General features: G+C 32.5%; 10 protein-coding genes across 22 annotated transcripts; 3 read left to right on the top strand and 7 right to left on the bottom strand.

Annotated features, from left to right (window-relative positions):
* Positions 1–27,093: 27,093 nt before the first annotated feature.
* Positions 27,094–27,768, top strand: LOC109796412 (uncharacterized). Its single transcript, XM_020356086.1, has one exon. It carries the CDS (start codon positions 27,094–27,096, stop codon positions 27,766–27,768), a length of 675 nt encoding a protein of 224 aa, XP_020211675.1.
* A 5,887-nt stretch (positions 27,769–33,655) lies between these two features.
* LOC109796410 (ethylene-responsive transcription factor ERF024) lies at positions 33,656–34,772 on the bottom strand. The gene has a single exon (XM_029271226.2). The coding sequence runs from the start codon at positions 34,543–34,545 to the stop codon at positions 33,976–33,978; it is 570 nt and encodes a 189-aa protein (XP_029127059.1). The 5' UTR covers positions 34,546–34,772; the 3' UTR covers positions 33,656–33,975.
* An 8,209-nt stretch (positions 34,773–42,981) lies between these two features.
* On the bottom strand, positions 42,982–45,039 carry LOC145958767 (uncharacterized). Its single transcript, XM_083076307.1, has one exon. The coding sequence runs from the start codon at positions 45,037–45,039 to the stop codon at positions 42,982–42,984; it is 2,058 nt and encodes a 685-aa protein (XP_082932433.1).
* Positions 45,040–59,591: 14,552 nt separating this feature from the next.
* On the top strand, positions 59,592–63,977 carry PTL (Duplicated homeodomain-like superfamily protein). 2 transcript variants are annotated; one of them, XR_014434889.1, is made up of 3 exons: positions 59,592–60,461; positions 61,278–62,802; positions 63,456–63,977. XR_014434889.1 is itself a non-coding variant. In XM_020357944.3 (2 exons), the coding sequence occupies exons 1-2, from the start codon at positions 59,992–59,994 to the stop codon at positions 62,533–62,535; spliced, it is 1,728 nt and encodes a 575-aa protein (XP_020213533.2). In that variant the 5' UTR covers positions 59,592–59,991; the 3' UTR covers positions 62,536–63,136. The 2 variants fall into 2 exon arrangements, 1 of the variants encoding a protein (XP_020213533.2); XM_020357944.3 differs by lacking the exon at positions 63,456–63,977 and having other exon boundaries at positions 61,278–63,136.
* A 3,180-nt stretch (positions 63,978–67,157) lies between these two features.
* LOC109796970 (fructose-bisphosphate aldolase 6, cytosolic) lies at positions 67,158–69,971 on the bottom strand. Its single transcript, XM_020356847.3, has 3 exons — positions 69,813–69,971; positions 68,562–68,789; positions 67,158–68,274 (listed from the first exon to the last, which is right to left on the bottom strand). Exons 1-3 carry the CDS (start codon positions 69,838–69,840, stop codon positions 67,454–67,456), a joined length of 1,077 nt encoding a protein of 358 aa, XP_020212436.1. The 5' UTR covers positions 69,841–69,971; the 3' UTR covers positions 67,158–67,453.
* A 5,976-nt stretch (positions 69,972–75,947) lies between these two features.
* On the bottom strand, positions 75,948–82,434 carry LOC109795912 (ankyrin repeat-containing protein At5g02620). Of its 6 annotated transcripts, none has more exons than XM_020355478.3 (6): positions 82,280–82,415; positions 82,142–82,187; positions 80,704–80,816; positions 79,953–80,427; positions 78,909–79,318; positions 75,948–77,156 (listed from the first exon to the last, which is right to left on the bottom strand). In XM_020355478.3, the coding sequence occupies exons 4-6, from the start codon at positions 80,374–80,376 to the stop codon at positions 76,314–76,316; spliced, it is 1,677 nt and encodes a 558-aa protein (XP_020211067.1). In that variant the 5' UTR covers positions 80,377–80,427; positions 80,704–80,816; positions 82,142–82,187; positions 82,280–82,415; the 3' UTR covers positions 75,948–76,313. The 6 variants fall into 6 exon arrangements, with proteins under 6 accessions (XP_020211067.1, XP_020211068.1, XP_020211063.1 ...); XM_020355479.3 differs by having other exon boundaries at positions 80,704–80,766; XM_020355474.3 differs by lacking the exon at positions 82,142–82,187 and having other exon boundaries at positions 82,280–82,434.
* A 10,091-nt stretch (positions 82,435–92,525) lies between these two features.
* Positions 92,526–108,091, bottom strand: LOC109795697 (uncharacterized). 5 transcript variants are annotated; one of them, XM_020355196.3, is made up of 3 exons: positions 107,901–108,091; positions 106,665–107,731; positions 105,775–105,911 (listed from the first exon to the last, which is right to left on the bottom strand). In XM_020355196.3, the coding sequence occupies exons 2-3, from the start codon at positions 107,524–107,526 to the stop codon at positions 105,817–105,819; spliced, it is 957 nt and encodes a 318-aa protein (XP_020210785.1). In that variant the 5' UTR covers positions 107,527–107,731; positions 107,901–108,091; the 3' UTR covers positions 105,775–105,816. The 5 variants fall into 5 exon arrangements, with proteins under 5 accessions (XP_082933771.1, XP_020210784.1, XP_020210783.1 ...); XM_083077645.1 differs by lacking the exon at positions 105,775–105,911 and adding an exon at positions 92,526–92,543 and having other exon boundaries at positions 106,665–108,089; XM_020355195.3 differs by lacking the exon at positions 105,775–105,911 and adding an exon at positions 103,313–103,458 and having other exon boundaries at positions 106,665–108,088.
* A 14,778-nt stretch (positions 108,092–122,869) lies between these two features.
* Positions 122,870–125,114, bottom strand: LOC109797598 (D-mannose binding lectin protein with Apple-like carbohydrate-binding domain-containing protein). The gene has a single exon (XM_020357692.3). The coding sequence runs from the start codon at positions 124,911–124,913 to the stop codon at positions 123,486–123,488; it is 1,428 nt and encodes a 475-aa protein (XP_020213281.1). The 5' UTR covers positions 124,914–125,114; the 3' UTR covers positions 122,870–123,485.
* Positions 125,115–132,982: 7,868 nt separating this feature from the next.
* Positions 132,983–133,498, top strand: LOC145958766 (uncharacterized). The gene has a single exon (XM_083076305.1). It carries the CDS (start codon positions 132,983–132,985, stop codon positions 133,496–133,498), a length of 516 nt encoding a protein of 171 aa, XP_082932431.1.
* A 2,062-nt stretch (positions 133,499–135,560) lies between these two features.
* Positions 135,561–141,937, bottom strand: LOC109796603 (polyadenylation and cleavage factor homolog 4). 3 transcript variants are annotated; one of them, XM_020356299.3, is made up of 7 exons: positions 141,164–141,936; positions 140,362–140,463; positions 139,808–140,065; positions 139,101–139,220; positions 138,580–139,017; positions 136,009–137,751; positions 135,561–135,874 (listed from the first exon to the last, which is right to left on the bottom strand). In XM_020356299.3, exons 1-7 carry the CDS (start codon positions 141,527–141,529, stop codon positions 135,863–135,865), a joined length of 3,039 nt encoding a protein of 1,012 aa, XP_020211888.1. In that variant the 5' UTR covers positions 141,530–141,936; the 3' UTR covers positions 135,561–135,862. The 3 variants fall into 3 exon arrangements, with proteins under 3 accessions (XP_020211888.1, XP_020211887.1, XP_020211889.1); XM_020356298.3 differs by lacking the exon at positions 135,561–135,874 and having other exon boundaries at positions 135,876–137,751; positions 141,164–141,937; XM_020356300.3 differs by lacking the exons at positions 135,561–135,874; positions 141,164–141,936 and having other exon boundaries at positions 135,876–137,751; positions 139,808–140,087.
* Positions 141,938–144,179: the final 2,242 nt, after the last annotated feature.

Here is a 144,179-nt window from a genome sequence, read left to right as displayed (position 1 = left end):
TATATTTAAAATGTTTATATTTATTTCTTTAAAAGTATTATTAAATTAAAAATATTAAATGAAATTGACTTGATTCAATTTTACTTATATTTTGGTATAAAAAAATTAAGTATTTTTTATATATAGATTCATATGAAATATCATGTTTTATAAGCTAATATTAGTTTATATATAAATTAAAAAATATACTTTATAAAATTGAATATAAAAAACTTTTATTAACTACTTTATATAAGTTAATTTTAATTTTTAGAAGAAAAAAACTATTTTATTTTTCTTTCTTATTTTAGAAATGTTTGAGGAGAATTCAGCTGTATACAATTTTCTCCCCCAATTGCTTAGTACCGCATTGAAAGAGTCCTGGGAGATTGGATTAGGATGCTGGGCCCTTTCTTAACTAACGTGTCTAGAACATTCTCATTACACTTCAAATGGACCAGCGTTACAAAGGCTTCACTAATTTGCGTTTTCGGATATTTGATCAAATACAAAAAGTTTATTAATTTCAGAACTAAAGGTTTCACTATATGTTCAAAACTAAAATTCTATTTAATTTCAGAAAATAATTATATTAATTAATGATGTGTTTGGATGATAAATGTTAAAAATTTAAGAAATTTCAAACTCTTGATATTTAAATTACTTTTATTTCAATTTTTATATTTTTTAAATATTTTATTTAAATAAATCAATTTTAAATTTTAAATTTTAACATGATAATTTAATTTTCACTATAAATAAAATTAATTATATATATACTCCGGAGGAAAACATAAAATGCCCATTAAGAACCACTTGGGGGCTGGGGGAAGGAATTGGAGACCTATTATTGGGCAGGTCGGAAAGAAAATGGAACAGTTTATACACTTCAGGCCCACTTGGCTAATCTAGTGAACACGGATGTTTTAAAACATGCTGCTATATAAACACTTTCAAGAGAAGTAAAATCAAACTTGGGGCCTTCACCTTTTAAAATACTTCAAAATACACGAATTTTTACATATTTCAAAATGTTAAAATTCTTCTTCTTTTTTTTTTTTTTTTAACAGACAAGAAAAAATGTCATACATGATTTTAACCTTTAAAAAAGGAAACGTTACAATTTTTATTTATTTATTTTTACATTCTCATGTTTGATGTAAGTCATGTTGAAGGTCATCTAATGAATGAGTTTTTCTAGTGTTGAAAATATTGTTGGAAAAAAAGCACATGAACTTGGTGGAAGTTTTGGAGAAAGTCGCTGGTAGTTTACGTTTGTGTTGGTCATGAATGATGCCATGTCATTGGTCCACATCGCAAGGAATGAAAATGATGGATCGAGTCTGCATGCATGACAACGTCTTCCTTTGACCCTATCAATTTTAAAAGTATTTGAATTGTAAACTCGTTGGTGGCATTTCCACGTAAGTCCCATAATTCAGAACGCAGTCTCCAATTCCTATATATACATTACATGCAAGTCTTGCTATACCAAACTTGCATCATCGTTTATCTTTTGTCACTCTCTCACAACCCAACCAGCCAATTTAACAAGATCGTTTCTGAGACCTCGCATTAAAACTATTAATGCCCTTGACTGCTGCAGGTGAAAATTAAAGATGGTCCTAAATGAATTTCCTAGACCAGAAAGACCCACGAATAGTTATGACACGAGCTTCAACATGGCTAAAGAAGAGGAAGGAGAAAAGAAAGTAGCCCTTGTTGATAAGCTAGTGGATCGCGTTTTGGAACAAGTGTTGGCGAAAGATAGGAAGAGATATGTTGAAGAAACCCAAGGCACCACTTCTCGTGGCCTTCAGCAGCCTCTTGAAGACAAGCACGAACGATTCAGGGTTCGAACTGTGTTTGCGGAAGAGGTGGCTCAAGAAGAGGACAACAAGAAATGAAACTTTCTTCCACTCGTTTAGTTAATTCTTCCTCATGTAATTCTTTTTCTGTTAAGTTCACCAATTACCATGCGTGTAAGAAAATACAAACAATTCTTTAATTCTTTTCACATTCATCAATTACATAGATTTATGTCAATTATTGAATGAAATTTAGGGCACGGAATTTAATTTGAACAACTACAAAACTATGGGAATTAAATGTCAGCGACTAAAATTATCACAATACACAAAACTATAACTAAGTCAAACTTTAACAAATATCAGATATTTTTTTCCTAAAAAATTATATTTTTCAAACACGAATGGACATTCTAGTACAGCAAGGATTTGTCATGCAGTTTGTTCTCGATGAACTTAATCAAATTTTATATATTAAATACATATTTTTATTTTTATGAGAGTATTTTTGGAAACTTTTTTTAAAAAGTGTTTCTAAGAATTTTTTTAACTTGTTATATAATTTAATTTTTATTTATCATATTTATCTTTAAATTAAATTTTAATTTTTTAAAATAAATTTGACAAAAAAATTTTTAAAAAATTTCTTAATTTCTTATCTAATTCAATTTTTATATATCATATTTATTTATAAATTAAATTTTAATAATTGTAAAGTAAATTATCAATAATTAATATATTTAAATATAATATTTTTTTATATATAATTTATTATCATAAACATTTAGGCTGGACATTACTATCAAATACTGGTATCAAATTGATTTTTGGTGTGAGTCTAACTATCTTAGTTCGCAACCGTGGGTTACAAATCACAACATGACGAGAAAATTAAAAAAAAAAACAAAAAAACAGGGACTTAAGATTTATTTTTAGAGAAAATATTATAATTTTTAAAAAAATTAATAATACTTAAAAATAATTTGGAATTTGAGAACCATCTCATGTAAAGATTATGTCAATACTTTACGACATCTGTCGTAAAGATATTACCTTTAATTAAATATACAAACTTTAGGTAACTTAAAAATACTTATTTTACACTCAAAAGAAAATAATAATTTTGTATGTATATTTTTATTAGTATTTTTTAGTATATAAATTTGTATTATTAAAACAATTTTTTTTTAAATGAGGATCTTTTAAAAAAATTGTGGCGTGAGCGTATAAAGGATATAAAAATAACAGGCTTCTTTAAAAGGTACCTAAACCTTATATGGGCCAGTAAGCCCTAGACGTTATATGGTCTCCAGTAACGTGACCTCTAATATGACCACAAAATCATGACAAAAAAAAAAAAACGAGAGAGAGAGAGAGAAAAAAAAAATGGAGAGAGGATTTTTACTCCGGTATACCACCCACTTAGTGATTGAATTACAATCTGGAGCTAAAAAAAGTAAAGACATATTAATTTTTTAAAAAAATTAAGGATAAATTGATAATTATAAAAAAAAAAATGCTAATTTTATTTTTTATCTTTTACTTATTTATTAAATCACCTTCACACGATACAAGGGAAAAACAGATAATTTCTCGTATTTACTTATATATTTATTTAGTTTAAGTGGAAAGAACTTAATTAGTTTTCTATAAAATTTTGAGTTAATATTTTAATTAAAAAATAGATTGATGTTTAGTATATATTGTTAAATTTATAACATCTGAGTTACTAGCTAAGATTAATTTAGTAGTCAATAATTAGAATAATATGGATGAGATTTTTAAGTTCATGGAGTGTAAGTATACTAAAAAAAATGCTAAAAGTTTGACTTCAACTTTTGTTGATTATTTTTATTAGTAATTCATTTTGAATATTATAAATTTTTCTTTTAGAGTTACTGTGAGTATCAAAGAATAGAGAGAGAAAGAGATTTATGAATGTCAATGATTATATTGATTTAGTGTATAAGATACAAGGCTAAGAGTCTTATATATAACTCAAGAAACTGATTATATTAAGAACAGAATAACAAATTATTCTAATTGCTGAAAGTAACTGAATCTTAGCTAATTAATTAAAATTATCCTAACTGAATAAGAAAACAGAATGAAACAGAATGAAGAAATCATTCTATCTCTAATACCCCCTCTCAAGGTGGGCATGTATATTATGCAGACCCAACTTGGAAACAGCAAGCTTGAAGGAATTAGGATAAAGAGATTTTGTGAACACATCAGCCAATTGATTTGCAGAAGGAACATGAAGCAATGTAACAAGGCCTTCTTGAATTTGTTGTCTAATGAGGTGACAATCAACCTTTATATGCTTGGTTCTTTCATGAAATGTTGGGTTTTTGGCAATTTATATTGCTGATTGACTATCACAGAATGTAGAATAAGGAACTGGAACAGAAATCTGCAGATCATTAAACAAGTATTGGAGCCATTGTAGTTCACAAGTCAGTGAAGCCAGGGCCCTATATTCAGCTTCAGAAGAGGACCTAGAAACGGTAGACTGTTTCTTTGACTTCCAAGTAACTAATGATTTTCCCAAAAAGACACAATAACCAGTAACCGATCTTCTGGTTGTGGCACAAGTTGCCCAATCAGAATCTGAGAAAGCCTGTATCTTAAGAGGAGTATTGGATGGATAAAAGAGACCAGAACCAGGTGCATTCTTCAAGTACTTAAGAATTCTCATAGCTTGCTGCATATGTGGTTCTCTTGGACAGGAAACAAATTGACTGAGCTGTTGAACAGCAAAGCCAATGTCAGGCCTAGTATTGGTCAAATATAGTAATCTGCCAATAAGTCTTCTGAATGGAGAAGGGTCTGAAATTAAAGTACCTTGATTAGCATGAAGCTTGACACAAGGATCTGCAGGTGTAGAAGAAGGCTTGCAGTCAAGCATTCCTGATTCAGAAAGTAATTCCAAGCAATATTTTCTTTGATTTAAAATTAGACCTGTCTTGGATCGAGCAACTTCAAGACCTAAGAAATATTTGAGAGGACCAAGATCTTTTATATGAAATTTGGCATGAAGATGGTTTTTCACGGATTGGATTTCAAAAAGACTATTGCCACTAAGGACAATATCATCAACATAAACCAATAAAACTGTGATCATTGAACCTTGAGTCTTGACAAAAAGAGAATTGTCTGCAAAGCTTTGCTTGTAACCCAAGAAGAGAAGTTCGGAAGTTAATTTCTGGTTCCAATTACGGCTTGCCTGCTTCAAGCCATATAGAGACTTTTGAAGTTTACAAACAAGCTTTGGATGAGGAAGAGAAAGACCAGGAGGTGGTTTCATGTAGACTTCTTCATGCAAGTTGTTGAGATTTCCGTTGAAGTACTTTTGTTATAATTGAAATTTAGTTTAATTTTATCAACGGTCTCAAACACGGCAAGTATACCGGCCGTTCAAGTAGTAAAAATATCGTATCCACAGGGATTAGAAGGTAAAATAAGCATTTATTGACTATTCGTGACTAAAGAATAATTCCAATTTATAGTTTGTCATGTAAATGTGAGATGAAGAGCATGACTATTGGAATGTTAAAACTATAAAGAGATTAGTTTTAGAATGGGAAAGAGTAGAAATGGGATAATGGTATTGTGAGGCTGTGGGGGTCAGATTTCACCGAACGTAACACTAATGTATCCTTAATCTCTTGTTAAATTCATTGCTTAGTCAACCCAATAGTTTACTCAAACCTAATCCCTTAGAGCAAGAGCCTAGGTGCGGATATTGAATATCAATCCCTTGAGTACCCAATACCTACACCCGCATTACGGGCTAGGGTTTAAGACTACTAATGGGTCAAGCTCTATCCCTAGATACAATCTCCACTAGGCATATGTTCCAGAACTAATTTCAAAGGTATTTCCCAATACTCAATGGAACCTTAAATCATGCAAAGGGTGATCAATCCAAAGCAAGTATTAAGCAAAGAAACAAACACAACAATGAATGAAACAACAAATATATATATCATTGAAAACGTAAGGATTACAATAGAGTATGTTGGCTACATCTAACCCCACAAAAAATGGGTGAAACCACTCAACAAAGAGGGTAAATACAAAATAGAGATGAAGGGAGAAATGAAGAACCGAAGGAAAGACCCACACACGAACGGCTTCAAGCTCCGAGAATCCCTTCCACAGCTCCCAAAACGCGCCCAATGTGTGAATGGAGAGAAAGATCCCCGAAAATGGCTTCAAATACGAGCCTGGGAGATCAGATTAGGGTTCCGCGCCCGGCGCACAATTCTTCGCGCCCGGCGCAAGTTCTTCCAGAGAAGTCAAGCACTCTCTGTCTCAACACAAGCCCGGCGCAATTCCTTTTGCGCCCGGCTTAATTCCTTTTGCGCCCGGCTTAATTCCTTTTGCGCCCGGCGCAATATAACTGGCAGAGATGAAATACTCTATTTTTGTCACGCCCAGCGCAGGTTATATTGAGCCCGGCGCAGAGCCTCTTCTCTGCTCCTTAGCTTCTTAGGTTTCCAATCCTAAGAGTCTTCAACTTTCCACTCTTCCTCAATACCTGCACAAAAAATGAGGTGGATTAAGGTATTGTTAGATGAATTTGGGTTAGTTATATCTGCACACAAAATGAACCAAAAAGAGAACAATTATATTGCAATGGTTCAAAGGATGAGTGGAATTTGTTCAATAAGTCTCATCCAAAAAGAGGTAAAATTGAGACTTAACAACTCCCCCAAACTTAGAACCTTGCTTGTCCTCAAGCAAAAGGTAATTAATCTAGCAGATAACAAGCAATGCAAGTGAGTCAATTTCTACATCCTAGTTTACTTGTATCTTCTTTTCGCAAGCATGAACCTCAGATGAATTTCCAATCACAATTATTGCAATAGAACATGACAAGGTGCAAACAAAGGTTTCAAAAGAGATCAAAGAGCTGAGAAGAGTAATGACTATCTGTGTATGCATCCTCACTAGGAAAATGTTTCTCTCTATGCACACTAGTGTATCAGGGTGAGTGTTTCTCTCTAGTCTACTACTCACGCCACATAATTCAACTTTGCTCTTCGTTTCCAAATGAAACCAGTGGTAAAACAAATGCAGACACTTATCACAAGGTCTTTATTAGGGCAATCTGGGTCAAGCAGGGTCAAGCGGTAGCAGTTTTATGGTTTTTCAAGGATTAAAGGTGCTATAGCTTAAGAGAGCAAATAAGATTTTACAATGATGTCCCTCTCCATACCCCATTACAACAATTTGGCACATGCCCTTTACCTGATCCAAGCCATTAGCCTTTATGAGATGCATATTTACATTTTTGCATCTTAATATTTTTGTTTTTGTTTTGCTTTGTTTTTTTTTTTTTTTTTTTTTTTTTTGTAATGGCTGACCACATACTTTCTTCTTCCCAAAATTCCCCATTCTTCAACTCCCCCAAACTTATTTGATGTCATCAGTTTGCTCTCTTAACCAAAGCAAGGGTTATGGTTAATTTTTCATGGTTTGGGACAAGTGGAAGGTGTGGTGTTTAGGCTTAGAAAGGTATGGGTCAAGTGAAGAGTGGAGATGGCTTTTTGGCTTAGATGGTTACAAAATAGAGGAGTATGAATGCCTTGATCATATAAGTGCACAACATAAGCAAACCACCAGGGAAACTCAAGCAAAGTCTATCATGCAACTTAAGCGTAGTTCACTCATAAGTGTTTTAGGCTCAAACCTCACCCGGCTATGCATCCATAAATTATCGAACTCAGCTCAGTTCTATGATCAACATTGAAACCCGTATGCAACTAGTCATGAACTAAAGATCTAATGTGACTTGAAAATGTCTAAGGTACACACACCATAAACATCAAGCAAACTATAATCCAGAATCGATCACAAGCAGAACAAGTATCAACAAGATTAAAAACCATGCTAAGGCAGACTATTCACAAAAGAACCAACAAAGTAATCATCAAAAAGACTATATATAAAAATAGTTAAATACTGAAAATAAAAGACAGAAGAATAAATTGCAATAGACAAAGGTAAACTAAGGTAGGCTTCATCTGCTTCCATCTATGGGGTCTGGTCATCATCATCTCCAAGAGCTGCTCCACCATCATCAACTCCATCAACCTCAGCAGCTCCACTCCCCCAAACTTAGGAGCCTGGTCCCCAGGCCAACCAGTATACGCCTGAAAGTCCTGGTAACCAGAAGTGATTGCAGAGTGTACTCATGAAAGAACATGGTGAACACAAAAATTATACACAGTGATGACCAAGCAAATATAGCAAAAATGGAGAATATCCTTAGACCAAAATTAAGCACAACATGCATGCACACGGAAATGAACTATAACAATGCAACATAAAGCACACAAACATACAACATACAACAGAACATAAAGAAACATGATTGAAAACAGATAAATATAGGCTGTCAGGAATGTGCTGCGCCGGGCTTAACACAGATGCGCCGGGCTTAATATCAGTAAAAATCAACGAGGTTTCAAAATCTGATATCGCGCCGGGCGTGCGTTAAACGCGCCCGGCGTGGTGGTTCCAGAGACCAAAAATTGAGTATTAGGCCGGGCGCAAAAGAGTCACTTTAAAAGGTCAATTTGCCCAGGTTTTAAATTAGGATCAGGCCTTATTTCCACCTAGACACAGAATTGCCTCATTCCTCACATTCCAAACAAAATGTACCCTATATTTACCCATTCAAACATGATTCTAACAACTAACACATAACACAAACAACATATACCACAAAACATATAACACAAAACACAACACATAATACAAAACAACACTTATAACACAGAACAACATGCAACAAAAATCTAAAACACAGTTCAGATCTCTGGGTTGCCTCCCAGGAAGCGCTTGTTTACTGTCCCAAGCCTGACAGTGACCAACTTGAAGTGCTCTACTCTCCTTCTCCTCCTGTTGCTCTTGTTCCTCCTTGCTTTGTGCTCAATCTGAGGATTGCTCAGCAACTGCTCAGAGGAATTGGTCAATCTACTTCACAGTTCCTTGCATACAAGAGAAAGCAGAGGACTAGAGCGCACAGGTTAGCTTCAACAATTCATTACCAACACACAAATAAAAATAACAATAACAACAAAGAATAAGTCACAAATAGCTACAAATACTAAATCGCCATTCTAATCCCCGGCAACGGCGCCAAAAACTTGTTGAGATTTCCGTTGAAGTACTTTTGTTATAATTGAAATTTAGTTTAATTCTATCAACGGTCTCAAACACGGCAAGTATACCGGCCGTTCAAGTAGTAAAAATATCGTATCCACAGGGATTAGAAGGTAAAATAAGCATTTATTGACTATTCGTGACTAAAGAATAATTCCAATTTATAGTTTGTCATGTAAATGTGAGATGAAGAGCATGACTATTGGAATGTTAAAACTATAAAGAGATTAGTTTTAGAATGGGAAAGAGTAGAAATGGGATAATGGTATTGTGAGGCTGTGGGGGTCAGATTTCACCGAACGTAACACTAATGTATCCTTAATCTCTTGTTAAATTCATTGCTTAGTCAACCCAATAGTTTACTCAAACCTAATCCCTTAGAGCAAGAGCCTAGGTGCGGATATTGAATATCAATCCCTTGAGTACCCAATACCTACACCCGCATTACGGGCTAGGGTTTAAGACTACTAATGGGTCAAGCTCTATCCCTAGATACAATCTCCACTAGGCATATGTTCCAGAACTAATTTCAAAGGTATTTCCCAATACTCAATGGAACCTTAAATCATGCAAAGGGTGATCAATCCAAAGCAAGCATTAAGCAAAGAAACAAACACAACAATGAATGAAACAACAAATATATATATCATTGAAAACGTAAGGATTACAATAGAGTATGTTGGCTACATCTAACCCCACAAAAAATGGGTGAAACCACTCAACAAAGAGGGTAAATACAAAATAGAGATGAAGGGAGAAATGAAGAACCGAAGGAAAGACCCACACACGAACGGCTTCAAGCTCCGAGAATCCCTTCCACAGCTCCCAAAACGCGCCCAATGTGTGAATGGAGAGAAAGATCCCCGAAAATGGCTTCAAATACGAGCCTGGGAGATCAGATTAGGGTTCCGCGCCCGGCGCACAATTCTTCGCGCCCGGCGCAAGTTCTTCCAGAGAAGTCAAGCACTCTCTGTCTCAACACAAGCCCGGCGCAATTCCTTTTGCGCCCGGCTTAATTCCTTTTGCGCCCGGCTTAATTCCTTTTGCGCCCGGCTTAATTCCTTTTGCGCCCGGCGCAATATAACTGGCAGAGATGAAATACTCTATTTTTGTCACGCCCAGCGCAGGTTATATTGAGCCCGGCGCAGAGCCTCTTCTCTGCTCCTTAGCTTCTTAGGTTTCCAATCCTAAGAGTCTTCAACTTTCCACTCTTCCTCAATACCTGCACAAAAAATGAGGTGGATTAAGGTATTGTTAGATGAATTTGGGTTAGTTATATCTGCACACAAAATGAACCAAAAAGAGAACAATTATATTGCAATGGTTCAAAGGATGAGTGGAATTTGTTCAATAAGTCTCATCCAAAAAGAGGTAAAATTGAGACTTAACACAAGTCTCCATGAAGAAATGCATTGTCAACATCCAATTGATGTAAGAACCAATTGTTAGCACTAGCAACAGCCAAAAGAACTCTAACTGTAGTGAGTTTCACAACTGGTGAGAAAGTTTCAAAGTAATCAACCCCCTCTGTTTGAGTGAAGCCCTTGGCCACTAGTCTGGCTTTAAATCTTTTAATTGAACCATCTGCTTTGTGTTTGATTCTGTAAACCCATTTGCAGCCAACTAATTTCTTGTCAGGAGGAAGATGAGTCAGGGTCCAAGTATGGTTTTTGTCCAAAGCGATAAGTTCAGATGCCATAGCCTGCTGCCAACAGTCACTTTGACTTGCTTCTTTGAATGACCTAGGTTCAACTTGTGCAGAAATGTTGTGACAAAAAGAAACATGATCAAGTGAGCATTTATCAAAAGAAAGGAATAAATGCATAGGATAAGGAGTAGAATGAGATTGGGATGCAAAGGCTGCACCACAATAGTATTGATGCAAGTATCGAGGCCTATTTTTAACTCTGAGAGATACTCTGTTAGGAGGAATAACAATTTGAGTATTTTGATTATCATTAGAAACAATAGAATCATTAACAGCATTAGAACCATTATCGTTAATTGCAACAGTTGTGGCAGGTGAAATTGGCAAATTAGGTGGGAAATCAAAAGGAATGATGTCAGTTGTAGAATGTGTATGATCAATAGGAAGTTGAGAAGTATCTGATTGTGAAGTATGATAAGGAAATATGTTCTCATGAAATACAACATTTCTGGAAGTAAAAATGGACTTAGAATGTAAGTCATACAAAACATAACCTTTAGTTCCAGGTTTATAACCAAGAAAAATACATTTTAGACTTTTAGGAGCAAGTTTGGTTCTGCCTGAAGTTAGTGAACTAGCATATGATAGACAACCAAACACTTTAAGGTTGGATAAATAAGGTTTAATTAAGTGAACTAGTTCATAAGGAGATTTATGATTGAGAAAAGGGGTAGGCAATCTGTTAATAATATAAACAGCAAGTTTGAGAGCATGAGACTAAAAATTATTAGGAACTTTAGCTTGAAACAACAAGGTTCTACAAACATTGAGAAGGTGTTGATGTTTCCTTTCAACAATGCCATTTTGTTGGGGGGTCTCAACACAAGAAGTTTCGTGAAAAATGCCTTTTGCATTAAAGAAATCATTTATGAAGAACTCTTTTCCATTATCAGAACGTAATCTTTTTAGTTTGCAAGAAAACTGGTTTTCAGTTAGTATAATGAAGTTTGGAAGAATGGTTTTGACATCACTTTTGTTTTTAAGAAGAAGTATCCAAGTGAATCTGCTATAATCATCAACTATTGTTAAAAAATATTTGTAACCTTCAATAGAAGTGATGGCAATGGGACCCCAAATATCAACATGAATTAATTCAAAAAAGGACGTGGTTCTGGTAGTACTAGTCGAGTAGGGTAATTTCTTTTGTTTAGCAAAAGAGCAGGCATCACAAGCATGCACAGGGTTAAAAGAAATAGCAGAATATTGAGAAGCTAAAACTTGTAGAATTTTATTGGAGGGATGACCCAATTTCATGTGCCACAAAGTACAAATATTTGTATTATTAACAAGAGCAGTATGTTGTAATGAAGATTGATAAGAAAGAGTACTGGAATCAGATACATTCAAGTTGTTATTTCCTAAGAGATGAAACAGGCCTTGATACTTTTTAGCTACTCCAATCATCTGGAAGGTAGTTATCTGCACAATAACACAATGGTTTTTTACAGAAAATGACAAGACAATCATTGGAATTAATTAATTTTGGAATAGAAATTAATTGAACAGAAAAGTCAGGAACAAAGAGAGTGTTGTGAAGGATAATATTTCCCAAAACAACTGTGCCAGAAAATTTAGCAGTAACAAATTGTTGATTAGGCAATCGAATTGAGATAGGAGAAATCGGTGTAAGAGTGGTAAAGTTAGATTTAAAGGGGAAAATGTGGTCAGTAGCACCACTATCCAATATCCAAGTAGAAGAGGAAGGTACAGAACCTGATGGATTGATAGTGCATTGATGAACACTTGGCTCTGGAAGGGAGGGTTTCTGTGACTGTTGTAGCAAAGCAAGTATGGCTTGATATTGTTCCTTGGAAAAACCAAAAGGAGCACCTGACTGATTTACCTCTAGAGCAGAAGAATCAGAGACGGCAGAAGGTTCAGCAGTAGCAGTGCTGGCAGAAGGTTTAGAAGGACCAGCATAATTTTTGTTGTTTTTATAACCTGATGGAAGTCCATGTTTAAGCCAACAATTTTCAGATGTATGATTGGTCCTTTGACAATGATCACAATACTTGTTATTTCGTCCAGAAGATTTATTGAAACGACCTCTTCCTCGAGAATTAGAAAAACCACCACGATTTGGGAAAGAGCTATTTTGAGAATTATCTTGAAAATTCACATTGGCAACAGATTCTTGTGAAATATTGGAGAAAGAACCACTGAATTCACGTTCTTGTTGAAGAACTAAGGAGAAGGTTTTCACAAGATTAGGCATGGGTTCCATGAGCATGATTTGGGAACGAACCTGAGAAAAACCATCGTTGAGGCCGCGAAGAAACTTGATAACACAATCATCATCACGTTCTTTTTGAATTTTTGAGATTAAACCACAATTACATGGAGTAGAACACGTACAAACCAGAATAGTACGATAGATTGAAAGCTCTTTCCACAAAACCTTAAGACAAGTATAGTATTGTGACACTGTAGAATCACATTGCTTGCAATTTTGAAGTTCCTCTTGCAAATCAGCAATTCAGAACTTGTCACCATGCGAGAAACGTTCAAGAAGATCGGTCCATATGTCAAAAGCGGTATCCATCCACATAACTGATTGTTTAATCGAAGGCGTCATGGAGCGTGTGAGCCAAGACATCACCATTTTGTTACATCTTCTCCAAGTTTCATGAAGAGGATCGGTTGGAGTTGGACAAGGCAGGGTAACTAGTGTTAAGTCTCAATTTTACCTCTTTTTGGATGAGACTTATTGAACAAATTCCACTCATCCTCTGAATCATTGCAATATAATTGTTCTCTTTTTGGTTTATTTTGTATACATATATAACTAACCCAAATTTAGCTAACAATACCTTAATACACCTCATTTTTTGTGCAGGTATTGAGCTAGAGAATTGAGGATTGAAGACTCTTAGGATTGGAAACCTAAGAAGCTAAGGAGCAGAGAAGAGGTTCTGCGCCGGGTTCAATATAACCCGCGTTGGGCGTGACAAAAACAGAGTATTTCATCTCTGCAGTTATATTGAGCCGGGCGCAAAAGGAATTGAGCCGGGCGCAAAAGGAATTGAGCCGGGCCCAAAAAGAATCGCGCCGGGCTTGTGTTGAGACAAAGAGTGCTTGACTTCTCTGGAAGGACCTGCGCCGGGCGCGAAGACTTATGCGTCGGGCGCGAAACCCTAATCTGACTCCCCAAGCTCGTATTTGAAGCCATTTTCGGGGACTCTTCTCCCCATTCTCACATTGGGCGCCTCCAGGAGCTGCGGAAGGGATTCCCAGGGCTTGGGATCGTCCGTGTGCGGATCTTTCCTTCGGTTCTTCATCCTCCTTTCATCTCTATTTTGTATTTGCCCTCTTTGTTGAGTGGTTTCACCCATTTTGTGGGGTTAGATGTAGCCAACATACTCTATTGTAATCCTTACATTTTCAATGATATATATATTTGTTGTTTCATTCATTGTTGTGTTTGTTTCTTTGCTTAATGCTTGCTTTGGATTGATCACCCTTTGCATGATTTAAGGTTCCATTGAGTATTGAGAAATACCTTTGAAATTAGTTCTGGAACATATGCCTAGTGGAGATTGTATCTAGGGATAGAGCTTGACCCATTAGTAGTCTTAAACCCTAGCCCGTAATGCGGGTGTAGGTATTGGGTACTCAAGGGATTGATATTCAATATCTGCACCTAGGCTCTTTCTCTAAGGGATTAGGTTTGAGTAAACTTATGGGTTGACTAAGCAATGAATTTAACAAGAGATTAAGGATACATTAGTGTTACGTTCGGTGAAATCTGACCCCCACAGCCTCACAATACCATTATCCCATTTCTACTCTTTCCCATTCTAAAACTAATCTTTTTATAGTTTTAACATTCCAATAGTCATGCTCTTCATCTCACATTTACATGACAAACTATAAATTGGAATTATTCTTTAGTCACGAATAGTCAATAAATGCTTATTTTACCTTCTAATCCCTGTGGATACGATATTTTTACTACTTGAACGGCCGGTATACTTGTCGTGTTTGAGACCGTTGATGGAATTAAACTGATTTTGCAATTATAACAAAAGTACTTCAACGGAAATCTCAACAAGTTTTTGACGCCGTTGCCGGGGATTAGAATGGCGATTTAGTATTTATAGCTATTTGTGACTTGTTTTGTTTATATGTATATATGTTTTGTGTTATATGTTGTTTGTGTTATGTGTTGTTTGTGTTAATCGTTAAGTGTTTGAATCATGTTTGAATGAGTAAATATAGGGTATATTTTGTTTGGAGTGTGAGAAATGAGGTAACTCTGTTTCTGGGTGGTTATAAGGCCTCCTTTCAAAGAAAATTTAGGCAAAACTGAAAATATCAGGGTTACGCGCCGGGCGCGCTTTACCTCGCGCCCAGCGCAAGACTCAAATTTTGGTTTCTGGAACCACCACGCCGGGCGCGCTTAACTCACGCCCGGCGCGATATCAGATTTTGAAACCTCATTGATTTTTACTGATATGAAGCCCGGCGCACCTGTGCTGCGCCCGGCGCGCACTCTCTTGATACCCCATTTTTATCTGTTTTCAATCATGCTTCTTTGTGTTTGTTTGTTGAGTTTAATTTTGGTCTAAGGATGTTCTTCATCTTGATTATAATTGCATGGTCATCACTGTGTTTAATTGTTATGCTCACCATGTTCTTTCATGATTGTACTCTTTCATCACTTTTGGTTACTAGGATTTTCAGGCATATACTGATTGGCCTGGGGACCAGGCTTCTAAGTTTGGGGGAGTGGAGCTGCTAATGCAGATGCGGTGTAACACCTACTGAGGATGATGACCAGATGGGATGGAAACAAATGGAGTTCACCTTAGTTTACCTCTGTTTGCAATTTATTTTTTCTGTTTGTTATTTTTAGTATTTTAAATTGTTTTTGGATTACTCTGGTTGGTTCTTTTTGTGAATATTATGCTTAGCACGGTTTTTAATCTTGTTGATACTTGCGTTGCTTGTGGTCAATTCTGGATTGTAGATTGCTTGATGTTTATGGTGCATGTACCCTAGACATTTTCAAGTCACATTAGATTTTTAGTTCATGACTAGTTGCATACGGGTTTCAATGTTGATCATAGAACTGAGCTGAGTGTGATAATTTGTGGATGCATAGCCGGGTGAGGTTTGAGCCTAAATACCTATGAGTGAACTACGCTTAAGTTACATGATAGACTTTGCTTGAGTTTCCCTGGTGGTTTGCTTATGTTGTGCATTTATATGATCAAGGCATTCATATTCCTTTATTTTGTTAACCTTCTAAGCCAAAAGCCATCTCCACTTTTCACTTGACTCATACCTTCCTAAGCCTAAACACCACACCTTCCACTTGTCCCAAACCACGAAAAAAATTAACCATAACCTTTACTTTGGTTAAGAGAGCAAACTGATGACATCAAACAAGTTTGGGGGAGTTGAAGAATGAGGAATTTGGGAAGAAGAAAGTATGTGGTCAGCCATTACAAAATATAAAAAAAAAAAAGCAAAACAAAAGCAAAAATATTAGGATGCAAAAGTGTAAATATGCATCTCATAAAGGCTAATGGCTTGGATCCGGTTAGGGGCATGCGCCAAAATGTTGTATTGGGGTATGGAGAAGGATATCATTGTAAAATCTCAATTACTCTCTTAAGCTATAGCACCTTCAATCCTTGAAAAACCATGAAATTGCTACTGCTTAACCCAGATTTGCCCTAATAAAGACCTTGTGATAAGTGCCTGCATTTGTCTTACCATTAGTTTCATTTGGAAACGAAGAACAAAGTTGAATCATGTGGCATGAGTAGTAGATATGAGAGAAACACTCACCCTTATACACTAGTGTTCATTGAGAGAAACACTTTCCTAGTGAGAATGCATATACAGATAGTCATTACTCTTCTCAGCTCTTTGATCTTTTTTGAAACCTTTGTTTGCACCTTGTCATGTTCCATTGCAATAATTGTGACTGAAAACCCATCTTAGGTTCATGCTTGCGAAAAGAAAATACAAGTGAACTAGGATGTAAAACTTGACACACATGCATTGCTTGTTATTTGCTAGATTAATTACCTTTTGCTTGAGGACAAGCAAGGTTCTAAGTTTGGGGGAGTTGTTAAGTCTCAATTTTACCTCTTTTTGGATGAGACTTATTGAACAAATTTCACTCATCCTCTGAACCATTGCAATATAATTGTTCTCTTTTTGGTTTATTTTGTATACATATATAACTAACCCAAATTTAGCTAACAATACCTTAATACACCTCATTTTTTGTGCAGGTATTGAGCTAGAGAATTGAGGATTGAAGACTCTTAGGATTGGAAACCTAAGAAGCTAAGGAGTAGAGAAGAGGTTCTGCGCCGGGCTCAATATAACCCGCGTTGGGCGTGACAAAAACAGAGTATTTCATCTCTGCCAGTTATTATTGAGCCGGCGCAAAAGGAATTGAGCCGGGCGCAAAAGGAATTGAGCCGGGCCCAAAAAGAATTGCGTCGGGCTTGTGTTGAGACAGAGAGTGCTTGACTTCTCTGGAAGGACCTGCGCCGGGCGCGAATACTTATGCGCCGGGCGCGAAACCCTAATCTGACTCCCCAAGCTCGTATTTGAAGCCATTTTCGGGGACTCTTCTCCCCATTCTCACATTGGGCGCCTCCAGGAGCTGCGGAAGGGATTCCCAGGGCTTGGGATCGTCCGTGTGCGGATCTTTCCTTCGGTTCTTCATCCTCCTTTCATCTCTATTTTGTATTTGCCCTCTTTGTTGAGTGGTTTCACCCATTTTGTGGGGTTAGATGTAGCCAACATACTCTATTATAATCCTTACGTTTTCAATGATATATATATTTGCTATTTCATTTAAGTCTCAATTTTACCTCTTTTTAGATGAGACTTATTGAACAAATTCCACTCATCCTCTGAACCATTGCAATATAATTGTTCTCTTTTTGGTTTATTTTGTATACATATATAACTAACCCAAATTTAGCTAACAATACCTTAATACACCTCATTTTTTGTGCAGGTATTGAGTTAGAGAATTGAGGATTGAAGACTCTTAGGATTGGAAACCTAAGAAGCTAAGGAGCAGAGAAGAGGTTCTGCGCTGGGCTCAATATAACCCGCGTTGGGCGTGACAAAAACAGAGTATTTCATCTCTGCCAGTTATTATTGAGCCGGCGCAAAAGGAATTGAGCCGGGCGCAAAAGGAATTGAGCCGAGCCCAAAAAGAATTGCGCCGGGCTTGTGTTGAGACAGAGAGTGCTTGACTTCTCTGGAAGGACCTATGTCGGGCGCGAAACCCTAATCTGACTCCCCAAGCTCGTATTTGAAGCCATTTTCGGGGACTTTTCTCCCCATTCTCACATTGGGCGCCTCCAGGAGCTGCGGAAGGGATTCCCAGGGCTTGGGATCGTCCGTGTGCGGATCTTTCTTTCGGTTCTTCATCCTCCTTTCATCTCTATTTTGTATTTGCCCTCTTTGTTGAGTGGTTTCACCCATTTTGTGGGGTTAGATGTAGCCAACATACTCTATTGTAATCCTTACGTTTTCAATGATATATATATTTGCTGTTTCATTCATTGTTGTGTTTGTTTCTTTGCTTAATGCTTGCTTTGGATTGATCACCCTTTGCATGATTTAAGGTTCCATTGAGTATTGAGAAATACCTTTGAAATTAGTTCTGGAACATATGCCTAGTGGAGATTGTATCTAGGGATAGAGTTTGACCCATTAGTAGTCTTAAACCCTAGCCCGTAATGCGGGTGTAGGTATTGGGTACTCAAGGGATTGATATTCAATATCCGCACCTAGGCTCTTTCTCTAAGGGATTAGGTTTGAGTAAACTTATGGGTTGACTAAGCAATGAATTTAACAAGAGATTAAGGATACATTAGTGTTACGTTCGGTGAAATCTGACCCCCACAGCCTCACAATACTATTATCCCATTTCTACTCTTTCCCATTCTAAAACTAATCTTTTTATAGTTTTAACATTCCAATAGTCATGCTCTTCATCTCACATTTACATGACAAACTATAAATTGGAATTATTCTTTAGTCACGAATAGTCAATAAATGCTTATTTTACCTTCTAATCCCTGTGGATACGATATTTTTACTACTTGAACGGCCGGTATACTTGCCGTGTTTGAGACCGTTGATGGAATTAAACTGATTTACAATTATAACAAAAGTACTTCAACGGAAATCTCAACACCTAGCACAAATTGTTCTTTGTTCTTTGTCTCGAGAGCGACGAACATGTCGTGTTTCCATTGATGAAAGTTGTTATCTTCGAGTAGAGGAGTGCGAGAACAAGAGAAGGATTTTCTGCTGGATGAAGAAACAAAGGATTTGCTGGATTTACAAGGTGATCTGACAGAATGTTAGGGTTTGCATTGGCTGGGTTTGTATTTGTGGGGTTGGTATTTTTACTATTTGCCATGAGAAATCAGAGAAAGATTGTAAAGTGCAATTAAGGAGAAACAAGAACAATGGAGAGAATTTCAAGTTTGCAGAAAGGAAGCAAGGTTTGAGAGAACGCAACAGCGGAAGATTAGCTCTGATACCATGTGAGTATCAAAGAACAGAGAGAGAAAGAGATTTATGAATGTCAATGATTATATTGATTGAGTGTATAAGATACAAGGCTAAGAGTCTTATATATAACTCAAGAAACTGATTATATTAAGAACAGAATAACAAACTATTTTAATTGCTGAAAGTAACTGAATCTTAGCTAATTAATTAAAATTATCCTAACTGAATAAGAAAACAAAATGAAACAGAATGAAGAAATCATTCTATCTCTTATAGTTACATTATATCTTAAAATTACTAACTTTCATTTTATTTTGTGTTCAAAAAACTAACACGCACTATAGTATTATTGATTAAATATTTATTCTATTACAATGTTGATATATATATATTGAGAGAGGAGAAGATTCATTTATTCTAAAAGTAAGTAAGTCTATTTAGATTTATTTTACTTGATAATTTTTGTTCTATATTAAATTTTAATGATTTAACTATTAAATTAAAAGTTTTAATATAAAATAAAGTTTACAAAAAAAATTTAAATTTTTTTAACTATTTAATATTTCATTATATAAATTTAAATTAATGTATAAAATATTTTTATGATAATCTATCAATTTTAATTAATAAAATGAAGGATCAAATTTTTAAAAAATTCAAACTTAACTTATATATTAAAAAATTTAATTTAATAGTAATAATTTAATATAGAACATAAATTATTAAGTAAAGTAAATATAAGTAAATTTATTCTTAATATATATATGGAAACTAGAGCACCTTGGTCATGAAATGGACAGTGAAGACTAGGCAAGTGGGATCCGTAATCAAAGTTATATATGGAAAGCAATTGTTTAACATGACAACACTAATTTGATTGATTTATTGTGGAGTTTGATCATGATCTATGTAGAGGTGCCAGAGTGGAGAAAGATCCATATGATGCTTATTCTACGTAGATTATTGCTTTGGCACTCCGCACTAGATAAATAGTTGAAAATGATTTAGGTGAAATTAGTGCACCTAGATTATTCCGTTGCCACTCTGCACTAGATCTTGTGGTTGGTACCCAGCAAATCTTTGTTGAGAAATGTCTCAGATTTTACTATCAGCGACAGTGACAATCATAATGATATGAATTTTGAAAACATCATCCATTGGGTGGTGGCATTAACAATACATCTAGGGTAATTATTTTTAAGCAATAAAATTTTGAAAGAAGAGTCACACCAATTTCTTTTATGGCCAATTATAAAATGTTACTTCTTAAGTTTGCGGCCCATAGTCAAGTGGGCAACGATATTATTTTTTAAAAAATAGTAATCTGTAATGATATTTGTTTAAGTTTCACCGTTATACTCAATAAGAACAACTCAAAATGCATATAATATATTAAGGATAATATAATGCATGACGAGTGACGACTCATATATAGAAGCAGTAAAAGACTTATGTTGACCAAATAAATGGCAGCATATCCTATATAATATATATGTGTATCCTGGAGACAGCTAGAATTATTGAACCAGTCCCTGCGTCACCATGAATTGTTGGAGATCATTGACATGTGCACGCATTTGTGACCTGAATTGAGACCAAGTCCAACGTCTAGGGTCTTCAATTTGAGGGGTCAAATTTATGAACCAAATGTTTGATTAATTCGCTCTTATTTGCTTGGTCAATGGTTCAATCTTAACCGTACACGTAACAGCCCCAAGGTTATGAAATTGGGACACTCGTGTGTGTATATATATCTCCGCAACCCACAAGCCAAACGAATCATACTCTCCATTCTCCAACACAATATTCCATTAAGCATAAGCGAGGCATCGATTGTTATTTATTAGTCACTACCAAGTTTTGGTGCAACACAAGACAAGACAAGACTCAAATTTTTCGATCTGAGAACATGCAAACATTGCAAAGCGATAGCAGAGCCTCTGAATCACACGTGGCAAGCCCTGGTGAACCCGTAGCATCAACTTCAACTAATTGGAACAATTTTAACAACTCTAGTATTCCCTACTTGGCTGAACAGAGCAACGGAAACAATTATAATTGTTCTTATACAACCAAAAAGAAACGTGTGATTGTTGTGAAAAGGGTTTATTCAACCAGCACTCGTGGTCGTTGTGGTACCCTACAGTCGCTGGCTCGGAAACTTGGTCGATTCAAGGTCCGAACCGTAATTGTACAAGAGATTGCAACCGAGGAAAGCACTCAAAAGAGTCAAAACAGATGATTTTTTTTTTCCGTCCATGAATAAGTAACATGATGCAGAATTTCTTTGATATCTAATGCGTGTATAATTAACCAGAAATGATAATACACTGAAGATCTGATAAACCCATATCCTATTAATATTCTCAAATGAATGATGTGATTGTATATACTAATCTTTAGGATAAATTATATACATGATCAAACAATTCTTATATTACAAAATTGACTTTTCGTTTTCCAGAGTGGGATCAATGTATAATTTATACTTATATTCACTCAGTCATGTGTGTCTTTGTTTCCTTATACTGGTGCTGAGAGTTTGGCAAAGAAAAGAAAAGATTTAACATATTACTTTCAATGATTCTGTTAATTCACAGAAGGTGTATCTATATCGTAATAAATAAAAACTCTTATACTGTTTGAAATGAAAACAATTGACATAAATCAGAGTTTAATTTATGTACATGATCGATGTAAAGAATATTACACAGTTAACTAATAAAAAAATATAATTCTTAATAGGAGTAGACAGAAATCGAATCGAATTGAAATTGCTAAAGTATATTTTTATTCGATATAATTAATTTTAATTAGTTGAATTCGTTTAATTTTCTCATTTTTTTAGTTTTCAATTTAATCCAATTATATTTGATTTGGTTTGGAAAGAAGTTATATTAAAAAAGAAAACTTGTAAAACATATGTTACTTAGTGCTCACAAATCCAATAACCCTAGTCAGCATTCACAAATGAGAGTGTAGCGAGAAAAAAAAAATGGATTTTATTTGATATTAGTGACATGTGAATAATAAACTCTCATATATGGAATGAGTTTATCTTTCATTGAAACCCAAACAGTGCATGCAAAACTAATCCTAATAATAATATAAAAAAATAGTAATTTATTTAACTGGATATATCGATTAGTTTGGTTAAATTCAAGCGATTAGATTTTCAATTTTCAAACCTAAATCAATCAACATTTTTCTTTTGATTTGGTTTGTATTCATTAGATCATCAAATTGATTTAAACATGTATCTACCTCTAGTTGTTATGACTCGTAAGGTGACTATTATAAAAACCAACAAATATATGTATATAATAATTTGTAATTAAATGATAGTGTAACAATTATTTACTCTATTAATACATATATTATACTATTTATAAATTATATTTTAAAAGCATAATTTTATGCTCTTACAATGTAAAATAATTAATTTTATATAAACAAGTAATTATTATTTCAATAACCATGTCCATGTTAATGGTACAAAATATTTATTGAATTTCTTTGTCAAGAAACTTAGTTTGTTATCTTCAATAGAATATTACCTCTCAACCACTTTTTTTTTTAATTCACAAAATTATGATCTAAGACTTTAATTAAAATAACTGAGTCTAATTTAAAGATAAATAATGATAAGTATGAGTTTTAAAATAATAACCGTAAAACTCAATAAACTTATTATATATACGTAATAATTTGTGATCAGATGACATTATAATATCTTTTTACGTTATGAATGCATAAATTATTTTTTATATTTAAATAATGTAAATAAATAAATGCACGTGAATTATTTAAATGGTCACATGACCACATCGGGAAAAAAAAAATGAATTGTGAACTTAAGAGATTATCATACTTATTGTCAAAGTGAAAGAATAACTTTTCAAGATAATGTGAAGGGAAATAAGTAACATTTGTTGAGAGGAAAGACCGATACGGTAGAACATAAATTTGTTTGTATTAAGCACGGAGGTATCAAACTATTTCCATAGTTATTACTTGATGATCAAGTTTTTAAGAAGTTATGTCACCCATGTAGATTACACATGCATATTGGTGTAGCAACTTGAATACAAGGCGATCAAACACTAGTTTTTGTGTATTCTAAGTATTCTTGGACGATTCCTTAATTGCATGGGGTCGAAGGAACAATTGCAATGTCTTTCGTTGATGTTGAATATCAAAAAATAACAACTTACAACTGATTTATATTTAAAATAATTAATAGGGAACTCTGAAGTTTCTCCCAACTCAATTTTGGTCTTTCTAATCTCAAATCATCCCAATGACTATTGACTTGCAATCCCATCTCACACGAACATTGGAAGTGCATTGAATTAATTGACTCTTGATTCATGAGCATGTCTTCTTTCTTCTTCTTTTTTTTCTTCTTTTTATTTTTAAATTTATAAACCTTGCTCACATGTCATCAAAATAATAACTAGCAAACTCCTTATGAAAGTTGTGCCAAAGGTCTTATTTATAGTATTCAATATTTAGGCCTTGATAACAAATTTCATCAAAAATTAAAAGGGGAGTAATAAAAGTGCTTGAAGTAATTAAGATGAGTTATTCTATAATATTCAATTATGAGTGCTCGTGGGATGCGTTAAGATGGTTTATAGCTCCTGCATTGTTCAAAATTTTGATAAAGACAATTTTTATATATTAATCTAAGTCTAACCAAATTAAGATCCCAAACATATGGGATAAGATAGAGTCAATCCAACTTAAAATATATTTTATAATATATTTGTTAAAATAAATAATGTATTAATATAAATATAATATATGCTAGACAATACATTATTTATTAAATCAAGAAAATGTAACATTATTGCATAATTAATTGTTTAGAGAATTATAAGTTCTAAATAGAAAATATGACATTTGACTGAGTTGGAATTTGAGACAAAGAAAAAATAACCTTAACTTGTAACCAAATCATATCATGTCTAATTTCTTAAATTTAATCATGTAAAAAGATCCTTTAAACGAGAGTGAGTTAGTGTGATAGTGTCATGAACACCTATGAAAGATTGGAAATATAAATAGTTGCATATTTCATTTTGAGATCCTTCTTTATCCATTTTTTAGTTATCAATTAGAATTTGATTTTATTCATAATCTCGATATGTACGAAAGAAATCGAGCCTTCATGTACGGAAGGGAGCTTTTTAATTTTAAAAAAATCTTTAACAAGAAAGATGTATGACTCCTTCTTTAATTTCATATTATAGTTCTTATAGAGATAAAAAAATATATTCGAGATTTTATGTTTAAGGTAATAATTAAAATTTATTATTAACTAAAGAATATAAATGTCAAATCACTTAAAATAATAATTTTAAATAGAATATTATGTTTTCAAATCTCAATATATTTTCAAAATTAATTTTTTTTAGAATATAATTACTTTCCAGACATTATATAACACTTAAGTATAACAATTTAAAATAGAATGTTATGCTTTCAAATCTCAATATATTCTCAAAATTATTTTTTTTTTAAAATATAATCAGTTTCCGGCCATTATATATAACACTTAAGTATGGGTCATGGTTCATTAACATTATAATTATATATATATATATATATATATATATAAGTCTAAAAATTTACGATAAAATTATATTAATTAATCTAATCATTAAATTATGCGATATTATATTCAAGATTATTTATATTAAATTTTATATGATATTTAATTTATTTAATTAATAATTTATTATTTTATTTTATTTTAATATATAATATAATATTCAAAATATATGTAAATATATATTATTAGATATTATATCTACAAATATCTAAATCATATATAATTTGATATACATAATCTAATATCTTATATCATATAATTTAATAGTTAAATTAGTTAAACTTTTATTATATAAAAAAAATTATTAAAAATGTTAAATTTAGTGTTAATTTATAAACTTATACCTAGTATATACGGATTTAACTCCTATAAGTATAACTTCTTATAAAAGAAATAGAAATATATTTTATATTTCTTTTGACAAATTAACAGAAAAAAAAAGGCAAAAAAAAATGATATTGGAGTTAGTAACACCGTTGCATTTATTTTTATAAAAATAAAAATAAAAAAATAAGACTTTGAATTTATATTTGTGATTAAGATATAATCACTAATATATAAACGTTGACTTGATTTAATTGATATTTTATTTAAACAGTAGGATATCTTGGGGGAAAAAAAAAGAGAAATTAACTGATTCAAGTGTCATTTCTCTTGTCAAATGTGATAAAGTTTTATTTGATAAATTTTTTTTTTTTTTAAAAGTCAAAGGGTTTGTAATTTTCTGATATAAGGGTTAAGGATTTATTTCATTATCAAGAATGGTCTAATTTTTTCTTTGTTTCTCTTTAAAGGGAAGATTAACTAAACATTAGTTGTATGTCTGGGAAGGGTGAAATAGAAGAGAAGAGGAAGAAAGTATGAAGATTAACTTCCTCAACTTGTTTTCTTTTTGTTTCATTTATTTTGTATTTATGAAAAAGTAGGTAAAATGAAACATTTACGAGGGTCCTTATAATGCTATTTGTAATCGTAGATTAGATTTGGACAAAATTCTTTCTACCAAATAGTTTACCACTAATTCAGTGCTTTCCGATAAGACAGTTGTAAAATGGCTGTACAAAACATGAATTCAGAAACTCGTAAATTTTTAAGTAAAAAAAAATGTTATTTTTTTTTTTAATAAAGATATATAACTTTTATTTTATATTCAATTGAGTATCTATAATTATGTGTAATATATATATATACACACGGGTGGATTAATATTTTTTATGGTCAATATTTATTATATTATTTTATTCTTTAATTATTCTCTAAATTACAAGTTACTTTGGGATGTTATTAGTTAATTTATTGTATCTATTTAAACGAATTAAACTTAAAAGTTAAGTTAATTTATTTTATTTTAAAATATAAATTTTGAGCTTGATTCATTTAATTATTTTATAAATTTGATTATTTATATATATATTAGTTCTTCAAATTAAATTTTAATTATATTAATTTAATACTTAATGCATATAATTTAAATATGTTAAAGATAAAATAAAGTCTTTGATAATCAGAATAGTATATCTTTAAAAATGATTTTTTTAATCTAAAATATAACTCTTAAAAATTGAAATTTGAAAATTAGATAAATGAGAAACATAAAAAAGTAAAAAAGTAAAACTACATTTTAAATAAATAGAAAACATGGTAATATTTTAAAAAAATATTACATAGTAATATTAAGTTTATGAATTTTAAAATTATTTTACTTATATATCTAAATTTTATTTTAAGCTTAAATTTATTTATCCACATAAATAAAATAAATAAATAAATTTGTAATCAAACACTAAGTTAAGTACATATTAATTAGTCAAAGTTAAATAATTAAAAAATAATTTAACTTCTTTTATAGCTGGCAATGTTGTGTATCTGCAGAAATTTAAGCTCGAGGGAACACTAAAAAAAGGGGTCATGCTATGTATATGTTGGTTTGTTAACTCAATCACCATAACAAATCTTATCTATCATAACAACCTTATCATGATCTCCTAGAATTGTGCAATCTCTCTCTTAGTTATATCAAAATTATCTACTCACTTGTATAAATATATATCTCCTATACATTGGAAATCAAGTTTGAAATCACATTCACAAAACGTATTCTGTTTCTATATATTTCTACATGGTATCACAGAGCCACTAGCTTCACAGTGCCTATCATATTATTTTTTTTCAAATGGCTACCACACCAGCTTCCACGAAACCCCTTATTGAACTCACTACAACAACCAGTCTTCCGATCAAACTTAACTCCACAAACCATCATACTTGGTATAATCAAACGCATCTTCTTAAGGCCAATGATCTCTTTGGCTACGTTACTGGTGAAACCGCTTGTCCCCCTCCCAAAACTGGTTCAGAGGGAAATGTTACAACCAATCCAGAATATACTCATTGGCAACGACAAGACCACTTTATTTTCCTTGCCCTTCTTGGTTCCTGCATGGGACCGACTCAACAAGCAATATGCTAATCGATCTCGCACTCGTATAATGTCCTTGAAGGAACGACTTGCCTCAATATCTAAAGGCACCTCTGGTGTTGCTGACTACCTCCGCTCTATAAGGGTCATTGCCGATGAGCTTGCTCTCATTGGTCATCCCATTGATGACCTTGATTTGGTGATCACCGCTCTCAATGGTCTTGGCCCTACCTTTCGCGAGTTTACTGCCTCAATTCGTGCACGTGACTCTCCATTACTATTTGATGAACTATTTGATAAACTCATTAATTTTGAGATCTTCCTCCAACGTGAGGAACGCCACCAGCAATCTCTTCCAGCCACTGCCCATTACACTCATTGCTATAATGCTTCCTCCTTTCGTGGAAAAAGGTCCCAAAACTATCGCAACTCATCATCAGTTCGTAACTCCACTACTTTGCCTTCTGCTGCCTCCTCTAATTTTTCTAGTAACTCATCTCAGAGAGGATCATCATCCTCTCGTTCGGTTCCCAAATGCCAATATTGTGATTGAAGAGGCCATACTGCCAAAACTTGCTACCAGCTGATTACTTGACTCGGGTGCTTCACATCATGTCACCAAGGACATTGCAAATCTGTCCCTGGCCGACACGTATCAAGGCCATGATCAACTCTTTGTTGCCAATGGTAAAGGTCTTTCCATTAAGAACTCTGGTTCCACCATTATTCCCACCTCATCTACCCCTCTCCATTTATCAAATGTTTTACATGTCCCCTCAACTACTCAAAATTTGATTTCTATTTCTCAATTGTGCAAAACTAATCTTGTTTCTATTGAATTTTTTCCCTATCATTTCGAGGTCAAGAGCCTGAGCACAGGGGCGATTCTTCTACGAGGCAAAAACGATGATCACGTGTACAAGTTGCCTTCCAACTCACCCCCCCAACTTCATCATGTTCACTATCATTCCTCCCTTTTGTGGCACCACCGGTTAGGCCATCCAGCCAGTCTTGTCCTTAACCATGCATTACGAAGTAGTCAAATCCCTGTACAAGCTTCTGCCACTCGTTGCCTGGATTGTCCTGCCAACAAAAGTCATAAGATACCATTTAATAAATCAACTTTGTCAAGTAGTTGTCCTCTTCAAGTTGTCTTTTCTGATGTATGGGGTCCAACCTCTGTCACTTCAATAAATGGTCATTCCTATTATGTCATCTTTATTGACTTATTCTCCAAATATGTATGGTTATATCCAATTAAATTTAAATCAGATGTCTCCACTATTTTTCCTATTTTTAAGTCTCTTGTTGAAAATCAACTAAACACCAAAATCAAAACACTTTATACTGATAATGGTGGAGAATATATTAAGTTGCACTCCTTCCTTCAAAATCATGGCATCACTCACCTAACCACTCCTCCCCATAACCTTGAGCATAATGGCCTATCTGAACGCAAACACTGTCACCTCCTCGAAACAGCTCAATGTTTGTTGCACCATGCCTCTCTTCCCCTTCACTTATGGTCATATGCACTTCAAACAGCCGCTTACCTAATCAATCGCATGCCCACTCGTCGTTTACATATGAAATCACCTCTCCAAGTTCTATTTGGTTGTGTTCCTAATTATATTAAGCTACAAATTTTTGGCTGCCTATGTTTCCCGTGGCTTACTCCATACACACCTAACAAACTTGTTCCCAAATCAAAACCATGTGTGTTCTTAGGTTACATTCCAACTCAAAGTGCATACTACTGTCTTGATCCTCAATCCTCCAAAATCTTCACCTCTCGTCATGTTCAATTTGTTGAGGATATCTTTCCTTATTCCTCTCCACTAACTTCAAGTGCACCCCCCGACTCAACTTCAAATTTAAATCTCCTACAAACTCCCCAACAACCAGCACCTCTTATTCCTTCTCAACCGTTAGCCATAACACATCCAATCCAACAACCCCCATCATCTCCTAATATATTATCCTCTTCATTCAACCAAGCACCTGTCCTTGACCCCTCTCCATCCTCCAACCTTGCCCCATCATCCTCACCCATCTCACCATATGTTCCATCTCCACACCCATCTTCAACCCCTGCCACCTCTATCAATGAATACACGTTATCATCTCCTCTTGCAAGTGTAGATCCTCCTCCCCCGTGCTCATTGGCTCCAAAGTCAACTCACCCTATGACTACTCGATCTAAAAATGGCATCTTTAAGCCAAAACAAGTTCATGTAGTCACCAAATTTCCACTGCCTAGTCCTGTTGAACCCACATGCTTCTCTCAGGCTATAAAGCACCCCGAATGGAAAGCTGCCATGTCAGAAGAGTTTAATGCTCTTATTGCCAATTGTACTTGGACCCTTGTTCCTCATCAGTCACACCATATCATTGGCAACAAATGGGTGTATCGACTCAAACGTAATATCGATGGTTCAATTGCTCGGTACAAAGCTCGCCTTGTAGCTAAAAGGTATCATCAACGCCCAGGTGTCGACTACAATGATACCTTTAGCCCAGTTATTAAGCCACAAACAATTAAGGTGGTCTTATGTCTTGCAATTTCTAAAGGGTGGTCCCTAAGTCATATGGACATCAATAATGCATTCCTCCATGGCACTATCGCTGAAGATATATACATGTCTCAACCATCAGAATTTGTGCACCCTCAATACCCAAATCATGTCTGTAAGCTGCAGAAGGCATTGTATGGGCTCAAATAGGCCCCTAGGGCTTGGTATCATGCTCTCAAGGACTTTCTCTTGGATTATGGCTTTACAAACTCAAAATCTGATACCTCTCTGTTCGTATACAGCCAAGCAAGTACCATTATTTATTTCCTAGTTTATGTTGATGATCTTTTACTTACAGGCAATGACACAATGTTATTAACAAAGTTTCAGAAAGCTCTAGCAGCAAAGTTCTCTTTAAAAAACCTTGGTGCACCCACTCATTTCTTAGGCATTGAGATTGTACCGACACAGTCCGGCTTGTTTCTAACACAACATCATTATATACGTGATCTCCTTCATAGTATCAACATGCATGAGGCAAAACCAGTAACCACTTCGCAAGCTACTACCTGTGACCTTGCTACCACGGGTGATGCATCCACATGTGATATCACTATCTATCGCAAATTAGTTGGATCTTTGCAATATCTTTCCTTAACGATACCCGACATTGCCTTCTCCGTCAATAAGCTCTCCCAATATATGCAAGCACCAACTGGCTTACATATGCAAGTTGCAAAGCGCATCTTACGCTACCTCAAAGGAACAATAGACTTTGGTCTTCATCTCCGCAAATCAAATTCTCTTCAGCTGCATGCATTTTGTGACTTAGATTGGGCAGGTGATTCTAGAGACATGAAATCCACTGGTGCCTACATTGTTTATCTCGGTTCAAATCCCATTTCGTGGTCTTGCAAGAAGCAAACTACGGTTCCAAAATCTTCAACAAAAGCATAATATCGCACCATTGCTTCCACTGTCACCGAAGTTCTTTGGCTTCAAGAGTTGTTTAAAGAACTTCATGTACAACTTCTATGTCCTCCTATAGTGTACTCAAACAACATCGGTGCAACCTATCTATGTGCAAATCCAGTTTTTCATTCTCGGATGAAACATCTTGCAATAGACTACCATTTTGTTCGAGATCTAATGGCTAACAAATAGCGCTTCAAGTGTCTCATGTGCCCTCAAGCCACCAGTTAGCAGACTTACTTACCAAACCATTGGCTTCTAAACGCCATCACTTTCTGTTGGACAAGATTGGTGTTGTCTCCTCTACCACCATCTTGCGGGGGCGTGTTGGCCTGTTAACTCAATCACCATAACAAATCTTATCTATCATAACAACCTTATCATGATCTCCTAGAATTGTGCAATCTCTCTCTTAATTGTTATACCAAAATTATCTACTCACTTGTATAAATATATATCTCCAGTACATTGAAAATCAAGTTTGAAATAACATTCACAAAACGCATTCTGTTTCTATATATTTCTACGGTATAGACATGAACAAGAAAAGTGCACATGCACTGATGCACATAATCTAATCTAACAGCAATCAATAATGGTGATAATTAACCTTTAACCATTGCTTATTAACTAATGATCACACTTCTTGACTTTCACCATTAACGTACATTTTCTTTTCCACGTGCACCATATTTTTTTCTCTCATAACATCATCAATCCCATTATTACTTGATTTCAAGTAAAAGATTTATCGCTTAAAAAAAATAGTATAATAATTTTTTTTTATAAAACATTTTTTTACATTTGAACCACCCGTATCAACTTAATGATGAGAGTTTGAGTAGTATACGAAATATTTTCATTGTCAATAGTGAATATTTTATTTTATTATACAAAAATCAATTAGAGAACCTTTTCAAATTGAAGAGTAAATTTAAAAATAATTTATTTTATAAAATTATATTTTAAAAAAATAACCTTTGAGATTAATTTTTGGTTCGTTAAATTGATTATATAGGGAAGGTGTTAATATTGTTCTTCCTAAGACAATCACTTAATTAAATATGTAAAATTTAGATATTTGAAAAATATTTATTTATTAAATGAAAGTATATATATAATTATCTTGATTGAAAGTATTTTTGGAGTTATTTTTTTAATGAAAACATTTTTAATAATTTTTCTTCCACTAAAGCATTTTTAGAATTTTTTCTTAACAATCTTTAGTTACATAAAATAAATACAATATTATTATACAAACTAAAAAATAATTAAAAAATATAATTCATAATCATATAAATGGAATTTTGTCGACAAAATATAAATAGAAATTATACCTGCGAAAATAGATCCAATTACATTGTGCTTTTTCAAATAACTAAATTCGGAGCAAATAATAAATATATCACTTCAAAGTAGGGGAAATGTAAGGGGAAAATAAATAAATAAATAAATAAATAAACGTAAATTTAAATATAACAGTACTGACGTGAACCATTCAAAATCAATTCTAATAGTGCTTTTGCTGTATTTTCACCGGCCTGTGTTTTAAATTTTAATCATTGCATTAAATAGTTAATATACTCTCGCTCATTCTCTCTCTCTCTTTTAACTTCTATTTTATTTTTCTATTTGTTTTTATATATTACATTTACATTTACTTTTTATTTATCACTATTTTATTTTCACCCATTTATTACACGATATGTTTATTACTATTACTTTGCAAGAATTGCTGCGTGTTTCTTTTGAAACTAGTTGAAATTTGAAAACATGCACTAGCATATAGTCAAACATTTTAATATATACGTATGGCATTACACGCATGCATGACTACCAATAGCCATCAAGGGAAGGTAAAGTGTCGACGTCACTAAATATGCTCATTCATTATTTATTTTTTTCTTTTACATTGAATACAACGGTGGAAAGAATTATATTATTTTTTATACCCAATTCTTATATTATTTATTTTCTACTTTTGTTATTTACATCAATCATTTTATATATATAATCATACAGTTCCTTTCTTTTTCTCACTTTTTATCCCATTTTCTCTCTATCTCTTCATTTTTTATGACATCATTTATCATATTGTTTGATGTTCATTTTCTTTTTTTTCTTAATTAATTATCTTTTATTTCTATCCATCTCAATTTATGTATAAAAAAATGGGATGAGGGTTAATTACTACCCTTCATTTTTGACACCTTTCTATCTTTTTTCGATACATTTCTTTCTACTTTTTATATCATACTATTACTTATTACGACTATAAAAATAAATTGTCTCTGTTTAAAACTCCAATTTCTTGAGAATGACACATCAACAAAGGGTAATTAAGATGGACCACATGCTTGAGTTCGAAAGAGCCTCCAAGAAGCTAACTTCACGCTACAATAGAATAGTAGGTTGAAACATGATTAGGATACCACAGCACCCATTAATTCTATAAAGTAATAATCAATTCTGACTGATTAAGCCTTCCCACCACTTTGCTCCCTTTTCTTTACCAAACTAGTAGGATATATGATTTTCTCATCTGTTCATTCTTATTCTAATCAAAGCCCTAAAGAGAACGAAGGTATCGAAACATTAAGCCACTCTATGAATTAATACTCGAAATTCTTTTCTTTTCAACCTGCAGAGTGATTCTAAATTGCTCCACAGACTGAATCTAAACTAGATTCTTACAGACTGGATATTGGACATCTTTAGCTATATATAAAAATTATATTAATCACAGAAACCTAGACTAGGCTTCAAGGATTGTTACGATTTGTATTTCAATTAAGTGAGGAGACATTCTATTATATATGGTTTGCGATGCGAAAAAAACCTAAATAAAATTGCCGTTGTTATATTAGTGCCTTCTGTTTAATTTAATTGCAAGATTCTGGAATTTAAAGGATTAATTTGACGTACTTTAGAAGGAGCACCTGCAAAACTACCAGCTGACAATTAAGATGACATATTAATAACCAAAAAGATTATTTAATAATTAACACATTATAAACCTTACATGCACATTTGAGGTGCAACACCAGCAAACCTCACTATAGCTAGAAGGTAGTAGTACTGTACATAAGGTAAAAAAACAAAATGAAGATACACTTTCCAGTTTCCACACAAACTATATCTTTCCTCGATCGTGTCTAAGCAAAGTCTAGATGTAAGAGTTCTCCCATAATTTATTATTACATATTTCGTACCTTTTTCCTTATTAGGATTTTGGCACTAGTAATATAAGAAGTTTTTTATTATCTTATATGTAATTAATAAGGGAACCCCCAGAGGTTGGGATCTTCATCCATGTATTCATAGTCGGTAGTAGCAATGTCAAAACGAGGAGGGCTGAGTAGCATTCCCTCAGCCATATTGACCAAAATATTCGGCATATCAAAGATCAAATCCTCATCCACAAAGTGGTTTAAATTTCCCCCAGAAAAGTCCTGTGCAAATGAAGCCGAAGCGTCCCCTCCCCAGCTTCCTTCCAGTAGTGCATCATTCGCTGCTCCAACAGCGGCTGCAGCACTAGCCGCAGCCATCTGAATGTCACGAGGAGCGGATGATGCAGGAACAGGAAGAGAAGAGGCCGAGTTAGGGAAGTTGAGTTCGGCATCCTTACCCTTAAGGGCAAGGGCTGCGACATCATAGGCAATAGCGGCCATTTCAGGGGTGGCAAACGTCCCTAACCAAATTCTGTTGGGTTTTTTGGGCTCGCGGATTTCTGAAACCCATTTGCCACTACTCCTACGCCTCACTCCACGGTACACAGGGTGGCGCCCTGTGTTACCGTTGGAGGATCTGCTGGAGGAAGCGGCGCAAGTGTTGCTGGAACGCATGTTGGTTGTATGAGGAAATTTTGGAAGGTGAAGGTGCTTGGTGATGGCAGTTGACAGTTGAGGGAAGCCATTTATTGGGTTCAGAATTGGGATGGCTGGAGAAGGAGTTGTGAGATGGAAGTGCAAACCAGTTGTTGCTGAACTACGGTGTGTGAAGGATTGGGGTGTAAGACAGCTTTGGATAACTGGGTTGGAGTTGGAGAGCGTTTTCTGTATAATAACAAAATAAATAAAAAGGGAATTAATTAGCTGCTTTCTGCTCCCCTTAAAACGACGTCAAAATTATCAACAGTGATATTGCACTTTGTCTATCAATCGATATATATGCACATCACTAACCACCATGCTTGGTTTCTTTTTTCAACAGGGATTTTGATATATCTTAGAGAACATGATTTTTCATCTTATTATCAATGTTATAAGACTGCTGACGTGGAAATTTTCCAGTGGCTAAATTTTATCGGACGAGGATTTTTGTTTCCTTTGTTCATTTTGTCCCACCATTTAGGTAGGGTTTGTGCTGTTGCTGCTACATTGCTATGAGAATTATTTCAGAAGGCCGTACGTAGTTTTTCCTCGTCAGCACCTGTTTGCAAACAAATTTTACCTTCTTACTGTGCTATATATACGTGCTGCAATCCGTTTGTTGTCTTGTAAAGGCATATCAATATACGCATGATATGATCTCTAAATTCTAAAATTAGAATGAAAGAAGTGCTTCAGAATTTTAACAATTTCCAATAGCCAAAGGGACTGTGGCTAAATTAGACAGGGTTGTCTAGCTAGTTACCCCCAAGTGAAAAGGTATAAGTAACCCCGTCGTTGATGTGGTAAAGGGATGTGTAGGGATAGGTTTGAATTTAGTGTTCGAAGAAATTTGAATAAATTATATGGAAACCTACTAAGGTTTCGTAAAATTTTATTTACACTTTATGTTATTTAAACTTTTACAGTGAACTCTCTTACAGAGAGTCACATTTTAATGTTTTTAAAATAATTAAAGTAATTGATGTAATTTTTTAAACAATTAAAATAAGTTATTGTAAGGATAAAAATTAAAAGTGTAAGTTTTTTTTTTTGTTGCAATCTCACAATATCTCAACGAATATTTATGTAAGTACTTAATGATTTATATAGTATCAATTTAGATGCATATAATAAAAGTTTTAATATATTAAAAGTGGCAAAATAAGTTGAGATTAATAATCTATCTGTTCAACTTTTTTGGTTTTTACAAAGCATCCATTCACATTTTTTTTCCGAATAGATTCAAACCTGTCTTAACTCATCCTGTTATAATCCGTCAAAAATAAATTAAAGATAGATTAGAGTGAGTTAAACTATCAACTCATATTTTATTATTTTTTTTTTATATTGTTACTTTTTTTTATAGTAAGATATGAATTTATCATAATATTTAAATGAAAAGGTAGTATTAATTTTGATTCATTTAAATTGCTCTCCATTATATTAATCCACGATGTTAGAAATTCAACAAGGGTTTTATCAGTAATTAGATTTTGTTTTAGAACACGGGTTGAAGACCGTAAATAAGATAATAATAAGTTTATAGATTTTTATAATTATCTTAAAAATATATTTAAAATATTTTATAATTAGTTGATATCGTAAAAAAATTACAATCATAACAAATTTATGTCTATTAAATCCTTAGTTTCATAAATAAATATTCTTTAAACTTTTGCTTAACATAACTTGTTCAATTAATTTTAAAAACTGTGTTTCAATGACTATAATTAAGCTCTTGTCAATTTTTCTTATTTAATATCAGTGATAGTACTCACTTTTGACAACTTTGATTACTCTTTCATTCTATTCTTTGGACGCTGAAATTTGAAGTTTCAAACAGGTCTTGAGACGTAGTAACTACCAATGAACTGATTGAGAAGAGACATATCCTGATGTTGGAGAAATGAAAGTTGAAGTTTCGCTATTAAGAACAACTCAAACTACTATAATGAATCATCAACAGTTACAGGACATAAAAAGGGACAATTTTATATGTCTAGAATCACTCCATTCATCTTTAAATATAATAAAGTGGTCTTCGGTCAAACCCTAACCCCTCTTCATTTGTGTTTCCAATTTTCGGTTATGGAGTTATAAGCAATTTAAATTACAGTTCTGTGCTTGCTTTATTTTATATATAACTATATGATATCAAAAGTAAATAAAACCACTTGTTTTTTGCGTGGAAAAAAAAAGGTATGTTCTATTTTGCTGTTCATAAACACATAAGAAAATTCAGCACCAGGAAAAAAAAACACACAAAAGAAAACTAATGGTGGCATTAATTCTTGGATAAAACCATTTGGATGGTATTTCTTGAGCATTTAATGGTGAAAAAAACACACACGCACACATAGTTATTCAGCTATTGTAAATGCGATTTACGCTCTATCCCTCTCCTCTCTTTAAGTTTCAGCGTATTAATTTGTGTCAATGTCATGTTCATCCATTTTTACTTGTTGAAATCTTATATACGGATTAGTTACTCAACTATTCCTCAGTAGAATCAATTTCAATTCACTCCTCTTCTTTAATTTACAAAAATGAAACACCAAAGTGAAACTCACCCGTATTTGTCCCTTTATTAAAAAGCACGAAAAAGAGCTCTAACAGTCTTTTAAAATGTTTAAAAATTAAATTTAACATATAGTAATAAATAGAAATTACTATATACTTGAACATAAAATATAATAATGAGCATCACAAATTTCTGTTAGCGTAATAACTATTTTACGTTATGTTTATAACTATTCCCACATATTCTTAAAAATGGGAATCACTACCCTCTACCTTAATTCTGTCTTGGAGGGCAAGGTGAGAGTCACTTTCTGTACTCCACAATGGAGCATGTCGATGAGGTCCAAGTACATGCACTTTAAAAAAGATAAAAAGAAAAATTGAATCGGTATTATGACTTCCTTGACCAATCATACAGGTGGTTGCAAACGTACCAACTTGTAAGCAATTACTAAACAATAGTATATTCAATTCAATAGGTTTTGCACAAATAGAAAGTAACATAAATTCCTTTTCGCTTTCTATTATTATTTTATAAGGACTCGTTAGGTCATCATACTTTACAACTTAGTTACTTATAGTGGAAATTTATAAAAATAACTATTTAGATTTAACATACAAACATTTTTTTAGATATACAAGTAATAATATATGTATAGGAATAAGAATCAACTGAAATCATAAAATTTTTCTCAATAGAACTACATCATATCTTACACACACACATATCAACACTAATCCAAAAATTGAGATGTAAACCTAGGTTGTAGTCAAGCAAACACTACAAGACTAAATTAGCTACACTAGAGCAACTCAAAAGATCAACATGACTCCCAACTCAAACTCTTCCTCCAATCTATCTTTATCCTAATTCATATTAAATATAATCATTGCAATTCAATTACACGGAAACATGTTAAGGTAAGCTAGTATTTCAAAAATAATCAACAAGTATAGAGGAGTTATCTAACTATACTATCAGCCCAATAACACCTCCACTTTAGCACATGAATACTACTATTTATCAACACAACATCTAATCAATTTAGTAGTATACAACCACCACTTCACAACATTACAACATATTAAACTTTCAACACAACTAGGAAATCTATCAACATATCAACATTTTTTCAACTTGAACAACTCAACAATTGCAACTTATCCAAACAACAATATAACATATGCATAACACCCTTCATCAACTCAACAATATACGTAACACACAACAACTAAATGAGTCATCACATATTACAACTAAGAGATTTCTTATAATACAAGTGAACAATTTTTTAAGTTGTTTGACCCTACCAAACCAACTAACAACATGATCTTTTTACACCAACTAGATCAACAACTAATTTGAATAAAAATCCACATAATTTCTCAGATTTTGTCACTTAAACTAGGAAAGTCTAGTATTTTTGTTAAGGTATAATAACTTGGATGTGAATCTATCACGACCTTAGCATGCATAACTCAACCTCATATGGGATTAACCCATCAACTATCCTCCAAATATTATGTTCTTTTTAGTACTTAGTTAAGGATTATGATCTTCAACCTTATACCTTACTCGATTTTGGTTACTTTGTACAAATATGACTTGACTTGACTCCCATATAGATAAACATTTGGTCACTTTATAATCAGTATAACTCGACTTAACCCTTATATTATGATCACTTATAAATAATATGGCTCGACTTTGCCCTTATATTGTATCAACTAATTAAAGTTCTATAGAAGAGACTCAACAATTCACTTCAAGAATCAACTTCTTAAGAAGGATTTTCAACAACTAGGCCCATAGAGCACCACATCACAATATCCTCACAATGAGATATTTAACTTTTAAAATAACATCTCCTCTAATATGAAGTCAATCAACACAACTCAACATATTGTCTTAAGCATTTTCAACACAATTATCTCAGCATACAACTCAACTCACAACTCTCGCCAATTCAATCATCAATTTACATCATATTATATCTATATATAAAGAACTAACAACATACAGCAACATACAACATGATAAAGGTTCAACAAAATACACATGTTCAACACTTGGTCAATAATTCAACACATATTAATTAGGCAACCTACATTTAGTGTCATTCTCTTCACGTCCGACATCATTAAGGTAGAGAGTTTTTGCCTTACCCATGCCTGACGCTAATGAACTCGCACTTGATGTGATAGAGGCAGAAAGCCTCTATGGCAATGGTGTGGCCAAAACCCACATCTGACCTTATTTAGGTAGAAAGCTTCTATCTTGATCACACTTGTTGTCACTCAACTAGGACTCGACGTCACCAAGTCAAAAAACTAATATCATCCACTCTTGGCATGACCAAAGTTAGATAGTCCCCCTCTATCTAACTCATGTGTGACGCTATTAATCTTACGCTTGATACTAGTAAGGAAAAAACCATCTATACATCCTACATCTCGCTCAACGCTTTGAAGTTGTGTTCAACACGATGATGAATTCTATACTTAGCATATTCACGAATTTAACTCTCCTCCATATTTGCAACACAGGAATTTCCAACATGCAACACAACAAAATACAACTAGGCATCATACTCAACCCAAATACATCACAAATTTCAACATGCAATCCACAAATGGATCAAATCATCAAATTTCACCTCAACATGTTTCATGAGAAACAAAACCCTAATCTCAACCTTCAGATATAAAAGAATCAACCAAATAGCCACAATTTTAGTGAAATTAAACCACACACAACTTCACAATTCATCAATGAACCAAAATTTTAGCTTCCCTTACCTCTAAGAATCAATCAAAAAAGGAAGGAAAAAGAAGAAGAACCTCCGGGAACTCTGCACCACAATGCCATTGACTCGGATTCTCAACTTCACAAGCCTTCAATCACCGCTCCGCTACTCCGCCGCAATCCTCTACACTTTAAGGAAGGCTTGGAAAGAAGGAAGAAATTTTAGGGATCAAAATTCCTCTCTTTAACTTTCTTCTAAATTTATGAAAAATATACTTATGAAATTCACTTTTAAAGATAGACTTTTTATACCTTCTCCTAATATGTTAAACTTGACCTCTACTCAAAATAACTTTTAAATAATTAAAACTCATTAGAAATTTCTCAATTTCTAGAATTTCTCAACAATAAAACAACAACCACAATAAATCACCACTACCAATAATTTTAATAAAATCAAGAATAATTAAAATGTATAATATTACATGATCTGAAAAAAAGTGTAAATGGGATTTTGATGCTTTTTTTCACCGAAACTTTAAATTATTTTTTATCTTGTTAGTTCACTTCTATTTATTTTATTAATCGTTGAAAAGTAATATATTAATTAATATATTTGAATAAATAATAAAATTGTTTTTTCACAATGTGTATATTGTTATAAAATGACATTAACAATTTCAACAGTGTTGCCTTGCTTCAGTATACATTTTTTTTAAATTAAAATTAAAAAAAATAAACTTTCTTAAAAATGATAATGTCTTGGACATAATTAAATATAATGTCTTTAGTATAAAATGTAAAATAAATATTTTGTGAAATTAAACTTTATAATTTAATAAGGAATCTTGCATCTTAAAAAAAACCTAAAAGATAAAGTTCAAATAAAATAGTAATAGTTTAAATAATTATTTTAACTAGTTTAAGAAAACCCTATCATCACTTTATTAGACCTATATATCCGTTGAGTGATCTCTGAACATAGGGTAGGAATTTTTTGCTAGTTGGTTTTGTTGGATACTCACTTTTATTCTTTATGTTGAATTATGACTTTGGGTGCCTATTGATAATCATGTAAGGCGTCCAAGTTCCATTAAACTCTTAGAACATGGGCTGAAGATTGCTTATACTCTGTTTTATAAATTTATTTTGCTAATCATAAAAAAATAAAAAAAAATTAGCGAGAACAATTTCCTAAAGTAGGGGCGCTTAATAAAGCTGTCAAAAAAATTGTTTGGCTGTTGAAGTTGGGTTGGGCTAAAAATAAAATTTTTCCGTTAATTTAATTCAATTTTTTTCTTTGTAAAATTTAAATATATATAAAATGTGCTAATCATTAGTTCAAAAATACTATTGTATACAAACTAATATAGTAAGTGATGTCGGCGAGGAGATTAGTCACTGCTGTCGACGGTGGATACTCCAGGGACGAATAAAAAAAAAATATAGTAAGTGATGTGTAATTTAGCAATTATCTTACATCAGTTTTAAAATAATTAATGTAAAAAACCAAATTTATATCGGTTCAAGTTAAAATTGATGCAAAAAGTTTTTACACTGATTCAAATTAGAACTAATGTAATATTTAAATCTTAAAATCGTATAGCGAAACATTTGAAACTTAATTTTTATTAATATAACTATTTGATGTTTTGTTTGTGTGGGCTGGTAATTGTTACTGCTGTATCTGTAGAGTTTGACTGGTTGATAATGGGCTAACTTTGGAAGTTATTTGAGAAGGTTTCGCGTTGAGCTTCGTTTCCATAGGTCCGCAGTTTGCATTCCATCGGGCCTGAGCTTCATACCTTTGGGCTTTCGTTTCTTAATCGAGTTTGAGTTTTAATCAGAGTAAGTAACAATTCAAGCCCAAAGTTATATGAGTCAATCGAATTTGTTGTTGACTGGATACTAGCAGGTTTTTCTATATTATTGCACAGATTTTGAATGTTTCAGTAATTTAAAAATATGATTTAAAATATTGAAAATTTTGAATACTTAAAACTATATAAAAAAAAACTATATTCGTGTAAAATCTTTTTTTTACTGAATATTCGGGTAAAATCTTATAAAAACATATATTAATAAAAGATCAAAAACTAAAAAATACGTATAATTGATTATAATTTTTAAATTCAAAATAAAAATAAAATCACATGTGTCTTATTTAAAAAATTAATGTATAAGGAGAGTAAGTTATTTTCGAAAAATACGTACTAATTTCAAGTTCATACGAAAAGAAAGATCTAAAGGAATTAATCTAAGAATGATAAAAATAACTTTTAAAAATATTAACAATTAAGATTTAGAAGAAAATAAGTAGCTTTTGACATGAAAAAATTGGAGATATTTAAGAGTTTTCAAAATTATAACAAAATGTGAATCTCAACTATAAAGTGTACATTTAATAAAATTGTAATCAAGTGATTAGTGTGACTAAAACTAGACTGAATTTCCTTTAAAAAAAAGTCTCTTATTAGAATCTTATGAATAAAAAAAATATAATTGAAAAGAAAGACTTATTAGAAGTGGTCAATTATATCAACATAAATTAATCATTGTAAATACTCTGCATCAATAATATAATTATCTAAAAAAAATTAATAAAGTTGTATCAACTAGCATAAACTCTAAACCCTTATTTGTTTTAATAGAAATAGAAAATTATAATATAAATTGAATAAATAATAAATTATTTTATGTTAAAAATATATTAAAATTGCATTTTTAATTATTATAAATATAGTTTTATACAATTATATATTTATTTTCTCTTTTTTCATTCAATCAAATAATCCATCCAAAACATTATAACTTTTTAATTTTATTTCTCCTTTATTTGTATTATTCATATTTTATTCCTTTCTAAATTTTTTTTCCTTTCTATTTAACTAAAAAAAGACAAAAGTATTACTGTACATTACATCCATACTTTCGTATTCAGGGACGGAGCCAGGATTTCAATACTGGGGGGCCGAGAATAAATAATATATAATTTATAATAAATGAAAATTAAAGTATCAAAAGCATATTATCTGACAAAACTAGATAATAATTAACATAATTTAATAAAAATTATTTCTCATATTTACATTTGATAAATATATCGAACATATTGCAAGATCAAGTTATTCAAGTATGTACCTTTATTTCTTAAGTTGTGCCCGTCGTTGTTTCATGAAGTAAAAATCATCAATTATCATATCAGTTGTAAATCTTCGTGCAATCTCCTTCTCAATATAAACAATCATGTAGTCAGTAAGAAAATCATCTTCCATCTTGTTGCGCAAACTTGTTTTTATAATCTTCATAGCTGAAAAAGCACGTTCTGTAGTTGCTGTTGACACGGGCAGAGTAAGAACAAGTCGTATCAATCGATCAATTAAAGGATAAACATTTGATTTGCCAACCTCTACTAGTTTTTGACATAATTCACCAAGAGTTGACAAATTATGAAATTTGGGATCCTTTGGCACATCAAACTCATAATGTTGCAATTCATATTCCATATGAATCATTTCTTGGTCAGAAAAATCTGAAGAGTAAAATTTCTTAGCTAGACTACAAATATCACAAGCATTAAATGATTTGAATGCATCTTTAGGATCCAAAGCTACACTCAACATAAGAAGTTCAGTTGATTGCTCGCTGAATCTACTATTCAATTCTTTCAATTGATAATCTATCGCTGCAGTAAATATATCTACACGATAATGATGCTCAACTGTCACATAATCCTTTTTAAGCCGAGTTCGAATTATGTCAGAGTAAGTAGCACTCATATCAGGAATTGGTACACCTCGGCTATTGCAAAAAGAGTTAACATTTTCTAAAAGAGAATCCCAACCAAAATCCCTTAACTTTTGAATTAGTGACTTTGTGCTAGAAACCAAACACACAACATTAACAATCCTACTCAAGTTTTGAAAAAAAGCATGAACATCACTTGAATCTTTAGATGCAGCAACAAGAGCTAATTGTAACTGATGAGCCAAACAATGTACATAATATGCATAAGGACATTCTTGAAGAATAAGAGCTTGCAAACCATTCCACTCTCCACGCATATTACTAGCTCCATCATATCCTTGGCCTCTAATATTTTCAATGTTGAGATTATGATTAGACAATACTAAACAGATTTCTTGCTTAAGAGTGGATGATGTAGTATCTTTCACATGTACTAAATCCAAGAAGCGCTCTTTAACAAATCCATTCTTATCAACAAATCTAATAACAATAGCCATTTGTTCTCTCTTAGATTCATCTCGAGCTTCATCAATAATCAAACAAAATTTTGCATCACAAATCTCTTCTCGAATTTCATTTTGCACCCTTCTAGCAAAAACATTTAAAATTTCTTTTTGAATAGTAGGTGAAGTGTATTTTGCATTTTGAGGAGCATTCTCCAAGACAACTTGATCTACTTCGTTATTATAAGAAGCTAAGAGTTTAATCATTTCAAGAAAGTTACCTCGATTTGTTGACCACAAACTCTCATCACGTCCTCTAAAAGCACAAGCTTGAAATGTCAACCATTTAACCACATCGATGGATACTTTAAGACGCAACCGATTGCTTAGAATTTGCTGTGAAGTTTGCTTGTTCAACACTTTATCAATGTGGCATGATTGATTCTTGAAATCTTCTAAACATCTAAGAGCAGCATTGTGAACAGAATTAATATTTTTCCCCATGTGAGATAAAAATGCACAATCTTTTCCATTATTCACTTTCTTCCAATTTCTAAATCCTGCCGAAGTGAATGGACTTGGTTTTTTAGAAAATAAAAAACATGGAAAACAATAGGCAGCATCTTTTTCCGGTGAATATTCTAACCAAGAAAACATTCTAAACCAATGAGCTTGAAATCGGCGAGGATGATCTTCAAGACCTGAAAGTGGATACAAATCCATTAAAAATTGATATGGTCCAAACTTCACATACGCCCTACGAATATCATCTTGTTGATTAATAGGATAGTTCCAAATTTGTAAACGTTTTCCAGGATCGCGAATCAAGGTACCACTCTCAATTGTTTCTTGTTCAGTCCTCAAAGCTTTGGGAGGAGGTGGCTGTTGCTCATCAACTTCAGCAACATCATCAACATTTGTATCTAAATTTGAAATTGGTGTATTAGACAGTGTTTCTTCATCATCTCTCTCTTTTCTTTTGAAAAATGATTCAATAGTTGTCTTCCTCATCTTCATTGAACCTAAAAGAATTTAAAACTATAAAAATCATACGAAATAGGCAACAACACTAACACAGTAACACTCTTAACAAATTCTAATTAAATTGAGGGGAAAAGGGTTTTCAGCATAATAGCAAAGGGGAAAATATTAAAACAATTAAAAGAAAACATTCATTAAAATATTAGTAACAAAAAAGAAGTGTTAATTTACCTTTTGAAAAACTAAAATAAAAAGAGAGATTGAAGACGCAAGGAGCCAAGGAGAGATTGAAGAACCAATGATGCGGTGCAGGTGTTGTTATGAAATAAGAATCAATGACGAATTGATGATTATTGATTGACGTGGTGCAAGCTGTGAATTGTGATGCTAACTAGTCAATAGTCACTACCCAATCCTATTCCTATTGCCAGTGTTACTTGAGAATTGAGAAGGCAAGAATTGGAATGATCAAATGAGGCGCTACATTTTTTTAAAAAAAAAAAATTCCAAAGTGATACCACATAGCAGGCCGTACCAGAAGTCCAAAAGTTGAATAAAAAAATAAATTTGGGTTATTCATTTAATTATACATATGAGTTTATATTAAAAATAGGAGGTGCCATATAGTAATATATATGCATATAAAAAAAAATTAAAATTGTTGGGGGGGCCGTGGCACCCGTAGGTCCCCCCTTGGCTCCGTCCTTGTGAATCGCATTGACTTTTATCTCTTAAATGAGTCACAAACATATAACTGTATGTTCCCCATCTTTCACCACTTTCTATCAAATCTAGGTAAAAGATCATTAAAATGTAGTAAAATGGATTATGAGATATTTGCAAGGAACTTATAATTTGAAACTTAGCTTTGGTGAAAAAGAACCTACATTGGTTGGATATACATATGTTGACATGACAGGAAAGATTAACTTTTTTTCAGGCTTATTGCTTAAATTTTTAAGGGGAGTTGTGGCACCACAAACAAGATTATGTCTATAGAGGTAGAGTTTATTATAGAAGCTTGCAATAGGGTGAAAATAAATTTGACAGTTTGTCGAAAACCCGCGGTTCAGTTTGTTGAAGTTTAGTTTTGACATGTTTATTAAAAGGGTTAAAGTTAAATTTTTTTAGAAAGTCTTTTTTATTTAAATGTCAAATTTTAGGCTCTTGAAAAGTCTATTTAAAAATACAAATAATATTATATGTTATATTTTAACTTTATATATATATATATATATATATAAAGAAAAATTCGTTTATTCCAGGAGTAAGTTTACCTAAACTTATTCAGTTTAATAACTGATATTTTACATCAAATTTCAACGAATCAACCGTTGAAATTAAAGTTTGTAATGCATATATCAAGTCCACAAATTTTTAAAAAATTTAAAAATTATTTGATACTTCATTTCATTAATTCAAATTGACGTATAATTATAAAATTATTTTATACATTGATTTGAATTAATGAAATGAAGTATCAAATAATTTTCAATTTTTTAAAAAATTTACAAATATGATTTATACATTAAAAACTTTAAATTCAACGATTGGATAGTTGAAATTTGATTTAGAACATGAGTTACTGAACAAAGTAAATCTAGGTAAACTTACTCCTGAAATAAACGGATCCCTCCTATATATCTAGATAATAATTAGTAAAAATTATACTAGTATTATTTAAACTTCTCTTTTATATATATATATAATACTTAGGTCTATCGATTTATTTAGGTTTGTTGACCTAACATTTTTATAAACCTTATATAAAATAGGTTATATAAATAGGCTTAAAAAAAGTTACACTTTTAAATAAATTAGACCACACTTTAAAAAAAAGTTGAATAAAAAATTCAAATTCAATTATTTTATTGTAAGTCAAGTTCGAATTCGTCAAAATTTGGCCTAACACAACCTGGTTCTACCCTATGTGCAAGGAATTATGATGAATGAGGAATTTTGTTTATTTATTGACTTGGATTCTAGACACTATGTTGTATTGTAGAATTTGAGTAATTTAGTTCAATATTTTTCCTTTATAAAGTCAGGATTCAAATTCAAAAAAGCAATTGATTAAGACACAAGTCTCTACCAATTATGTCATACATGTAATAATTTATGATGGGAGAGAGTTGTTTGGATTTATTTATTGTATAAACCATTAAACTTGTATGTTCCTTAACAAGAAAATAAGAAATCATTCAGTTTACTCAATATTTAAACTATAACTATAGCAGTTGTATTTATAGTAATCCAACGGCTGAACTCAAGTTTGAAACATTGGCTGCACCTTTTGTGTACTATAGATAGAAGATTGACCCGGCGGCTATATGTGCATGAAACACCTTTGGACATTTGGCTAGGAATGATACAATGATTCAACCAAAGATACTTTTGCTGCTGCAAAAGCTAATCCCTTTAATTACCACTGCTTAAATCAATAACCTCTAACTTTCTCATTTCTCATCATTAAGCTTTTTTTAGCCTTTGACAACTCACACAACCCTATACTATCAGTATCACACAATTTTTAAATTTAATCAACGCTTCAAATGCGCACCACAAATCATCTATACTAATCAAAACCCCTCTATCATATATTCTTTCTCTTGTAATTCTTACGCTTGCACGCATTTTTCCGTTTCAAAATAGCCACCATTAAAGAGAAAGCTTTGTTTAATTTAGTGTCACATCACATATATCATATACATGTGTGAGTGAGGAGATGGGGAAGGAGTTGAATCAACGATTCTTTCGTGCTCAATATATATTGAAGCTAACCCGAGAGAGAGAGAGTACTAAGAGGGTTTGTTTTGAAGGAAATGGGCCCGGAAGCCATGATGGGACAAAGGCCCACATTTAATATCGATGAATCACTATCTCTTATAGTGACAACCATCCGTGAGCAGAAATTTTGAATTTTAGGGCTACCCTTTATTGGACATTCAAAGCTTTTTCGTTGATATTGTATCTCAAGGTGACCCCATGTAATGATCGGATCGAATCAAAGGATAGCACACTCCATTGCAAATGTCAATCGTACGAGTACGCTGTGTAACTTCACAATATATTCATGAGCCTAACTTGAAAAATGTCGCTATCAATTAAGGGCCAATCCATGTATAAAAAATTACTCGTAAAGTGATGATCATCAATGATGATAATATGTAAAATCTTAACATAATAAGAGACTTGACATGCATATATAATAATTTTTATACCATACAGTGTAGACAACAATCGTAATGATTATTTAATCGTATAAATGATAATAACACTCTCTTTGACGAATGTATATATTAAAATACAAAGGAAATTTTAACTTCAACCAAACTTTACAAAACTGATATTGTAAGTTGAAAATTAGTTTCATTTTTATATTCTACTTTATTTATATCATTAATTTACATTTTCTTCACATTAAAAGTTGAACATTTCAAAAACTAAATTTACAAGATTAAATATATGTGAGTGATCAAATAATATCCTATAAAAGATAGTTCAATAACAATTCAATAATCGGTAACTTAATAAATTTAATAACAATTGCTAATATGAATTAAAATATAAATTTTGAAGTCCAATTTCACCTTATGAAATCAATTTATAAAGTAGGGATTCTCTTTACTTATGTAATTTAGTTTAGCTATATTTGATATGAAACATTACCTAAATAAAGCATTGAAAAATTCGATTTGGTGTTTTTATTTTAGTAGTTTATACTTTATGGTGCTTTATTTATACGAAAATTCTAAAGGGGGGGTGTTTTTGTATGTGTTGGGGGTGACGTTGGGAGGGAATTGAGTATGGTGCGATGAAATTTGCTTTTGAGATCACGCTTTACAAATTGTGTGATCCGATGCTTCAGTGAAGGAATCGATAAAAGTGGTTTGCATAAATAAATGAAATTGTTTGAAAGAGTGAAATGTCAACTTGAGTCCCATCGTATCCGTGGATGAGAGAATTATGCGTGATGGCCAGCTAGCTAGAAGGGAAGGACCCACCTTCCCATTTTCTGTCCCGACACCAGCCTCGGGCCACGCCCTCACGAAACCAGACCTTCCATCATCAAGAGTCACCAACCTGCACACTCTTTATCTTCTGCATCTTACATTCCTTACGTTTCATACATGCTTGCTACTTGCTACTTTCTACTTGCTTCTTGCTATTACTACTTACTACCATCTTAGTATTTTTTTCATACAATTTTTAAAAAATATTCAAGTGTAAACCAGTTATATATTCTCGTTCAATTATAAAATACCAGATAAATTATTAATTGTTATACTTAAATAATTAAATAAATATATTAATAATAAGGTTTAAATATATTTTTAGTTTCTCAAATTTAAGATAAATTTATTTTTCGTCTCTCAAACTTAAAACTGTTATTTTTAGTTCCTGTAATTTTCAAAAATATTATTTGTTTTTATAGTTTAAAATAATTTGTTTAATTTTTATATTTATCTTTTTCAACCTATTTTAATTTATAATTTAAGATAGATCTTTTTAATTCATGTATTTGTTATTTTTTAATTCTTTTAAACTTCATTGTTAATTTTTTGAAATATTTTTTATTTTATGTTGATATGATAAAAATTTTCAATTATATGATGGTAGACTTCACTATAAACATTGTAGATAAGAATACAAATCATATATAAAACGTGTCAAGACCTAATTTAGAGTAATTACATTAAAAATAAATTTGACATTAGATACAAAAAATTAAATTAATATCTGTTCACATCAATACAAAATAAATAACAATAAAAAAATAATATTAATGACTAAAATAATTAAAATTGTAATTATATAAACTAAAAAAATCTATTTTAAATTATAAAAATTAAAAAGAATAAAAGTGATAAATATATAATTAAAAATATTTATTTAAATTATAAAATAAAAAGATAAAGTAACTAAACTTTATATATTAAAAATAGTATTTTAACCTTTAAATAATTAATCCATAAATTGTTGAGCAAGAAAGGAAAAGATTGATGTGCTCAATCATAAAATAAGCTTTCTCCGATTCCAAGTATTTAGCCCATAAAATAAAGGAGATTCACAAGATAAAAATGCTGGTTAAACGACTATTTTAGTGTAGTTTTAGAAACTTATTACTAAAATGGGGCTGTTTTGAAACATTTTACACCTTTGGGGCTCTTTTATTGGGTGTCGCTATGGGCCATAGCGACACCCATGACACGTGGCATTTTTGGGTCTGAATATGAGTCATGAACGCCATATTGGTAGAGTCGCTGCAGCTGGTGGAGAGCTTCAAAGAGTCGCTATAACCTATAGCGACTCAAATCGGCTAAAAACGAAGAAAAAAAAATTTATTTGGGGCGCTATAACCCATAGCTCCACTGAGGCGCTATTGGCCACAGCGCCTGTGTTAAAAATATATCTAATATTTTTAAAATATATCTTATAATTTTAAAATTTAATTTTTTTTTTTTAAATTTATAAAAAAATAACGGATAAAAGGGAAAAAAAAGATTGAAATAAGAAAAAAATGTTAATTTTAAAAAATAAGTAATAAAATGTAAAAAATAATTAAAAAACAAAAAAAAAATTATTTGGGGCGCTATGGCCCATAGCTCCACTCAGGCGCTATGGGCCACAGCGCCTGTGTTAAAAATATATCTAATATTTTTAAAATATATCTTATATTTTTAAAATTTAATTTTTTTTTACAAATTTATAAAAAAAAATAACAGGTAAAAGGGAAAAAAAGATTGAAATAAGAAAAAAATATTAATTTTAAAAAATAAGTAATAAAATGTAAAAAATAATTTAAAAACAAAAAAAAATTATTTGGGGCGGGATGGCCCATAGCTCCACTCAGGCACTATGAGCCACAGCGCCTATGTTAAAAATATATCTAATATTTTTAAATATAATATAATTTGTAAATAATTTAGAAACGAAAAAAAAAATAAAAAATGGGCGCTAGGGCCCAAAGCGTGTGCTGGGCGTGGTTGCCACGTGTCCCCCCTCCCACACTTTTCACTTTCATTTGGTTCTTCTTCCGGTAAGTTTGGGACGTGGGTTCTTTATTTTTTTTTTTAAATTTATTTTATTAAATATTTTGTATTTGTTTTACGTATAGTTTAATAATAATATTTACTTTTAAATTAGGTAATTTTGTATTTGCAAAACTGCTGCTGCTGGTTCGTCTTCGTTCTTCGTTTGAGGTAAGAAAAATTTTCATATTAATTTTTTTTTAATATTTAGAAGTCGCTATAAAGTATTTAAGTTTGCGTATTTTATTTAATTAATAATTGTTATTTAATTTATAATTCTGTATTTTATTTCTGTTATCATATTTGTTTTAAGTAGGTTTTAATTAAAATAAGAAAAAATGTAAATTTTATAAAATAAATAATAAAATGAAAAATAATTTACAAAACGAAAAAAAAAAAAAAAAGTGGGGCGCTGTGGCTCATAGTTCCACTCAGGCGTTCTGGGCCACAGCGCTTTTTGAAAAAATATATCTTATATTTTTTAATTATAATATTTGCTTATAAATTTATAAAAGAAATTATGAATACAAGGGAAAAAAAGGATTCAAATAAGAAAAAATGTAGATTTTATAAAATAAGTAATATAATGTAAAAAAATAATTAAAAAATGAAAAAAAAAAATGGGCGCTAGGGCCCAAAGCGTGTACTGGGTGTGGTTGCCACGTGTCCCCCCTCCCACATTTTTCACTTTCATTTGGTTCTTCTTCGGGTAAGTTTGGGACGTGGGTTCTTTATTTTTTTTTAAATTTATTTTATTAAATATTTTGTATTTGTTTTACGTTTAGTTTAATAATAATATTTACTTTAAAAAAAAAAAAAATTTGGGGCGCTGTGGTCCATAGCTTCTCTTTGGCGTTCTGGGCCACAGTGCCTGTTACAAAAATACATTTCATTTATTTTAAAATTACGTTTTTATAAAACTTAATTTTATTTTTATAATTATATAATAAATAGTTCACTTTATTATATTTATTTCACATTATTATTATTTTCCTTTTTTTTATTTTTTTTCTTTACTCAGTGTCGCTATGGGCTACATAATTTTTTTAAGTCCATCAGCTGTGGTGGGTCAGCCTATAGCGACACTGATCCAGCCCACCCAAGCCAAAAAAAAAAAAAGTCACGTGTCATGGGTGGCGCTATGGCCTATAGCGACACCCAATAAAACAGCCCCAAAGATGTAAAATGTTTCAAAACAACCCTATTTTAATAATAAGTTTCTAAAATTGCACCATAACGGTGGTTTAGCCTAAAAATGCTACTTATAGATGTTTTTAAAGTCAAAGAAAAATTCAATGCTAAGTATTTGTTTCAACTTGCATATAGTAGTACGGATTTATACAGAAAGGACTAAACCATGATTTTAATCTTTGAAATTAGAAGATGACGTTGCATTACTTCTTAAATAGAAAAATAATATATATATATATATATATATATATATATATATATATGTAAGTGTAAACTAATAATTATATTAATTTAAAATTTAAAAAACACGAATTAAGTAACAATATTAATATATGATTAGAGATTAAAAAATATGATTAGAGATTAATAATGAATAATTAAAATTACGATCCTAATTGATATTTCTAATATTTGATTAACATTTTCTTAAATTTAGAGGCTAATATAACAATATTTTTATCTTCTTTGAAGACTAATATCAATATGAGTGTTTTGATTTGAACTCTGGAACTTTGAAATATATAAACGGGATGAGATATTTATAAAGATATTTTAATGTTCAAGTTAGGAATGAATCTAATTCAAATTATAATTGTGAAAAATGTACAAATTATCACCAATAAAAATGATTTGTTTTTTATCTTTTGGCTTTCCCTGTTATAAAAACATTTTTATAGAGTAATATTTATTTGTTGCAAAAATTGTAATCTTAGATAGATTCTATTTGTCATTAAATTATGGTCTGTATAATTGCTACTAAAAGTAAAATTTTGATAATGATCGTAGAGTTTTTAGTAATTTATTTTAATTATTAATAAATACTTTTAAGACATACTTATATTAGTAAATTAATATATATATATATATATATATATATATATGCGAGCGATAATAATTAACTCTAATCAGATATTCAGAATTAAATACTTTGATGGTAATATTTATAACTTTACAAAATATTATCTAAATATAAATTAACACTAATGTTCGTACAAGATGCGAACTAAAAATATTTTCCTATCTTAAATAAAGTGATGTAAAATACTACTATTTATTATTTAATAATCATTCAGTCTTTGATATTGCCACGTCAGCAACATGAAAGTCCATGGATAAGCTGGACACAGCACCTGATCATCGAGTTCATAGCCACTCCCCACTGCGCTCGTGCACAATTCTCTTTTTTTCTACCTTTCACAATTTATATTACAAATATTTTATTGTGAAAGTACATAAGTGCCCTTCCCGTGTTATCAGATCTTCTATAATTTTTCAAAAACAGTAGGATATATAAATTCTTTAAATTTATTTTATTCAATAACAAAATGTTAACTATAAATATAATTATGAATACACTGGTGTGGCCATTGTTAGATGAGATGAAAAAATACAGCGTAATTATTTTTTCAATTTGTGATCAGTGGAGATGGAAATAGAAAGAGATCAAACTGGTCTCATTTTCAAATGAATAGCAAAGTGGTTGACCCGGTTGAGGCACTAGCCCATGAGTGTTTTTTTTTATTTTTTTGAAAGTAGAAAAATGTTATTGAAGACTAAGCAAGATCTATAATCCTAAATAAGTCTCTTGTATAGCAATCATAAATCTTATTATTCTTGAACGTATTTCGATTGCTTATGTTGATGTTAAGATAATATTTAATTAACAGAAATTATATCTTGTAAATATAAATTAATTTATAGTCGATAATTTTAAGATTCTGCTTATAGTGAGAAATTCTCCATTTAATTAAAAAAAGCTTAAAACTTTAAAATTGATTTATTTTTATATATATTGATTTGGATGAGATTTATTTTTGTTGGTATGCATATGCATGGATAGAAGTAGAACGTTCTGCCATATCACTTACACACATACTTGAAAAGCAAGCAAGCTAGCAGTTCTGGTGCTCTGCCCCTGTTCTTCCAGTCTTTATCTCAGATTGTCAGAAACAAGAGCTGATGAGTAGTAAGATTCTTGGCACCATTAACAGTCATATATGCCCTTTTATTATTTTCCTCTCAACTTTCTTTCAATATATTTAACCTTTTTTTTAACTAATATTTAGGCCATTACCACTTACGTACTACTTACAACATATATAGTTGGCTAGCTGCATTATTTTCTTCATTAATCCCTACTTTTTAGTTTCTTTGAGAATTAAGGACACTTGTAAGTTAACAATCAGAAATTAACTCTTAATAAACAAACAACCATATATTAGATATATAATTAATTACAGATAGGGCAGTTACTTTTGGTTTTGGTGTGCTATGGTTTTTTATGCTTAAATAAATGGAAACAAATATAAAGTGGCATAATATTACTAGACTCAATTATCTGACTATAGTCCAATGCTATATATCCGTGCTTCGATAAATTTTCTTCTATACGTTAAGATTTGTGTAGATGCAAAGCGAGGGAAATTGTCAATAAACGTATACCACAGCCCACAGGTCAGCCGATTCATCACATAGTAAACACTAAATATAAGCTCTGTAAAATAAGTTTAACAAATTAAAAATAAAGAACTCTTACTTTACAAATTTTTTTTTTTACAGACTAAGACTTAACCGTAAAAATCTTAATACTCCATTAAAGCTTGACTCACAAAGGCCAACAGCAATCCAAAGTTTTGCTTTAGATTGGCATATTTTTAGAATGTGTTTAGATAGAAATTTAAATAGAATAATTTATTTATTTTGAAGAATTTTAATTCTTTTTAAGGTGAAATATTTTGTTTGGATAGAAAATTTATAAATTTTTTTTAAAAATTTAAGTATTTGTAATTTTTTTTAAATAATAAGATTTTAAATTCTCTCATAAAAAATAAGAATTTGAATTTTTTTTTATATATTTTACTTATATATTTTATCTCATCATCTATCTCTTCATGTTTTTAATTATTGAATATATAAAAATATTTAATTATTAAATATTATTTAATATTAAAATTTAAAATTATTAAATATTTAAAAATTAACTAATATTTATTTTTTTATAAAATTCAATTTAAAAATCTCAACATATAAATATATTTTTAAAATCAATTTTATCATGGTGAAATCAAATTATCATGTCTAAACTAATAATTTAAAATTTTAAAAATTTAATTTAACTTATTCAAACAAAATATTTTAAGAATGATAAAAATTAAAGTTAAAAGAATTTAAATATAATGAATTTTAAATTTCTTATATTTATAAAGTTTTAGATTTAAACACACCATTAAAATGGTGCAAAACAATTTCAAATTCAACTTGACGTGTCAAGAGAGCTGAGGTAGCAGAGTTATTCTACTTTTATGCAATATTACAACTTAATAATTATAATATGGTTAAAATACTTTTTCTCTTTATAATTTCATATACTTAATTTGTTTAATCTCTTTATACTCTTTAGTTAATTCTTTTGTAATATCGTGTCTTTTACGTTGACATGGCAATGATCTTTGATTTTGTAAAATTAAAACATTGGTATGTCAACAATAAACATCTTATATGAAGGTAAAAAAAAACACAAAATGTTAAAAAATCTAATTTAAAATAACTATAGCAGAATAAATTTGATTTTATATATATAAAATTAAATTAATATATTAGTTAGATCAGCACAAAAGAGATATATTACAAAATTATTAATAGACAACATAAACTAAAAATATTTATATTAAATTATAAAGACTTAAAAAGTTGAAAAAAAATATGAGACTAAAAATGTCTATTTTAAATTATAAAAATTAAAAATTAAAATAATTAAAATTATCCAAACTACGTTTTTATTCTGTTTCCAAAGGCATTTGTTATTGCACTGACATGATAATAAAAAAAATAAAAATAAAAAAGGCAAACATTTTATTTCCTTTTATAATAAGTGTCCTTATATATTCTTTTACACATGATAAAAATAATAATAATAAATGTATAAAAGAGAATGATAACTTTATAAAATTAACTTTATGATTAATTTTTTATATTATAATAACCACTTTCGAAAGAATATTTTAAAAGATATAAATGAAAAAAAAAATCATTAATATTATATTAAAAAGTTAATGCGACTTATATTTTGATTTCTTTAAAAATGTGCTGTTTATTATGAAACGTATGTTGTTACATGTTCCTTTTTATGAAGGTGAGATAGATCTTGGAAAATGGCTATTATTAAATTGGAAAAGAGGTATACGACAAGGAGATCCCTTAGCACCATTCTTATTTTTAGTGGCAGCAGAAGGTTTGACAGCCATGGTGAGGGAAGCAGTGAAGAAGAATATTTTCAAACCTATGGTTGTGGGGAATAATAAAGTTAACATCAGTATTGTGCAATATGCTGATGACACAATGATTTTTGGGGAGGGCTCCATTCAGAACGTGGTGGTTATTAAGGCAATTATGAGATGTTTTGAGCTAATTTCTGGTCTAAAGGTTAATTTTATAAAAAGTAAGTTTGGGGCTATTGGGTTGGAAGACCAAGTGTTGGAAAGATTCGCACAATTGCTGAATTGTAAACTACTGAAATTACCTTTTAACTATCTCGGATTGCCAATTGGTGCAAACCCAAGAAGGAAGGTAACGTGGATCCCTGTGGTGGAAAAAATAAAAAAGAGACTTTCTAATTGGAAAGGGAAAGTGTTATCCATGGCTGGCAGAGTGCAATTGATTAATTCAGTACTCACTTCCTTACCTTTATACTATCTATCTTTTTATAAGATACCAAAAGGTGTGTGCTCTGAGATATCAAGACTGCAAAGACAATTCTTATGGGGGTCTAATCAGGGGTCCAAGAAGATGGCATGGATCAAGTGGCAGAAAATAACAGTGGCTAAAGAAAAAGGGGGCCTGAATATAAAAGACATTAATCTGTTTAACAAGGCACTTCTTGCTAAATGGAGGTGGTGTTTATTTCATAATCCGGAAGCTTTATGGGTGAAATTGCTTTGCTCCAAATACGGGGGATTCCAAAATTTATGTGCACAGAAGGCACTACAAAATGATTCAATTTGGTGGAAGGACTTGATAATGGTATGCGGTGGGCTGGAATCAGAGGGGTGGTTCGACAGACAGGTGGAGTGGAAAGTCAATAGAGGAAGTGCAGTAAGATTCTGGCTGGATAATTGGGTAGAACAAGTAACCTTAGCAGCAAAATTCCCATCACTTTTTGCAAGTTCCGAGCAGAAACACCATGTCATTAGCGAAATGGGGGAGTGGGTAGAGGGTGTATGGAAATGGAGGTTCTGGTGGAGTGAGCAAACAGGTGTAAATCATACAGAGATGGAACAGGAACTTGGTCAGGTTTTACGAGGTTGGCAACCTACAGTTAACCAAACAGATTGGTGGTTTTGGAGGTCCAAAGTAGATGGAATGTTTTCGGTGAAAGAGGCATACAACGTGATCGAATCAGAGACAAGGCCCGAGGAGGAAGGATCACTATTTAAACAAATTTGGTCTATAAAAGCTCCACCGAAGGCACTTATCTTCTTGTGGAGGTTAGTCAATAGAGGTATTCCTTCTGTAGATATCCTAAAAAGAAGGAATTTAATCCTTGATGAACAACAATCCATTTGTGTGCTGTGTAACAAGGTTGAGGAAACTGTTTCGCATTTATTTTGCAATTGCCAAGAAGTTGATAACATCTGGAAAAGTTTGTTGAATTGGATAAATTGTCCATCTCCGCTCCCTCAAGAGGTGGAACATCACTTCAATCTTATCCCAGCACCCTTATCATCAAGCATTCAAATACAAGCTTTGAGAACTCTATGGCTAGCAACAACTCGAACGGTGTGGATGAACAGGAACAAGGGTAGATTTGAAGGTGTGACTTTTAACTTAGAAAACACATTAAGAGAGATCACGTGTACTTCTTGGCAGTGGATGAGGTTACTTAACAAGCAGTTCACAACTCCTTTTGCTCAGTGGCTCTGTAACCCAGGTCAATGTTTGCTGTCTCTACATGTATGATCTAGTGGAGGTTACAAAGGTAAAAGAGGGTCAATATTGCTTATGCTCACAGAAATCAGAAGGGGGGAATAACAGGTATGTAAGGTGCAACAAATGTGGGTAGCTGTTAGTCAAATAGTTTTTAGCCACTGATAAGAACCAGGGTGTAGTTTTTAGTGGTGTAATTGTATGATTGATATATCCGGCTATGGAGTAATTTAGTTCAAATGAACTATATTACTAATAACCTGTAACTTTCCTGTAATTTTGGGTTGTGGCACCCCTAGTGCCACCTCAATTTATTTTGCTGTTTCAAAAAAAAATTGGAAAAGAGAATGGAAGAGGAACCAACACAAAGCATAAAATTTGTGGGTATGTAATGTTCATATATAAGATATTATAAATGATTAAAAGTACATTTTAAGTTTTTTTAAAGAAGGAAATTGCTAATCAATGACCTAGACATTGGTTAATTAAAAAATCAAAAGTAGAAAATTTTATTGAAAAGTATATATGTATATTCTTTTATACAATTTTATTGTAGTTATATATATATATATATATATATATATATATTATTTTGAACCAAGAAGCACACAAACAACAAAGAAGATAATAACTCTTTTTCCTTTTATCATGATTTTATACATTCGTAATTATTTCCCTCTTCTTTTAATGATTTCAATTTCAAAAAGCAAATAAACGTTCGAACTTCGAAAATTCCCCTACTCATGACTTTCATCCTCCTCTAGTTGACTTCAGAATGATAATCACTTAGACATCATGGTAGAACTAGAATTCCACAGCCATTGTTGAAATCCATCTGTTTAATTTAGTGCGCCGTTAAATTCACACCAGAGACTCATTTCCTACACCGCACGTAAGTTTTAATATAAAATTCGTAACTAAGATCAATTTAAATATATACTTTCGATCATAATTAACTGTTTGGAATTAATTTTATCAAAATCAAATCATCCTCGTCAAAAAAACCCGATAACAAAGTAAGAAACACGTTGAACACGGTCGAGAATAACTTGAATTTAGTTGAATGTTACGAAAATTCACTTAGAAAGTAAAAAATAGAAGTGAAAAAAAAAGAAGTAATAAGGAAACAAAGTTTCACGAAAATAAATAAGGAAACTAGAAATGAAGGCTAATTATTGAACGTAAAAGGAAAGGGGAACACGTTAATGTTGTTGTATGGAATCACCGCCAAAAGTCAAAAAGGTAGCATCGGAGGCACTATACACGCGTCAGCAAGACAAACTCCGCTGTCTTCCATTCGTGGTTTCACTTTAGGCCACGTGTCAATGATTCATTAGCGAAACAAACATCATAGTAATAATCATAATACAACACAACAACAACAACATATACTACATTAACATTAGTTTTGTATCTTAGGGCTTAGGCCATTGTGAAGGCTTAGGCTTACTCCCCCAAACACTCCAACCCCACCCTCTCCTCTCACTGTACTCAACAACGACACAGAACGAAGCAGCATAAAGCAAGAAAGAGATAACACATTATCACACTAATACTATTACTATTACTTATACTTCATTTCATTTCATTTCAATCTGAATAGTGTGAATATATATCATATCATATCTCTCGTAGTGTCGTACACCATTACACCACACGCATACATTTGTACACAGACATGGGACCATTTCCCTGCGTTTAAATTTTGATCTTTTTCGTGGACGACAGGATCCGACTCTGCCGCTTAACTCTCCATATCTTCGCCTTTTATCTCTCTCTTCTCTCTCACTCTCTTCTTCTTCTTCTTCTTCTTTCTAACCTTCAAACAGTGTCATTCATGGAAATGGAGGACCATCATCATCATCACCATCATCATGAGCAGCAGCAGCAACAGTATGGCATCACTGATCTGAGGCAACTCTCGAGCCATTTCCCCTCCATGCCGCCGCAGCCCACGGCGGAGCTCTTCCCCGCCGGCCACCCCAACCTGGCGGCGACGCAGCACTACGAGATGATGATGTTTGGTCGTCAAGTGGCGGATATAATGCCTCGTTGTCTTCATGACTTTGCGTCCACCGATTCCGCCACTAACACCACCATCGCTGTTGCTACTCCCACCACCACTAGTGCTTCCACTCCTCCTCTTAGTTGCTTAGAGGCTGAAACCGCAGGATGCATCGCTGGAGACGCATCCACCGGAAGATGGCCCCGACAAGAGACTCTCACTCTTCTTGAGATCAGATCTCGCCTCGACTCTAAATTCAAAGAGGCTAATCAAAAGGGCCCCCTTTGGGATGAGGTTTCTAGGTACCATTTTTTTTTCCCTCAGATTTAACTTCTCAAAATGATTATTGTTTTTTTTTTTCGACAAAAGAGTCATTCAGATACAAGCTGAAGTGTTTTTCAAAACTTTTCAATTAGAAAAATTCTTTATTTCTAAAAACTATCTTTTAAACTTATTTATATATGATCTTAAATAATAAAAATCAGTATGTTTGTGTTACTGTGTAGCTACCTTGTTGATTGGTTTTAATTTTGATACTAGTAGTGACACTGAGTTTTCTGGAAACTCTGATAGAAACATAATATGGCAGTAATTGCTGGAAGTGACTATACTATATACACTGGTCGTCTCGCTACTCAATTTTCGATTATTGATCGTGTACTTCGAGCCAAGTGCTTTAAGTTCATATACCAAGATTAGTACGTCTCCACCACTGTCCCTTTTTCCCTTTTTGAAATTTTGTAGCCTCTTTTAAGTGCAAGTGCTAGCTTCCCTTTTATTGCTAGTTTTTTCCTACTCAAAATTCATTCAACTTTCGGAAGCTTTTTGCAGCTATCTTAATTCTAGCTCTTATCTCATGGAATGTCATCCAGCGCAGGCTCTTGCTCCAATGAATGGTTTCCAATTTCTAAGCCAAATTCGAATGGTCATTTGCTTAGTCGTATTTGCTAAAACTAGGTTGCTGTAACATGTAGAGAGTCAGTGCATGACATTGCATAGCAATAGCATTATTATTAATTATTACGAATGTTCATATCATTCACAGCTTAGACTAGGGTTCCATGACCTACGATTAGCTCAGTTTCTTAGCCTTTTTGTTTCTTGTGTTAATGTTGAAGGATCATGTCTGAAGAACATGGATACCAAAGGAGTGGGAAGAAGTGCAGGGAGAAGTTTGAGAACCTTTACAAATATTACAAGAAGACAAAGGAGGGAAAGGCAGGAAGACAGGATGGGAAGCATTACAGGTTCTTTCGTCAACTTGAAGCCTTATATGGTGAAAACAGTAACCAAGCCTCGGTGCCAGAAACCAATTTTGGAAGTAGCAGCCTTCGTTTCCACACAAGCAGCCACACTAACCCTTCTCAAACAAATCAAGAAATGTTTCAGTCTCAGAAGCATTGTGATAGCCTCAGTCTCACCAACTCCACTGACTTGGACACGTCATCATCGGATGACAATGATCAAAACAGCACTGGGGGACTCAAGGACAATGACTCCATGGAGAAGAGGAGAAAGAGGGTGAGTGGAAGAAGCTGGAAGGTGAAGATAAAAGACTTCATTGACTCACAGATGAAAAAACTGGTGGAGAAGCAAGAGGAGTGGTTGGATAAACTCACAAAGACACTGGAACAGAAGGAAAAGGAGAGGGTATTAAGGGAAGAAGAGTGGAGGAGACAAGAAGCTGCAAGGTTGGAGAGGGAACACAAATTTTGGGCCAAAGAGAGAGCATGGATTGAAGCAAGGGATGCTGCTTTGATGGAGGCTTTGCAAAAATTAACAGGAAATGAGATAAAGAGTACTCAATCTCCTGAGGGTCTAATGGTAACTGGAATTCAAAACCACAGTGAGAACCAGAATGAAGATGGAAGTGAAATACTAAATAGCACTATTGCAAGAGGTGCTGAGAGCTGGCCAGAATCTGAGATTACAAGGCTTCAACAGTTGAGAGCTGAGATGGAGACAAGGTACATCCAAAATGGGTGCTCAGAAGAGGTTATGTGGGAGGAAATAGCAACCAAAATGGCTTGTTTTGGTTACGAAAGGAGTGCTTTGGTGTTCAAGGAGAAATGGGAAACTATGAGCAACTATGCCAAGGATGGAAACAAGAAGCGCAAGGAAAACTCAAGAGGTTGTTTTTTCTTCGATAACAGTGACCAGTCTTCTCTGTATAACCAAGGAGGTTCCTATTGTGATATCAATGATCAAAGGCACGAGACTGGGAGGATGCAAACAAATGATGGTTCTTCACCTTCGAATTCAAATGTTGGGAATGCAGTTGCGGGTGATAACTGCTTTCCCTTCTTGATGGCTGAGGGTGGAAATTTGTGGGAGAACTATAGCTTAAAGGTTAATAAAGCAAACCAAAACCAGTGATGAGAGAGAAATAAGGTTGACACTCGTTAGAGGTACGAAAATTAATTTCACAACCTTTCATCTGATCATGATCTCACGTTGTGTAAGCAAGAGCTAACTGAGGGTTTATGTATAGAGACTGGTGATGATAATGTGGTCAATCTTATTTTATTTATGGGAATCAACTAAGGTAAAAAATAATGTGTTCAAGTCACGTACGTTAGTTTAATGAGGGAGATATTGGCAAATATCAATGAATTGTTGGTGACGAGTAAGACACTAATTCAGGTGAGTTTCTCTTGTAGCAGTAGCCGATTTCTTTTATGCGTGCAAATGTAATTTGCAATTTTATTATTACTTCATATGTTGCATCTTCAATGATGTTTATATCATCAGTTAGTCGCTGTCTTTTTTCTTCCTCCTTCCTCATCCATCTTTGAATTTCTTTTTTGTTGTAATTTTTTAATATTTAGCTTTGCAGGCCTTTTGTGTTTGAAGGCCGTGATCTAGGTAGCAATTTCTTTGGTTTTACATATTGGTCAATATTTTTATGAACGGGAGAAAGTGATGTATTGATGGATATTGTTACAAGCATAAAAAAAAGGCCTGATTTTTTTTTTTATGAGTAATTTATTGAAACAAATGACAAACATTATACATACGCAGATATAATTACTGGTTTTGACTAAGGACTAAATTAAAGCAACTCCTGGCATGTGTGCTTTTCTCGTTCTATTTTTCCACTTTGCATATCAATGAGCATGAACTCACTAATTTAATTTAACTTGATCATTAGCCATGGTACGAAAAAAAAACTTAAATAGGAAACTTGTTAGAGCTGTCATTGTTCAACGTATGTGTTGTATTTGTATACCAGCCTCGCGTGCGACAATTATTGCAGACACGTTAAACTAAAGAACGTATATTTGGATAATTGACAGGTTGCAAAAATTAATATATGCATTATACCAAGGAAAAAAGGCATTTCAGAAGCAATGCTTTTTTCTCCCCCCTTTTTCGGCCGAATTAACCGGAATGAGCCAAGAATTAATTCACAACCCTATTCCAGCCTTACTACTTCAGCTTCTTGCTCAAGTGACAAGTGGCGAATGCAAATGAAGTTTTCTATTACACATGGTTTAAATCAAGCTATATTTTTTTGTGTTAAAGGAGGACAGATAGAGAAAAGTGCAACTAACACCAAAATGTATATTCCAACTTCTAGTAGAACGTATTTGTACTGTTTAGCTTGATAGGTCACTAACATGACCTTACTATTGGCTGGTTGGTACAGAAGGATCAATAAATGTTATCCAGCAAAGAAACTGCACGGGAATTCTCTATAGCGATACAGTTCTCAGTTTTATTTTGTGTGGTCCTAGTCTGTTGCGATAAGTTATGTAACAAGAGAGAAGCAAAATCCTTGACATTAGTGCATTCGGGTTACCAATTTTTGGCCATTTTTTTTTTAATGTTTGCATGAGAAAAGAATAATATATAATATGTCTAAATAGAAGTTAAGCATGCTGGGTTTTCCAGTTAACCATAATATAATTACTTACATACACCTACAAACACCAACCTTTATGGACAATGGAAGCTTGTGCTGCCATATGTACTTAACAATACATGGAATATAACAGGAGAGGAAATAGTGATGTACGTTATTATATATATTCATATAATTTTTATTTTTATTTTCATTTTCCATTACATCTTTTATCAATTTTTTCTCTTTATTTATCTATGTTTTCCAGCACTTAGTTTGAATATAATAGTACTGATTTGAAAGGTGACTTTTGGTGAGTTTTATTGAATTATAACGGGTACCCTACCTTGACAGATACGTGAGCCTTTGAGTTTTGAGTTTTGAGTTTTGACCTCCAAATCTGTTGTATAAAGATGAAAACCCTACCTTGCGTGTCCTGTCCCTGGCGTATGCCATTGAAGGGTGAATCCTCCATTAAATACATTATAAAGTGACGAAAGTAAAACACCCCACACCCCAAAATTAAATAATTTATTCATTTATTTAATCAGAGAAAAGAGTGACAGTAGCGTGGCAGATGTGCAGTGTAAATATTTAGTTGCATTTTAAGGGTATGTGGTAGTAGTACACACATACATACATATGCATAAGCATTACATGAATATTACTGATACATCTTACGCTCCTGGGCAGACAGTATCCGTACCTGGGAAAGAGTAAAGAAGTTTCCTGCTAAAGGAAAGGGTTTGGGAGACATATTGGCAGTCATTATCATAACACACACTCAGCTTTTTATCTCTCTCTTCCTTCCTCGCTTTGTCTTGACGCTTATTAGAGGCAGTTAAGTAATTAGGGAGTCAAAGGAAGCCAAAAGCACATCACCTGTACAATAATGGAAAGATGATACTATCAGATTAAAGTGTATAATATAACAATAACAATGTGCTTTTTCTCTGATACCCCTGACGTGACTACTTACTCAGCTGCAACCTGCAACTCAAGTACCTCAAGAATTTAAAAGAAAAAAAAAACTTGTATAGTCCAGAATCAAGATAGGAAATTCTGGCTTGGGCAAGTTGCTTTTAATTATTTTGGACTGTTATAAAAAGCAACTTTTATGCATCTCACCCATAGTTAAAAATACGCAATCAGGTTCTGACTTCTGAGTGGCAGCGAGAAGGGATGCTTCATCATATATCGATGTCTATATAAAGTTTATTAGTAGGCTAGGCCAAAAATAACTACCCTATCATAGCCACTACAATAACTCATGGCCAGAGACACTAGCATTTTTCCATTTGCCTTCTGTTTTTTAATAGGGGCTGCTGAAGAGGGTGCATAATTGAGTTTGTAGTAGTATAGTATAGGGATATTATTATCAAACTTGTTTCAGCTTTTTTTTGTCCAGGACCCTTTAATTATGCTTTCTTTTTGGCTCCCTTTTTTTGGTTTAAACTTGTAATTGGTTGTTAGAAAGTGCTGCTACACGGGCTCATGGGCTCACGTTACGTGCTTTTTTGGAACCTACAAATAACATGGGTTCTTAAGTTACAGCAATGAGATTTACCATTTTAGGCCCAGACCCTGATATACCACCGGGCTAGAGCCCAGCTAGTTAATCAGCCCAACACCTTCACTACAGAGTCTTTGACAAAAAAAAAACTATTTGCAGCGCTGGGGATATTTTAAACTTTCACTAAAATAGTTTATACATGCATAATTGTTTTTATAATTATATAGAACATAATTTTTTATACAATACACTAAAACCCGTCGGCCAAAAATAAAAAGTTTTAGCGACCCAAATAGAGAAAAAGGATTGAGGTTTTGTTTATACATGCATAATTGTACGTGCAAGTGGCTCAACAATGTGTTGAACTCCGCAGCTTGCTTTACTCGTGCCCAACTTCATAATAGCTTTCTCATGGATCTGCATTGAGGGTCCAGTGAAATTCACATCAAATTTCTCAAATAATGCACAAGTCAATAAGGCTGGAGCAAATATTAGTAACTTGACAATTGTCAGTTAAATATAGCTGTCTAACACCAAACACGCAAAGAAATATCTGGAAGTAAACTTCGACCACGTCATAGGAATGGAAGGAAGATAATTTTTAGCGAGTTATGCAATACGATATATACTTGCAACTGCCTCTTAGTTTCTGTTTAGTTTTAGGGTTTTAGGGTTTAGGGTTTATCCGCAATGACTAATCCTCTTTGAAGCACTTCCTCCTGTTTAACCATTTTTAGTAATAACTTCTTGGTATAAGTTTTGGTTAAAATACCTTTTTAATTTTTATAATTTCACTAATTTTATCTTTTAATCTTTATAGTTTAAAATTGATTTTTTTTTTAATTCTTATATTACAATCTGTTAATCCCTTTTAGTCTCTGATGTTAATCTTTTTGCAATAATATTTTTATGTGAGTGACATAAACTTGTTAAATCTACTTAATGGTGATATATTTAATTTTTTGGATGACAATATATTATTTTATAGTTTATCACACAATTATCAATAATTCAACCACTTATTTAATTCAATAAATATTTGATTATTCAAAAAATTATCTTTATTTTTTTATTTTTTTCTCACAAATCATTAATCGACAAATCATCATTCACAAAATTAAATACATCATCACATAAATTTAATAAATTTAAATCACTCGCACAAAAATGACATTATAAAAAAATTAACGAGACTAATATATAAATATATGGAGTAAATATCTTTTAAACAATATATACCTAAAAAATAAAATTAGTAAAATTATATTGACTAAAAAAATATTATAATCCACGTAATTTAAAGTGCAAAAATTAATTATGTTAACTATAAAATAAATAGACCTAAACTTCATGGTCTAACAAAGAGGCCTAGAGCCCCCTGCCTAGGGCTTTCTACTGAGGTCTTGAGTTATGATAAATACAAGACACTTTAACCCTGAGAAAAAACTCACATTATCTCTCGACTAATTTTATCAATGTATTTTAATTTTCGAATGAAAAGACAAAAATATTAGACATTTAAAGACACCCATCAAACAAGTTACTTCCATACACGCAGTACTTGAAAGAATCCATCCATCTACGGAATGACGAACATTATTGATAAACTAAAGGTAATTATACTCGATTGAAAAACTTAAATTCAAAACAGATATTGCGCCGGTCAAAGTTTATTCATATGCTGCTAGCAAAATGCTTTTTCACATCCAAATCGCATTGAAACATGAAATGACACTTCTCCAAATACAACAAAACTCGATCAAAAATACGGAGAACAAAGGGGAAACTCAATTGAAAAGCAACGATACCAAGCCAATTTTGCTTGATGCAATTATTCTCAAATCCATAAACCTATAACGTGTCTAACTCCTATTTAAAGAACATGAAAATGTTGGTGCCAATAGTGCAAAAACCTCCAAAAGAAGCCAACACCTTTTTTAGTATTTGTAATCCTTCACATGGAGAGACTCAGAGGCACCCTCAGCAAGGGTAGCATCACCCTTGTAAGTTCCAAGGGTTGCATGTGAGTTTGCCTTGCACCTCACAATGAAAGCATCCTGAGCCTTCTTAATGTTTTCATCTTTCCCAGACCATGCCTTGAGAGTGCTCTGCTGAAGTGCCCTTCCAAAGGAGAAAGAAAGGGACCATGGCTTCTTTCCCTGGAACTTGTTCATGGCATTGAGGTTGAGGGTTGCCTCCTCCTCACTCTGTCCACCGGACAAGAAGACAATGGCGGGAACTGCAGCCGGAACAGTTCGCTGCAAAGCTGTAACAGTGTACTTAGCTATCACCTCTGGGGTGACCTTGGGAGACTCTGAACCAGGGGTCACCATGTTGGGCTTCAACAAAGTACCCTCAAGCAGAACATGATGGTCACTTAGGGCCTTGTAGCATGCAGCAAGAACGCGCTCAGTCACCTCAGCGCATTTGTTGATGTCGTGAGGTCCATCCACCAAGATCTCTGGCTCCACAATAGGTACCAGACCATTCTCCTGGCATATGGCTGCATACCGAGCCAGACCATACGCATTTTCATGGATAGCCAGCTCAGATGGTTCATTTGGGCCAATCTTGAGCACAGCACGCCATTTGGCGAAACGGGCACCGGCTTCATAGTACTTCTGGCAACGCTGACCAAGGCCATCCAAACCTTGAGTAGTGGTTTCCCCATTAGTTCCAGCAAGCTCTACAGTGCCCTTGTCAACCTTAATACCAGGAAGAACTCCACCTTCCTTCAACAAATCCACAAAGGGTTTTCCTGCAATAAATTGCATTAAAAAAAAAAGTTGAGAAACTAATAAAAACTAAAACCATGGCAAGGTTTGGACAAAAATCTGAAAGGAGAAATGCTATATGCTCCTACAATATCCCCTACAATATCCCCCAACTAAACCCTCCTAATACTTTATAAAGAAAATATTTTATAAAAATCTAGATGTATTCATTGTCATAGAAACATAAAATGCATTCATTACTTCATCTAGTAAGATACTAAAAATGTACTGTAACGCATTCTTTAAATATTGTAAAACTGAGCATCAATACCTGAAGCTGTCTTTTGGTATAGGGTTTCCTCGAACAATATCACACCACTGAGGCACTCAAAAGCACCAGGTGTAGTGAATAGGAGCTCACGAAGAGCACGCCTGTTTGTTTCAACATTCTCAACATTAATGCTGGCCAAACGCTTGCCAATTGTGCCAGTTGACTCATCAGCAGCAAGGATACCCTTCCCTGGCGTGCCAATGTAAGCAGCATTGGCAATGAGTTCATCTGCAATTCACACAAATTCATTAGAACATTAACCAGTAGAACATATAAATTTTCATCTGTAATACAATATTCTCACTTCAACTTGAAATAAATTTAAACAAGGAGAAGGCAGGTAAAAAAGAACAACCCTCCACAGTTATTTGCCCTTCTGAATAAAGATAAAACAACTTGTTCAACAATTAAAACTGATAAAAAAAATTAGTTCTTTTGGGAAAGCAAAAAATTAAAAAGACAAACAAACTGAACTAATTTTTATGAATACAAAATTATTGAATTGTATGGGGAGGGATCTAGAGTCTAATTTTTCAAAAATTATTTAGGAGGAGTTTAACATTATATATTCGTCATGTAACTTACTAGTACAATTTTGTATGACAAGATTCGTTCACTTTCAGTTTCAGCCCTTCTCTAAAAGACGTTTTATAAATCCATCTATGTTTCAACGGGTAACAGTTATTGTGTCCTTTAAAAGAGGTTTGTGCAACTTTATCACTCAACAACCTAGATCTCTAAATTCATGAAAGACCTCACCAAGTTCAAAACATTAATTAAAAAAACACTAACTGTTATTATTATTTACATCAGTAAACAACAACAACACGGGAATTCGGAGAATACATGCATAAAAAACAAAAATCAAATCGATCAGCTTTCGCGGGGAGACAAAGTTTACAAGTTGCTCTCCCTTTTCCAATCAGAACACAGAACCATGGACAAAATATAATTTTTTACATTGAAAAAGAAAAACTTAAACATGGATCGGAATCTGGATCTAAAAATTTAAAATTAAATTTAGGTAGCCATCTTAGTTCGCCAAAGCATGATGCAGAGTGTAACGGGTAAACTACAGCAGTCCAGGTAAGAAAAGCTAAGATTTTTACATCGGGATCAACATACCCAGATGACAAAAGAACTAGCCTAGAAGTTCAGCGTAATTGTTCGACTACGACAGTAAAAGAAAAACACCAAGCGAGAAGTGGAGAAACCTGGAAGGCATGTATGAGAAAAGAGTAATGAAAGTACCTTGGTATTTGCTCTTGAAGGAAGACATGGTGGGTTGAGATTGTGTGTTAGAAGAAGTGAGGAGAGGAAGAGAAGGGTTTTAAAAGCAACAGAAGTGTGAAAGGTGAGAGTGACTATTTATGACTGTGAGATAGGGGTGGCGTGGAAAGAGGGTAGGTGCGTTTCCTTCCACGTTCCTGTTCCCTTCTTTCTCCTACCGTGTTTGTATGCTTGGAAACGTGTAAAATCACGTTTAACGTTAAAACTATTATTAAAAAACACGTTATGAAATTAAATTTTGAAAATTATGAGATTAAAATTAAATAATAACATAATGAATTTATATATTAGTATTTAATAATATTTTAGTATATACAGGTGCCATATGTTTATTTTATATAATTAAATTTTTATAGTAAATTATATATATATATATATATATATTAAAATTAAAATTTATATAATAACTTTTTAAACATATAAATTATTGATTTAAATGTGATTTTAGCTCGTCAAATTTAAAATTAATTTATCATAGTTATATAATCATGACTCAAAGTATTATGATATGATACGTATGTATACAAATGATAATTTTTTTTTTTCTAGAATTAATAATATTTTAATTATATATTTTTAAATTATAAAAGAGAAATAGTTCAAATAAAAACAATATAAAAGGATTTTCCATTTTTTTCATCTAACTAAAGTTTCATACGTGTAGCAGAATTTGTTGGTTTACATAATAATTATTTTAAAAGTGGTATTTAAAATTATTATAAAAAAAACCTAAAAGATCAATGGTATGAATAACATAAATACAATACCAACCCTTAACATTATTGAGATAATTTTTAGAAGTTTTTTTAATTTCATATATAATTTGTATTTACTATAATATATATATATATATATATATATATATATATATATATTAAACTAAGTTTAATAAATTTAAAATATTTTATCAATAATTTTAAAAAAATTATATTATAATATAAATTATTTTTCATCATCTAAAAATAGTTTTTATAGTTAAATTTTATATTTATAATAACTTTTAAATTGATATAATTTATATATTGAAATATACAATATTTTTTTATTTATATGTGTAATTTATTATAAATTATTCAATTAAATATGACACAAGCTAAAATATTTGTTAAAAAAATAATAATATATCCATCTTGTGTTAAAATAAACGTAAAAATATAAGCTACAAAACAATATAATAATTAATTTAAGTTATATCAATATAACGTGATTTCTTTTTTAGTTGTGTGTTTACATTAACTATTACATTATTTAATATTTTTTAATTGATCATTTTTCTCCAAAATTGACCTTTAAATAAAAAATTATTCACATTACAAAATTTTATAATAATAAAAAAACTGTTGAGTATTTCCTTCACATATATCATAGTTTACGTAATACGTTATTTTAAAACATATAAAAATATAAATCATTTAATTGTCGTAGTATATAGTTTAAATTTTACAAATTTATCACACAATTAAAATAATACATAGTTATATTTCATATATTTAAATTATTAAGATTGAAATAGCTTAATCTATCTATTAAAAAAACAATCTCCGTGTATTTTATCATTATTTAACTTTAAGTAAAATAAATAATTATTATTATTTTTGCAATACTTTTAACTTTCAATAACTTTTCAATAGATTCCAATGTAAGACAATCGGATTAGCGCTGGACTCATCTATCATCTTAAGATTCGTAATTGTTATAAAAATAAAAATAAAAACTCCTCAGATTCGCAACGAACTTTCAAGAATAAGTTTAAGATAATAAAGGATAAAACAGAACATTTAAAAGGTTCATATGCTTATTCATTATGATCTATAACATGTATAAATATATAACGATGATAAGGAATACATTATTTTTAGATTATTTAATTTTAAAGTTTTATATTATAATCTCATTTTTTTTATAATTATTTAAAAACTGTCTCCTATTATTAAATATTAATTATTATTTAATTTTAAATAATTGTTATGTTTATGTTTATTCTTATTTATTTAAAAATATACGGAAGTCTGAAGTGACTTTTTTTTTATATAAGTATATTCATAATAAAAAAGAAAAACTGCATAATACATCAATCTAATTGTTATGTTTTATAGATTGGTACCGGGTGCTAATTATTTACTACCTTTTTTTTACTGCAATTAATTACTACTTTCCTTTAGTATACAAATTTTAAATTATTTTTTATCATTAAAAAATTAGTTAATTTACTTAGTGACATTTTTTTTTGAAAATCAAAATTTTAGCTCATATTATTAAGAATATCATAAATAATATAATTTAGGATGTGAAAAAAATCATAGAGATTTGTACTTTCTATTACTGTTTTAGCAAGCTTATGAGCAATAATATTGACAAATCTAGAGGACATGAGAGTTTAGGAGGTTAACCATGATAGGTTTACATTGGTCAAGAAAGCAACCAAATTCAGTTATGTTAACAGAGTGATACTTAGTGATATTAGGTTTATAAAAACATTAAATTATTTTTTAAATTAATCATCTATATCTAATTAATGATAATGGAATTTTTTTCGTGTACACAATTTTTATACTATTTTATCTTTATAACTTCTATATAATATTTCATTTTCTCCTTTATCAATATTAATTTATACTTCTATATTATTAATAAAGAATATTTGTTTTATTTAATGTACACATTTTTAAACAATTTTATCTTTATAAAACGCTAATTTATATAACTACTTAAAAATCATTCAAACTCTCTCATTATTGACCATAACTATTATTTTATCTTAATTAATTTTATCTTTTATTCATATTTTTATTTATTTTAAAATATATGGAGACATAGAGTTCTTATTTTATACTAATTAATGAGAAAGATGATATCAATTTTTATAGTCCACAAATTATTTTCAATTTCCTCTTTTAATTAACTATTATTCAAAAAATGTACATGATTAAAAAAAATACTTGTTAATTAACTTTAAAAAAATATATTCCCTAAAAAGCATGTAGTATTTTTTTTCCTACAATCTCTCATAATGACAATGAAGCAAAATATGTGTGAGAAGTTTTTATCACGTGACTCATAATATGAATATTCATTTAATAAATTGTGGCTAGACAGGTATTAGCTGTGGATATTTTTTTAAAAGAAAAACTAAAAAATAAAACAAAAATAAAATAAATTATTTTTAAATATATATTTACATTAAAAATAATTTTATAACATATATTTGTGCTATAATTAAATAATTATAAAAAATTATGCTAAAAATAAATTATATCAAATTATTTTATGTATAATTAAAAGTATTTAAGAAATTTCATAATGTAGATATCTACAAAAATGAGTAATTTTTTTCCTTTATCTTTAAGAATAACAATAACAACAATATGGTTCAAATTTAAAATTATGTTTATATTATTATGTTCTATCTCTTACTATTAAGATAATCTTAATAGTTTAAAAATAAATAATTTTTTGATTTTGCACTGGTGTCATGAGACTTTGCTTTTAACTAATCTCCCTTAACAGGAAAATAAGTAAAGTTTAACTAAAAATTATTTTCGTCAAAAATTGAACTTGAATACTATCTTAATAATCTATCTTGGATTTAGCATAATAATAACAACAATAATAATAAAAATAATAAAAATAATAACTAATAATAATAATAATAATAATAATAATAATAACAACGATGATGATGATAATAATAATAATAATAATAATAATAATAATCATCATCATCATCATCTATAACTTGAGATAAAATGAATACAAAGATTTTGGTCTCCACTTTTCTTTATCCAATTTTATCCCTTATTCATGGATAAATTACATCTTCAACCTCACAAATAACCTTCAGGTAACTACTATATTAATAATGGTTAATTTCCTTCAATAATCACACAAATAACCTTCATATAACTTTTTTTTAAAACCAACCATTATGGTATTTTTTAAAATTTATAAACCAACCACGATGCCTCAAGTGTGATTCTATAAGCATCAAAGAATCATAGATGTTATAAACGATGACCATAACTCCAAAATAATGTTAACACATTTCTTTTCTCTAAACTAATGATATCCAAATTCAAGGAGCTATTTGTACATAGAGAGTCCAAAATATTATTGTTGGCATATGTGGGGATAAGGAATGGTAATGAAGAAGGCCATAAAGGAAAGTCATCAGTATGATTTATACAGTATCTCCTTCGAAAGGAGAAAATTTTTACCTACACGTGTTTATTATTTCATTTAAAATATCAAAAGAGTTGGGAATACTTGCTTTCACTCAATGAAATATGCTTTACCATATTCAAGAAAATGGTTGAGCATTGAGGCTTTTTGGAAAGTAATAACAGAATTCATGAATGCTTAGTTAAAGCATCAAGTCTATAAATGTCTTATGCTTTGAGGAGTTTGTTTGCCACTATATTAATTTTTTGTGAACCAACTAATGTTAAACACCTCTGGGGTGAGTTTTACACCTACATGGTGGAAGATTATCCTTCAACAAACGTTGTTGTAGGGTCAAATTTGATTAGCATGTTATTGAAGAATTTGAATGACCTTTTGATTCAACATGGAAAATAAATCACAAATTATGATTTGCCAACAATAACAATAGAAACAACTCAAAGTACTTCGATACCAAAGGTTATACAAGAGAAGTTATCCGTCTATGTGGACAATAAAGATGTGGACTCTATACAAATATTAAATAATATACAAATATTAAATAATGATCAATTAATTATTTTCAATACCATCATGAATGTTATCAACAATAAATAAAGTTAAATTTTTTGTGTGGATTGTCTAGGAGGAATAGGTAAGACATTCCTTTATCGCACTTTAATTGAAAATTTGAGAAATAAGGATCAATTTATTTTAACAACTGGCTCACCTGGTATAGTTGCAATACTATTACCTAGTGGTCAAATTGCACATTCTCGATTTAAGATATCAATCAATATAAAGACAAATTCATTTTGTTTAATAAGTAAATAGTTTGATCTTGCAAAGCTAATTAGAGAAACATCAACAATCATTTAGGATGAAACACCCATGATAAATAGATATGCTTTGGAAGCATTAGACAAATCATTAAATGATATTTTAGATTGTGATGCTCCATTTGGTGGTAAAATTATGATATTGGGAGGGGATTTTCACCAAGTACTTCTTCTTCTTCAAAATGGCACTAAAACACAAATAATATATACATGTATTGTTAAGTATCATTTATGGCCCACAAAGATTTTACACTTGCAACAAAACATGCAATCATTACAAAATAATAATTTTGCAGAATATCTAATGTGCATTGGAGATGGTATTAAACCTACCAAATGTAATGGTGAAAGTACCCTGCCAAATTGAAATAACATGGGAAGGAGAAAATTTAATACAAAAACTTATTTGTGATATATTTCCCTAATTATAATATCATACATAGGATACATCTTATACAGTACAAAGAGTCGTACTAGTACTATAAAATAAGGATGTTCAAAAACTTAATGACATTATCATTAGTCATTTCCTGGGAGAAGAGCGTGATTTATTATCATTAGATGAGATTGAAAAAGACACTTATAATTAAATCAATAAAAATACTTGTACTCTATTACTCGAAGTGGTTTACCACCACATAATCTAAAACTCTAAAGTTGATTTATGTAATATAGAAGGTTATTATGTCAGAAGTCTTTACAAATATGTTCAATGATGAAGTCCTAACAAATCATAATGCTGGAAAGATAATGTTTTTTTTGGTTAGAATTAAACATAACACAAAAGACAGTGCAAATTTTTCTTTGTACTTATTAGGACAGTTTATTGTGAAACTAAGTTATGCCATTACCAAATTGCACACTATTATACTCATTATTTTATATATTAATTTATAAAGGTCATATTATCAACTTCTTTTACTCATATAAATAAAATATGCTTTAAAACATAAAACTAATAAAAATATCTTTTTTAATATATTTATTATTATATAACATTTTAAATCAAGTATTCATCCATCGACTAAACATAATAGTTTATTACTATTGTCAAATTAAAAAAAGAAAAAGAGAGAGAGAGAGAATGACAATATCCCAGTGACCTTCTCCAAATTGAATTCTATTTTACAACATAAAAACAAATACAAATAGACATTTTCTCAAGTCTTAACACGACCATCATTTGACTAATATCGGGGTAAACTTGACTATGTCCTTTCTACTCATGAGTGAATGTCACGAGAATTTCCCAACCATTTTTTTTCCCTTCCCCTCTCATGAGTGAATGTGAGAAGAATTTCCCAACCATTTTTTTCCTTCCCCTCTTTTCTCACGGTTTTTGTAGTTTAACAAAAATCATAGCTTGTCTTAGTACAATCTAATACCGATTAGTATGAACTACCTATTATCACTTCAAGAATACATCGGAGGGTACATGCCATTCCATTGAGATATATCAACTACCCTACAGTGCGTACATCCTCTTGAATTCACTGTTTAAAATCTCTGGTTCTGATGCATGAGACATGGAGAAGGATCGACTCTCGGCCCTCAATTTTGTCTCCTCCATCCTATGCAAAATGACACAATAGCACATTGAACCAATTGTAGAGAGCATTATCAAGCTTCCAATCACTGTGGCATATATAGCAAGCCATCTGGAGTGTGATCCCACCACCACGTATGTAAGAGAAATGAAGGCAATGGAAATGAAAAGACAAGCCATCCACATGAGCTTGTTAATGACAAAAACAAGCTGCTTTTTTGCCTTTTGCTCAATCACAACTACAGAAGTTTGAACCACCACAACCGCCAGAGAGATGAATAATGCCAGACTGTCAAACACAAAAAATACTAGGAAAGCTCCATTGTTTGCTATATTTGCTTGTCCAAGTGAAAGTCCATGTGTTCTGTTTTCAACATATTGACCAGGGACTGTGAAGATTGCTGCAAAAGCAACTGTAGCAATAAGAACAGCAACAATAGTAGCAGAGTTTATTGCATTGTTCAGGCCACTAATGTGGAGCTTTTTTAGCTTCTTTGCAATTTTCTGGACCCTCATGCCAGTCTGACGTGTCTGTTGGAGTTGGGATTGTACATCATGCTTTATGTCACTGACAGTCTGCTTGAGTTGCTTTGATGTATTTGGAGGCTTCCCTTGCTCAGTGGAATTGGCAGCCCCAACATCCCTCAACATCGAGACAAGTTCTGGACTTCCAAATTTTTCTGCAACATCAAGGGGAGTCTCTCCAGCCTTGTTTATAGAATTGATGTTGATACCCTCCATTGATAATAGACAGCGAACATTCTGCAATTAATAATGACTAGTTTAGCATAGATATTGAAAGCCAACTTCTCCATTTCTGAAATACAGATTTGTCCTTCTAATAAAAAAAATCACAAAGAGGTCAGATTCTTGAAACATAGTCTTGAAACATATGTTTCCATTAATCCATTGAGATTACATTCATTTCTTAAGCTTCAATTCTGCAGAGTGTGCAAAACTCCCTTCATCAAATTCATTGCTGCTAGATCAGGAAGTCAATCCAGAAAAACAACAATTTTAAAAAAATTGTTGTAGAAACTATTGCATTAAGGAAAGGAATTAGATCTTGTACAAAGCATTCTATAGAAAATTATAAGGAAAAAAAATGAGCAACATCCACCCAAATCCATATCTTAATTGAAAACAGATATTGAACCACTACTCTTTTTATATTTATAATAGCAGCAATAAAAATTAAATCTAAGTCATCATGTATCTAGCATAACCCTCCATTACTGGACTGACTAGACTACTGTGATACATTTGTTGGAACATAACTTCTGTCATGCTTTATTTGTATAAAGTTAACCAATATTTACAAGGCATTCAAGGCCCTGAAAACGTTCAAGTATATATAATGCACAGAACAAAACTGAATTTTTTTATGATTGCTTTCTATTTTCACCGAATATGACCCATGTGTCATTTTGAACAAAAACAACAACAAACATCACATACTAAAATGAATCAGCATCTCACTAAGTGGAACTCTCAATACAAGTAATTTAACAACATGGATGCAAAACAATAATTAAACATTTTTTTTTTATTTTTTATGTTAGGGTGAGGGACCAAAAGAAAAAACTTATTTAGCAATATAAGTATAATTCAAAAACTTGTGGAAGACCATGGCCCCTGTGCCCCTTAACACACTTCCAACACTAACACTCCTTCAACACATGTTGGACATTGTTCAACCATGTCTAGTTAAATAATAAATATTGTCAGCTCGACACTTAGTTGACAACAAAACAGAGTTCAACACTAGACATAATTTTATCCATAAATTTCAAAAAATTGCTTTAAGAAAAGAAACAACAATGCCACTTTTTTTTTTTTGAAACAACAAAATATAGTTCAACACTGGACATAATTGTTATCATTCTTATGGTGTACATTAACAAATTGAATGCGACAAATAGTTCATCCTTTTTGTTTTGGAACATTTTTGTATCTCTTCACAAAATTAAATAATGATCATGACTCCCAAACCTCAACAACATCCTTCAGAGTATTTTATATTTTTTACCTTTGAAAGTTTTCCTTTAATTTAATGTATGGCCCCTCTACAATGTAAAATTAGTCATTGGAACTCTTAAGTAGAAACTCATAGCTCTGACTTTGAAATTGAGGTGGATCCTATTACATCACTGTGCAAACAAGCTACAGCTCGTTTTGTTTCAAGGTTTTAAAAGATAGCCCATGACCGCAATTTCAACCGTAATGTCAAGGTTTTTGAGATCTATACAGCCACATTTTGTCCAAAATAGTAGCCGCATTCCTGCAATGAAACTATAATCACAACCACAATTTAAAACCTTGTTTTGTTTAACAGCCAATACGGCTACTAACAGTTGTGGAAGTATCCAAAATGTGGCTTACTAGTCTATTTTCTGTTAATGATCCACAAAAACAAGTATCAAGCAAGGATGCACATTCATCGCTGAACAGAAATAGAGACTGTCTGCATAATTAGCTTTATACAGAATGAATAATGAAAGAATAAATAATCACCTGAGTACGACCCTTCTTTGTTGCAATATGCAATGCTGTATTTCCTTTATTATCTTCGAGACTTAAAACTGTTGGGTCAGGTTTTACCAATTCCAGCAAAATTTCTTCATTTTGCCCTTTCACAGCCATGTGTAGTGCAGTTTGACCTTTCTTATCAGTCCTAAATCCAGTGCTTGGATCCTTGTTCAGTAAAGCTTTCACAACTTCCAAATGTCCCATTCTAGCCGCAGAGTGAAGGACAGTTTTACCATTATTCCTGGCTATTTTAGCAAGGTTAGAATCTGATTCCAGAAGGAGATTAACCACATCAATATGACCTTGAGTCGCAGCTGTGTGTAAAGCAGTAGAGTTGGACAAATCTGTGGTCATGGCCAAGTTGGGAAAGGAGTGCAGTAGTTCTCTCAGCACCTCTGCAAGATTATTTTTTTTCTTAGTGGAATAACAGACATACTATCTGTGAAAAATATCTGTGATTCTCCTTGCCTGAGCTTTTCACCCATGGTAGTATATCTGAAACTTAACCAACACTATCTGAAAGGCAAAGCAGTAAAACCACTAAAGGCAAATATATGACCGTAAAATAAACTATAATCTTGACATTAGATCTACATGTCAAATTACTTAGAAGGCACAATAATACAACTCTCTTTCTGCCTTCTCTATCTTCGTTTCTTTCAACATGCATATAGAGGGATGGAGAGAAAAATGGAATAATTCCTAGACATTGTTTCTTTAACTAGGAAACACAAATGTCCAACAACTTTGTTGAACAAATCAAAAGCTGACACATCCAAATTGCAGCTTTCTCGCACAAATTTATGGAAAAAGACTGAAAGGACAGTATGTATTTTGGGTTAGGGTTAACAGCTTAATTAACTAAGAAGCAATAAATAAGATATCACACCCACGCACAATCATTTTGTGGTATTAAGCTCCATTCATATTAAATAGTAAATTTGCTCATAAAAACCAAAACTGAGAAAAGAAAAGAAAAGAAAATTATATGGACCTTAGGCCCAAACATAATGCCATGCTGTATCTTACCAAGATGACCCTGCTTTGCAGCAATATGGAACGAATCATAGCCATTTCTGGCAGCAACAGAAGCAGTTTGCAGGTCCAAGTACTTCAGTATCTCACTAACAACCAAAGCATGCCCATTCTCTGAAGCGACATATAGAGGAGTTTCCCCCTCCAGGTTCTGCTTTGCCAACAAATCTTTTGTCTCGTAATTAGAATTGTTTTGAATTATCTCTTTCACTCTACTCAAGTTCCCTGCCCGAGCTGCTAAATGAATTGGTAAGTCACCACGTTTCCCTGGTGATTCCTTGCTCTTCTTCCTGTCACTTCCCATGAAACTGAGCTGCTTCTCCATCGCAATGCGAAAACTTTTCTGTTTTTCCAAAAATCCACGAAAACTCTTCTGTTTTTCCATTGTAGATGCCCGAAAACTGCTTTGTTTCTCCATGGTCACTTGTAAATCTTGCTGTGATACTGATGAAATTATGTCTCTCTCCCTCTATGAAGCAGCAGAAAAGAAAATGACAAGACCATCAATTTTACCGCTAAACAAACTTACACGAACGTATAATCTGGTTTGTGTATATATAAAACACAATTGAATAAATGAAGTCATCAAGAATCCAAAGATACCAAAAAGTAAACCAAAAGGAAAAAACTATTTTATCTAATCAATATTCTCCATTGTCAACTTCGTAATCAGAGATGCCCCATAGACTGGAATAGCAAACACAATCATATAATATCATGATTATTAGAAATTAATTCATAATACCTGGATGCTAAGCTCGATGAAGTTGGATGGATAAACAGATCGAAACACAGCAAATCGGGAAGCCTAGAGATCAAATTCCACAAACTCAAGACTTGAAACTTTTCAGAAGCTAACTGCAAACGATCACTTTAAGACTAGTGAACCTAAATTCTCTTCCAAATAAGAAACAACTAAAATTTTAGGAACAAAATTACAGCTGACAGTGACACTAATATCGCCATCAACAAGCAGATACTAATTTACTAAACACGAAATGGATAATCATTAGTTAATTATCAAAGACGATTGCTAAAATTGCGGTAACCTCCGTTGATATCGTTTTAAATGACTAACATTTTTCTTCTGGTATGTTTTTAAATAAACACTAACTTTTCTTATTTATTTATTTAAGTGACAAATACAACTTTTATATAAGATAATACTATTTGTGTACTATTAAAAGAACAAATTATTAACAAAAATGTAAACAATTGAATGAGACTTTTTACTCAATTTTAACTCTAGAAATTATATCGTACATATAATGTGCTTTGTGATTTAACAAATATACTAAATTCAGAGAACAATTTTAAAAAATGGGTTGAGTAATTATTATTATCAAATTGATGAACAATAAAAATTTCATTAACAAAATAGCATTGTATGTAACTAGTGTTTGAAAATTTAAAAAATATTCATAATTGCATAAATATTGAACAAATTATTTAAATATCTAATAATTTATAATGGTTGCATTATCTATAAATATACTAATTAAGATATTCTTCATTCACTGTAGTTTAGTGTTCAGAATTTATTTCAAAAAAACTTTTAAATAGAGCTGCAACCGGGTTGAAAATAAATGATATGTAATTAAGATATTCTTCATTACACCATAATTTCTTATATATTATCGTTTTTATTACCATATCAGAATATTTGATAAACGGATTAAAAATAAATAGTATAATTGTAAATCTCCTTTCAAACATTGTAAATTATTGATCATTACCCTTTTAAAAATTTTCAATATATCAATTACAAAGTAACACAAATAAATTGAGAATAATAAAAATCAGAGATAAAAATTACATGGTAAGGATTTTTATTTTTTTTGGGTAATAAATATAATAATTAAGATAACAACAACCGAAATTCGGAGAATAGATGCATAAAAAAACAAAAATCAAATCGATCAGGATCAGTTTTCGCGGGGCGACAAAGTTCACAAGTTGCTTTCCCTTCTCTAATCCGAACACAGAACCATGGATAAAATATCATATATATTTTTTTACATTGAAAAAGAAAAACTCAAACACAGATCGGAATTTGGATCTAAAATTTTAAAATTAAATTTAATTAGCCATCTTAGTTCGCCAAAGCATGAAGCAGAGTGAAACAGGTAACTACAGCAGTCCAGGTAAGGAAAGATAAAATTTTAACATCGGAATCAACATACCTAGATGACTAAAGAACTAGCCTAGTAGTTCAGCGTAATTGTTCAACTACAACAATAAAAGAAAATATCAAGTGGGAGAAACTAACGACAAATCGAGAAACTTGGAAGGCATCTATGAGAAAAGAGTAATGAAAGTACCTTGGTATTTGCTCTTGAAGGAAGACATGGTAAGATTGTGTCTTCGACGAAGTGAGAAGAGGAAGATAAGGGTTTTGATAGCAACAGATATGTCAAATGCGTTTCTTTCCACGTTCCCCTTCCCTTCTTTCTCCAAGGCCTTCTAAATTAAAAACACATCATGAAATCAAATTGTTAAAAAAATGAGAATAAAATAAAATAAAGATACAATGAATTTAAATATTAGTATTAAGTAATATTTTAGTATATACAGATGCCACGTGTTCATTTTATATAATTAAATTTATAATAAATTATATAAAATGTTATATTTAAATATATAAATATATTAAATTAAAATTTATATAATAACTTTTTAAGTATATAAATTATTGATTGAAATATATTTTTAGTTTCTTAAATTTAAATTTGTTTTTTTTAGTTCATATAATTTCAAAGTTTTTATACTTAAATTTTATTAAAAATAATTTATTAAATATTCTCATATAAAATTTATTTATTAATATCTTTATTTGTGAAAACATCATATTAGATGGTGCATAATTATTTTAATATCTCACTTTCATATATATTATATGAAATATGATAAGAGAGATTAAAACAAATATTTTAAAAATTATAGGACAAAAATAATATATTTAAATTTGTATTTAAATCTAAATTATATTTTAAATTTACAATAATATCATTTAAGTTATTGATAATATTATTATGAATAATATTATAATTTTTTTTAAAATAAATATGAAAAATAAAATAATAAAAAAACTAAAATAGGAATACTTTTTGGTTATCCAGACAATTCATGACTCGAAATATATTTTCTATTTTTTTAATTCATAATTTAACTTTTTTATGATTATATCCTTCGCCAAATTTGAAAGGTTTATTTCTCATAAACTCAATCAATCTTTCTGGTCTTTGATTTCTTAACAAGGTTGCAGTCATGTCTTTAATAGCTTGCACAACCTCTATCAATTCTGTTTTTTTTTTCTTGTCATTTGAAATTTTTTACATGTTAGTTTATCATATTAGAAACATGAGTCGCACCTTTCCCCAAGTTACACATGGAACGTTGCTATGATACCATTGAAATGAAATGCCTCTCTCTCTCTCTCTCTATATATATATATATATATATTAAACAATATCTCTTGTAGATTATTAATGCAGTCAAAAAATTAACATTATTTAGCATAAAGACAAAATAAATTTTTATGAACTTATGTACATATAGTTAGATTTTTATTTACATCAAATATTATTCTAAAATATTTACAACAACATACTTATTTACAAACTATTTATTTATCACACTTATACTATAATACTTACATATTAGGTTGAAATAACTTTACTATTGAGTTAACACGATTAACTAGGCGTAGGTAGAATGTAACCACTATAGGATCATCAATAACGGTGAAAATTTTATGGTTTGGAGAAAATATAAAAGTTAATAATCCTATGTCGTGAAAAGTAATCGAATTGGAGAAAATATAAAAGTCAATGCTCCAATTCGTTCCAGAGAATATAGCCAATATAATTTAAGTAAAAGGGTCAGGTATGTCAGGAAGACTCATCTATTTGCATTATAATTAATTTAATTTTAAAGCAAAAAAAAAAAGGATTGAGTATAATTATCCAATAAATATAAATAATTGAATATAATCTACCAAAATTATTTGTAACCAATATTAAATATATAATTTAGATTTTTCTAGATATAATAAAATTTGAATTGTTTTTGTAATGATTAAGTCAGGATAAATGAGCATTATCATGATTTTAAATAACACAAGGATATTTCACCTTAAACTTTTACTCATTTAAATCCTCAAGGTTAAACATCCAACTACAAATTAATTCAAACTTTCATTCTTTTGACCATAGATTAACATTTACCTTTATAATGAATGATGATATAATAATACGATGAGCTTATAAAAAATTAACAAGGCTAGATTAGAGTTAGAATTAATATAAAAATAAGTAAACTAAATAAATTATACTATTTTTAATTATTTAAAATTTAGTATAATATAGTTTCTAAAAATGAGATGCATTAAAGAATATTAGTCTAATAAATGACAGTTATAACTAACATAAAATAATTAAACAACACAAATTAGGAACACCTCATTGATTATTTAGAGTAAAAAATATCATAAATTAAACAAATAAATGAGGTTAGGAACACCTCACTAAATAAACAATCATAGATATAACATAAAATAAATAGATATAATGATATAAAAAAAAGGAATAAAAGTCTTCTCCCTTTTACCTTAAGAAAAGTGAAGTTGCTTAGAGATATCATAAGATTGCATTTTTTTTTCTTCTTCCCTTTCCTTTTTTTTTTTTTTTTCTCTCTTCTTTTTTAATTTTTTTTTTCTCTCCGTTCACTCTCTTCTCCCCCATGAATGGCCCCTCCCCGTTAGGCATGGCAATGAGGCGGGGCGGGGCTGGTTTTATGTTTCCCGCCCCCACCCCTGCAAATTTAAACCGCCCCTACCCCCGATACTCGTTGGGAGTAAAATCTGGGTATCCATTCCCATTCCTGACGGGGGTTTGGGTTTCCTCGCCCCACCCCCGCCCCCGCCCCCGCTCTTGAACTTTTTTTATTTTATATTTCTAATAAATATGAATAAATTTAAAAAAAAATAAATAAAAAAAGTAAGATTATACAAATTTTTACATATAAATATTTCTAATTTTGGTTTATATATATATATATATAAAATAATTTTTTAATTATATTATTAAGTGAGGTGGGGGCGGCCCTGCCCTGTTCCCGATTTTATCAATTGGAGAAAACCCAAACCCGCTAAACACGAGTTTTCTTCATCCAAATCAGGACAGATTTGGGCAGGTACCTACGGAGGCGGGTTAGATTGTTATATCTGCTTCCTGTTGGCCTTTTATAGGCAAATTAATAAAATAAAAAATTCATATATAATTAATGACTTAGTTAGAATGGAACATGTACATTTATTATATTTTTTGTTAGAGATGATGGGTATCCTTTCGTATACTTGCAACTTATTCACTACAGGTCTTTTTTTTTAAATTATATTATAAGAGATTTTTTTTAAAAATAATTTTATTATTTATATTAAGCATTCAAGATTTTAACAATTTTAAATATTTATATTTCATAATAACAATTAAAATATTATAAATAGGATTTTTATATATTTTTATATATTTCCATTTTAATTTACTGGAAATATAAAATTTTAAAACATTAAAAATAAAAATATTATTTTTTATCTTTCATATTTTTAAAACATAGTAACTAAAAATTTAGATTATTATTTTAAGAATAAGATAATGATAATAAAAATTTAGAATATTATAATATTATATTAGAAATTCAGTATGTTACAATTATTTTGGGTGAAACTCTCCTTTACAAAACAACTGAGCTACTTACACGAGAAGGCTTCACAACCAAGACCGACAAAAAAAATACATACCAAAGGATACTGATTCCAACCATAAACATTTGGGAGGGGAAGGTGGACCTCGCCTCATGCCTCATGCCTCATGTATTGTGTTCCACCTAAGAAAATAAATGTCTTTGATTTTGGAGAAGTCTACAATGTTGACATGCTAAATAAGTAAAGACTTAATGAAACATTTAAAGTGACTAAACTAGGACCTTTTGTCGTAAATAATAAAGGATTAAGTTTGTGGACACTTAAAGAACGAGAGAATGATGTTGATCAATGGAGACCTTTGAGAAGAAATGGAATGACCAAGAGAAATGTATCATCAATTAGGCCAGCAATCCCTAAGAAGGGAAAGAGACTATGATTTGTCTTGGAAAACTCGTGAGGGTAAGAATAAAAAGACATAAGGAATATCTCTAGGTGATTAACACATACAAGATCAAGCCCATGTGAGAAGAATAGCCCAAAAAGGTGCATCTAATTCAATTGGAAAAAAAAAAAAACTAAACTTAGGAGATTTATGGGCCGCTAACTTCTTGCTCTTGATATGACTTTGTTTAGCTTTTAATTAATTATTTAGACCCATTCAAGTTGTAATAAATGGGTTAATTTATTGTTGATGTAGAATTTTAGCTTAAGTCAAGGGCTTTATTTATACTCCCTCCACCTCAGAATTTTGGTTCTTTTAATTTTCTTAATTTTATTTTGAAACTTTAGTTCTTACACAATTCCAATACATTTTTATGTAATTTTCTTCAATTATACTATTATACTCTTATATGTAATTGAGTCATTAAAACTAATTTAAGTGGAACATTAATATTATTTTTGAGTGAAGAACTAATAAATGAGGGTAATTTAGTCTAAATTTATGTAAATAAATGTTTCATAATTCATGTAAAAAGTAAAAAAGAAAAATCAAATAATAATTAAGAAGGTTTTAGGAGACCCTAGTAAATCTCATTGACATTTGATTATATTTTATTAGACATTTCTTCATTCCAAATCCTAAATCATTTTACCTTTTTTTAATATACCAAAACAAATGACATTTTAGACTTTAAAGTCTAATTAATGTTACCTCGATTTTTTTAATTGTCAATTTCTTTTAGTAAAATTTTATTTTTATTTGTTTATGGTTTTCAAAATTTAAGATAGTATTTTTTTTTCTCAAATATTTTGTTACAAAATATCTAATTTCTAATTAATTTACATATTGACAATCAATATGCATTGATTATGGAGCAAAAATGAGAAAAATATATAATAAGAAACATCAAAATTATTTATGAAAAATAAAAAAAAATATTATTTTTTAATTTGTTTATAATAATTTTAAACTACTATTAAAAATAAATAGATATAATACTTTTTCTTAAATGTGCCCCTATTTAATAAGCATTTTATTTATGAACTATTTACTTTATATATATATATATATATATATATATATATATATATATATATATATATATATATATATAACATGTTAATGAAATTGAGATAACGGGGTATTAAATAAATGTTTTATAATTTAAATTTACATCTATTAAATATAAATGTACTTTTTTTTAGGGGATTATAAATTTACATTTATTAAATGTTTTTTAATCCATGTGCATTAATCTTAAAAGACAAAATTTGAAACTGACAACATATTAGTTTAAGAAGTCTATAAATATCTTTCGTATTATGAATTTAAGGCAAATTTTGAATGAAATTGTAGGGTCATCCGTTGTTAGTGTAAGAGCTTCTGCCTCATGGGTTATTGAATTGAAACCATTATCATGACTAATCTCATCAAAGATTTCTTGGATCTTTGTGGAAATTCCTTAGGTGGCTGGTCAGACTTTTGAATTTTGGTGTTAACCTTCTTGATCATTGTGCCTAATCTCTATCTTTCTCTATATATATTTGGTATCTTTTTATTAAAAAATATTTTAGGGATGTAATAACCTGTTATGCTTCTTACATTTGACATGTCAACAACTTAATTACAAAAAATAAACTACAATTGTCTATAATTAATAATATAGCAATATTTAATATATGCAAAGGGAATAAAATACCCACATATAGACTATATAAATATGTATAATAATTCAATATTCATCATAAAAATTATAAATTGTCGATCAAATAACAATTATATAATTGGTTACATTGGAGTAACTCAACAAAATCACAAGAAGTCATCCACCAACATGGTCTCACAAAACACATCTAGCTTACTTCTATGTAAACATGATTATCGTAATACAACCAGAAGAGAACATGCAATGGTTAGCTAGTGAACAATAAAAGAATCATTTACCAAGTATAAAAGTAAAACAATTATACCCCAACAATATAATGTAAACCGCACACAACGTCTCCTCGTTGCTTACAACATTTCAACACCAAAACAAATGTTCAACATGGCATTTAACAACCTTAAAATGTAAAAATCTCATCATACAACAACAACAATGTCAACCAACAACCAAATCAAGCAACATATGAACAACACCAAAATTACCACATCATATACACAACACGTCAACTATATGCGTTGTCACATTTCACTTACTAATATCTCCTATATTAAAAGGTGAACAGTCTAAGTAGTTTGATCCTACTGAACCAACATGATTTGTTTACACCTACTAGATCAACAACCAATTGGGATACTAATCCCTAACAACATGATTTCTTGGATGTTACTTAAACTAGGAAGTCTAGTATTCCTATTAGGGTAAAACAACTTGGGTATAAGCCTACCACAACATTAACTATTGCAACACTAAGTCGTCTATGAGATTAGTCCACCAACTACCCTCCAAATACTACATCTTTCTAATACTTAGTTAGGGACTAAGCTTTTAACCTTGTACCTTACAAGGTTGGTCACTTTATACACATGTCTTAACTTTGCCCCACATATAGATCAATATTAGTGAATTATAATTGGTATGCCTTAACCTAACCCACATACTGCATCAACCAAGGTTTTAGATGAGACTTAACTATTCACTTTAAGAGTTGGCTACTCAATAACTGTTTTTAACAATTGGATTTGTAGAGCACCACACCAATATCCTTGCAATGAGATATCCAACTTTTGAAAATACCCTTCCTTTAGTCTCGAGTTAATCAACAAATCATGCCTAAAACATTTTTAGCATCATACTCAACAATTCAATAGTTAACAACATATCATGCCTAAAGCACTATTAACATCACGCCTCAATAGTTCATCATTTATATATATATTACCCCATTATACATTGAACCAAAAACACCTATCATCTTACAACATGCAATAGATTCACTTAATTTATATGTGTTCACCATTTATCAATCAAACAACGAATTATTACAAAGAAAACCATGGTTAATGCTATTCACCCTACACTCGATGCCATTAAGACAAAGAGCACTCTGCCTTGCTCACGCCTGACGCCATTTAGACCACATCCAACGTGGATGAGGTAGAGAACTCCTAGACTCTCACGCCTAGCTTGGCAAAGCCCACATTGATCCCATTTCAACTAGAGACAATTATCTCTCCCTACATTTGGCATCAATATAGGCAACGACAATTCTCTTTCCTCATGTAAAACGCCACTAATCTTGCATTCAACATGAGTGAGACAAAGACCCCTTATTTGAGTCATGTTTGACGTCATGAAGATGCATCCATTATAATGGTGAATTTTGCACTTGACAGGTGCACAAAATGGCTCACTATCACCTAAAAATCATAAAATACAAGCATGCATCGCACCAATCCATACATATACATCACCAATAACTAATTTCCAACAAGGAATAGCACATTCAACAACAATTACTCAAGATCATCAAGTTCTTCTCTTGAAAAACCAAAGACAACCAAGTTCAACTTTCACCATCAAAATTATGTAATTCAACAACATAATTGTAACTATAAAGCAGCCATATAATGGATACAACTCAATAAATCAACGTTCTAACTTCCCTTACCTCAACAATCACTCTAAAAGAAAGGAGAGGAAGAGTACAAGAAACTCCAAGCACACACACCAGAAAGCTATGCACCAGTCTAATCTTTAGCTAGGGGATTCAGATCATTACTCTAATACTCAACAACAAACTTCTACAACTCTTGGGAATCTAAAAAGAAGAAGAAGAACTTTAGAACTCCTCTCACTACTATCTCTCTAAAGTTCTCTAAAAATGAGCTTATGAGACTCAAGTCTCAAAAGAGATCTCATATATCTTTCTCTCGGGTCAAACTAGACCTCTACTAAAAGAAACCATCTAGACCACCTAAACTCAAGAGAATTCCTAAAATCTTAGAGTTTCTCAACAACAACAACTTCTCATAACACCACTACACATAATTATTACAAAAGAAAATAATTAACAAAGACGTACAATGTTACAAGTGATACACACCCTAAAGTTACATAATATTTGTCACTAAAAACTATGTACTTTTATCTATACTATAAATGTAATATATGCTAGTACATTGTGTGACACCCTCTACCCCAACATTAATACACAATAAATGTAAAAAAAATACTTTTATTTTTTATTTTCGAATAAACAAAATCTTTCATAGTTAATAACATCTTTCATGGATAAAAAAATGTCTCAAATATCATAAAGTAGAAGGTTCACATTCATAACTCATAAACCATAAAAAGTCACCATGTAAGTATCAAAACTCAATAAATCATAAAAAAAAAGTAATAAAGGAAATATAGATTAATTCTAGTAAATGTGACAATGCCTCCTAGTTAGGAATTAATTTATAACTTTCAAATCATGTAATAAAAATATAACAAAGATGCACACTTTGGCCTTTTATCAAGAACATTCAAAATTACAATTCTCAACATACACTCTCCTTGGATTCAATCGCTGCAACTATAGACTTCATCTAAGTTATACCTTCGCTAGAAATTACAAAAGAAAAGAAACTAAGATTTTTAAAACAATAACATCCTAAACTAAGCCTAGCTATGCCCCAATGTCACATATCTTATCAGAGCATGCCCAACTGAAATCTTAAGCCTCATCACCAACATCCTCGTGATGATGATCACCTGCAACATAATTTAAACATGTACAAGAATAACAAGGGAGTGAGAAACATCTCAATCTAATTCAGATGTAGAAATAAATGTTAAGCAACGCACACACAATCATAACAATTACCACACAAGTTATACATCACCAATCATAACTCTTAAGTTATAAATACATTAGAATACATATACATTCACTTATCATGCAATAATGCCATGGACTCGACTCATAAATGCATGCATGTGGCGTCATACAGAAGTTCACATTTCTCATCACTGGTATGTTGCACAGCAACATACCTGGGCACGTTCATTCATGAATACATCACTGGTGACCCAAGGTACACCTAAAATATCTCAGTACATCACTGGTATGTGGCCTAAGCGGCACACCTGGAATAAATCATTTCATCACATCATTTCATCACTGGTGACCCAAGGTACACCTGGAATACATCATTTCATCACTGGTATGCGGCCTAAGCGGCACACCTGGAATAAGTTATTTCATCACATAGCTTGTTACATCACTGGTATGCGGCCTAAGCAGCACATTATATATGTATATGTGTTAAGATTTTAAATAGGCAAGCGCACCCAAGTCTCTGTAGTAAAAATAAAAGGTTGTCGAACCTCAGGGACTTGTGAGATAACTTAGATTTCTATTATATTAGTTGATGCTTATAAATTTAAAACTGGAATAGTTACACATATTCAAATTTGAGATATATGATTTTCCAACTTCAAGAAACTAAAGAGTAATTTGATTTAAAGAAAACAGATATAAGAAACAGTTGGGATTTGATTTCATCAATCTCCCTCCTATGTATTCCTATTGATTCTTTCTAAAATTTCCATTACTCATTGTTATTGCATTCTCTATTTTCATTCAAACCCAATCCCTTGGCATAAGAAATTCTGGAATATTCAACTCAATGAATGATTCCTCACTTCATTTAGTTCAATATTCCGCATTACGAATCAGAACTTGTTACAACTATTAAGATCAAGACCATCCCTGACTCTTAAAAATAATAGGTGATTTGATTCAAGTCTAGATCCAGAAAATGTTTTCCAACTAAATTCTAAATCCAAAATCAAAGATAAGTGATCAGTTTATCTAAGCATTAAGAATGGAATACAAATCACTAACAAAGGGTAATAGATCATATATATATATGAATCAAAGAGAAATACATAGGAGTTTGATGACTACATCAATCCCAAACTTAGAGATTAGCTCTCCATATTACAAGAAATCACCAAGTTACAAGTTGAGAGGTAGAAGAAGAAGATCCTTTGAAGATTCGCGTTCCCACGAGCTCCAGAGTACTCTGTTTTTTTCTTCCTCTCGTGTCTGTCCCCTTTCTCTCTCTTTCTTTCCTTATATATAAAAACAGAGTAAGCAAGAGAGATATGAATCCGCTCAGCGCCTCGAAACGGCTGAGCGGATCGAGAGTTCTTCACCATGAAGAAACCTGAATTCTTCACCATGAAGGAACCTAGGCGCTGAGCGCCTTTTATTCGCTGAGCGGATAGGAGGCAGAGAGCACCTTCACATTTCTGGATCAAATCCGCTGAGCGGATTGGAAATGGCTGAGCGGATTGGAGGCAGAGAGCATTCCTTTTCTTCCAGGGACCAATTCGCTGAGCGGATATGATCCGCTGAGCGCCTTCATTGTGGAAACTCTCTGTTCTTATTCCGCTGAGTGCCTCAGAATGGCTGAGCCATTTTTCTCCAGGTTTCAACTCCTACAAAATAAGCACAAAATTAGATTAAAGGCTTCCTATTCTATGTGCTAACATTGATCAAGAGTATCTCTTTGATTCCATGCCTATATAAATCAAAATAACATTAATAACAACACAAAAACTATTAGATAAGTGTCTCAAATGAATGTTAAATTAAGCTAATTAGACACTTATCAAACTACCCCCAACTTAGAAATTTGTTTGTCCTCAAACAACAATCTTCGTTGAGAATAATATGACTGACTCATCTTTCCAGTGAATACAAAAGTTTCACCCAACAAATATATCAATACATTTTTCATGATTTCACAGAATACAATGAACTTATTTTTCAAAATCCAGTGAGTGATTGCTACAACAATTGATACTCAATTGTTGACAAACATTGTGAACCTCAAGCACACTCAAGGAAAATATCCAATCATCTTCCATTGTTTTCAGCTAAGAGCACTCAAATTTCCTCACTAGTGTATAACTCTCTTAGTATATTGTGCAGATGAGTGTTTCTCTCCTTTCATGCACCAAACAAGCTAAGTCTGATTTGTTACCTGTCTCTCACAAGTCTATTGTTAAGACTAAGCATGAATTACTAAGGACTTAAGAAGGTTGTAACATGGCCTGGCTATCAGAGATTTGGTTTTTCTTTGGGAATCTGATCTGAAAGCCTGTTTGACAAGAGACATTCTCACTCATATGGTTAATCAAATCCTTGCTCTAGCTTGAATTCTCTTGATTCTTTATACCTCATCCCTCTTTGAATGACTTACTGGTTCCTTCTCTTTTGAAATATTGCACAAATTAATGGAATGATAACAAGGAACCTTGATTACAAAATTAACTCAATTTTTTTTTTTTTTTTTTTTTTTTTTTTTTTTTTTAGAAATATACATAATAATACACTGTAATAGAGATATACAATCCAGCTTCAACCACATGATCTCTCCATGCAAACTACCCCCAACTTGGTTCAAACCCACTTGTTTCATAAAAATGTCTCTTACCAACAAGGCTAAGGACAATCATGGTTTTCCATTTTGAGCTTAGGGGTTCTGTTTAAGGTCAGATTTTATGTTCAAGGATTCATGGGTTGGCTATTTTTTTTTTATTTTATTTTTTTTATTTTTATTTTTTGGCTACTGGTTAAATTAAACAACTGCCTTAGAAATTTCATGCATAGCATAACTGTGACTAATGAGAGACTCAAACAAAACTGACCGCATGAATTAGTGATGACTCTCCAAGATTGTATTTTAACTGTTTGGCTCACTCACTCACACGGTTTGGTTAAGTGCCCTAACATCAACAACTTTAGAATCATTTCAACTTCACTTGAACAAACTTGAAGCACACAATCAAAGTCAAAATTGTAACCACTTGTGCAACAATGTAACTTTCCAGATTAGAAAATATTGATCATTGAAAACTTGGAATCATAAATTTGCACTTTCTAGAAAAATTTGTCAGTTGAGTTAAACCAAAGCAAGCAACTAATGTATCCAAAATAAAATGCACAATACTGATAATAAATAAAACGAAACAAAATAAACTGCACAAAAACCCTCAGATGTCCTCATCATCATGGTCATCTCCTTCAGCTCCATCTCCTCCTTCTTGCTCCTGCTCATCCTCTCCTCCTTCAAAATGTGGACTGTCCCCAGGCCAATAAAAGTGTTGCTGAAATGCCTCTGGGGATGGCCATTGGAAAGGAGGGCCACCCTGAAACTGGTGCTGATGGGCATGATACATGCTAGTGTTGAGTGACATCAGTGCCAGGTGGTTGGCCAGATTCTGCTGCTCTATGTGATGAAAATGTGCAGCCATGAAGTCCTGAGCAGGTACTTGGGAAGAGGAAGAGCCTTGCCCATGCCTCTGGGGTCGAGGTTGTGAAGCATCTCCATGCTGCTCACTTTTGCAATGTATTTTAATATATGCAGCATTGATGGGAGGTCGGAGAGCTTTATTTAAATTACCAGGCAAACGAGAACCACTAAATAAACATAGCCCAGTAATTAAACCTGGAAAGCCCAAAGGTCTAGAAACACCTGTTGAAGACGGAGAAGATAGCACGATCTTGTGTATTTCATCTGAAATAATTGTAGGTATATCCACCTCTGTCTTTTGCAAAATAGAATAAAGAAGTGTTGCTCTGGGCATGTTTAGATCAGATATGTGGGTGATGCAGTACACATTACAATATAAGAGATTCTGCCAGATACGTGCAGTGGTAGTCAAATTCTTCCTAAGGAATGAAACTGGGTTACCTGTGAGTCCCACTGTGTATGTACATCCAGGCAAACATAACAGCTTAGCCATTTTGTCCGCATTAAAAGCATGGGCTTTCTTCAATCGGCCAAATTCATCCAAACCATCACCTCCTATAACATCAGGACTACCCAAATACTGCTGAATGGCATCCCTAGAATAACTGACCACAGCGCCTCTGACCCAGCTGTTTCTAGTTTGATCAGTCCTCTGGAGCGGGTAAGCATTGGCATAAAACTCCTTGATGATCTCTTCATTATATTTCTTTTCAGGAGTAGCCAATTTGTTCCATTTCCTGCGAGTCAGCTCCCTTTGGAAGTCCATATATTCTCCGACTTCCAACTCCACCCGCCTTTCAGTTACTATCTGTCGAGGCTCCAATTCTGCATATCGTTGCTGCTTGGACTTGGTCATGAACCTGTGTCTATCCAAACGAATGGGAGCGACAGGTGGAGGAGAAGGATTCTCATTGTCAGAATCTTGTGGAGGAGGATTTGAAGAAGCAGCCCCCTTCCTTTTCTTGCTGGCTGGGATCTCATGGGTGGGTTTAGGTTTTCCCATCTGCAAATCACAAGTGTTAGGTAATTTCAAATAATTCATTCAATCATAAAAACAGCATGAGTCTCTGCCTCTGATCCGCTCAGCGCCTCTGATCCGCTGAGCGCCTCAAACAAGCCTGGGTTTCTGGCCTCAATCCGCTCAGTGCTTTTGAAGCGCTGAGCGCCTTGCTCTAGAACTTGAAAATTTTCAGTTTTTTGAACTTAAAACCCAACAATCAATAAAACCTTCTCACAAAACACAATTTTGGCTTTAAATGAAATGACAATGAATTTACAAGCCTAAGCCCTTAACATGGATTGCAGAAACTCAGGAACCCTAACACAGTCTATGAACTTTGATGTAAAATTTGAAACCCCAACATACATTATTAAGAGCAACCCAATGGGATTACAAAATTTAAAGAATAGAGCAGAAAAAGTTAAACCCTAGTCAGCATAGAACAATGACAGAAAAATTCATCCATGAAAGCCAAGGGCTGGTGCAAAAGAGGAACATGCATGGACATACCTGAAATCTGTTAGATGCACAAAGAAAAATCACAGAAGCAAGGGTATAGAGAGCAGTTATGTGAGAATAGGAATAGCAAGAGGGAGAGGGAGAGGGATAGGCTCAAAACGTGAAGAATAGGAGAGTGAACGTGGGTTATGTGTATAACCCCTTTTCAGCTGAGACTTTTAATTCAATTAGAGGCCCAACCCGTGATCCATCCGCTTAGCGCTTGGAATGCGCTGAGCGTTTTGCCTCCAGAGAGCTCACAAACCTCAGGCGCTGAGCGCCTTAATTCCGCTGAGCCATTTGGCTCCAGAGAGCTCCAGGGATTTTTACCATTCCAGGCGCTGAGCGCCTTCCAGGCGCTGAGCGCCTTGCCTCCAGAAACCCCTCCTCATATGAGGCGCTGAGCGCCTCTCAAGCGCTGAGCGCCTGACCTCCAGGGACTCCTCTGATTATTGACTGATACAAAGGGCTGAGCCACTCAGAGGGGCTGAGCCACTGAGTCCTGGATCAGAAATTATACAATTCTTATTCTAGCTCAGTTTTGATCCCAAATTCCTTAATATTCTTCCTTTACTCCATCAAAACAAACACACATTGAACATCAAAGAAAATGCATAATCTAACACAATATTCTTGAATTTATTTTAAGCATTAAATTCTAAACTCACTCCCTAAAACATCACACATATGAAATTAAACATGCAATACTAAATAATCAAACCACTTTTAAAAACATAACGTCTGGGTTGCCTCCCAGCAAGCGCTTCTTTATTGTCATTAGCTTGACACTTCTTGAAGTCATGGATCAATGAGGTGAGTGACATTGGTGAGTTGCTCAATATCACCACCTAAGTATGGCTTAATTCTTTGGCCATTCACCATCCAAGATCTTCCAGAGTTTGGTTCTTCCAATTCTACTGCCCCATATGGCTTAACTGATTTGATGACAAAAGGGCCTGACCATTTGGACTTGAGTTTTCCAGGGAATAATCTCAACCTGGAATTGAACAATAACACCTGTTGACCTGGTTGGAAGTTTCTCTGGATAATTTTTCTATCATGATAAGACTTGACCTTGCTTTTATAAATCCGTGATGATTCATAGGCTTGTAACCGCATCTCTTCAAGCTCATGTAACTGGAGCTTTCTCTTTTCACCTGCAGCTTTCGAATCAAAATTCAATGCTTTCAATGCCCAATAGGCCTTATGCTCCAACTCAACTGGAAGATGACAGGCTTTCCCATAGACAAGTTGAAATGGAGAAAGTCCAATTGGAGTTTTGTATGCTGTCCTGTAAGCCCACAATGTGTCATCCAATTTCAAAGACCAATCTTTTCTTGAACTGGCTACAGTCTTTTCTAAAATTTTCTTCAACTCCCTATTGGAAACCTCTGCCTGTCCATTCGTCTGGGGATGGTAAGGTGTAGCTACCTTGTGTCTCACACCATAGTGCTGCAACACATTCTTCAGCTGTGTGTTACAGAAATGAGAACCACCATCACTAATGAGCACTCTCGGTGTTCCAAATCGAGTAAAGATGTTCTTCTTCAAGAACTTGATCACCGTTCGTGCATCAGCCTTCTGAGTTGCTAAAGCTTCCACCCATTTAGAAACATAGTCCACAGCAACCAGAATGTACTCGTTGGAATAAGAGGAAGGAAGTGGTCCTACAAAGTCAATTCCCCAGCAGTCAAACACTTCGATTTCAAGAATATTTTGCAATGGTAACTCATGCCTTTTGGAAATTCCACCAGTTCTCTGACATTTATCACAATTCTTGCAATGTTCATGAGAATCTTTAAAGATAGTAGGCCAGTAGAATCCAGACTGGAGAATCTTTGCTGCTGTGCGATCTCCATTGTAGTGACCTCCATAGGGTGAATTGTGACAGTGCCACAAGATATCCTTGACCTCTGTACCTGAAACACACCTTCTTAACAAACCATCAGCACCAATCTTAAATAAATAAGGATCATCCCACACATAATAAGTAGAATCCTTTAAGAATTTCTTTCTTTGCTGCCAATTAAAATCTTCTGGAATGACCCCGGCTGCTTTAAAATTTGCCATATCGGCAAACCAAGGTCGTTCCTGCACCAAGAATAATTTTTCATCTGGAAATTCTTCATGGATTGCACTTTCAAGTATGGTCACCTCATCATTTTCCAATCTGGAAAGGTGGTCTGCAATTTGGTTTTCACAGCCTTTCTTGTCCTTTATCTCTAAATCAAATTCCTGTAACAATAGAATCCATCTTATTAACCTTGGCTTGGAATCAGATTTAGTTAACAAATACTTGATTGCTGCATGGTCAGTAAACACAGTAATTTTTGAGCCAATCAAATAAGAACGAAATTTTTCAAGTGCATACACTATTGCAAGTAATTCTTTTTCTGTGGTTGCATAATTCATTTGAGTTTCATTCAAAACTTTACTCGCATAATGTATGGCATGAAAAATTTTGTTTTTCCTTTGTCCTAGTACAGCACCTACTGCATAATCACTCGCATCACACATTAATTCAAAACCAAAATTCCAATCCGGACTAGTGATTATGGGTGCCGAACACAGTTTTTGTTTCAAAAGTGAGAAAGCAGCCAAGCAATTATCATCAAAATTAAATTTAACATCTTTAACAAGGAGATTGCTAAGCGGTTTGGCAATCTTTGAGAAATCTTGGATGAAACGCCTATAGAATCCAGCATGTCCAAGAAAGCTTCGAATCCCTTTTACATTTGTTGGTGGAGGAAGCTTAGAGATGACTTCCACTTTAGCTGGATCCACCTCGATACCTTTCTCAGAGATCTTGTGGCCAAGCACTATTCCTTCAGTCACCATAAAATGACATTTCTCCCAATTAAGCACCAAATGAGTTTCAACACACCGCCTCAGTACAGTGTTGAGATTCTCTAAACATGTATCAAATGATGCTCCAAACACAGAAAAATCATCCATGAAAATCTCAATACACTTCTCAACAAGATCAGAAAAGATGGCCAACATGCACCTTTGAAATGTGGCTGGTGCGTTACATAATCCAAATGGCATTTTCCTATATGCAAACACACCAAAAGGACATGTAAATGCTGTCTTTTCTTGGTCCTCCGGATCCACTGCTATCTGATTATATCCAGAATAACCATCCAAAAAACAGTAGTATGCCTTACCTGCCAACCTTTCTAACATCTGGTCCATGAAGGGTAATGGGAAATGATCCTTCCTTGTGGCCTGGTTTAGTTTCCGGTAATCAATACACATCCGCCAACCAGTGACTGTCCGTGTAGGGATCAATTCATTCTTATCATTCACCACGACCGTCATACCTCCCTTCTTAGGAACCACCTGAACAGGACTAACCCATGCACTATCGGAGATAGGGTAAATCATGCCAGCTTCAAGCAACTTAATCACCTCTTTTCTGACCACCTCCTTCATTGTTGGATTGAGGCGCCTTTGAGGTTGTGCTACAGGCCTATAATCCTGTTCCATCAGGATCCGGTGCATACAATATGAAGGGCTAATACCTTTCAAATCTGACAGCGTCCAACCGATAGCTCCTTCATTAGCCTTCAGAACTTCAATTAGCTTCTTTTCCTCCTCAACAGATAGGGAACTATTGATTATAACTGGTTTGCCACCATTTGCTTCAAGAAAGACATACTTGAGATGGCTTGGCAATTGCTTCAACTCTAATTTCTGAGGTTGAAACTTTTCCTCCTTGTTTAAATCTTGAACACTTGTTGAACTAGGAGAAATTTCCTTTGCTTTGTCCAGCTCTTCCAAACACTTCTGTATTTCTTTTTCATCCTCCTCATTGATTTCACTGACTGCATTAACCAGTGCTTTCTCTAATGGTGTAGCTACTGAGAATGACTTTTGAGCTTCCATACACAGCTCATCAATCACATCCACTCTGAAGCAGCCTGACTTATCACTTGGATGTTTCATGGCTTCAAATACATTAAAATTCACTTCATCATCCTGAACTCTAACCTTGAGTTTGCCATCATCAACATCAATAATGACCTTGGCTGTCTTCATGAATGGTCGTCCTAAAATAAGAGGAACTTCAGAATCTTCCTCCATATCCATGATAACAAAATCAACTGGGAACCAAAACTTATCAACTTTCACCAAGAGGTCTTCAACAATACCATGAGGATACTTAATGGATCTATCAGCCAGCTGCAGGGTCATCCTGGTAGGTCGCACCTCTACTTGGCCTATCCTCTGTAACATAGACAAAGGCATCAGATTGATACTGGCTCCTAAGTCCAACAATGCCTTCCCCACAGAAACATTGCCAATAGTGACTGGCAAGGTAAAACTCCCTGGATCTCTAGACTTTTGTGGAAGTGACTTCTGAATTATAGCACTGCAACCTGCCTCTAGCTCCACTGTTCCATCTTCACTCAACTTCCTCTTTTTTGTCAGAAGCTCTTTCATAAACCTTGCATAAGATGGCATCTGTTCCAAGGCCTCTGCAAAAGGTATGTTGATCTGTAACCGCTTGATTATATCAAGGAACCTTGCAAATTGTCGTTCCTTGTCTTTCTTTGACGGAGCATGTGGGTAAGGTAAATTCTTCACAGGAGGAGGCCTAACAACTTCTTTCCCTTTCTTCTTACTCTCCTCCTTCACCTCTCCATCTCTACTCTCATTTTTTTGGCTTTCTATTTTATTTTTTTCATTTTTGTCAGCCTCATTATTCAACTCCACTCCTTTCTCACTTTCTAACTCAACTCCATTCTTTTTTTCTTCTTCTCCACCATTATTGTCTCTCAAATTATCACCAATCCCTTTTCCTATCACAGTGCCTCTCCTAGTTGTAATTGACTGACAATGCTCTTTAGGATTGACTTGTGTATTTGCTGAAAAATTTTTGCTTTGTTGATCTGCCAATTGCTTGGCTAGCTGCCCCACTTGAACCTCCAGGTTTCTGATAGACGCTTCAGTGTTTTTCTGGTTAGTTGTGGAAACCTGCATAAATTGTGTAAGAGCATCCTCCATTTTTGACAACCTATCTGGCTGATAAGAAGACTGATTTTGATATGGCTTTTGTGGAGGCTGCCTTTGTGATGGTCCTGCTTCTTGTTTCCACCCAGAGTACTGATTTTGATTATTTCTCCAGCCTTGATTCTGATTATAGTTACCAGAGAAATTCCCTTGCCTTCCTGGATTGTTCATATAATTAACTTCCTCCTCCTGTTCTGATTCAGATATAGAACATTGCCCATTTGGATGATCACCTGCACAAAAATCACATCTCATTACTTGTTGAGAGCGTGAAGATGATCCTACTTGAAGTTTGGACATCTGTTTCCTTATCTCTTCCATCTGCTGAGAAAGAAGCTTATTCTGAGCCAGAATTGCATTTTGAGTATCCAATTCTAGAATTCCCCGTTTGGAAGGCTGGCTCCTGTCATGGTGAGCTTGGTAATCACTGGCTGCCAAAGCATCAATAATAGTGATTGCTTCCTCAGAATCTTTCATCATCATAGAACCACCTGCAGAAGCATCCAATAACATCTTTGTTTGAGGCCTTAACCCATTACAGAACATGTTGAGTTGTGCAACATCATCAAACCCATGATTTGGGCATTTCCTCAGCAAGGATTTATATCTCTCCCAGGCCTCACACAAAGGTTCATCAGCGCCTTGAGAAAATGTTGCAATTGCTGATTTGGCACTTATATATCTAGAAGGAGGAAAGAATCTAGCTAAGAACTTCCTTTCTACGTCCTCCCATCTAGTTAGGCTCTGATTTGGATGAGCCTGCAACCATGTCTTCGCTTTTCCTGTCAAAGAGAAGGGAAATAATCTCAAGTAGACTGCTTCTTCATCTTCTCCAGGAATGCCCATAGTGCCAATAAGCTCATAGAAAGTTGACAGATGTGTGTAGGGATCTTCATGGTCCATCCCTGCAAATTGATTGGCAGTGATGAGAGATAATAATGCTGGTTTCATCTCCACCCCCTTAGCTGGTCTAGCTATACTGGAAAAGTGCCTAGGACCCAATTGATGATTGTATTCTCCAAGGAGTCTCCTTGGCTGATGATGAGGTCCATGACCACCTGGTCCTTCTTCAGCCATTGATTCAGAATTAAAGTGTTGAGCTGAAACTGAAGTGGAAGTACCCTCCTGTTCCCGTCTCTCCTGTTCAAGCTTCCTTTGTCGCCTTCTTCTGCTATTATTTTTCCTAGCTGTTTTCTCAATCTCTGGATCAAATAACAGCTGCTCAGCAGGAATTTTTCCTCGCATACAAAGACTGACTTAAACAGAAAAGTTAGAACAACAGGTAAAGAATATATTCAACAAAATGAAAACTAAACAATATATACAATAAGCTCCAACTAGTACAATAGAAATCACAACTATCTTGACACAAGTCCCCGGCAACGGCGCCAAGAAACTTGTTAAGATTTTAAATAGGCAAGCGCACCCAAGTCTCTGTAGTAAAAATAAAAGGTTGTCGAACCTCAGGGACTTGTGAGATAACTTAGATTTCTATTATATTAGTTGATGCTTATAAATTTAAAACTGGAATAGTTACACATATTCAAATTTGAGATATATGATTTTCCAACTTCAAGAAACTAAAGAGTAATTTGATTTAAAGAAAACAGATATAAGAAACAGTTGGGATTTGATTTCATCAATCTCCCTCCTATGTATTCCTATTGATTCTTTCTAAAATTTCCATTACTCATTGTTATTGCATTCTCTATTTTCATTCAAACCCAATCCCTTGGCATAAGAAATTCTGGAATATTCAACTCAATGAATGATTCCTCACTTCATTTAGTTCAATATTCTGCATTACGAATCAGAACTTGTTACAACTATTAAGATCAAGACCATCCCTGACTCTTAAAAATAATAGGTGATTTGATTCAAGTCTAGATCCAGAAAATGTTTTCCAACTAAATTCTAAATCCAAAATCAAAGATAAGTGATCAGTTTATCTAAGCATTAAGAATGGAATACAAATCACTAACAAAGGGTAATAGATCATATATATATATGAATCAAAGAGAAATACATAGGAGTTTGATGACTACATCAATCCCAAACTTAGAGATTAGCTCTCCATATTACAAGAAATCACCAAGTTACAAGTTGAGAGGTAGAAGAAGAAGATCCTTTGAAGATTCGCGTTCCCACGAGCTCCAGAGTACTCTGTTTTTTTCTTCCTCTCGTGTCTGTCCCCTTTCTCTCTCTTTCTTTCCTTATATATAAAAACAGAGTAAGCAAGAGAGATATGAATCCGCTCAGCGCCTCGAAACGGCTGAGCGGATCGAGAGTTCTTCACCATGAAGAAACCTGAATTCTTCACCATGAAGGAACCTAGGCGCTGAGCGCCTTTTATTCGCTGAGCGGATAGGAGGCAGAGAGCACCTTCACATTTCTGGATCAAATCCGCTGAGCGGATTGGAAATGGCTGAGCGGATTGGAGGCAGAGAGCATTCCTTTTCTTCCAGGGACCAATTCGCTGAGCGGATATGATCCGCTGAGCGCCTTCATTGTGGAAACTCTCTGTTCTTATTCCGCTGAGCGCCTCAGAATGGCTGAGCCATTTTTCTCCAGGTTTCAACTCCTACAAAATAAGCACAAAATTAGATTAAAGGCTTCCTATTCTATGTGCTAACATTGATCAAGAGTATCTCTTTGATTCCATGCCTATATAAATCAAAATAACATTAATAACAACACAAAAACTATTAGATAAGTGTCTCAAATGAATGTTAAATTAAGCTAATTAGACACTTATCAATATGATGCATGTCATACATTCACTATTTCATTAACTCAACCTTTCACTTATCATGGAATATCATTTATTACCTCATAAGGTTCGCACAGGAATTCACAGAGCACTTTAGTTCATATTAAAATTTATCTATTTTCAAAATTAATCACATATTCATTCATCATCTCCAACAAGGAATATAGTAGAGTAATCAGAAAGTAAAACATAACACATTCATACTTTTCATGTTCCTAGAAACATGCATCAGGCAAGGGATTGAGGGTCAATCCGACTACCCAACAATTATTCTCACATCCCCGAGCGAGGTTTCTCACTTTCTCCTTACCTCGATAAGCAGGAGATGAAACTAGAGCAGAACCTTGCTAATCTCCTCCTCTGAATTCTCCTTGGTCTTTAAAAGGTTTAGCAGAAGAAGAAGTAAGAAGTGAATAGTATGATTTGAAATCAAGCCTGAGCCTCCTATTTATAGGCATAGGGATGACCGGAACGGCCTGTTCTGGACCCATCCGTTATATGTAAAATTTACAACTAGAACGACTCGTTCTCAAAACCAGAACAACCCGTTCTAGGGTTGATTTTAATACACATTGACCATAATTGGAACGACCCGTTTCTAACTTAGGATTTTAGGCCACTTTATTATTCTGGAACGACCCGTTCCACTTTTTGGAATGCCCGTTCTGCTTTTGGGAACGGTCCGTTCTGGGCCTAAAAAAAAGTATTTTTTTATAAAAATTAATTTTTCATAAATATTTAAATTTTTTAAAAATTTTCTAAAATGTTCTATAAAATCCCTTTAATTATTTAAAATAACTATAAGAAATTAATTTCCATAACTATAAAAATAATAATAATTAACTATTGTATTAGTAGAAAATTTGGGATGTTACACATTGTTAAAATATAGGTATAGGGTATAGTTATATATAATATATGTTGTTGAATTTCGTTTAAAATTAACATTAAAATTTTGTCTATGTCAAATTAATTTATACTCATATATATTATATTTATAGTAACACTTTTTATATATCATTATATATAACATTTCTTGTAGTGCTTATTTGAGTCATTGGATTTCTCTGTTTCCTATATTACATGTGTTCTACAACATTTTATTTTATTTCATGTTTTATTCCTTGTTTTGAATCAAAAGTTATCCTTTCTCCAATCTTGATTTTTTTTATTGCAATATATCACGAATTCTAAGAAATTTCTTTAAATGGATTCATTCTCGGATTATATCATTCACTATCATAAAAAATTCTCAAATATGAGAAATTTTTCTTGTCATTAAAATTTATCTAGGTTAAATTCATCCTTGAAATTTTAGATGCTTCAAATTGGAAATAAAATAGGAATGAAAGAATTAGTGAAGAAAGCAATGGAGAAGATATAAATATAGGTTTTTTTTGGCGGGGGGCGGGCGGGGGCGTATTTTTCAAATTTATATAATTTAAGAAAGAAAGAAAAGATTTTTTACTTGTTTAATTAGATTAAATAAAGAAATAGTCGAAATTGAGCAATTTAAATTAAGTAAAGTCAAGTTTACCTTTTTAAGAATATACACCAACAAATTCCCCCCCTTGCCACTTCGGTTAAAAGGGGAATAAACCTGAGCCTTATGGCATCAATACAAACTCAACTCTTCAAGCCCGACCAAATGGTGCAATGATTTTAGGTAATTCTTGCATTGTTATTTGGTCTAAGATGAGTAGTATATATGGGGTCAATATTTAACAATTTCTCAAATAAAGATATTAGTCATGTATCTTTAAAACAACAACCTTGTCTAGAACTCGACAAGGCCATATTTGATGTGGAAGGTGCACATGGAAAATGTTTATCCAAAAAGTAGAACCGAAAAGAGGTATTTTGGCCTTTCCCTGTTGCAATTTCATGCCAGGAAAAGAGAGACTTATCTCCTATGGAACCCACATAGTTTGGGGATTCATTATCCATTTCAACTCCAAACAAACGGTGTGAAAGATAAACATATCCACTCTTCTTCATTCCTCCCATCAAGTTTTCTCATCATTTCAATCTAAATAAACAAATTGTTAAATTCTTATTTAAGCATTAAATAAAAAATCAAAATAAAATTTAAAACTAGTCCTAGATAATTTGATAATAATAATAATAAAATCAATCGTCTAAACTCCAGTTCAATATTTGTGATCAATATTACATCGTTAGGACCAAAAAACTATGATATTGTTGGGTTATTCCAATAATAATTATATAAAATAACGATGGGTTTTCATCCACTTCCAGTTGACCTGAAAAGTTCACAGTACCAAAACTCAAACAGATTCTTTCTTATGCATATAGAAAATTATAAACGAGTTCAAATAGATTGATTACTACTCAACTCTTGCCAATCTTCTACCCTTAAGGATTTAAAGTTTATTACATAGAACAGACATGAGTTAATTAATTATAATTGGACGGAAAAATTAAGGACATGAAAAATGCAAAGAAGATTCATCCCAACTTGTTTAGAATCATGATTTTACATCTCTATAAAAGGATAGATATTTACGTCTATAAAAAACAAATCTGTAAAACACAAATGTCACTCCATTTCACATTTCCACACAAAGCACATGAATCAAAATGCTTAATCTATACAGCATAGAATTATATTCCACTAAAACCACACATTGGGATAAATACAGAGCCCATTGTTCTGTATGATCTTACACCCAAACGGTCGAACTCTAGTTTTGCCACCTCAAGTACCCCACGTACGTCCCAAACGTCAACCATCCCCATTAAATAAAAAAGAAACGTACAAATTCATTAAAACGCACATAAAAAAAAATCACTCCAACATTACAACAAGTAATAAATATTATCTATATTTTGATCTATTCCCTCGGTTCAAACGGACACGATTACATGACCACTGACCAAGTATGATTGACAGAGATTAAGAAGAAAAAATAATCTAAGCATCTGTCAGTTTTTTCAATCTTAGAAAATCCAATTAAAAAAAAAGAAGAAAAGATTGAATCAGTCAGGGTTCTTACAGGCACATATCAACAAAGAGAAGCCAATTTTGTCGTGTTCCTTACGCAAGGTCTTCTCCTCCAACCACAACCTGCTATCGAGGCCACTCCTTGTCCTGAACATGAAAACTGCAGAGGCTGCAGAATTGGAATTGAAAAGCCAATCGTGCAAGTCCCACATCATATCCACCACCAAACCATCCACAAAAATTGTCTGGTTCCCACGAAAATTCCACCGTAACCTCTTTACCTCGAACATTGTCTTCTTGTCCACGCACACGGACAACACGTGACTCTTCGACCCTCCCTCCTCCGCGCCGCACTTTATCAATATATCGTGACAATTCCCCGTCTCGCAAAATCTCGCCTTTGTCGCGTACACGGCACTGCCGGAAAACGTTTCGCTCCTCGAAACCATCCAGAATCTCGCCTCCAAGCCCCGAACTTCCTCAATTGGGCTTTTGTCCCCCAGGCGCAGGCCCAGTTCGGAGTCCACCAAAACGACCACGTAGAACCCACCAACCGGCTCTGGCCCTTCCTCGTACTTTGCAACAGACAGATCCCACAAAACTTGAATTTCAAAACTATGGGATTCGAATGCTTCGTTGCCTTTGTTCTTTCTCAATTGCCTTGCGTTGCATTTGGACGGAGAAATTTCTGAATTGGAGATGGTTATGCTGAAGCCTTGGCCCAAGAGTTTCTTGGCCCAAGTTAGCGTGACAAAGAGTTGTTTTTGCGTTAGTTTGTACATGCAGGTAACTGAATCTCTGGTGGAAGGGTTCAGTTTGGGACAGAGATAGGCCTGGTTTGATGAGGGCCTTGAGCAATAGGAATCGGACACGCGAATGGCATGTTCGTTGTAACAAGACGCTATGCCTCTCATTATAAAATGCCTACGTTCTCTCCCTTTAGGGTTCAGAAATAAACCGACACGGACACGCGAAGAAAGAATTTGCTCGCACCGTGACACAGAGAGAGAGGGAAAAAGGGAAGGATTCAATTTCAATTTGAAGGTGACAAAAGACACGGGCTTTTTCTCTTCCTGGGATTTTCCATGTGTGAAATTTCCTTTCTGTTTTCTGGCATACCTGTGGAGAGAAACATCAGTAAAGACAAAATATAGTGAAGAAAACGAAATGCATGATGCCCGGTTCTGCATTCAATACTATTGATTCTAAACTTCTAACATTTAATTACAATTTACTACCGGATGAAAATTCAGAACTCAAACAAATGACCCTATCTTAAATTGCTTACGTTACGTTACCCTCACTCAATGTGACTAATTATGGTTTCACCCTATCCCTATCTTATAAAAACGTTTGTCTTGCTTAATTATGGATTTCATAGCAAATATATAACTGTAAGTCTATAAGTCATTAGGCATTGAATAGTATGCAATATTGGTTAGGGATGTGGGAAAAGCAAGATGTTGATGTTCTTATAGGGTCAAGGAGGGTATTTTATTTTCATTTGCTTAATACCTTGATCTGTGTTGACATGTGGGTTGGGATGACTATGACAGACACAGTAACAAGATAACGAAGCTGACGGGGAAATGGAGACGAAAATACAAGGATGAGAGTGATAGTTGGACCCACCAATTAAAGTCAGGCTTCAGATTCACCTACTTGGACTCCAGACAAATAAGATTGAAAGCTTCCCTGTAACCATTTTTTTTTCGTGTTAGTTATTACTGTATATAAATTACCCATTCATACCCATCAATGAAATTTTACTTTGTTCAACATACTTAGGAAGATTCTTTTAAAAATTTTCTTCTCTAATCTTTGATTTAATAAGTAAAATCCTGTGTAAAATTAATACTATGATGGTTTGATATGTGAATCTCTATTATGTTGTGTCATCATCTATCTACCATTTATTTACCATAAATATTATATAAGTTACACAAGTTTATCCTTTTCCATTTTTAAAAATAGAGACAAAGGAAACCGGAGGTTGGATAGGCATATTGAACTTTTCATATCCTTGCTTGCTTTCACAGTGCTTATTAAAAAGGGCTTTTTCAGTTACGTGGGAAGCACAAACTCAACTTGCTTTATAAAAGGATTTACAGGCCTAATTTAAGTAATTCTGTTTTCGGTTTTTTTTTCTTTCTCGCTAGCTCTTCCCATCAACTATATGAAGAGTTGGATAGGCATATTGAGTAACTACGCTTTCAGTTACGTGGGGGGACGGTGATAGGTGTAGGGTGTTGTCTTGTTTAGAAATAATTAAAAAGTCGATCGTTTAGGATAGGACTCATAGAGTTTGAACAATATTTCATGTCCATGGACCAAATGAAAAAGAAATTTAATGTCTCGGGATGCATCTGAATTGCAACCACCATTGACAGCCTATAAAGAGAAAGTGGACGGTAAACAAATCCAATTCAATGATGGTTAAATAAATATGTAATATAAATTAGCGAACACAATATAAGTAAAAATGACTCAAATAAAGAGATTTAGGAACTTGATATGGCTCAACATTGATGACAAATTAGTAAAAATAAAAATTGTGGAGGAAAAAGTAGGACTCACATGGAACATAGAGAAAAAGAAACTATTCACTCAGTTATAAATATGATTTACTTATTAAGGTAGCAGTAATTAATTTTAGGTGACTTGGCTTTATGGCCAAGAAAAGTTACATTGACACCTATTGATTTGTGTCACACATGAATGCGATTATTTATGCGGACATAGGTTTCTCACTGAAGAGCTGGCCACAATAATTTTTGTTAATTTTGTGCGCTGGGGGGAATCATTCAGATTTCAGACAACAAATTTGGAAGTTGAAAGTTGAATGAAACACATCACGACGATGGTACGCAACCAACATCATCCTTTCATGAGGGAACCACACAGAGTTACAACTGTTGGTTTTCTGTATTTATTATTAATTTTACTCGAGAATGTCTCGCATACGGCTAAATAAAATCTCTGTTTTCCCAGGCCCAGCAATGAATTATTCTTCACACATCTTGCGACATTATACAGGGAAGTCGATCGCTTTAATTGCTTCCTCTTTAATGAATACATTATTTGTGTGTCTCATTCTCTCTCTCCCTCTTTGTTTTCCAAATTTCCAATGCATGGAAATGGAAAAATATGCCCATTCTTCCCAAATATTTTGTTTAGCAAACGGAAAAACAACCATGATCGTTCACCCCAAAATAGAAAAACACGATACTAGAGGAAATTAGGAAAACGATGAATCAGTGAGAATTTACTTTTATGGAGTAACCTACTATGCCCTGTCTACAGTTGAACTAAAAAACATGCTAGCTGGCTGCGTTAAATTAAGAGTGTCACCCACAAAATAACCACTAAAGGCTACATAAAAAGGCAGCTAGTAGTAGAGTGAGTAGTATTAGGGTCTATTCTGTTTGAAGGTAAATTGATTTTGAAAAAAATAATTAAGCTGTTCAACCTAATTAGGGTGTGTATTTAAATTAATATGAATTATTAATTTGCATTACAACGACAACATGATTCATTGAATAAAAATAGAAGCTTAGAGTCTGAGTTGATTACGAAAGGGATTGTACGGGACATCTTGATTGGCATGCATGTTATTTTGAGCTTAATGCAGTGGTTACAACTTCCAAACTAACAACAATGAAAGTACATTTCATAAAGTATATGCAGGCTGAGAATTGGGCAACCCGACAAACATAGTTCCTCGGAAGTGGGGACCACAAGTGGAAATATAATGTTATCTCTATTTGAAGTTCTAACAGGAGATATATACAAAGGGTAAAAATCTAATAAATTGGAAGGCATGATGCAGAAAGAGTTATTCAAACCAAAAATTTATTTTGATTTCTGAATTTAAAAGGTTCTATCATATTAATTTTCAAAATTATGAAAATATCAAATCGTTGAAAGTATAAATTGAAAAAAAAATTAATTTAAAATTAAAAATATAACTAAACTTAAAACTATATCTAAAATTATATCTTTTAGAGATAGACTTTTTAAAGTGAGTTTTATAACAATGTAAATTTTATAATTATTTAGTTAATCTTATTAATTAAATGATTTTGTGATTGTTATTTAGTTATTTTAAAACTATAAAGAATTAGAAATTTTTATGAATTTGGTTGGTTAGGAGATGTTTTGAGTTGATGTCATTATTAATCAAGTTTAGGGGAAGGTATATAAGATTTTTTTAAAACTTAAACTTTATAAGTTCATTTTGTTGAAAAACTTAAGAGAAGTTCAAGAGATAAGCTTTGAAGTCAAAGGATAACTGTTATCCTTTCTAACTTCACGGATTGCTCCTATCTTTCCTCAGAGCATAGATTGTGTTGATGGATTGTGATTCAAAGCTTCAGAGCTAAGAATCAAATGTTGGTAGTGTCGTGGTGCGACAATAGCTCGAAGTAGCGTTCTTTGCCATTTATCTTATTTCTTTCTCTCTTCTTGTGATTTGAGATAAAGGAAGCTTGTAGTGTTATTCTTAATGTGTTGCATATATGGAATGTTACATGGATTAATCTCTTTGTGATTGTGTTGCTGATGAGTGAGTTGAAAATGTTGTTTTGGTTTTTAGGGTTCTTGGTGAAAAGAGGAGAAAATTGATGATTTGTACTTAATTATTTTTGGTTGCATGTTATTCTTTTGGTTGAAAATTACTTGCTTATGAAGTATATGTGTGTTTTTATGAGTTGCACGTTTTGGATTGAGATTTTGTAGGTTTGAGCCAAAATCATGATTTTGTAAAGTGTGGAAATCACCGTCATGTCAGATGTAGCTTCATGGAGTCAGACATGATGCAGATCAGGGGCTCTCTATCTCACTAACATCGAACACAGGATAAGTAGTGTCAGATGTGAGTCAGATAAGAGCTCTCTAACTTGGTCATGTTGGACGAAGTTTGAGGGGCGTCAAACATGATTACCTTGTGAGATCTCGACATCTAGCCCAAGTTGTGTAGTGTCGAGTGTGATCAAGTTAGTGACTCTCTACCTTGATAACATCGAGTGCAAGTTATGTGGCATTGTACATGGGTATGACAATGACTCTCTACCTTGATGACACTGCGAGTGCGCTAGGTATGAGTAAGATAGAGACTCTTTGCTTGAATGATGTTGGATGTGGGAGAATTCATGCTATGAGTAAGATAAAGACTCTCTACTAGAAAAATGATGTTATGTGTGGAGTAGGTCATGTTAGGCATAAAAATGTTGAATATCTTTTAATTGTTGTAAAGCATGGTGGACCCAATAGTAAGAAATGATTAAAGTATAGATTTTTTTCTTTAATAAAAAAAGATATAATATCCTTTTTTAACTTATTTTTATTTTATAAAATTAATAATATATTTTTTTATTCATAAACATCAAACTCAAGTTATAGTAACCGAATTAAATGCTAATATTTTGAGGTATGAAATTTATTGAATAATATAAAAAAATTTCAATAGGTGTTATTTTGCATATACAAACTTAGGAAATAAACTTTTAGCCATATTTAAAGCCATAATTATCGCACTTGTTACCAGTAATATTAATAAGACATAATGTACAAATATATAAAGCCATTGCAGAGTATATTCGTTTCTTTATATCATACACGCTAGTTGCTTCATACTAATATAGAAGCAGGTGTTGGAGAGCATATATTCTTTACATAACGTGTAGGTTTTATTGCTTCAAGTGATGAGATACTCGGATACGTCTTCAAACAAGCTATACCATACAAAATATAATGCCAAAAGATTCTACCAACCAGCTGACATATCTCTCCCTCTTTACATGCAAGAATTACTCAAATATATGTATAGACAGCGAAATTAACTGTTAATTAAAATAGGTTTAGATTTAAAGTATTTATTTACAAAAATCTATATTGTGATTAATAAATAATATTTTTTCTTAAGTACATGATTAGAATTTAATCGCTTCTTAATGTGTATCAAAAATGATTTTTCAAAAATATTAACTTTTTAAATAAATTTTACTATTTCAAAGAATTATTTCTTTACTCTCAGTCAAGATATACTCTAATTTTACCCCCCCTCCCCCAACAAAAAAGTATTTACTGATAAAAAAAAGGTTTAAGTCTATAAATTATTTTATTTTTTAATTAGATCCCTGAACTTAAAAAATATAATCGGGTCTTTAATCTTTTACATTGTTTATAATTAAGTTTCTATGATAATTTTGTCACAGTTTTAAATTGTCCCAAAAATAATAATTTGTGATGATTTCACTAACTTTAAAGACTTAATTATAAATATGTAAAAGATTAAGAATTTAATTATAATTTTTTTTAGTTTACTAATTACAAAATTTCAAAATATTTAAAGACCTAATGATGTATTAAGTCTAATATTTATTTTATGACGGATAGAAGTTGTATATTATTTTAAAAAAATAATATTTACTTAGATGATATGAATTAATGATATATTAAGACTTAATAGGTATTTCATATATATATATATATATATGGGAATGTTAATGTACTCCCACCTATTTTTTAGTGGGAGTATGTTAGCAACTTACACCAATTTTTTAGGACAGAAAAACCACTCATTTATTTTGATTTAGTTAATTCGTACAAAAGATATTATAGTAATTTAATTTAATTTTAAATGAAAACAAAATATTTTTTCTCTCTTATTAATTTCATTCTCTAAATTATTTCTCTCTCTTATTAAATTTCTTCTCCAACTCATTTCTCTTTCTTGTTAAATTCATTCTCTAACTTATTTATCTCTCTCCTATTAAATTCTTTCTTTAACTCAGTTCTCTTTCATCTCTCATGATGTCTCCCTCCTCTCTCTCTGAACAAATAAAAATTTATTAATAGAAAAAATAAATGAATTGGATAATAAAATTAATAAGAGAGAGAAAATATTTTTATTTTCATTTAAAATTAAATTAAATTACTATAATATCCTTTGTACGAATTAACCAAATCAAAATAAATGAGTGATTTTTTTGTCCTAAAAAATTGGTGTAGGTTGCTAACATACTCCCACTAAAAAATAGGTGGGAGTACATTAGCATTTCCCTATATATATATATATATATATATATATAAAAGGGACCGGATTGTTTTGTTCAACTGAAAAAGTAGTCTAGCTAAAAATTAATTAAAGAATCCAAAAATTAATCAAAAACGAAAAAAATCAAGAAAAAATAATATCAACATAAAGTGTTTATAATTTTCTTTATTATTCTAAATATAAAATTGTTATTTTTATTAAATGTTGATGTGTGTTGTTAAAACTTAAATTTAACTATTATATATATTTGATTTGAACATTTGTATATATTTAAATGCTAAAAGTTCATAAAAATTTTGTTTTAATTTTTTATTTTTAATATTATATTATTGTGATATTATGTTATTTTAAAATTATTATTTTTATAAATAATAATAATTTAACTACATTGAATCCCAAAATGTTTGACCCTTATCTTAACCGATTTAACAAATTAAGGTTTTAAAAACATAGTTTCCAATGAAAAGGAAAGTTTAACTACTAAATAAATTTAGGTCCGGATGTAGGCAGTTACCTGCACTGACACTTATCCGCACATATTAATTCGTATATTTCATTAAAAATAAAAAAACTAATATTTTACTTGTGCGCATGATACAGTAACAGTAATATAAACAAGTGGATGATAAATCCTTCAGAGTAAGTGCACAATATTGTTATAATCTATGAATTGGTTATCTCATGTTGAACTCAGATACATGCACAGAGATACACATAAAGATAATGAAGAATGATAAAGTTGAACATCATGATGAGAGGAGGAAGAAGAAAGGAAAAGTGAATGACTGAAAAATACATATAAGTCTCTCATTTTAGAATGACAAAGCCAATATATATATATAAGAGAAGGGAATTAGAAAATAAACAAAAATAACTAATTATATAAGTCATATAAATCCAATACTCCCTTCAAGATGGGAGGAATATGTTCTCAACTCCCAGCTTGGACAAGATATTAAGAAACGCAGTACGGGGTAAGGATTTAGTGAAAATATCAGCTAGTTGATGATGTTTTCTGATACCGATTAACTTGAGAGCACCTTTGTCCACTTGTTCCCTGACATAATGAAGATCAATTTCAAGATGTTTAGTTCTTTCATGATATGTGAGGTTAGAAGCAATGTGAATAGCAGCCTGGTTGTCACAGTAAACAGTAGCATATAGAATATGTATGTTTAAATCAGTTCCATACTAAAATCAAAACATTTAGATCTGACAATGTAAGAGAACTTAATTTCAAAGATTTTTTTCTACAAAAGGGTGTTCTGCATCAATATTCTTGTGTTGAAAGGCTTAAACAAAATAGTGTTGTTGAACGCAAACATTTACACATATTGAATATTGCTCGTGCTTTAATGTTTCAATCTAACGTCCCTATGACCATATGGGGAGATTGTGTTAAAACTGTTGTTTTTCTCGTGAACTCCCAGTCCTATTCTAAACCACAAATCCCCTTATGAAATTTTATATGATAAATTGCCTAATTATTCTGATTTCAGAATTTTTGGTATTTTATGTTATGCCTCTACATTACTATCCAGCAGACATAAATTTAGTCCCAGAGCCACTGCAGCTGTTTTCATTAGGTATCATCATGGTTATAAAGGTTGTAAACTTCTCAACTTGGTCACACACCAAACCTTCATCTCTAGAGACGTGAAGTTTTATGAAAACATATTCCCATTCCAGACCAGCAACTCCTCTGCTCGTACTCATGATGTTTTTCACAATCACATCACACCCGCTCTAATACCATGTTGAACTCGCATACATGCACAGAGATGCGCACAAAGGTAATGAAGAATGATAAAGTTGAACATCATGATGAGAGGAGGAAGAAAAAAAGAAAAGTGAATGACTGAAAAATATATCTAAATCTCTCATTTTAAAATGGCAAAGCCAATATATATACAAGGGAAGGAAATTAAAAAATAAACAAAAATAACTAACTATATAAGTCATATAAATCTAATATTTCACAATCTTACTTATTATTTACTCAATTATAAAACATTCTTTTTGTTATAATTAATTACTCTACCGTGTTGGAATTTATTTAAATTGTTTTTTTTATTTTATATATATATATATATATATATATATATTAATGATATTTTTTTAATTCAGTTGGGCATTGTAATTTTTTTAATCAATATTCTCTTATTAATTCTTATAATTGATTTTTGTATTAAATATAAATTTTGTTTTACTAATTTGTGAAGAAGGAAACATATTAAAAGGAGAAGCTATTTCATTTAATTAATTATGCTAACTTTTGCCTTTAACTTGTTTCTGAAGGGAAACATAAACTTTTCAGTGTTTTATTTTTTGGGCACTAATATGGGCTTTTCAAATTACAGGGTATAAGGCTATGCACACAGTGTACATTCAGAATGGATCAAGAGAAACTATGATGGCTCCAGTGGGTTTTACAATAAACTAAAGGCTAATTTTTTTTTATAAGTACAGTTCCTTTATTTTTTCTAATTATAAAATATTTGTAGTTTTTTTCTTTTTCAATTTTTACATGCATCATTTCGTCTTTAATTTTTCACTTATTTTAGTAGGTAGTTTTAACTCTTAATTTTTACATTATTCTTTTCTTCCCTAACCTCTTTAACGCGACAACATTATAGGTTTGTGCGACTTCCTCGATAATTTTTATTGAATTAGACACATTTTTTTTCTTCCAATACTTCCTCTCCTTTCACCCCCTCAACAAACCTTAATGCTAAGTTTAATGTAATGAAAAAAAATATTTTTACTATTCCAGAGTACTGTGTGAGATAGTGAAATTAATGTTCGAGAAAGATCTTTCTATTGTGTTTTTTTTAACATATTTTCGAAAAGTATTTTCCGAAACAATATGTAAAAAAACACAATCAACATTGTCAAGAAAGTCACACAAACCTATAATATTGTTGAAAACTAGTTCTATGTTTTGCATGTGTATGAAAACTGAAAACAAGGAGAGGAGATAATAGTAAGAAAACTAAAAGAGGAGAGGGAAAGAAAGTAATGTAAAACTAAAAGAATTAAAATTAGCTACCAAAATAGGTGGAATGAAAGAAAGGTAAGGAGGTGCATGTGAAAATTGAAAAAAAGAAGAAAGATGTGTAAAAACAAAGTACTAAATTAAATGTTGTGGGTGTAAAATTAAAAAATTAAAAAATAAAAAATTCAAGATATTTTAAAAATTTAATTTAAAAAAAAAAAAAGAGATGTACTTGTAAAAAAAAGGAGGTGTATATATCATGAACCTAAACTAAATGGTCCACAAGGCCCATTCTAGTAATTGTTGAGTAGGATAATTAGCCCAACTCACTCAGCCCGTGGTAATTTTGTCTTTGTTTAGTACATATGCGGAAACCCGAGATAAATGTTACTATTCTAGTATTCTCATAATTTCTTCTCAACTTACAATTGGAACCGAGGAAAATCCTATCAGAGCATCAGGAATTCTTTGTTTTACGTGATTGTTAAAACTGGTTCATAAATTAGCTAAAAGCATATAGATTAGCTGAATGTGTATATACTAGAATTTATAAGTTGAAAGCTTATAAATTAATTGATTAAATTGAAAGTATTTTGTGAGATTATTCAATAAGATGGATAACAGATGTAAAATAATGTAAAAAGAAAAGATAGATAGAAAAGTAAAATAATGCATGCCTAGTTGTTTATCCCTTAATATTTGTTGTAATTGGTGCCCAGTGATTTAGCTTGGTCTATGATAATAGTTGATTTTGGCTAAGTGCCAAACCTAAAATTTGAGAAGGTCCATATTAGAGGCGAAAGTGTGTAATTGTTTATGTTTTGATTGTTCGTTTTCTGGAAAAAGCACCAACCCCTTTATCCTAAGAACCAAGCTTAATTTCTCTTGCATTATTTTTCTTACAAGAAATACTTTTAATTAAAGTTATTTCTTTTAATTCAATAATAGTTGATAGTTAATAGGAATAGTTTTGAAAAAAATATAAATTAAGATAAATTTAATATTATCAACTAAATTAATCAACTTTCTTAATTTTAGTAAGTTAGGTATTAAACTTTGGCATGAGAGAAAAGGAGTGTAAAAAGAGATGAATGGATCAATAGCAGTCTGCTTTCATTAAGTTTACAAACGAGATATATATACAGAGGATGAAAAGTAAGAGAGAGAAAAATGATGAAATGGTAACCGAATGCAAAACAAAAAAGAGTGCAGCATGCATGTATGGGACGTGAGTGACGCGAAAGGCATGTACGGGACGTGGGTGACGCGGAGCGAGAAATCTGTTAAGATCCCCCCGCAAGCTGGGAATAGATATCAGACATTCCCAGCTTGGAATTCAACTCGTTGAAACGAGAAGGAGACAGTGCCTTGGTATATATGTCAGCCAGTTGAGCAGATGAAGAAACAGGTAACAATTTGAGTAAGCCATTAGAAACTTTCTCTCGAACAAGGTGACAATCTATCTCAATGTGTTTTGTGCGCTCATGAAACACTTGGTTGCAAGCTATTTGTAACACTGATTGGTTGTCGCAGTAAAGAAGAGCAGGGCGAATGAATTGGAGGCGAAAGTCTTCTAAAAGATAAGTGAGCCATTGAATTTCGCAGGAGGTGGACGCAAGAGCTCTATATTCGGCTTCTGATGAACTGCGGGAGACAGTGGCTTGTTTCTTGGATTTCCATGAGATGAGTGAGTGTCCAAGATAAACAGCAAACCCTGTGATGGAGCGACGGGTGTCCATGCAACCTGCCCAATCGGAATCACTGAAAGATTTCAGTTGGAGAGAGCTGTTGGCAGAGAGAAAGATACCACGACCAGGCGCTTGCTTCAAGTAGCGAAGTATACGAAAGGCAGCATGCTGATGATAGGTGGTAGGTTTGGAAGCAAATTGACTTAGGTGTTGTACGGCGTGAGTAATGTCAGGATGTGTGTTGGTGAGGTAGATCAACCGGCCAATCAATTGGCGATATGCAGATGGATCAGTTAAAGGTGTTCCAGTATCAGAAGATAAAGCAGCTTTGTAATCCATTAGGGTGGAAGATGGACAACATGCTAACATGCCAGTATCAGAGAGAATATCAAGAGTGTACTTGCGTTGACAGAGGTGAATCTCGATACTGTTTCTAGCAACCTCGAGACCAAGAAAATAAGTCAAGTCTCCAAGATCTTTTATTTTGAATGTTTTGTGGAGAAGAGCCGTAATTTGGTGTATTTCAGTAAGATCATTCCCAGCAAGAACAATATCATCGACGTAAACTAAGAGAGCTGTGCAGGCAGAATTTGTAAACTTCAAAAACAAAGAGTGGTCTGCAGATGAATGGTGAAACCCCTGTTGCATGATAAAGGTGGAAAGACGAGCATACCATTGCCGACTCGCCTGCTTAAGGCCATATAAAGAACGATTCAGTTTGCAAACTTGACCCGGTGTAGTGGTGGTTAAACCAGGAGGAAGATGCATGTATACCTCCTCGTTAAGATCTCCATGCAAAAAAGCATTATTGATGTCTAACTGTTTGAGGAACCAATTGTGAATAGCAGCTAAAGAGAGAAGAAGATGAACAGTAGTTAGCTTAGCAACCGGAGCAAAAGTGTCAAGGAAATCAAGACCTTCAAGTTGGGTGTAGCCTTTAGCTACAAGACGCGCCTTGTGTCGTTCCACTGATCCATCAGCATGATGTTTAACTTTGTAGATCCATTTACAACCAATGGCAGTTTTGTGGGGAGGTAAGGATGTAACAGTCCAGGTATTATTGGCTTCCAAGGCAGTAATCTCATCTGTCATAGCCTTAATCCAACAGTCACTTTTAGAAGCTTCAGCATAAGATTTGGGTTCGGTGAGGAGGGAAATAGACATAATAAAATGACGGAAAGGATGAGATAAACGATTATATGAAATGACAAAGTCTAAAGGATATCGAATACCTGGAGATGATGATGGTCCAGTTGATGTAAAAGTCATATGGTAGTCACGTAGATAGGAGGGTGGGTGGCGTGAACGAGTGGGTCGACTAGGAATAGGGGATGAAGTTGGAGATTCTGGTGAAGAAAGTGAATGAGGAGGGTGAGAAGAAGGTGAAGGAGGATAAAAATTGTAGTCGTGAATCATGGGGTTGCTGGTGAAAGGTGTAGGAAGAGAAGGAGTGGATGACGCAGATTGAGTATCTTGAGTGAAATAAGGAAAATGATTTTCATAAAAAACAACATTTCGAGATACTTCAATGCTGCGAGTATTAAGATTGAAGGTAAGGTATCCTTTTGTGTGTGGTTGAAAACCAAGAAAAACACAAGGACTAGCTCTAGGATCCAGCTTTGTACGATGAGCTTTGAGTGTGCTAACATAACAGAGACATCCAAAAACACGAAGGGTGGTAATGTCACAAGGTTTGCCATTCAAATTTTCAAAAGGTGACGTATGTTGTAAGAATGGTGTAGGAATGCAATTAATAATGTATGTAGCATGCATGAGGGCAAAGTTCCAAAACGTAGGAGGTAGATTGGATTGAAAAAGAAGTGCACGGGTGACATTCAACAAATGCTGATGTTTGCGTTCAACAATCCTGTTTTGTTCAGGGGTTTCAATGCATGTGGTTTGATGAATAATACCTTTGGAATCAAAATAGTTATTCATGGAAAATTCAGCCCCATTATCGGTTCTTATGACTTTAACACGAGTTGCAAATTGGTTTTCAATATGAGAAATGAAATTAGTAACACAGTTGCATGTGTCAGCTTTACTAGCCATAAGAAAAACCCATGTGTATCGTGTATGATCGTCGACTATGGTTAGAAAATAACGATGACCATGTATAGATGTTTTTGAGCAGGGACCCCAGATGTCAATGTGAAGTAAAGCAAAAGATTGTAATGCATGAGAGTGACTTAAAGGAAATGACAGTTTCTTTTGTTTAGCATGGTGACAAGTGTTACACGTGAAATGTTTGTTGCTATATAAACATGGATAATATTGTTTCATAGAGTGTAACTTGTCATATGGCAAGTGTCCCAGGCGAAAATGCCACAAATCAATGTTTTGGATGCTCCATTCAGGATTATATATGGCTGACAGGATTGAAGGTTGAACAACAGCAGTCGTCATGGTGTAGAGACCAACTTCTACATCAACTGTACCAATCTTCTCTTTGGTATTCACGTCCTGAATGAGACAATGTGTAGAATAAAATATAAGTTGCACATCAAGAGAAGAGACAAGCTTAGAGATGGAAATCAAGTTGTATTTAAATTCTGGTATAAACAAAACGTCAGTTAGATAGAAAGTGTCAGTGAATTTTACTACACCAGCATGAGTGGCAAGAACGTGTTGACCTGTAGGAAGCTTGACAGTAATAGGATTAATAGAATTGTATGTGAAGAAATTTGAAAGTGACGAAGAGACATGGTCAGTGGCCCCTGAGTCAATGACCCAAGAGGTGGAGATTTGTGTGTGGGTAGATATAGAGGATACTGTACCTGGAGGTGGTGAGGGTTGTGTGGAACAGGATGAGACAGAATGAATATGGTTGGTGGAAGGAGAAGGTGAAGCTGAGCTGTCATTAGTGCACTGTTGTATTAAATCCATCAAGACTTGGTACTGCTGAGGAGTGAAGCGATAATCCTGGGTGATGGTGGCTTGCTGTTGATCATTGGTTTTACATTCATCAGTCACTGTACTGTTAACAATAGAGGTTTTACCAATGGAAGCTTTGTAACTTGGAGGGAACCCATGCTTACAATAGCAAACTTCGATAGTATGCCCATTTCTCCCACAGTGAGTGCAGATTTTGACAGATCAGTTAGACACTCCTTTGTTGGTTTTGTTTTCGTGATTAGAGGGAAAGCCATGCTTTCGATAGCACACATTTTCAGCATGTCCCTGTTTACCACAATAAGTGCATGTAACAGAAGAGGCAGCATTGATAATGGCAGTTTTCGTAATGGTATTGGCAACAAAATTAGATCCCAGAAGTTGTCGTTCCTGCTGTACAACATATGAAAAGATCTTGGAAATAGGTGGGATAGGATCCATGAGAAGAACGTGGGATTTTACATTGTTGTATTGTTCATTTAAGCCACGCAAGAATTGCATCGCTTGGTCTTCTCGTTTCCTTTGTGCAATAGTGGGAATAACATTACACGAACATTTCTGGGTGCATGAACATGTGGGATCGGGTCTGAAATTTTCTAACTCGTCCCAAATAACTCGGAGCTTTGTGAAAAACTCAGTAATAGAAAGATCTCCTTGTCGAATGGAGGAAGCTTCGTGCTGCAAATCTGAAATACGAAGTAGGTCGCTTTGGGCATACCTTGATCATTCCAAATTTCATCTACTTTATCCATCCAGAGAATGCTCTGACGAATAGGAGGAGAAACTGAGTGTACAAGCCATGAGACAACCATATTGTTGCATCGTTTCCAAGCTGGATAAGTAACGTCTGATTTCGGTGGTTGTGGAGCACTTCCATCTACAAACTCTATTTTGTTTTTGGCACTGAGGGCAGTATGGATCTGCTCCATGAGTGGTAATTTGTTGAATCAAGAACAGGTGAGACAAGTGCTGTGGTTGGGTTCTCGCTAGGATGAAGATAAAGGAAATTATGAAAAGACATTGAATGAGAATCCTCCTCCATGGTAGCTTGAGAAAGGAGAAACGCGCAGCAGAGCTCTTCAATGGAAGAGCTCTGATACCATATTAAACTTTGGCATGAGAGAAAAGGAGTGTAAAAAGAGATGAATGAATCAATAGCAGCCTGCTTTCATTAAGTTTACAAACGAGATATATATACAGAGGATGAAAAGTGAGAGAAAAATGATGAAATGGTAATCGAATGCAAAACAAAAAAGAGTGCAGCATGCATGTATGGGACGTGAGTGACGCGAAAGGCATGTACGAGACGTGGGTGACGCGGAGCGAGAAATTTGTTAAAATTAGGTAATTGAGTCTCATAAAAATAGATGAGAATATACCACTTTGACTTATTAGTGCGTGTGTTTTTGAACTTTGATATCATACATGAGTCTATAAAATAACGTGTTGCAATCTCATTGTTTTAGTAGTTATTAAAGTTAATTTAAGGCATAAAAATATATTGATAACAAGAATTTAACGAGATAATTTTCAATCATCCTTGATGATTCATTCAAGTTTCAAGTGATGTAGACACGATCCTGTATATAGGCACGCTCATAATGAAAGAAGATAAAAGACGGTAATGAATGAAGCAGTATAAAAGTTTTATTGAGAAAAAGATGCAACTATCAAACTCTGGGATCAATCTGATACATGGAGCTAGACGTTAACCAGAATAGCTTTGAATAATGAATAATTGGATCTTAATGCAGAAGAAAAAAAGGCCTAAGGATGCAACTATCAAAATGCCGAATTGCAATAATTACACGTGAAGCGGCCGCATTTTGAAGTCAAATTGCAATATAAAAAACACCATGGCCTCAGCAAAACTAGACAAGAATTTATTAAGTTCAGTCTCTGATGCTGATTGATTTTTCCACCCTCAAATAATACTGTAGTAGTGAAATCATCATCTTTGGTATGGTTTGGTATGGTTTGGTTTCATTCACCGCACTTGCCTTTCCCTGGCTGGTTGGTGAGAAAAACAAACACATCCTGTAGCGATCCACTTGGCTGGGAGTCAATCGCTTTGTATAAAAAAAGGAAATGTCAAAACTCAAAAGCACTCGTGGAGCCAAGTCACATCACATCACATGACATGCGGAGGTGCGCCAACCACTATCATTCTTCGCAAGTGCCACAAAACAAATAGTCAAAGGGAAATACTATCACAAGATGAATCACACGTCACCCCTTGCGTCATTTCCCATTACTGGACATCTCAATGGATCTAAAACTCGCCGATCCAAGATTCTTATACGGGCCGGGCGAAGCCCAATCATCCTCCTTCACCCCATTCCTCTTTTTCCACCTCGTCATGCAAACTGCACCCCCGATAATAACAATCCCAACCACCACCAAAACCGTTACCACAACCCAAACCCGATTCATCTTCCCGCGCTCCTCCTTTGTAACTTTGAAATAACCCACTTTGGACCCATCCCCGCTACCCAACATGGTCTGGATCGGGTAATCCAACACGTAACAAAACCCGGTGGAGTTGCTATACAAGGCTCCCCAACAGCTGCAGTTATTCTGGCACAACAATTCACACTCCGCCAAAGACGACGTCGTCACGTGACTAACTAACTCCTTATGCGGTGGCTCCACGCCGCTCCTTCTCACCACGCGGTAACTCTTTCTTCCACCACACAGGTCTCCACTAACATGATTGAAACACCCACCCGGTTCGAACCGGGTCCGGTTATCCAAACAGGAGCAGCCAGAGCCGCCAGGCGTGCACAAACCGTAGGAACCGCAGGGGCGGGGGAGGTCGCAGGTTTCAGTAATAGCCTGGTAGTTAAGCAGCCAGTTGGAACCGTCCCAGTAGTAGCCTCTGAGGTTCCCGTCCGGTTCCAAGCGCACCAACAAAAACGAGGCCGCTGTGACTGGCTGTTGGAAGCTGTTGAACTTCTGAACATCCGCGGGTAGTTTATCGTTTGTTTGATACATCCCGAGGTAACCCTCCGAGTTGACTCGCGCGTAAATGGGTCCCTGTCCTTCTTTTATTTCCGCTTTTGTTTCCAGTGCTGTGTGTTTCCAATACAAGAAGTGGCGGTTCTCGTATAGTCCCATGAAATTGTCGCCCAACCGCAGAGAGTAAAAAGCGTTGGGAGGGAGAGAGAGCAAGGTCATGTGAGAGGTGAAGTTTTGACCCTGGACGAGGGTATTTGTGGGAAAATTAAAACTCTCCCAGAGAGGAGTCCCTTGGGCTCTGGTTTGGATTTGCAAGTTGGAGTTGTTGAGGAGAAGCGCGCGGTCACCGTTTGTGGCGGTTGACCACCAAACGCGCGTTTCGGGATCCGTGAGGACGAGGCTGCCGTTGAAGGAGAGGCGAGTGGTGTGGGACCAGGAGGCGGCGTGGGTTGGGTTGGCCAGCCAGAATGGCTCTGAGGATGCCACGTGGAGGATGGCCAGTGCCAGGTGGTTTTGGTTCACGCGGAGGAACCCTAGAGAGAAGTTGCCGCTTGGGTCGCTCAGAACTGCCTGAAACGACGCCGTTGAAGACTCCGGCGACGCCGTGAAGCCTTTGTGAAGCTCTTGTGGGATGTAACTACTTGCACTTGAGCACGAGCATGGCAGGAGAAAGAGGATCGCTATCAGGTGGAGGTGATGTGTTCCCAACATCGCAATTCGCACGCCGTATACCAGTTGGTGAACGTCTGAGTAGAGTACACTGTTGGACTTGGAGATTTATAAGCCTATCGCTCTCTATAAAACAATATATTAATTAAATAAACATGTTCCAGAAGGAAAAGTACATTACCAACTCACCAAGTTTTTTTTCTTTTCTTTTAATTTGGAATATTGGCGAGCTTTTAATCTTTTATCACATCTTGAATTTTGGGTTATTGTCAAAGTTACACGAGTTTCTGCCGGTTTAACTACAACTGTACGTATAAATTATACTGTATGTAATAGTGCATATTGGAATTAGTTTAACTTTACCACGTTTGATGAAAGCAATTTGAAAACAACGAGAACCTAATGGATAATATTATATCCCTTTTTACTGTTACAAATGTTCACATCAAACTACGAATATGCTTTTAAAAGGACTGTTAGAAGTTTAATTAAGAAAAGAAAAATGAATCCTCTGGTATTACGGTGTATTGTTGGGTGTAGTATTGGCCGCACGTGTAGAGGTTGCAAGTTGCAAACGTCCTTTGAGGTTGGTGGGTGGATGTAACAATATGGCTGAAATATAAAAAGAAGAAAAATTGGTAACTCCCTTACTAAATTGGTGAGAATGAGACTGAATTGGTTGATCTCATTGACTAATTATATAGATAACTCCCTTACTACTTCTGCAGAGACGCAAAAGTGTGCATTTCATCAATATGGCAGTAATTCCTAAATAGCAATAATAAATGTAGTATTCCTATCAGATATAGTAACCAACGTCTTGTAGCGTTTGTTATCGTGATTTCTAACTTCCAATTCACAAGAAAGAAGTCCTCAGGTTACTTGCTCCTTATTTGAACTAAGTGTGTCAAAATAAGTTAATTAGGCCAGTATTGGGTCGAAGCAAGTGGATTTAATGAACCCATAATGAGTCAGAAATCATTTTTGTCAGTTCAGATATTTGACTACCTTCTTAGCTTGCCAAGCTAGTATTGACCCATTACAGAACTACAAATAGCGAAGACATTTTTTTTTAAGAATTCATATTAATGTTGGTTGGAATTTGGTTGTATTTACATTTGAGATTTTTTGCCATGGTGAAGATACATAGTTTAAAATGACAGGCATGTTTTTTTCAAACACTAATATATAGAGGACGTACGTATACTTAACTTCCTATATTTTACGGTTCAATCACCAAATTTATGTCAGTTCACGTGAAAGGAATTCAAGTTTCTTAAGCATGTAATTCTAAAAGCTGATCTTAAGATTTATGTATATGAAAAAGAAAAAAAAAATTATCCTTAGGAAGAGTTTTTATCTTTTAAATAAATTAATTATACCTAAAGATTGTTAGAGTTTAAGTATAAATTTTTTTTACATCAATTAGATATATTAACTATTATATAAGTAAGAATAACTCATCTATCTAAATATTCTCTGATATTTAAAAACTTTTCGATATCTCATTTTAGTGTACTAATGACGATATAAATAGGCTATCATTAAATACTTGTAAAGAGAGAACTTGACCATATAAAAAAGATTCACACTTGAAAAAGAGTATTAGAGTTCAAATATGAAAAGAGTATTAATCTGATTAGTATTAATCATATTACTTAATATATAAATGAAGAAGGACTTACCAACCTAACACATAAAGGTTTTGAATTATAATGTGATGTCAAATTTTATTCACTACCCATCGATGAACTGCTTCTTAGCATTTAAACTTCTCAACCTAACAAACATCATTTGTTTCTCATTTAAAAAAAAAAATGATTTGAAATCTTTTAAGTGTTATATTGTACATGGACAAAATTAATTAAATTTGGCTATATATTAAGATAATGATATCAAATCTACTGTGAATTTCATGTGTTATAATTGAGCTTTTGGTAGTGCATTATGTGATCATGCAAAAATTAATTGCTTTCAAACGAAAAAGAGCACTTAGAAACCCAAAAAAGAGATTTTGCAGTTCAAATTCAAGTATGAAATCACGTACAATTCAAAAGGAGTACAAGTCAATACAAAAATTATTGATGTATGTCTAAAGTCAGAAGAATTGGTGAAGCTCTTTAATTTCACGAACCCCTCCCCCCTCAACATGTTCCAACAGCAGCAAGATTGGGGTACTTGAATGTTGTGTTTTAAATTCCCACCCATCCATCTGCACGTGCTCGAGATAATAACCAAAAAATGCTCTTCATCAGATCTGTTAACTTTGTCCAATTGTCTCGGCATTCAACGTAGAATTGGCACTTGTATCCTACTTTCAGTATATGTGGATTAACAATACGTGTGAATATAAGTTTAGAAATTGTTTTGATAATTTTTTTAGTAAAAAAACTTTTAAAACACTCATAACTTATATCTAAGTGGTATGCATGTAGAAGTGGTTGACCATAGCCATGCCTTATCACAGATTTCTAGAGACAAAAAGACCTACGATAAAATTAATTACCAGCTCATGAATTTTGAATAGGAAGTAAAGTCGCCATAAAAAAAAGTGAAGGTAGGTCAGGAGTTGACACTCAGAGTATCATAGCTGTCAATTAAAGTGAAGGGTTGACACTGAAAAAATCTGTCAATTAAAGTGGAGGGTTGACTATCTATAAAGTGAATAAACCAACTATTTTACAGTTTAATTTTTTTTAATATACTACTTCACACAAAGGTTCTCATCGGTGTGTAGTACAACAAAAAAAAATATTTTTGTAATATTTTAAAAAATTATCTAATTATATATAAATATTATTTATTTTTGTAACATATTATCAAAAATTGCATATAATTTATGTTACTAAAAATTTTAGTAATATTTTTATATAATTAAATAATATTTTTTAAATATTATTAAAATTATATTTTATAACACTATTAAATTTTAGTTAATTTTTTAAATTAATAATTATTTTTAATATAGATGTTGATATTATTTATATTTTATTATTTATAATCTCTTACAAGTTTTTTAAAGTTGAAGATATTATTAGTTTGTTACCGTTAAATCTATATCAAATATCATAGTCTATTTATTTTAAGTATCATTTTATAATTATATATATTTTTTATGTGTCATTCATTTATTCAATGTGAAATTTTAATTTTTAGAAATAATTAAAAATAATAATATTGAGATAAAAAAATTGTTACTCTATCTATAGTAACATTTTTTAAAGAAAAAATGTTGCAAAATAACTTATTACTCAATCTATAGTAGCATTTTAATAAATTTTATAATCAAATGTACTACACAAATTTTTGTATAATAAAAAATTATTAAATTATTTTTTCATTTACTCAAATACATTCTCATGCTTATTTGTTTATTTATTTATGAGAATCAAACACACGGTTAAAAAAAACTTATAACACTTTATAGTTAAAGAATGGAGGACGTAGTTTTTCTTTCTTTCTTTCATTTTTTTTAATAGTTAGGCGAAGATTATTTTATAATAAGAAATAAAACTGCCACGTACTTATCGGCTTCGATTTATGCAGAAGTAGAATGAATAAAGCATGAGACCCTCTAGCTCCAACTAGAGTACCATTACCAGAGGCATATAATAAACCCTAACAAACCACATAAGATTCCTACAATATAAAATAAAATAAAATACTCTTCCATCAAGCACAACAAACTAGCAACGAAATTTAACTTCTATTTTGGAATATTGATCATTAAAAAAAATAAATTGTCAATTAAAGTAAAGGATAGACTATACAGCTCGTGCTTGTATTTAGCTTATTATTTATTTTTACAAAGTCATTAAGCATAGATCATAGATTTTAGTTTTTATGGAATGGTTAAGTTTTTCTCTCATTTATTAAGCTTGATTCTCCTCTCACATTTTAAAAATAATTGGCACTTCTTCTATCTAAAATATTTAATTATTTAAGATTAATACATATAGATTAAGAAAATTTTAATATATGTATATTTAGACTCAAAAACTCTTATTTAATATCTTATTATTTAAATTCTATCATCTCATTTTTGGAAGAAAAAAAAAAGTGTTTATTGAATATAATATATTTAAGAAAAAAAATAAATTAGACTTTAAAATTTGGTTTTGGGACAGACGCTATGCATTTGAAGAGCTGTAAAGCCATACTCCTTTGATACGGCAATGCTGAGAAAAGATTGAGAAAGTTCAATTTTTTTTTATGGAGGTATGCACTTTGCCCATTGCTAATATCACTGCATTTTAGATTTCTTATATAGTTGATGTGATTACAACTTGTTTATTAATTGAATTTAATTTTCACGTTGTTACTTGATAATGTTTTGCATTATACATTTGTATGTCAATCTCAAGTGATTTTTGCTTATATGCAAATCAGCTTGCGGAGACTGTCGGAAGAAATTAATCTGAAATTCACTACAGAGACTAAACTTCTCAACCTAAAATTTATAGAATTTAACATATGTTGATGTTATAATTGTTGGGTACTAGAAGAAAAAGAAAACTTCAATAGCGAAAGCACACACAAGAGAAATAAACTTAGAAATTAACGTAGTTCGGCACTCCTTGCTTACATCCACAAACACATTCAACAAATTATTTTATTTCTTCATTTGCAATTTTTACAAGGATAAAATTGCAAACCCTCTCACACAATTTTTGCACGGAAAAATTACAAACTCTCTCTTGATACACAACTACCCAAGTCTCCAATACACCCAAGAACTAGTGTTGTTGTGGTGTGTAGACCCAAACTATCACCCCTTATTTATAGTAGTAGTCTACCACTCCCCTTCTTCAAAACTACCCGATGTGGGACTTTGGAGGATACTCACACACATTGGGCACAACATATCCTCCCTTCATCCAAAGTCTCACATTAATCCATCATCATTCACAAATTTTCTAGCGAAACTTGAAAACCTTCATTCACAAGTTTTATGGCAAAACTTGGAAACTTTCATTCAGAAATTTTATGACGAAACTTGGAAACCCTCTCCTCACAAGTTTTTCTGGCGAAACTTGAAAATCCCTTCCTCACAAGTTTTCTGGCAAAACTTGGAAACCCCTTTCCTCACAAGTTTTCTGATGAAACTTGGAAACCCCTTATTTATATAGTAGTAGTCTACCACTTCCCTTCTTCAAAAACTACCCGATGTGGGACTTTAGACGATACCCACACACTTTGGACACAACACTAATAATGGTCTAATATGCTCAACAAAATTTGTTAGGATAAGTACTTTAATATCATCTTACAATGTTAAACATATCTTGAATTATTATCAATTAGAAAATAATCAATGGTTGAGATTTGCTTAGTTAGTTAGACAAACACTAGTATATTAGGATCAGTAATCATGACTCAATCCAACTTGTTAACTTGTCTGGTTCGAAATTGATTTGGATAAACTTAGACTTTTATTTTTATTTTTATAAAGGATAAACTTAGATTTTAAAATTGAATTTGATACATTTTTATGACAAAATTGGTTTATATTTTGGGTTGTCACAAACTTATTTAATATACAATATTCTCTTAAAAAATCATTTTTTATTATTATTATACATTAGTAATAATAAAAAAATTAGCTATTAATATTTTTTACAACATCATATTATGTTTTTATACTAAAATTATTATTTAAAAATATATATATATTATAAATTATATTTTAATTTAAATTCTATATATATATTATTTTACAATTTAACTATACATAATTTTAAAATTAATATCTTATTCCATAAACTTTTCTTGTTCTTTGTGTACTATGAGCTCCGATATCATGAACTTCAGATCACTTGCATCTGCTCTCAATTTTCTAGTAGTTACAATTATTATTATTATTATTATTATTTTATATATATATATATATAAATCTCATGGACAAAAAAAGATTGCAGTCAGTTTGATAATGATCAAGTGACATTGCTTCTTCGATCTGAACCAAGGAATCCCTTAAATATGATTCAAAATGGATCTTATTCTATCGTTGATCAGAGATTTTTCTATGAAAAATATGAATCGGAGTTTGAAGAAGGGGGGGAGTCCTCGACCCGCAACAGATAGAGGAGGATTTTTTCAATCACATCGTTTGGGCTCCTAGAATATGGCACCCCTGGGGCTTTCTATTTGATTGTATCGAAAAACCCAATTCATTGGGATTTCCCTATTGGGCCATGTCATTTCGGGGCAAGCGGATCATTTATGATGAAGAGGATGAGCTTCAAGAGAATGATTCAGAGTTCTTGCAGGGTGGAACAGTGCAGTACCAGACACGAGATAGATCTTCCAAAGAACAAGGCTTTTTTCAAATAAGCCAATTCATTTGGGATCCTGCGGATCCACTCTTTTCCTATTCAAAGATCAGCCTCTTGTCTCTGTATTTTCACATCGATAATTCTTTACAGATGAAGAGATGTCAAGGGAACTTCTTACTTCCTAAACAGATCTTCCTACATCTATATATAAACACTGGTTTATCAAGAATACGCAAGAAAAACATTTTGAATTGTCGATTCATTGCCAGAGATGGCTTAGGGCCAATAGTTCATTATCTAATAGATTTTTCCGTTCTAATACTTTATTTGAGAGTTATCAATATTTATCAAATTTGTTCCTATCTAATGAAACGTTATTGGATCAAATGACAAAGATATTGTTGAGAAAAAGATGGCTTTTCCCATATGAGATGGTTGTTGTTATCTGCCCCAATAACGAATCATTGGTTTAACTGAATAACTAAAAAAAAATAGATAGACCTTTCTTTCTCTTCGTCTCAGGTCGGTGGATCTTTCAAAAAAAAAAAATATATATATATATATATATATATATATATATATATATATATATATATGTCAAATAGTCTAATAATCTAACTAATTATGATAACTATTTGTGTTTAAACGTCAATTTAGTAACGAGAAACATATGATTTAACTTAACGAAAATGACACTTTTATGTCTCATGTTTAATAAAAAACATATAAACTAAGCAATAAATTATATTACAATAATTATATGGTTGCTGAAGGTTGAAATCAGATTACTGATTTTTTTTTATTAATTCGAGTGACAATGATGCATTGTTAGATATCAATATTTGTTTATAATATTTAATATTGTATTTGATATGATATTTTAATATTATTGTTGCTTAATTAAGAACCTACATGGCCATATACATTAAGATTTGAGACAAATTAAATTAAATGAGATTTAATTTAATGGTTAATTAATTAAATAAAATTTAATTAATTGACAATAAATTTAATTAAATTGGATTAGAAATTGGATGTGTGTTACACAAATCCAATAAGAATACAAATTAAGTTAAATAATTGTCCATAAAAAGATACATTACTCTAACTTTACCAATAATGTAAAAATTAAAATTTTGTATATTCTCACAAAACTACTCTTATTCTCTTTATGGTTAAACTCGTTTTAGTGTTATTTGCGTGAACTAAATAAAGTACCATATTTTTAATATTCAATAGTTAAAGATAGATAATACTCCATGCAAATAATATCATTAATAGAAATCCTTAAAGCACGCATTAAAGGTAAAATTCTAAATTTTTAGTGTGATTTTTAATAAGTGTATGATCCGTGAAACAATGATTGTTCCATTTATGAGATCTTTTAATAAAAATTATTTTTTTTAAAATTTAACCACGAGACCCTAACACCCCATCCATGTGAAGTATATACAACAACACATGCTCGCATGTGTGCAGGTGCATTGACATTTGCATTGACTTCTATAATTCTTTTTTAATTACTTAACGATTTATAGATGAGAGTGGAAGCCCATTGATGTGTATAATCTCACATAAACGAGCAAGATGTAGACTTTTTTTTTAATATATTAATTTTTTTTTTCTGAATAACCTCACCCCCATTTTATTTATCAAAATGACCCATTTACTATTTAAGGTGAGAAATCGGTTGGGGGGAACCGATTTCTCACCTTCAATTTTTATAACATGTAAAGATTTGCAGTGAGATGTAATGCCTTATTCATCCAAAGGGAGAAGGAAGTCGATGCTAAACTTAGAGCTGGCCAAGTTTATACGGAAATAATGAATAGGGCCATGAGAGATGCAGAATCAAAGGCTAATACTCATCATGTCCTCGATTTTGATCGTCACAGTACACGTTTTTTGGTGCAAGAGACCATTAACCCAAGGGAAACACAACCTACTGGAACTTTCACGGTTAGACTACATGACAATTGGTGTGACTGTAAAAAATTCCAAAAGCTACACATGCCATGCTCCCATGTTGTTGCTGCATGTAAGCATGTTCACCACGATTATAAATCTTACATAGATCCGGTATACACATTACAATATGTTTCAAATGTGTATAACGAATTATTTGGTGAACTGCCTAATGAATCTTATTGGCCGGATTGTGAAGAACCGCAAATCATACCAAATCTGGAAAAGATTAGAAATAAAAAAGGTCGTCCAAAATCATTCAGAATACGCACTGAAATGGATATGGTTGAACCAGGACAACAAAAAAGATGTTCTCTTTGCAGAAATGTAGGTCACTCAAAGAAAAAATGTCCTTACCGTCAAGGAAGTTCAAGTCATCAACCTTAAAATGTCATCAAACCTTCCAAATATTGTATTTTGTTTTCTAGTATTTTATATAAATATTTTATCTTTTGTTAAAAAATTTAATTAATATTTATTTCATTATTTATTTAATTAATAATTATTTCATTATTTATTTTTATTCTACAAACTTAACTAAATTATTTTATTTGAAAATACTAAAAAAATTTAAAAAAACTGAATATTTAAAATTAATATACGAAAATAAAAAATTAGAAATCTGAATAAACAAAATAAAAATAAAAAAACAAACAAAAACCAAAAACGAAAATAAAAAACAAAATACAAAAACCAAAAACAAAAAAAAAACAAAAACGAAAAAAAAAATAAACAACAAAAACCAAAAACGAAAAAAAAATACAAAAACGAAAAAAACAAAAACAAAAACGAAAAAAAAAACCAAAAACCAAAAAAAAAAAAAACAAAATAACGTAGTTGAGAAATCGGTTTCAAGTTAACCGATTTCTCACCGCAAATCTTTACAGTTATAAAAATTGAAGGTGAGAAATCAGTTCTTCCCAACCGATTTCTCACCTTAAATAGTAAATGGGTCATTTTGATAAATAAAATAGGGGTGAGGTTATTCAGAAAAAAAAAATTGATATATTAAAAAAAAAAAGTCGCAAGATGTATCCGATCTCCGATTAATAAATATAAAGAAAAGACTGTAAATTGCAAGGAAAATTAAAACAAGGGAGAAAGATGAAGAAATAATGCAAGTTAAATTAAAGACTTATAAAAATAATTGCTTGAAACAAATGTGCAAGAAATTAAATTCGAATGCAAAATATAAATCTTTGGGAAATTAAATACCCCGATTTAAAGAGATACAATTTAAATAAAGAAGTGAGAAGAAGAAACGATGGAATTAAAAGTAGAGTGAAACGTAACTAGAAAAGTAAACCAAATTGCAAAAATGAAACTTGATTAAAAGTAGATTTAACTGACTTGAAAAATGTAGAAGAAGAATGAAAATGAAGGAAAGAAAAGTTCTGAAAAGTAAATGAGAATTATATTAAATTTGTACAAATGTGAAGGTTTTATTTAAAAGTGGTTGAAATTAGAAGTATATACTTAACTCATTGAACCGGTAGCGATTGATGTGAGGCAAAAATATATTTCAAAGTGTTTTATGTAATTGAACTACAAAAGTTCTGTTTATATATTTTTATTTATAATGATTCAAAAATTTAATCAAAACACTTGTTAAACTAACTAAATTCACTGCATAGGATTTTGACGTGTTTCTCCTTCCTTTTGTATGATCCTTTTGTATGACATCGATAATCCATTACAACTTTTTTCTTACTTAAATCACTCATCCTCATTCATTATTTTAATTTTAAAACTAACAAGAAAGTAAAGTATTATTATAAAAATTGGATCAGACTAATTGATCAAATCAAAAATCAACATTTAAATTAGAACGATTTATTCATCAGATCAATTATGTGTAGTTGACTTTAGTTTAGTTTTTATGAATTTTATTATTACTAGTTTAAAAAAGGCAATAAGTGTCTCTATATATTTTTAAAAAATTAATTGAAATGAAATGCGAGTGATTAACAATTAGAATAAAAAAAATAAGAATAACAATTTTTGTATAACTTAGGAACATATGTTGTGAAATAGTTGAGATTTGTATATGAAAATGATTAAAAAAAATTAAATAAGATGGAAGATATGAAATGGATATTTAAAATTGTTCAAATCAGTTTCGAGGATGACACCCATACTTACCTTACAGAAATGGGATGAAATTTGTCTGTACGTCAAACTAAATTCGGTGCATCCAACAAGGATATACTCTCTCCCGCAAAGACAACATAAAAAAGTCAACAATTACCAGAAAAATTACAATGAGCCAAATAGGACTAGGTGAGAAATTCAGAAAGGAAATAGGTCACGCTACTTCCATTTCCCAACAGTTCAACAACGGAAAATTAAGAGGGAAATCAAAATCATAGTTATTTAACCGATACATATGTAATCGGACATTTGGATTACCATGGCCTGGGTTCTTTGCTTATTATTATCACAATATACGTTAAATGCACAAAATCCGCCTCTACATAGTGATATAATGTTAACCACATCAACGATCAAGTTTAGCTGCAAAATTCTATCTCGCATTTATATATTTTGAACACTACGTAATTTTTTTCCCGGGTACAAGAATAATAAACAAAAACGAGCACAAAATTTGTTTGACAGCTCTAAGGACCGGTTAGAGGCAATAAATTTCAGTATAAAGGGACCATCAAAAATTAGCATGCAATGTGAAACTAGGTGGGTACCCTTGGTAAGCTTATGACTACGCCATAGCTCAAATGCTATAGAAGTAAATCATCAATCATTATCCTGCAAAAATAGAACAGATCCAATCAAAATTACTACCAAAATTTAAACACGCTCCTTCAAGTAGACAATTGTAGCTTTTAAGTCAAAACATCAAACTATAAAGACATTCACTAACATCAGATATTAGGCCCTACCAAATTGGCGGCAATTGAGTTCTCTGATAAGCATTTGGCATGAATGATGGGACCCACATTTATACTTTCCATCTCACTATTGATATCTGTGTAGTTCATGTAAACGGCCCCTTTGAACATCCACTCGTTCCTTTCCTGACAGTAGACATCTTCAAATAGCTCGCCACACAATACACACAAGCACTGGTTTTCATCTGCTACAATCATCGTATCCAGTTGACTGCTGTCTGTTTTTTGGTCATGCACATCAACAGAGTCGGTAAATTCAAGATCGGATGAATATTCTGCCTTGCCAGCAATCCAATCACTTGACTTTGGGTACCAACTTCTTGAAGCATTAGTTAGACCATGTTCTCTTGTGGCATGCCACTCCAAGTGTCTATTAAACTGTTCTTCTAGTTTAAGCCTAATACCGCAAACTTGGCAATGATGAGGGAAATCATCCAATAATTCGCTAATTACAGGTGGATGGAAATCTCGAATTACATTGGGTCTAAAATCAAAGCCAATGAGATTTCTGATTTCCGTGCTAGTTGATTGAGGTAACAAAAGAGAGGTCTTTGAAGCAGAGTCTACCTCATCTCTGGAAGATGATACTGGGACAGCTACAGAACCAGAAACTGTTGTAACTGGTGAAGAGCAACTAGTGGTAATGTTTTCAGTTTGATCTTTGGATCCCATCGGCACCTCACTTGGTACCATATTTGGCGATTCTGTTTCTGCAGATATCAAACCCTTTGCAACCAATGAGCTTAAAAGGTTTGTAATCGGATTTAAGTTATTGGTAGCATTTAAGCTCAGGGCTGAGGAACTGCTCACATTAGAGGAAGCGGGTGGTTGAGTAGAAAGCCTTCGTGGTGGTTGTCCAGCCTTTACTTGAGGTTTTTTTGGCAGTGTGGATGAATCATTATGCCGAGGATCTAATGAAGATGGTGATGCAACTGCAGACCCTGAAGAAATTAGCGTGGTAGAAGACCTACCAGCCCGAGTAGGCTGAACCCCAGACTGAGATGGAAGATTCCTTGGATCCAGATTACTGGTAATTGATTTTTTGGGGTTGATTCCACTCTTGATAGCTGCAGCTGGCAAATTAATTGGGGTCAACTGTTCTGATGTTTCTCTGGCTAAAGAAATTTTAGATTGGGGCAGCTTAGTTTTAGCAGTAACAGTCTGAGAAGGGTCCAGCTTCTGTTGCTGAAGCTTTGGTCGGAAAGATGTTACAGAAGATAATGGGCCCTGCATGTCCTTTTCCTGTGATCTTCGCAAGTTACTAACCTGAACAATGGGCCGATGGGTAGGAGAGGGATCTCTAATATGTTGACTTCTCGGACCTCCCAAAAATTGAGTTGTTTTGAGATTCTGCGGCATTTCTTGCTCAACCAAATTTTGCATTGAATGAGGGTGGTGTACTGTTCCTGGCAATGATGGAGACTGTTGTCGCAAAGGTGACTGGCCAGAAGGGGATTCAGTTTCCCCAGAATCAGATTGTTGTCCTGCAATTTTGGCCATTCCTACTACTGCATTCGGCATAAAAGACTGGTTCACCTTCTTGACAGCCAACGAACTTGCGTTGGCTGGTAAACCACCAAGAGTAGACACAAATGCTTCTGAATAACCTGGCTTCAGATTCAGCTTATCAACTGGGTGGTGCTTCTGCAATTGCCATGATGATGGTGGATGGCCCCCAAAACCAGGTATTTGTTTCTTAAAATGGCGAGTGATTTGGTGGTGGTCTTCACCTTCCTGTACAGGAAAAAATAAATCAGTTAAGTATATCCAATAAAATATACATGTAATTCAAACAATTTAATCAATTTATGATGCACCTGTAACTCAGGCTTGTAATTAGGTATACAGTGGTTTAATTATTTGAATGTTTGGAAACCGGGGGGATATCTTATGCCAAATTAAATTAGGGTTTTTTTTCTTAGTTTGTATCAGGATCTTCAGAACTTAAGTTAAGATTGCTTGGCTTTGATAAATTAGTGCCTGTTATAATCAAATTAATTGGGCAAAATGCCCCCAGATTTCTATCAACCTATAAGGAAAATAAAAAATACCCCTTATTTCAATTTACCTATAAGGAAAATAACAAATACCCCTATATTTGAGTTGTGGTTGCTGACAAGTTGATGATAGAGTGCTCTTATCACAGATTAATCGGCCTATCATTGTTGTTTCATTCTCATCATTTTGGAGACAACGTAAATACATTATGAGTGTCAAATCTGAGAGAAGCAATCAAGATAAACAGAAAAACAATGGCTCTATATGAAGTTCTAATTGTAGAAAAAGTCATACGCGCTTATCTCCTGATCAAAATTGACACAATTAATTGGTCTTTAATTGTTTTGTCAAAAAATCACTTGTGGGACAAGTTCTTTTCAAATTAGCAACAGTTATTAATTTAGAAGACACGAGACACCATTTCAAAGAATATCATGTTAAATCAAAGACAAATCTACTTCATTTTATTTAGAAAAGAGAGGAATGTACTACATTTTATAAATTAGGAGAAAGCAACTGGATGAATAAATGGCAATGTGCAACTGACCCTTTTAGCAAGCTTACCAAATTTTCATCTTCGGCCATCCATGAGTCTCTGCTCAAATTGCTTGAGACATTGGGACCATGATCAATCAAACCAGAGTTCATCTCATCCCACGTGAACTCCTCCTCTTCAGAATTTTTCCAATTACCTGGCATTAAGTTTGGTCTTGGCTGACGATGTGGATCCAAATTCATGGACTTTGGTGCATCATGATTTGAAAAACTACGCTTCAGACTGATACCATTTCTTTGCCCAGATATGATCTCTGCATCATCACCACCTGTTTTGAACCATGTTTTGTCATGTCCTAAATCAACAAGCCTACTTGCAGTTCTTCCAGCCACTGAAACCAAATTACTTGAAATGCCAGAACTGTATTCACTGCCCCCATATGATCCACCAAAGTTCTTTTCAGGAACAGAATCATTAAATGCATCTCTATGAATGTGCTGATTATTCTGCAATATACACCACTACATTAAAATATGACAACTGATAGAGTGAATAGTAAAAAGAGGAACACCAAAGCTACTTCACACACCTGCATGTTAATCCTAGGATCCAGCCACGGACGTGAAGCACCCAAAGCCCTATCTGGCCTCTCTGAATCCTCATTTGAATTTAAAATAGCTCCAGTCATATCATTAACTCCTCCTTTACTCTTCAAGACATAAAAAAAAAAGGCCATGGCAAAAGAAATAACTAATAAGTACAAGAAATATGATATATATATATATATATATATAAAGGAAAACATTGGTATCAGAATAAGTATGGTGGATTAAAACACTTGAATTGTGAATCAGACTTTAAGATACAGTAACAGAGTCAAAAACAGACATCTCAAATATGAATATGAAAATAATATGATGATGGTATTCAAAATATTACTTTTAAATAAAGTTTAACAAGGTTAATAGCACATGTATCACATCTCAAACCATAAAACAACACCAGAATCAGGATAATTCATTATTAAGAAGAATAAAGAAATTCAAATTAGTTTAATGGAAAATTCCAATTCAAATACACTTATTGCAAGAGTACTGTATAGTGTCTCATAATCGAAATCAAAATTTGATACCAACGTCTTCCAGTCCTGTTTCATCATCCAAGGAACACACGACTGCAATTTTCAATTCATAGCATAAAAATTCTATAACACAGTCCAATCTTGACTGATTCCTATTAAAAACCAATATTTCAAAACTTTAAAGGAGAAATTTTTGGTGCAATGGTTTCACCTACCCTACTTGATTGCTGAAGACGCTGCCTTTCTAAATATTTGGGATTCACATGGATACTATGAGGTGGCCGTTGTGACTGCAAATCACTCCTGACTGTAGCAGAAACTGAAGCTGAGCCATTGACCGCAGGTGCAAAGCCAAGTTCCTTCTCAATCATCTGAAGGCACTGAGGAGGAAAGACTCCTTTCCAAGTTCCAAATAAATGTTTCATACTTGAATGTACCGAAGGATCAACCTGTCTGTATGCCTTGCAGAATACCTAAAATGTAAAGTAGTAGTACCTAGTTAAAAATAGGTGTATATAATTAGAAAACATATAACAAAGGGAAAATGCAAAGGGAAAAACTGTTTCAATTTCATGGTAATTAGATTATTCATGTTTAAGCGAAATGCAACAATTCTTACAATCTAATGATTCATGTAACTAACTTCTATAAATCAGAACAGTTCATTATAAAATTTCATAGCTTCACAATCTGAAGGATTCACCATAGACAAGAAATATATCAAAATAAAGACATGAAAGTAAATGGTTAAAGACAATAAATATCTGACCTCAGGCAGTCTGGCAGCAAAATATTTTATATAATCCTGCCCGATGTTCTTAACAATACTGTCCAAGAGATAAAGAGATGGCAGTTTTTGATCACTTGGAACCTGGAAAGGCATTAAATTATCTCAATTAAACAAGACATTTTTTAATAATACAAAGACACAATGAGAGAATAAGATTTCTGACAGATGTAAACAAGGAAAACAACTAAAATTAACAACATATAATCCAATCAGAACTTAGCATTGAATTTCACCAAAAGTGGACTTCAGTACTGATCGAGATTGGAAACCGTTTAATGTTCACTTCTCTCCCCACGTTGTCAAAGAAAAAAATTGATGTTTCCCAAGATTCTTAATCCCTTTGCATACAAAATGAAGAAAACGCCAGGCAAATTGTGGAGTAGCACTCCCCAATGGCCCTGATTATCGGTTGCAAGCATAGTCAAAATTAACCAAACTACGGTCAGTTGGCAAAACGACAGCCTTTTTTCTTTGTAACTCTGATTGGAAAACTAAATATGTTTTTCATTCTTTTAAGGTAGAGTGTACCACACAGTACCACTTAAGAACCAATAAATCTTCGGGGCAAAGAAATGAAATTAAATCCATCGAACTATGAATGTCCTTTTCTTGGCTAGGTAGAAACAGAATACAAACTAATCAACTCATCATCGTATAGCATGATAAAACAATAACACCACTCAACACAAACCAGAGAAATCAAGTGGAATTGCTCTTTCTTTATTCCAAAGCCATTACAATACAATTCAGTAATCACAACACATTTGAAACTGAGGTTCACCTCTAGAATGTTAGCACAAACCGTGGCAGCAATTGACTTGGCAGCAGATTGGTTCTCTCCAGCAATAATAGTCAAATTGGTAATTATGGGCTTCGAATTGAAAGTGAGCTCATCAAGGGCGGTCCTGTACTGAGCAACAAGCTCTTGGTGCGGCGGAGGCTGAGGCTGGTACCCGCCACCACGACCAGAATCGCTGCTTTCGGAGTCTCTGTCATTCGTTCGAAACCTCACAGATGCCAACGTAGCAACTGCCCCAGACCCTTGTTGTCGTTGAGGTAACTGTCGTGCGCCGAGTTCGTCGATCAATCGTGGCTTCTTGGGACCCGGTTCTCTGGATCTATCCAAGGATCTGCGCGTGCTCTCCATGTTGGTTCAAATGAAATGCATAAGAATTTAAAACCCTAACCCTAACACGTTCTCAATTACTTGTGAGAAACTGGATTTGCAGCATGAAAATAGCATCCCTAATATTGCCGCAGCAGGGTGGGGAGAGTGAATAAAAACACAAGTTCTGATTTAAAATTGTACAGAGCAAATTGAGATAAACCCTAATCTTGATTTACATGAATTAATAAAATAAAGTAAAACGTAAATAACAGAGAGAGAGAGAGAGAGGTGGACAAAGGTAAAGTGTTTATAAGTAGGATTGAGATTGGGGATATGTGTGAAGGAAGGGCAGCAGTGAGGAGTGAAGCTCGCATTCAACTGTGATCTTCGATGGCATAGACAAAACACCCAACACGGAAGCTCAAGACGCGACCAATTAAATAATTCCAACACAAAATATAAGAAACAATATTTTACAACTGTAAATAACAATAAATTATCGTTATTACAATTTATTTTTCCTTTTTGTAATCTGGTATATTATTTGTTTCTGTCGCTTTTCCATAACATAGGAAGCTTGTTTTCACCTTCTTCGTTGTTTTCCTTTCAACCTAGACTAGTGTTTGTTGCTCCTATGTTTAGCAAGAAAATCAATAACTAATTTATGTTGCAGTTTTCGGTTTTCAACTCACAAAATACTCATACATTTTTATTTTTTTTTAGTTTTTATGTTGCATTTTGTAATAACGAATTGCATCCAATAGTGTGCAAGAAAGTCTTGTGCTCGGAATTCATTCAAATACCATTGATGAGGGTTATTATACAGTGGGGCTTTTAAAATTTTATATATAGTTTATTTTTTTATTAAAAAAATAGTATATTTTAAATAACTTGAAGGAGATATCTATTTATTTGATATTTCTCAAATTTTTAAAAGAGATTAATTTTCATATGTGATGAAAAATATTTCTTGATAAAGAATCAATTTTTTAAAAAAATTTAATTATAATATATATATATATATATATATATTAATGCTCACATATATAATATAATATATTAAAATTTTAATTTTTAATAAAATAAAATTTGTAGCATGTATATTTATCTTTTATATTTTATATTTATTATATACATTGATTAAAAAAAATAAAATAGTAAGGATTGCAAGATTTATGTTCTATTTAGAATTTTTATTATAAAATATATTTTAAATAAATTATCATCTAAAAGTTTATATTAGATATTAAAAACATGTTTATATTATAAATAAATTTATTTTTATTTTTATAAAATTTAATATTTATTTTTATGTTTTTATTAGTGTTAAATTATTATAAAATAAATTTTTAGAATTGTAGTTCTAACCAAATATTAAAAAAATATATTTATGACAAATAAATAAATTATATTTAAGACATATATTTTTAGTAAAGAGTATATTAAGACCTACTAAATTATAGTAGTATAATCTAATCTGACCTAATTCTAATCGTAAACGCATATATAAAACATTATAGAAAATAATTATAACATATATTTATATTTTTAAAAGTGAAATGTAAAATTTTTAATACTACAAATATATGAATAAATATTTTTTCCATTATCTAAAGTTTTTAAATTCATCACTGACTATATTAACTTCTCAACTTAATATGAATATTTTTTAGTTAGAGAATAATTCACTTAATCTAAAAATAAGTCTACCTAATATTTTATATCAAATTTTAACGATTCAACTATTAAATTAAAAGTTCTTAATGAAACAAAATATGAAATGCTCTTTAATTTTTTTTAAAATTAAAACTATTTGATATTTCGTCTCATTAATTCAAATCAACGTATAAAATATTTTTTATGATTATCCTTCAGTTTGAATTAATGAAAAAAAATATGAAATCGTCTTTTATTTTTTAAAAATTTACAAACTTGATTTATACATTAAAATTTTTTAATTTAACGATTAAATCGTTAAAATTTGATGTACTACATAAGTTATTGAATGGAATGAGTAAACTTATTGTTGGAGTGAGTGAATACCTTCTCTTTATATTTAAACTTCTCATAATATTATATAAAAAATATTACCAGATTGTATAGTTAATAAAAAATAATTAATTACAAAGTTTTTTTTAATATTAATATTATCTTTCATTTATTTAGTAGTTTTCTTTGATATGTATAAAATAATCTATAAAGACAGTTATTGTGAGAAAGAAGGAATATATATTATCGAGAATAAAAAAGAAAAAGAAGAGAGACACTCTCTATTTGAATACACACATTAACGGGGAGTAGTGTGCGGTTATTTTATGGCATTTATTAATAATTATTGTGTGATTTTTTAATTTTTTTAATGAGTTAAATTTTTTTTAAAAAGCAATGTCAATACAAAATAGGAAAATGCATTTATATAGGTATAGATATTTTCGGATTAAAAAAATTATTCCTTAATAAATAATACCTATAAGAAATAAATAAATTTTATTTTGATCCTAATTATAAGAAATATGAGTTTCTTTTTAAATATATTAATCGATGATTTTTTTTATAATCTTAATTTATTATGAGTTTGTTAATAAATCTTCTACTTATTTTTCATGAAAGTAAATACAGTTAATGAACAATTAAAACCATAAGTTATAATTATTGGTTGAAAATATAATTTATTGACTTTTGAATAATG

Source organism: Cajanus cajan, chromosome 6, assembly GCF_000230855.2.
Source record: "Cajanus cajan strain Asha chromosome 6, NIPB_CcT2T_4, whole genome shotgun sequence".
Classification (NCBI taxonomy): Eukaryota; Viridiplantae; Streptophyta; class Magnoliopsida; order Fabales; family Fabaceae; genus Cajanus; species Cajanus cajan.
Note: the sequence above shows the minus strand (reverse complement) of the source record. Positions and strands in the feature narration are given on the sequence as shown.

Excerpts from the sequence above, each read along its gene's own strand:
- LOC109796412 (XM_020356086.1), top strand. The coding sequence starts at position 27,094 with ATGATCTCTTTGGCTACGTTACTGGTGAAACCGCTTGTCCCCCTCCCA.
- LOC109796410 (XM_029271226.2), bottom strand. The coding sequence starts at position 34,545 with ATGCGTTCCAGCAACACTTGCGCCGCTTCCTCCAGCAGATCCTCCAAC.
- LOC145958767 (XM_083076307.1), bottom strand. The coding sequence starts at position 45,039 with ATGAGGAAGACAACTATTGAATCATTTTTCAAAAGAAAAGAGAGAGAT.
- PTL (XM_020357944.3), top strand. The coding sequence starts at position 59,992 with ATGGAAATGGAGGACCATCATCATCATCACCATCATCATGAGCAGCAG. Across the intron at positions 60,462-61,277 it reads CTTTGGGATGAGGTTTCTAG|GATCATGTCTGAAGAACATG; the intron begins GTACCATTTTTT and ends TTAATGTTGAAG.
- LOC109796970 (XM_020356847.3), bottom strand. The coding sequence starts at position 69,840 with ATGTCTTCCTTCAAGAGCAAATACCAAG. Across the intron at positions 68,790-69,812 it reads CTTCAAGAGCAAATACCAAG|ATGAACTCATTGCCAATGCT; the intron begins GTACTTTCATTA and ends TGTGAATTGCAG. Across the intron at positions 68,275-68,561 it reads ATACCAAAAGACAGCTTCAG|GAAAACCCTTTGTGGATTTG; the intron begins GTATTGATGCTC and ends AATTTATTGCAG.
- LOC109795912 (XM_020355474.3), bottom strand. The coding sequence starts at position 80,376 with ATGGAGAAACAAAGCAGTTTTCGGGCATCTACAATGGAAAAACAGAAG. Across the intron at positions 79,319-79,952 it reads TGCAAAGCAGGGTCATCTTG|AGGTGCTGAGAGAACTACTG; the intron begins GTAAGATACAGC and ends ATAATCTTGCAG. Across the intron at positions 77,157-78,908 it reads CAAAGAAGGGTCGTACTCAG|AATGTTCGCTGTCTATTATC; the intron begins GTGATTATTTAT and ends TATTAATTGCAG.
- LOC109795697 (XM_020355193.3), bottom strand. The coding sequence starts at position 107,802 with ATGCAGAACCGGGCATCATGCATTTCGTTTTCTTCACTATATTTTGTC. Across the intron at positions 105,912-106,664 it reads CTCTTTGTTGATATGTGCCT|GTCAACTGGAAGTGGATGAA; the intron begins GTAAGAACCCTG and ends TGAACTTTTCAG.
- LOC109797598 (XM_020357692.3), bottom strand. The coding sequence starts at position 124,913 with ATGTTGGGAACACATCACCTCCACCTGATAGCGATCCTCTTTCTCCTG.
- LOC145958766 (XM_083076305.1), top strand. The coding sequence starts at position 132,983 with ATGAGAGATGCAGAATCAAAGGCTAATACTCATCATGTCCTCGATTTT.
- LOC109796603 (XM_020356298.3), bottom strand. The coding sequence starts at position 141,529 with ATGGAGAGCACGCGCAGATCCTTGGATAGATCCAGAGAACCGGGTCCC. Across the intron at positions 140,464-141,163 it reads TTTGTGCTAACATTCTAGAG|GTTCCAAGTGATCAAAAACT; the intron begins GTGAACCTCAGT and ends ATGCCTTTCCAG. Across the intron at positions 137,752-138,579 it reads TGGCCGAAGATGAAAATTTG|GAAGGTGAAGACCACCACCA; the intron begins GTAAGCTTGCTA and ends TTTCCTGTACAG.